At 44.8% G+C, this 142066-nt stretch overlaps 4 protein-coding genes and 1 pseudogene across 8 annotated transcripts; 3 read left to right on the top strand and 2 right to left on the bottom strand.

Moving 5' to 3' along the window:
• Positions 1-22964: 22964 nt before the first annotated feature.
• RHBDL3 (rhomboid like 3) lies at positions 22965-64831 on the top strand. 2 transcript variants are annotated; one of them, XM_069481005.1, is made up of 9 exons: positions 22965-23097; positions 24691-24714; positions 39653-39811; positions 41944-42168; positions 46061-46209; positions 48995-49107; positions 54167-54267; positions 61969-62029; positions 64423-64831. In XM_069481005.1, the coding sequence occupies exons 1-9, from the start codon at positions 22987-22989 to the stop codon at positions 64692-64694; spliced, it is 1215 nt and encodes a 404-aa protein (XP_069337106.1). In that variant the 5' UTR covers positions 22965-22986; the 3' UTR covers positions 64695-64831. The 2 variants fall into 2 exon arrangements, with proteins under 2 accessions (XP_069337106.1, XP_069337107.1); XM_069481006.1 differs by lacking the exon at positions 24691-24714.
• On the top strand, positions 45270-45361 carry LOC138392788 (U6atac minor spliceosomal RNA; annotated as a pseudogene).
• An 8809-nt stretch (positions 64832-73640) lies between the features above and the next one.
• C9H17orf75 (chromosome 9 C17orf75 homolog) lies at positions 73641-77376 on the bottom strand. Its single transcript, XM_069483114.1, has 6 exons — positions 77356-77376; positions 76629-76748; positions 76057-76121; positions 75761-75897; positions 74404-74507; positions 73641-73880 (listed from the first exon to the last, which is right to left on the bottom strand). The coding sequence occupies exons 1-6, from the start codon at positions 77374-77376 to the stop codon at positions 73665-73667; spliced, it is 663 nt and encodes a 220-aa protein (XP_069339215.1). The 3' UTR covers positions 73641-73664.
• A 4376-nt stretch (positions 77377-81752) lies between these two features.
• LOC138391351 (protein Njmu-R1) lies at positions 81753-93232 on the bottom strand. The gene is made up of 10 exons (XM_069481008.1): positions 93083-93232; positions 92320-92403; positions 88800-88925; positions 87746-87889; positions 87440-87497; positions 85192-85311; positions 84620-84684; positions 84324-84460; positions 82606-82709; positions 81753-82082 (listed from the first exon to the last, which is right to left on the bottom strand). The coding sequence occupies exons 1-10, from the start codon at positions 93220-93222 to the stop codon at positions 81867-81869; spliced, it is 1194 nt and encodes a 397-aa protein (XP_069337109.1). The 5' UTR covers positions 93223-93232; the 3' UTR covers positions 81753-81866.
• Positions 93233-102214: 8982 nt separating this feature from the next.
• ZNF207 (zinc finger protein 207) lies at positions 102215-118675 on the top strand. Of its 4 annotated transcripts, XM_069482277.1 has the most exons (13): positions 102215-102339; positions 103629-103756; positions 109351-109489; positions 111192-111359; positions 111488-111563; positions 112062-112109; positions 113106-113176; positions 114125-114282; positions 115455-115547; positions 116609-116851; positions 117527-117686; positions 117838-118021; positions 118240-118675. In XM_069482277.1, exons 1-12 carry the CDS (start codon positions 102300-102302, stop codon positions 117996-117998), a joined length of 1485 nt encoding a protein of 494 aa, XP_069338378.1. In that variant the 5' UTR covers positions 102215-102299; the 3' UTR covers positions 117999-118021; positions 118240-118675. The 4 variants fall into 4 exon arrangements, with proteins under 4 accessions (XP_069338378.1, XP_069338377.1, XP_069338380.1 ...); XM_069482276.1 differs by having other exon boundaries at positions 117838-118675; XM_069482279.1 differs by lacking the exon at positions 115455-115547 and having other exon boundaries at positions 117838-118675.
• The last annotated feature ends 23391 nt before the right edge of the window (positions 118676-142066 follow it).

Below are 142066 nucleotides of genomic sequence, written 5' to 3' on the forward strand. Positions count from 1 at the left end.
GAACTCCTGACCTCGAGGGATCCACCCGCCTTGGCCTCCCAGAGTGCTAGGATTACAGGTGTGAGCCACTGCACCCGGCTACATAACATATTTTATTTACCCATTCTTCAGTTGATTGACATTTGGGTTGTTTCTACTTTTTGACTATTTATGAATGAATAATGCTGCTATGAACATTTGTGTACAAATTTTGGTGTGAATGTGTGTTTTCATTTCCCTTAGGTTTATACCTGGGAGTAAAATTGCTGGGTACATAGGGTAACTCTAATGTTTAGTATTTTGAAGAACTGTCAAACAGTTTTCCAAAGTGGCTGCACCACTGTACATTTTCAACAGTGATATATGAGGGTTCTAGTTTCTCCACTTCCTTGCCAACACTTATTGTTATCTTTTTTGGGTAACCATTCTAATGAGTGTGAAATGGTATCTTATACTCATTAGACTGTGGTTTTGACAATTGCTGATCTTCCCCCAAAACATTTGTGCCTGTGGTATTTGCCACATTTTCTACTTCGACTATTCTTTCCACTTTTATTAGTTGGAATCCTACTATACAGGAGAATAGTGTCCTTTACCCCATTTATTTATTCAATATTTATTTATATCAGTATGGACTCATGGATATTTATTCTATGGGTCATAATCCTTTACTATCATGATTTATTTTGTTGTTCACTGTTGGTCATCAGTTGTTAACCTAGATGTGGTCACGGGGAGCCCCTTTAAGTTGGCCGATGTACCCGGTCAACATGTGCCCCAGGCCGGGCGCGGTGGCTCACGCCTGTAATCCTAGCACTCTGGGAGGCCGAGGTGGGCGGATCGTTTGAGCTCAGGAGTTCAAGACCAGCCTGAGCAAGAGCGAGACCCCATCTCTACTAAAAATAGAAAGAAATTATATGGACAGCTAAAAATATATATAGAAAAAAATAGCCGGGCATGGTGGTGCATGCCTGTAGTCCCAGCTACTTGGGAGGCTGAGGCAGGAGGATCCCTTGAGCTCAGGAGTTTGAGGTTGCTGTGAGCTAGGCTGACGCCACGGCACTCACTCTAGCCTGGGCAACAGAGTGAGACTCTGTCTCAAAAAAAAAAAAAAAAAAAAAAAAAAAAAAAAAACATGTGCCCCATTGTCTTCTGAGCACGTCCTTACTTTCTGGCACCACAGAATGTTCCAATCAACTTGCGTACTTCCCAGCATTGTCCTGTACTTTACCAGCCCTTGTCCTGACATCAGCCATTTCTCTGAGGGACTCTGGTTTCTTTTACCATAGCATGGTACATAGAAACCAAGATCTGACAGTAGGTATAGCTCATGGCTACTAGCAGCCCCTTGACGTTAATCTGACAATGACTCTGAAATTGGTATCGCCAGCCTTGACCTCATTCCAGAAATCCACACCCCTATTTGCAGTTTCTTGCCTGTTGTTGCCTGGATATCTGAGGCGCCTTAAACAGAGACTTGATACCCAGCACTAACTGCCCCTTTCCAAATCTCCCGCATCCTGTTGACTCTACCAAAACGTGTGTCTTGTCTACTTGTCTCTGTCTTCACTACGGCCTCCTGGGCCCAGGCTACCGCACTTCTCTCCTGGACCAAATGCAGGCTAACCTCCTAATTTCATTCTTTTCCTTCTAAAATCCATTCTCTTTACAGCAGCCATCTTGCCACTACTATACTTAAATTCTTTCGTTGTTTTCCTGTCACGCTTAGATAAAACCCAGACTCCTGTCCTGCCTTATAACACTTTCCTGAGCTGCTCCTTGCCTGCTTCTCTGACCTCACTCTTTGCAGACCTATTGTGTGCCTGCTTCGGAGCCTTTGCGCTGACTGTTCTCTGCTTGGAATGCTCTTCTCTCTCATTTTTGCAAAGCTGCCTCACACCTGTCACTGACATATCAGTTTAAATGTCACCTCCCCAGAGTGGAGCCTTTCTAGACCATGTGATCCAAAGAAACCACCCAGAAATTCAATCTGACATCACCCTGGATTTTCAGCATCTCACTGCCTACCTGCCTCTCTTTCTTCCTTCCTCTCCCTCTCCCTTCCTTCCTTCCTTCTTTTATCATGTGTGTTCCTTCATTTGTTGAGTGTCTCCCCCTTGCTTGAATGTAAGGTCTATAAGAGTAGGGCCTTGTCTGTCTTTTTTTTTTTTTTTTTTTTTTAGACAGAGTGTCACTCTGTTGCCCGGGCTAGAGTGCCGTGGCGTCAGCCTAGCTCACAGCAACCTCACACTCCTGGGCTTAAGCGATCCTCCTGCCTCAGCCTCCCAAGTAGCTGGAACTACAGGCATGCGCCACCATGCCCGGCTAATTTTTTTCTATATATATTTTTAGCTGTCCAGCTAATTTCTTTCTATTTTTAGTAGAGACGGGGTCTCGCTCTTGCTCAGGCTGGTCTCGAACTCCTGAACTCAAACGATCCGCCCTCCTCGGCCTCCCAGAGTGCTAGGATTACAGGCGTGAGCCACTGCACCCAGCCTCCTTGTCTGTCTTAATCACCACTTTATATTCAGGGCCTAGAATAATACTTGGTAAATTGTTGGTACTCAATAAATATTGTTGAATCAATGAATAAATGGACAAATAAATGAACTTCAGGCTATTTGCCTTAAAACTCTGTGGAAGTCAGTACAACTTATTGGACAGAATGAAGAAATAAAACTAAAGGAAAACCAAAATATTTCCTGCAGTGATGGCTTCGACAACTGCACTGTGGGGAAGGCCCCCAGTAAAATTGACTACAGAATGGCAGGAACTTGATAATTCAGATCCAGTGGTCACAGGCCTCAGAATTGGGGTCTGAGCCTTTCTTCAAGTCATCTGGTCAACTAGGCTTCTTGGCCTGGGCTCAATGATTTCTCTCCTATTGCTACCCTTAGTTAATCTGCAGGGATTCCATCCTGCTTGGACATGTATTTGGAGCCTCCTTTATATAAGGTGCTGGGTTGTGTGTTGTGAGAAATAAAAATGAAATAGGGGGGAGGTGTCTGATTCAAAGATCTTCTAATACAGTAGGAAGATATGTAAACAAGTATCTACTAGAGGTAGAAAAATGAGAAGATCTAGAAGATATAAAAAACCAAGTGCAATGGGAATTTGAGCAAAGGGGAGATTTTTCTCCGGTTGAGGAGCTCCCAGAAAGCTCCACGGAGGAGATCGTGTTCAACTTGCATCTTGAACGATCCATACATAAAGAGTAGTTAGTTAGTTCCATTTGGGCTGAAAGAGTTCAGGTGCCTGTGTGCCTCATACTTCTGGGATGGAGATCAGTAATCACCTCACTGAAGGAATTGTCTTCAGCTTGGTATGTAAAATCAAGACACATACTTCCATAAAAAATGTCAAAGTAGCAGCTGAATTTGAAAAATACACTGTGTAATAATGTGCTTGGAACAGAATAGATGTTTATCTCAAGCAGCATAAAAGCTGTGCTCACCTGTTCTATGTAAGTGGCACCTGAAACACGTACCAGATTATAACTGTTGTTGCCAGCCAGGTGCAGATATGGCATCTTACATTGCAATCAGGATTCTGCCACATTTTAGGATTTATATTTTGGAAGTGAGAGTTACCACTTGCCAGAAATGACCTTCCAAGCCCAAATGAAGAAGCTCTGCCAGCCCAGTAGTCAGTAAAGAATTAAGAGATGCCTGACACCTCCGTAGCCAGGACTATGAAGATCCCAAAGCCAAGGGACCTGGGAAGTCAGCCAAGAAAGCTTGCCTTGGGTGGCGGTTGGCTGGGTTCTCTGTGCTGGTGGAGCCACCTATCTTTAGAGTTCCCTGCTGCACTCCCTCCGCTGAGCTTATATTTATGTTACATCAGATTTTTAAACTGATTTTCTCCTTGTGGATCATGAATTTTTGAACAGAAAATGTAGATTCTGGAGGGTATGAGAGACAGGACTGTATGTGTTGCTTCACTAGTGCTTTTTTTTTTTTTTTTTTAGAGATTGGGTCTTGCTCTGTTGCTGAGGCTAAAGTGGCACCGTCATAGCTCACTGCAACTTTGAACTCCTGGGCTCATGCCATCCTCCGGCCTCAGCCTCCTGAGTAGCTGGGACTACAGGCGTGCACTACCACACTCAGATAATTTTTAAAATATTTTTGTAGAGACAGGGTCTCATTATGTTGCCCAGGCTGGTCTCGAACTCCTGGACTTGAGCAATCCTCCTGCTCAGCCTCCCGAAGTGCTGGTATGGGATTACAGGTGTGAGCCATGGTGCCAAAGCCGTAAGTGCTTGTTTAGAGAAAGAAGACAGTCTTCTGGTTTTTTACCTAACACAATATGGTTTCTGGTCCTTAAGCTGCATTCCTATAAGGATTAACTTTCAGCTGCTACCTCCAAGGAACAGTTCAAGCGCCACTTACACTGTATTTTAAGTAAAGATCCCAAGAACAAAAAAGAAATCCCTAGATTCTGACACTCCACACAAACTTGGGTCTGGGGATGGGGTTGAGAAACTGACAGATAAGGACTTCGGTGAGCAGGCAGTTCTCAGCTTAGGTCAGTTCACGGTGTGGAGGAGTGCTTGGTGGGGGGGTATCCATTTCTTTCCTTTGTGTGATATTTAAGGGGTGCTTATAACAAGGGGACACCCAATCTGTATATCTTTTTTGTTGTTGTTGTTGTTGTTGTTGTTTTGAGACAGAGTCTCACTCTGTTGCCCAGGCTAGAGTGAGTGCCGTGGCGTCAGCCCAGCTCACAGCAACCTCAGACTCCTGGGCTCAAGCAATCCAACTGCCTCAGCCTCCCGAGTAGCTGGGACTACAGGCATGCGCCACCATGCCCGGCTAATTTTTTTTCTATATATATTATTTTTAGCTGTCCATATAATTTCTTTCTATTTTTAGTAGAGACGGGGTCTCGCTCTTGCTCAGGCTGGTCTCGAACTCCTGACCTCGAGCGATCTGCCCTCCTCAGCCTCCCAGAGTGCTAGGATTATAGGCGTGAGCCACCCCGCCCGGCCAATCTATATATCTTGACCCTCTTACCAATATGAGTTCTTAAATTCCCAGTTAGTGGATTGGATTCCCATTCGATTTGTAGGGGTAATGGCTTTATTAGAGTGCCCCTTCTCAAAAAGTAGAAATGACAAAAAAGGTAACAAATCCTTCTGAGAGAGGGTATAGGGTTATGGCAGACAAGGGTAAAATGCCTGTCACAAGAGAAAAATTATTTTGCTCATCAATGAGTCATCTGTCCTTTGATTTCTCAAGGTCCTAGAGAAACAGGAGCTCCGCTTGGCAATGACCTGTGGGGACCCCAGCAATGCTTCAAGCAGTGGGTGGAGGGGAAGGTCCTTTCTTGGTTAAGAAATTATTCCTGAGCTTTTTCAGAGGACAGTACAGTATAGGGAATTCTGAGGTTGCGAGATGACCATGTGTGCTAGCATGCTTCTAATTTCAGCACACAGTCTGGGGCCCTGGGGAGGGAGAGAACCTCAAGCACTCTGACCTCTTGCCAGGACAAAGATGGAGAAGTATTTAGAAGCATCTGGGTTTGTTTCATCTCCAGTTTTCCTCCCCCACTCTCCACCCCAGACACCAAGCCCCAGAAGGAGAGACCCACTTTTCCCCCTTACCAGCAACTCTATAGAATCGCCCACTACCCACCTCAGGACCACCACTCTCTAGCCTATATGGGAACCTTGACCCTTGGAGAAAAACTGGTGCCCTAGGAACTCCCCCATTCACCTGGAATGCAGCCAGAGCAGGGTTTTTACTGAACTCATCAATCCTTTCTCTGGGACCTGTTTTTCCAGCTTTCATTTTCCTTCCCTTGTTTCCTTTATTTCTAGAATTCTTGAGAGCTGTGCTGTTCATTGTTTCTACCCATCATTATTAAGGGAGCGATATGGAAACATTCCCATGGTAACAGTTTCATCTCAAAATATCTGAATGCTATTAGCTGCCTTCCCACTCCAGGGAAAAGATGAGATTCTTTTTTTTTTTTTAAATCTTTATCTTCAGAGTACAGTTGACAGGTCCTCTCCACACTGCAGGGAGGCACCCAGATCAGGAGCAGAGACAGGAAAGGCCCAGAGAGCCAGATTTGTTTCTGAGCTGATTTCACTTTCCGAGCATTTCAAAAACTTCCTATTACATGGCTCTCATGCTGACCCAGAGAATTGCAGGTGGAAGTACTGATGAAAACACCAGCTTCTCTGGGGGAAAATCATCAGCTGAGAACACATGAGATGGGTCAGCACAAACATGGTTCAAAGACCCGCATGCCACACCGTCTTACTGCAGAGCAACAGGTTTGAACAAAGTCAGAGGTATGTGCTGATCACCATCAGAGATGCGGAGAGAGAAAATGGGACAAGAAAGCATTATGCTTTGTACTCATGACACACCTTATGGCTGGCAAAGGGCTTTTCATATTGAATTGGGATGATGGAGGAGACAGGACACATACATCTTAAACGTGTATTAAGTATCTCTTGCTGCATGACAAATTATCCCAAAACTTGGCAGCTTAAAATAAACATTTGTTATCTCACAGTCTCTGTGGGTCAGGAATTTGGGGGCAGGTTAGCTGGGTGGTTCTGGCTCCAGGTCTCTAATTAGGTTGCAGCCAAACTGTTGGCCAGGGCTGCAGTCACCGGAAGGCTTGACTGGGCGGGAGGATCCGTTTCCAAGATGGCGCACTCATGGCTGTTGGCAAGAGGCCTCAGTTCCTCACCACATGGGCCTCCTCCACAGGGCTGCTTGAATGATGTGGCGGCTGGCCGTTGCCCAGATCAAGTGACCTAAGAGGTAGGGAACAAGGAAGCTGCATTGTCTTTTATGACTCCTCTCAGAGGGCACATACCATTGCTTCTGCCATATTCTGTTCTTTAGAAGTGAGTCACTAAGTCCAGCCCACATTTAAGGGGAAGGGAATCAAGCTTAAAAGGAGAAGTATCAAGGACTATGTGAACATATAACAAACATATAACAAACAGCAAGATGTAGAACAGTGGGTAAGTGTGGATACCATTTGTGGCTTAAAAAAGGTAGGAAGGGCCAGGCACGGTGGCTCAAGTCTGTAATCCCAGCACACTGGGAGGCTGAGGCAGGAGGATCACTTGAGACCAGGAGTTCAAGACCAGCCTGGGCAACACAGTGAAACCGTATCTCTACAAAAAATTTTAAAAATTAGCTAATTAGCAGTGGTGTGCACCTATAGTCCCAGCTACTCAGGAGGATGAGGCAGGAGGATGGCTTGAGCCTAGGAGTTCAAGGTTGCAGTGAGCTATGATGACATCACTGCACTCTACCCAGGGTCACAGAGTGAGACTCTGTTTCCAAAAAATAATTAATTAATTAAAAATAAATAAATAAATAAATAAAAGCTATTGGGGCAAATGATTGGGGAATTTGTTTGCTTTCTCACTTGTTTTCTTTCAAGCAAGTTTGCTTTCTTTGGAGGCATGTTTTGAGACAGGAGACTATAAGCAAGATGTTCAAGGAAAAGAGACCGAGCTCTCTGAAGAAGAGCGCCTAGAAGAGAATTTCCTCAAGGTCTCATACCATATATACCCACCGACCTGCACTCGCACATGTCTATTGTGCTTTCTGACCTGTTGATACACATACGCTGTCCACAGGCAGCTGCTTTACCTGAGCAGTAGATTCTGGCCCCTGTCGTCTACATCCTCCAGTGATTCTCCCTGTCTTTCCTGCATCTTCCTTTTTTTCCCTCTCCCCCCTGTATCTTTCTGTTAAAAAGCAAATATGTTATTATTTCTTCCATCTGAAAAAATCATCTTCTTGGGATGGGGAACCTGTGGCCTTGGGGTTCCCCACCCCTGGCTGGTCTGTTTCCTTTACAGCAACATTGCTTGAAAGAGTTTTTTCTCCAGTGTCCTCTTACTCTGTCTCTTCAAAACCTGAGATATAGCTCATACACCATACAATTCACCCTTTTATTTTTTTTTTATTTTTTTTTTTTTTGTTGAGACAGAGTCTCACTTTGTTGCCCAGGCTAGAGTGAGTGCCGTGGCGTCAGCTTAGCTCACAGCAACCTCAAACTCCTGGGCTTAAGCGATCCTACTGCCTCAGCCTCCCGAGTAGCTGGGACTACAGGCATGCGCCACTATGCCCGGCTAATTTTTTCTATATAGATTTTTAGGTGTCCGTATAATGTCTTTCTATTTTTAGTAGAGACGGGGTCTCGCTCAGGCTGGTCTCGAACTCCTGACCTTGAGCAATCCACCCGCCTCGGCCTCCCAGAGTGCTAGGATTACAGGCGTGAGCCACCGCGCCCGGCCAATTCACCCTTTTAAAGTGTACAGTTCGGTGGCTTTTAGTATATTCACAAACTATGTGGCCATCACCACTACCTGATTCCAACACATTTCATCACCCTAAAAAGAAACTCTATACTCATGAGCAGTCACTCCCCAGTTCTCCCTTCTCCCCACCCCTGACGACCACTAATCTACTTCCTGTCTCTATGGATTGTCCTCTTACGGACATTTCATACACATGCAATCACATGATATGTGGCCTTTTGTGACTGGCTTCTTTCACACAGTATAGTGTTCTCAAGGTTCATCTATGTTATAGCATGTATTAGTACTTCGTTCCTTTTTATGGATGCTTACTATTCCATTGCAAAGAAGAACCACATTTTGTTTATCTGTTCATCAATTTATGGATAGTTGGGTTATTTCCATCTTTTGGTTATTATCAGTAATGCTACTACAAACATGTATACAAGCTCTTATATGGACATATATTTTCAATTTTCTTGAGTATGTATGTACCTAGGAGTGGAATTGCTAGGTCAAGGGGTAACTCAAGTTTAACATCTTGAGCAACTGTCAAACTGTTTTCCAAAGTGACTGCAAGACTGACATTCCCACCATCCTTTCCCACTGTCAACACTTATTATTGTCCAACCTAGTAGATATGAAATATTATGTCATGGCTTTGATTTGCATTTTAATGACTAGTGATGTTCAGCATGTTTTCATGTGCTTATCGGCCATTTGTATGTCCTCTTTAGAGAAGTGTCTGTTCAAATCCTTTGCCCATTTTATTTTTTATTTTATTTGTTTATTGACTGATTTTAGAGACGAAGTCTCTCTCTTTCATCCAGGCTGGAGTGCAGCGGCATCATCATAGCTCACTGCAGCCTTGAACTCCTGTGTTCAAATAATCCTCCCACCTCAGCCTCCTGAGTAGCTGAGACTATAGCTGCACACCACTATACCCAGGAGTTTGAGGCTGCAGTGAGCCATGATGATGCCACTGCACTGTAGCCAGGGCAACAGAATAAAACCCTGTTTCCAAAAAAAAAAAAAATGGTGAAAGCAGACATCCTTGCTTTGTTCCTAATTTTAGGGGGAAAATTCAATCTTTGCAGAATTAATATGATATTAACTGTGTGTTTTTCAGATGTCTTTTATCAGATTAAGTAAATTCGCTTCTATTCCTAGTTTGTTGAGTGTCTTTATCATGAAAGGATGTTGGATTTTGTCAAGTACTTTTTTTGTGTTTACTGAAATAATCATTTAGGTTTTGTTTTTATTCCATTCATAAGGTATATTGCCTTGATTTTTGTATGTTGAGCCAACCTTGCATTTCTGGGAAAATCCCATTTGGTCACGGTATATAATCCCTTTTATATGTTGCTAGATTCAGTTTGCTAATATTTTATTGAGGATGTGTTCATCTATAGCAGAAGGGATATCGTCCTGTAGTTTTCTTGTAATGTCTTCATCTGGTTTTGTTATCAGAGTGATATTAATACTTATAATTGTAATACTAGTGGAATGCGTTGGGAAGTGTTCCCTCCTCTTCTATTTTTTGGAAGAGTTTGTGAAGGATGGATGTTCCTATTCTGTCTTGAACCCTCTCCAGTCAGCTTTTCGCTTCCACTATGGTGCTGACACTGCTCTTGTCAAGGTCTCTAATGTCCTCCTCGTTGCCAAATTCAATGGTCAGTTCTCGACATTATCTTACCTGCAGCAGCAGCACTTGACACAACATTTTCTTCCTTCTTGGAGCACTGTATTCTCTTGGCTCCCACAATCTCCTGGTTTTCTTTCTGCCTCACTGGCCACTGCTTCCCTGTCTCCTTTGCTGGCTTCTCCACTCTGTCAGATCTCTTAATGACAGAGCCCCACTAAGGCTGAGTCCTTGGCACCTTTTTTCCATCTTTTCTCAGACTTTTGGTGATTTCGTTGCTTTCCTGGATTTAAACACCAACTATATGCTGAAGACTCCCGAATATAACAGAGTCATCCTTATGGATTACTTTCTTTCTCTCACTCCCTGTAGCCATTCTATTAGCAAATCCTGTTGAGCTCACCTTCCAAATAATCAGAGAGTAATCACTTCTCACTACCTTCATGATGAAATTGTCACCCTGGTCTTTCTCTGGCTGGAATTTTTTTTTCTTTTTTGAGACAGAGTCTTATTCTGTTGCCCGGGCTAGAGTGCTGTGGCATCAGCCTAGCTCACAGCAACCTCACACTCCTGGGCTTAGGCAATCCTCCTGCCTCAGCCTCCTGAGTAGCTGGGACTACAGGCATGTGCCACCTGGCTAATTTTTTTTTTTTTTCTATTTTTAGTTCCCCAGCTAAATTTTTTTTTTTCCTATTTTTAGTAGAGACGGGGTCTCGCTCCTGCTCAGGCTGGTCTTGAATGCCTGAGCTCAAGCAATCCTCCCTCCTCGGTCTCCCAGAGTGCTAGGATTACAGGCGTGAGCCACCACGCCCAGCCTTCTCTAGCTGGAATTGTGAAAACCTTCTAACTGGTCTCCCTGTTTCCCCCTTTGCCCACCTCCAGGCTGCTCTCAGCACAGCGGCCACCTGGGAGTTTTTATCACAACTAGATGCTGAATTCTGTCATTTGATTTTCTGCATCTATTGAGATTGTCCTGTGGTTTTTCTTTTTCAGTCTGTTAATATAGAAAATAACATTGATTTTCAAATGCTAAACCAACTTTCCATTCCTGGGATTAATCCCACTTGGTCATGATGTATTTATTATCCTTTTCATATATTTTGGAGCTGATTTGCTAAATTTTAAAGACTGTTTTGAACCCATGTCCATGAAGGGTATTGGTCTGTAGTTTTCTTTTCTTATAATGACTCAGATATTTGTTGTGTGAATGCATAAATGGGAGCCTGTTGGTACAAGGGAGTGGGCGGACAAGTGTAATAAGAAGGAAAAAGTGTTAGCATGTTTACAGAGCTGTTTCTGAAACCCTTTTTACATATCATTTAATTCTCATAACCAAGAGGTATGCATGTTACCATCATCCCTGTTATAAATATAACAGAACCAAGGCTAAAGGAGTTTGAGTAACCAGTTACAGACCCAGCTAAGTAGCAGGACTGGGACTTGAACCCATGCCCTCTGTCTGCAGGTGCCATGTTCCAGGTTAGTACCCAGTCAGTGAAGTCCTTTAGGGACAGACAGAAGGGCTCTTTTCAGCTTAGAATTTGCTTGTGACCATTTCCCAAGGGAAGGAGCAGAGCTTCTGCCATGAACTTGGTATAAGCAAATCCACGTTTCTGACTTACAGTATCCTGAGAAAACTCCAGCATGACAGAGTGAGCGCACCACCTGCAGATGCCCAGGAGAGCCTGGGACTTATTTTTAGCCGGGATAGGAAAAATGCCGAATATCTTCCAGGAGAGTTGGCAGCTGGCGCTGCTGATACAGCTGTGTTTATGTAAGCCGGTGGCAGAGGGGAGGACGAGGGCTACAAAGGCAGCAGGGGCTGTTAAATCCGCTATACCGCTGCTCATGCTCTGATGTCCAGCACATTGTGTTGGGAAGTTGAGGTCAGAAGTTATTGCTGAGGAGAGAGGGTCATACAGATAATTTGGGAATTGCAGGGAGCACGGGAGCAACTGGCTCCCTTGAGTCAGAGCGTTTGTCAAAGCTGCCCTTAAAAGATCTGCCCACTGGTTCTTGGCCTCTTCTCACCCTATTGTCCAGGGGCAAAGGAAAGAACAGAAGCTCTTTCAAATGGTGCGGTTGTAAACCATAGCAGCTCACCTGATTCTGACCATGCTGCTCAGTTGTGCCAGGGGAAAGCAATCTATAACACCCCCACCTGTAGAAGATGTCAAATAGTGGGCTTCCATTTTCTCTGGGGCAGCAGAATAAAGCTTTTAAAGGCATCACCTATGGGCTGTCTTCAGGAGAATTAAAATAGACGGTTTTTTAGTAGGAATTTTTTTTCTTTACATTTCGTTATGAAAATTTTCACATAAAAACAAAAGTAAAGCAAACCATATAATGAACTCTCACGCACCTATCACCAGGTTCAACAACATGGCCAGCCTTGTTTCATCTGTTCTCCCACCTATTCTGGAATTATTATTATTATTGTTGTTTTTGAGACAGAGTCTCACCCTGTTCCCCCAGCTAGAATGCAGTGGCGTCATCATAGCTCACTGCAACCTCAAACTCCTGGCCTCAAGCGATCCTCCTGCCTCAGCCTCCCAGAGTACTAGGATTACAGGCGAGAGCCACTGCACCCGGCCTCTGGAATTATTTTGAACAAATCCCAGACAGCACATTATTTATTCATGCACTACCAATTTATTTCCTGTGAATTGGTAGTTAGATCTAGAGACTTGATCAGATTCAGGTTTAATTCTGCAGCAAAAATACTTCACAGGTGGTGCTGTGCACTTCCATCAGAGGCAGCAAGTAATCTGGTTTCTTTTTGTGATGTTCGTAGCCTAGAATCATTGCCTAGACCCATTAATGAATTTTAAGGAACAAATGTGGCTGCAATGGCTCTCTGAGTAATACATGCAGGAAAATGTTTCCTGCAAAGTGTATGGGTTTTCTTTCTTTGTTATTTTCCAGTCTTGAAAACAGCCCTGCAAGTCTGCCCTGGTGGCTGCACCATGGGACTAGTCCTGGTCACTTTAGGGAACCTGTCCAGCCGTGGGCACTGTGTGTCTTGGTCAGCTCTGTGGCGTGCCGTGGCTGTGCTTCCCCACTAGAGGACACTGTGGCTCCAGGACTTCTCATGGCTCCCAGCCAGGGTTGGTATTCCAACACCTCTCAAGAGGCAAAGCCTTTAGTGTGCATCTATTAGGTGCCAACTGTGTGCTTCCTGTGTCAAGGAGATAAAAGAGGTCAAACACAGCGTCCTGTGGCATTGTTTCCCAGAGGTAGTTTCTTTGTGTTTCCCTTTAAAAAACAACAACCAGAGGTACTTCTCCATCTGCTGGAAACCATTTTAGCCCTCCATAGGGTGGTTGCTTCCTGCTATAAACAACAAATTTGGTTTCATCATTGGATTTTTTTTTAACTGCAATACATGGGCTTTGGGGAATGCGAATGTATCCAAGAAAGATGCCAAAGTGTATTCATCTCTGAAGTAATTTATTCATTTATTCAACACCATGTATTGAGTATCCTGAGGGGGAAGGAAGGGAGAACTGAAGCTTACGGAGACTAGTCTGTGCTAGGCACTGTCCCGTCCTTTAATCTACATCCGTGCAAGATGGGTAATTTCAACCTCGTTTAAATCCAAGGAAACTGAGGCTCCTTGAGGACAACCAAGTTGCTGAGGTTCTCCTGCCAGATGCCAACGGAGATCTATATGAATAAACGTGTGCATGTGACAGCAGGTACGAGGCTGTAGAGACAGTGAGGTGGTTGCAGAGGCCTGTCCTCAAGGAGGTCACGATATAATACAGAAGTTACAATAAGTGGACAAATGGTTATAGGACTCCTAATAAGTGGGCACCCTCTCAACTAACACAGCTGTCTCCATACACAGCCTATCTGTGCTGCTGTGATGCTGTCCTTATGCAGAGAGAGGCCACCGACCACTGGCGATACGGCATCACTGGGCTCTGCTTGTAGTGATGCCTTTGTGTGACTGCCTGCTCACGCTCACCCCCCCTCTCCCCGTGACCAGAGCTTCTGGGGGGCACTGGCATGATTCAGGCTACGGCCACCAATCCACCTGGAATATGTAGCAGAGCCAAGACAGGCATCATCCCTACTGCTCAAAATCTGTAGTTTAGTGGGGGAAGACAAAGGCAGACACATACGTTATCAGGACAAAAAGCAATGAGTTCTTGAAAATTCCGCGCTAATGCAGCAAATAATTTTAAATGCCCTTTCAGTTATTCCTCTTTTCAAATCCACTTACCTCCTCCTGGCCTTGTCCCTACTGGCTCATAGTTCAGCCCTGGCAGCATAACCGAACTCGTATCATCGGAGTCCAAGCTGCGTCGTTCACTAAATCTGGCCAGTTACATTAAGCAGAGAGAATGACAGCTGGCAGTCGGGAGAATGGACTGGCTGCTGCGAGTCGGGAAAGAAGATACAGGTGGCAGGTGTCTGAGGAAGCAGAGTTGGGAGTGTTTGGAGCGTCCCAACCCCGAATGCTTCGGCTTCAGGCAGCCACAGTTTCAAGGTTCTGGGAAGGGAGGACAAGCGTGGGTGTGCTCCAACCACCACTCTCCTCCAGACGAGCCCTGGGATAATGAATGAGCCATCAGCCAGCGCCTTTGCTCTCAGAGGAAAGAACCTCCCCTGCAGACGTCCCTCTGCAGATACAATCGTGCCCCGGGAACCATCTGGCAAATGTGCCAGTTCCCTCAGCATTGCTGGTATTTCCCTGACTTGTGGCCCCTTTTCTCCAGGATATAAATTGGTGCAGCTAGCCAAGCCAGCAGAATGCTCACCGGCGCTTCGCAGGCTTTCTCTGAGCCTGGTTGACCCCACAGCTCGTAGCCTGTGAGGCTGCTCACAGCTAACGATGTCGCGCGGATGCATGCGTCTCCCCTCTCTGCTGTTCTTGTGTATTCTGGAGTATGCAGAGCCGGGCGTCTGAACTGCAGACCAGAGCTGCAGCAACCAGATCGAGAAGCTGGGGGGAAGAAGCGCATTTCTGTTGCAGGACGTCCTTCACGGAGAAGGGACAGGTTAACTCCATCTCTCTGCAGAGGACTTGGACAGCTCCCCGAGGAGCCACAACAGGCTGCCACAGCTGTAGGACAGATCACGTGCTCTGACCGCACAGGGGAGGATGCCCAGCAAACCGAGACTGCCTACACCAGCCGCCGGGCCCCATCTTGCACAGTGCCATGTTCCTCCTCGGAACCGGCCTGATGGTGTGCAAGGCTGGAGAATTGTGGGTCACCTGGGGCCATTTGAGCCAGCCTCCTAATTTCAGCCTGCTTCACTGGCTCTAATTCAGAGAACAGATAAAGGCAAGAGATGGAAGGGGAGACCTGTTCTTTAAGTCACTCATCTCCTTGGTGATGTACTTCATGGACAGGGAGGCCACACTGAGCCATCAAGCATAACTTCCCTCACCCCCAACCCAGTGAGTAATGGGCTGTTCTCAAGGAGTGGGAGAGGAAGCGGTCAATGCAAAGACCCCCAGAACGTCGCCATTACCCTAATGATGGGCAGGTGGGCAGTTCCTACGCAGAGTCACACCTTCCTGCCTTAACACATGCAGTCTCCTCTGTCTGCAGCACAGCAAGCCTCATCCACCTGGCAAACCCCTTTGTGCCACCTCATCCTCTGCATCCACCTTCTACTTAGTACCTGTCACATTGTACCTGCAGGGTATTTTTTTTTTTTTTAGCATGTCTTTTCCTCCTGACTTGGAGCTCATTGAAGGCAGAGAATTATGTCTCACTAATGTCTGTGTCTAGAGGCTGGGTCTGTAAAGCTGTTTATTAGCAGTGTTTTGAAAGGGAAAATCAGAGATCATGGAATTCAGAGATGAACTCTCCTACAGAAATCTCCTAGTCCCTCCCACTTTTTTTGAAAATGACAAAACTAAGATTAGAAGAATGTGCCTTCCCCAGGGTCACGAGACAGAGCTTGGACAAGAACCTAGGTCTGCTGACCCCTGTCCCAATCTCAGGTACTGAGGAGTCACATCCTGAGCTGTGTTTCTCGGTCCCCCACCTGGGAAAAAGGGCAATGGGTAATGAACAGGCTTCTGACCCAGCACAGGAGGGAGAATGGTTACAGGGACAGCAATTGAAATTTAGAGCTGGAGGGAATGTCACGGATCATCTAGTCTGAGCCCTGCACTTACAGATGAAAAAATGGAGGCCTGCAGGGGTGAGGTGATTGCCCAAGGTCACCCAGCAAGCTGGTGACAGAAGTAAGCCGAGAATGCAGGCCTCCTAATTCCTAGGGTTGTGCTTTTGCCGACCGAGTTGACCTCCTACCCCAGAAACATGGGCGACCAAACCCTCCCAACCGGCTGCAATCGGAGGGGCAGATCCCTGCCGTCCTTGACTCTTACAGGCTTTTTTTTTTTTTCCCCTCTCTCCTGGTGGCGCAACACTTAAGTAGGGTGCATTCTGCATAAATAATAAAGAATGCTTCCCTTCCAGGGAGGAAGGCCGCGTCTGGGCAGGCAGTGTGACAGATGGTATTTACAATGTGCACTAAGAAGTTCTCACACAGCCTCACTCGGCTGTGCGGCTGAGAGATGGAGGAAAGAGACGTGAGTGCCCACCGTCTCACTCCTCTGCCGGAGCTCCCAGGCAGCTGCCGCCGCCGCTGCTACTGCATTGCTGCTCGGGGCTGTTTCCCCAGCGCCAGTTGCCTCTTGCAGTACTGAACATGGAGCTCCGGGATGTCTTGCTGCTGCTGTTGCTGCTGCTTCCTCGTCATCAGAAAGCCCGCTTCGTGGACCCCAAGTCATTCTTCACGGCAGCCCCTCACTGGAGGACGTGCTGGCTTGAACTGACATTCTTCCCCAAAGGAGGCCAAGGAAGTCCTAGGACGCCAGGCACTGGGCAGACTTCCTGACCTCTGGGAGGCCTTCCGTAGGCCTGGAGAAGTATAAATAGGACAGGTTCCTTCACTGAGCAAATACTTTCTGGGAACCTTCTACGGTGCCAGGAATCATTCTAGGAGTCAAGGATACTGTCGTGAACAAACCAAGTCCTTGCCCTCGTAGACAGTACATTGTAACCCGAAGGTCCACCACGGCTGCCCAGCCTGGCGGCTAGCTGCCCACGGCCCTTCCGGACTCTGCTTCCTTTCCTCTCCAGAGTCTGTGGGACACCCCGGTGCCTGGCTCTGTGCAGTGGGGAATTAAAGTAGACCATTCCCTCTCTTTCTGGGGACACTGATCACACACATAGCATAACAGAAACAAAGCAGATGAAGAGACCAACAGAAGCTTTTGCTACAAAGCCAGAGACAGCCCCAAAGTTTCTGACTCATACCCGCCTGCGGCTGGACAAGCCCTGCTTGTGTGCTCTGATGTAGCCCCGCCCAGTTGCCCTGGGAAAACGGTCTCTGCAGGCGGTGGTCTGGTTGGGGCCAAGGGCATTGCCACCATCAGGGGCTTTTCTATCTCACTCAAAATAAGACACTTGGTAAGAGGAATGGAGAATCACACCTCCTCTCGGCCCAGGGATTTCAGTGTCCCCATTTGTGAAACGGAGGCAATTGTACCTGTTCTGCTTACTTTTTTGAGGATGAAACGAAATGACAAATGTGGAAGTATTTTGAAATGAAGGCAGCAGGCATAAAAGTGTATTATTATTATGCAGAAGATTTTTTTTCTGCATAACATAAAACTTGTCTCCTGTTGCGGGCTGAGAGTAATAACTATGTAATTAGACTTCATGTCATATCAAGAGAGGCATGCTCTGTTTTTCATTAAACAGACATTTGCTCAGTTCCTACAATATGCAACATGGTGTATTGTGATGGATGCAAAATTGAATAAGCCATAATCCTCCCCTTCAAGGCACGTACACTCTGATATCAGGAAGATAAAACTTAGATAATATAATGCAAAGGCAAAAGAAAAAAGTGATTCAGAGGAAGGAGGTGTTTGTTTGGGCTGGACTGCTGGGGAGAGCTCTGTGGGGGAGAGCATTCATCAGAGAAGCGCACAAGATTGAACAAGATGTTTACTAACGAGATAGACGGGGACCTACCCACAGCATAAGCAAAGGTCATACAGACGTGTTGGGGCCCAAAGTGAATTCAGGAAGGGGACCCGGGGGACCAGCCAAGCCCCAGGGAGATGGCAAGCAAGGAAAATGAGACCTGGTAAAGCAGCTGTTTCCCTGAATGTATCATCAGCTAAATCTTAGGACCAGGAAAGTTTCTTCTGGGCTTTTCTGAGCTCAACTTTTGGATGCCCACGCCTCTCTTTGAAAGGGTTTGGTCTGTGAACCTAGACATCTTTCAGTAATGATTTAAGTTACTCAGAAAATTGGGGGCCCTGGAGTGAAAGGAAGAGACGAAAGGGGAAAAAAATCCGTTTAGCAGTCTCGCTCTGTTTGATCTGGCAGACGGCAGGCAATAATGGAAGAACGCTGGAGATGGAGATGGAGGCCGTTGGATTCCACCTCCCTGAGCTACGTCTGCTGTTTGGACTTGCAGACTTCAAACATGACTGGGGGATTCCTGGAAGACAAAAGAATTCAGGGCCCGGGCTTGGATCTCAGTCAAAAATAACTTACGTCTTCATCTCAGGCAGGCAAACGGCGGCAGCCCAGGGCTGGTCTGCTGGTTTCTCAGAAGAGAAGAGCTACAGGTGGAGCGAGGGCACTGCTGGGGTCAGCCTGGGTTCAGTTTGGCTTTAGAGAGAGAAAGGGCACGGAGGGGTGGGCCTGGCTGGGGCCATGTCAGAATGGGAGACTGTTATTGAAGAGGACTGAGCGGAAGGGGATAAAAGTCACCCCTTGTCCACGCCCCCCCCTTCTGGGCACTGCCATTTGCTTTGAGCAGTAATTACAGCCCTTAATGTTTCTTCCCTGGCTTCTCATTAGCTCCAGGTATCCACAAATAAAGTGCTCAGCCCCCCTCACCCCCCACCTCTCCCAGCAGCTGCTCCTGGCTTTTCAGTGGCAGCTCATTGTCCCCGCTCCCAGGTCCAGAACATCAAGTCCTTAAAAAACCTCCTCCCTCTCTTGGAGGGCACATTGGAGAGACTCAGCCCCCAAAGGCTCTGCCCTCTCTCCTCCCCGTTAGCCTCCTGGCTGTAATTAGAGGATTATCCAATTTTCTCCCAGGAAGCCAAGGCCTGGGTCTTATCCCCTTTGTGTTCTCAGCACCTGGGCCAGGGTCCGGCCAATAACGGGCACTCACGACTTGTTAGTTGAATGGCAATAATGAGCTTCATCTTCCCAAAATGCTTCTCTGCTGCCCACTGGGTGAGGTCCAACCTCCTCAGACTGGCACACAAGGACTTTTGCAACGTGGTCATCTTCACCTGCCTTTGCCGTCCTTACTTTGTGCTCAACCACTGAGCGGTTCTCAGTATGGTCAACAGCTTTCCTATCTCTGTGCCTCCGCTACAGCTGTTCTCGCCACCCAGAAACCCTTCCACACTCTCCACCCGAAAGCTGCCCCACCTTGCAACGCTTAGCTCAGTAGCATGCTCCTGCCCCTCTGAACTAGGTTTGACCCCTTGGGGTTTGAGCTGTTCTTCCCCAGGCTTTTGACCTGTTCTGTATTGACTCAGAGTGTCTTTTGGGGAACTTTAAAAGAGGTCACAGGTGTGGAGCACTTACGAAATGAAGAGCAGGGTATAAATGCCGATGAGTTTGCTGTCATCTCTCACTAGACCCCAAGGCTTCTCCCAGAGCGGGCCTGTGCACAGCACACCCCCAGGTGTCTATGAGTGCCTGGCCCACGGCGGCCATTCAGTGAACGTGAGTAGCTGTCATGCCCATTCCCTCCTCTGTCCCTGATACGGTACAGAACGTGCCGGTCCTTAGGCTGTCTTAGGTTAGAGTGGATAGAGCGGAATGAAAGCGATCTGGTAGCCCAGCCATTCCCATCCTGGAGGTTTCTAGGCCACGGGCCCCAGGCCTCCTGTCCCACTGCCTGCTGGGGAGTGGGTCGTACCTAGTTGCAGATTCACCTGGCGGGTAAGAGGCAGAGTGAGCTGTCCAGCTGGCTTGGGCAACACTGAGGACAGCAGGTGAGAGTGGCCTCAGGTTCACAGGGGATGTTGGATGTCACAATTTGCCCTAATAGTCTCCAAGTCCAGATGGCCATTCTCCTTCCAGCAGGCGCCGGAGAGAGGGAAGCCGTTTCCTAAAGGGAAGATTTTGGTGAAAGTTCAGGAATTCTTTCTTAGGAGACTTTTGGGAACACTGTCTGCCAAGGTGGGGTAAATGGTGCCAGTGGCCAGCTGGGACAGGTGCCAGGAGTCAATCCAGAACAGGACCAGAGCCTGGGGAAGAACACTTCAAACCCAAGGGGTCAAACTCAGTTCAGAGGGGCAGGAGCATGCGATTGAGCTAAATCTTGAAAGATGGGGCAACTTTCAGGTAGAGACCATGGAAGAGTTTCTAGGTAGAGGGAACAGCCATAGCAAAGGAAGAACAGCATCCCCTTCTGGACACTTCTCAGATCCTCCTTCTCCCCTTTATTCTAGCTGCTGCTGCCCTCCTGACCTCTTTCTTCCGTGGACAGCACCTCCCATGTCCATATGTTCAGGCCAACTTCCCTCCTGTCTAGGCTTCACACTACAGCCAGAGGGATCTTTTAAAATATTACTCTCCTGCTCACAATCCTTCAATGGCTCCCCATTGCCCTTAGGGTAAGGTCCAAGTTCTTTTCTTATGAAACTCACAGCCCTTCACAAACCTCCCCTCCAGTCTGGGCTCTTTACCTTGGGCACCTTGCTCTAATGTCTAGCCATGCCAAATTGCTTGTGGCTTGCCTCCCATATAATGCTGCTTCCCATACTGGGGCTGTTTCCTCTGCCTGGAACGCCTCTCCTATACCTTTCCCACGGTGTCTGGTTCTGGGCGCATATCTTTTGGGAGGCCTTCTTGGGCCCACAGGGACCTCCTCTTTTGGACTTCATGAGCTTCCCCTGAATCCAGGACTAATCCTTGTGTTGAACATGGCTGTCACCCCCAATTACCAGTTTCTGGAGGGCAGGGTCTGGGTCCTATCCGCCTCTGTATTCCCAAAGCTCTGTCACTGGTACTTAGTAGAAGCTCCGTAAATGTTCAGGGACTAAACTAAGGGACTGAACCGTCCCTTCCACCTAAAGGGACGATGGAGTTGGGTATGCTGATAAGAGCTGTCCCTGGGCTGGAGAAGAGGCAGGATCCAAGGGGTAGCTGGAGTCAGACCAATTCCCAGAGCTGCTGGACATCCAGCAGAGCGGCCAGCCCTTCTTCCAGTTTCCCTGGAACCAGGCTTCCTGGCCAATTCTGCGGTCCCTGAGATCTACCTTTAACAGAGCCAGCACCCATGCAGGTCATGCACATGATTACAGGGGCCAAGGGAGGCAGCGACACTGACCCCAGGACCCCCAGCATCGGCTAAGCCTTCTGGGCTTCATTCCACAAAGGAGTCACCCTCTCTTCTGTCCCCTGAAGGCTGTTTTCAAAATCGCACCCCATGCAGACAGTTTTATTTACAAGGAAATCTTGGCAGGATCTTGACTTGTTAGTAGAGTAGGGATGGGGAGGAGGATGGTGAGAAACAAAAATAGTTGAAATGATCACACTTTCTGAAACCGAGATGAAAATTGGTGTCTGTAGCAAACTCACCTAATTAGAATCGAGTTAATTTCCTTCTCTGTGTTTAAGGGAGCAGTCATTGCTGAGTGAGATGGTCACAGGTCAGATCCTGGGGCTAGGGTGATGTGCTTGCTTTATGAAGATGCGAGGATTAATTGCAACTTTCACTAATGGAAAAGAGCCTCAGTTTCTGCGAGGAAGGGAGAGGGGCAAAGGCAAGTGAGGGGGCGGTGGGAAAAGGAAGGGAAGGGGAGTGGAAGGGCACAGCCTTGGTGTGGGCTAGGCTGGGGACTGACGGGGTAGGGGTGGGGCTGGAGAGATTTCGCGGAGAATGAGCCTACCTGGGGAGAGCTGGACACCTGTCCCAGCTGGCCACTGGCACCGTTTACAGGCAGAGCCTCTGCTGCAGGAGACAGTCCCTCCTGGGGGCTCTTTCCTGCAGGGAAAAAGCATCAGTTTTTTTTTTTTTTTTCCTTTAAAAGACCCCCTACTCCTTTTCATTAACTTCATTCCCGATTGCATTAGTTTCTTTACCTGCCCTGTCACAGGTGGGGCACTTCCCTGGACTTACCTTTGCCAATGTGGTCACATGAAGCCCAGGCATGGTCACATGGCTCAGGGTGTAGGGACGGCAAGACTTAGGGTTTGGGGCCCAGGACCCCCCATCTCCAAGAAGATCTGACTTCTCCCATCCCTAGGCCTCCCGGGACCTCCCGGAATCTGAGACTGCAGTGAAGAGACGTGAGGGTGGTTGGGGGGGATCTCGTCCTCACAGCACCCCCGCCAAGTCACTCCTAGTTAACCCTGACGTTGCCAACTTAGTGAAAACCTCGCTTCTGTCTCCTTCACACAGCTGCCGCCTCCAAGAGATCGTTACCCCGGTGGGAGAGATAAACTAGGGCCCGGAGTGGAGGCTGCCTGTGATGGGGCCAGGGACAGCGCAGTCCCCGTGCCCGCCCCGGGCAGTGCAGCCACTTCCCCGCCAACACCGCCGCAGCCCTCCCTCCTCCCTGGGCCGCGCCGCTCTGACCGATTTGGCCCGGGTGGTGGCGCCCGGGGTGGTGGGGCGGAGGACGGCGGTCCCCGCGAGCAGCCCCGCCCCCGCCCGCGCGCCGCCCCCGAGGAGTCCGCGGGGAGGAGGAGACTCGGGCGCAGAGCGGGGGCCGCGGGAAGCGGGAAGGGAGCGCGGGCAGCGGCGGGGCCCGGGCCGGCCCAAGGGAGCCCTCGCCTCGGAGCCGGGCGCGGGGGCCGGGGCGGAGGCGGAGGCCGGCGGGGCCGCGAGCGCGGAGAAGTTTGGCGGCGGAGAGGCCGGTCGTCCCGGGGTTGCGAGGAGGCGGCGGCGGGCGGCGGCGGCGCGGGGGCCGGGGCCATGGGGGCGGGAGCGGGCGGCAGGGCTGGCGCGGAGGCGGCGCGGCACGCACCGAGCCCCCCGAGCGGCGCGGCCGCCCAGGCGCAAAGTTAGCCCAGCGCCCCGGGACGAGCCCCGCAGCCGCCGGCCGCCCCTGACCCCCGCCTCGGCCATGGGCGAGCACCCCAGCCCGGGCCCCGCAGTGGCCGCCTGCGCCGAGGCGGAGCGCATCGAGGAGCTGGAACCCGAGGCCGAGGAGCGGCTGCCCGCGGCGCCGGAAGACGTGAGTGCTCCCTCCCCAGGCCGGGCAAACTTTCTGGGGGGCACCGGGGGGAGAACTGCCCCCGTCTCGCCCCCCGGGGCAACTTGGAGGTTTCAAGGTGACGCGGGAGCGCCCCGGATTGGCCGGGTCCCCGCGGGAGGGAGGGAGGCGGAGGGACCGGTCTCCCCGAAACGAACGCGCTCCACCCCCTCCCCGCTTGGGTTCCCGCGGCTTCCCTGAGGGACACAGCCTCCGCTGCTGCGCCGGGGACCCGTCGGCCACGGGAGCCCCCTCCCCGCAGCTGGTGCAGTGCCCGGGACACGGCGTTTTCCCGCAGAGGCGGCGGCGTCACAGCAGTGACTCCCCCTCCCCTCCCACTCGCAACCTGCGGGCTCTCTGAGCCCGGGAAGGAGCGGGCGCCGCAGAGTCCCCGGTCCCTGGCAGCGCATACCAGTCTGGCGACCCCCTCCTCCGCTCCCGGATTAGCTCCCGCCCGGCACCTGCCCTGTCGCGACACTGATTGAAATTCACGCTGGTCCTTGTCCCTGAACCCGGCCGGAGCAGGGAGAGGAGGAGCGCTGGGAGCGGTTTTGCTCCCAGAAGGGGCTCAGGAGTCCAAGACCGCGCTGGGGCCAGGGACGGTCCCCTGGGCGAGGATGGGGTGGGGGCTGCCCGAGAGCTTCCCCGCCGTCTGCTGCTCAGGTCTCCATCCCTCGGCCTCGGGAGCCATTGGCGGAGCCGGCACTGGGAAGCCCTGGGAACTGGAGTTTCTTAAGCCTCTCCCTCCCGGGGTAAACCTACAAATAGAGGTGAAAAACTGGGCAGACACCCTGCCCTGCCCCATCCCTCCCTCGGGCTGAAGAGATGGAAGTGAAACCAGGCCCCCCAACCTACAAAACGAACGGTGGCAAGTCTGAATGGGGCCGGGGAGAGTCTAAGATCTCTCTTTGGCTTCCGTGGTTAAACCTATCACTTCCTTCTGGTCCTGAACCCCTTGTAGAATCTCATGTACTCACCACTTAGACTCAGCCTTGGAAGAGAAGGGGTAGGTTTCAGCGCATTCGGAAGCCCTCCCCCCCACCAAAAAAAAAAAAAAAAAAACCCTACAGGAAAATGTTAGTGTTTATACAGGGGTTAGTTCTGCTGAATAGAGGTCTCTGGCCCCCAGCAGGCTGAGCCCCGCTGCAGCAGGGTCTGCTGGAATTGCCTGGGAGTAGCCGTGGACATAGGCTATAGGCAGCTGGAATTATTAAAGATGCTTGGACATAGTTGGACATCTTTATTTGATAATTATTGAGAATCACCCATGTTCTCATCCGTTGCCTGCCTGTACCAGAACCAGGAACACCCACCTTGCAGCCCCCAGGAGCACCCCTCCTCTACTCCCATCCCCTACTGTGAGCCTCTGCCCCTTTGCTCAGTCATTTGGGGAGCTCTTCCCGGGGTTTTCCCCGGGTCACTTGTGGCCAGTCCCTGAGCCTGGTGGTGACTCCTGGGCAGCAGCTGGGAGGCTTTGTCAGAAACATCAGGGGGTTACAGAGACTTTGGTGATAAGTGTGTCTTTCTTTCTTTTCTCCTCTTCCTCCTCTCCTGCATGGCCTCCCTCTGTACCAGCACTGGAAAGTCCTGTTTGATCAGGTATGTGAGCAGTTAAATCCCCCCCTTCCTTCCAGTTCCCCCTGAAATCAGTCTCAGTCTCCCTGCTTGCGTGGGCTTCCCTAGCTCTACGCTCTAGAGACGGTGACGTGGGCTGGGGGCGTGGCTTAGTGCATCTCTGGGGCGCTGCTCTCCAGGTATCAGGAGGAAGCGGTGGGGCGCCCCTGAGAGGATCCCTCCCTCCAACCTCCTTCTAACTCCAGCAGAGCTGGGTTTATACCTTGTAGAAATTGGACAATATGCATTGAATGCCTGGGAAATTCTCTGTCAGGTGATTGCAGTAGGGGGCTGGGGGGCTGGAGAGCAGGGGGAAGGGCTTGGGTTGACAATCCCTCTCCCTTTCTACCACCACCATGGCCACCACTGAAGTCAAATCTCTACCATCCTGGCCCGGTGCAGTGGCTCTCGCCTGTAATCCTAGCACTCTGGGAGGCCGAAGCAGGACGATCGCTTGAGCTCAGGAGTTCAAGGCCAGCCTGAGCAAGAGCGAGACCCCGTCTCTACTAAAAAAAAAAAAAAAAAAAAAATATATATATATATATATATATATATATATAAATTATCTGGATGAGTAAAAATATATAGAAAAAATTAGCCGGGCATGGTGGCGAATGCCTGTAGTCCCAGCTACTCGAGAGGCTGAGGCAGAAGGATCACTTGAGCCCAGGAGTTTGAGGTTGCTGTGAGCCAGGCTGATGCCATGGCAGTCTAGCCCGGGCAACAGAGCAAGATTCTATCTCAACAACAAAAAAAAATCTCTACCATCCTGGGTAGGGGGTGGGGTGGATGACTCACAGTATGGGCTCTTGTGAAGGCTGATTTTGTTTCTTTAATTCTGAGGTACAGGTGGGAGAGTGCTGGGAGGCCACAGAGGGGAACTAGCATGTGATTATTTGCAATGCCTGGAGCATGGGGTGTAAGAAATGGAGTCAGCAGTGCCAAGTGTTGGCTTTTGAATCTGGAGATGGACATTTGACCTTCAGCGAGGAAATGGTTCTCTTCTTTGGTTGGTACTCATGTTGGGTGCTGTTGTGTATTTCCTTCTTCCTCTTTGTCCCTCGGGAGGATAGTGAGTGCTACAGTCCTCGAGTGAGAATGGCTGTGCCATGAAGTTTGTGCCACTTTAAAAGCTTGGTCTGGTTGGGCCAGAGGGAATATATTGGGTTGGAGAAGGAGACGAAGCTGAAAAAGTAGCTTGAACCAGGTTGCAGACAGGGGAAGCCTGTGGAAGTTCTTTAGCAGGGTTGTTAGGAGATCCAAGCCATGTTTCAGAAAGCTCCTGTGTGCCAGTGGGAAGAGGTGAGATGGGTTGCAGGATGAGAGAAACTAGCCAGGAGCCTGCAGCAGTGAATGACAGGGACCTTGACTTGGAAGATGACAATGAGAATGGAAAGAAAGAGGAACATGGTGGCAGGAGAAGTGGAAGATCTTAATAGACCTAAATAGAAGAGAAGACCTACCTGTCTATCTTTGAGATTCTGAACCTAGGAGGGAAAGGGAACATCAGGCTGCGAGGGTAGGGGTTGGCAAAAATGACGACTTTGGTTTCAGACAGGTTCCATTTGAGGAGTCAGCCAAGTGCAGATGCCCGAGAGGGACGGAAGACATGGCATTGCAGTGTGAGGGGCCTGGGGTGAGCGCTTGGGGCTGTCACCCACACTGACCACGAGGCCTGGCTGTGGTTGAGGAACTTCCACCCGCTCCCGTCCTGACAGGACAGAGCGTCTCTCCCTTGGCTCCTGAGTGCCACCCACTCCCCCTCCACTCCCGAGAGCACAGCAGCTGCTGGCCTGCCGCCCCGAGGCAGGAGGGGACCCGCTGCCGCCACTGCTGCCACTACCACCAAGCTGCCAGCCCTTCACACCTCCTGCCAGATTTAGAATGAAAACCTAGAACACAGTGTATCATTCTTTTTTTCTCTGTCTGTGTCTTTCTCATTTGATTAATTTCCTTTGCCAGTCCTTCTGTGGTGTGTGTTTACATTCTGAAATAAACCATTTGGGTGAATGGAGGTGAACCTTAGTAGGAAGAATTTGGGACTCGAGGGAGCAGAGAGAACACATAGCATCTAATATTAGCCAGTGGTCTACGAAATCCAATTTTTCCAACTGGCAGGTGGTCTTGGGTGTCACAAAGAGCATCCCCCTACTTCTGGGAGGCCCAACCATTCTGGACAGACAAAAAATTGATTCTAGGAAAGAAACTACCAAAACTTACTCTGGACAATTTTTTTTTTTTTTACAATAAGTTCTGCCTGGTGTCTACTCCCCATCCCTGAGGCGGCATTAGAATCCTTTTCCATCATCTTCCTTTCTTTGGTGCTGGGTGTTTGAGGAGAGCTGCTCCTGAGCGTGGGTTTGACGTCTGGCAGATGTCTCGTCCCTCTGCTTTCATGCCTCCTACTTTGCTGAGCTGTCCCTCGACCGTTCCCTCTGTAGGGCTGAAGGAAAAGTAGGTATGAAGCTTCCCAAATGGACACACGACCTTGGAAGGATGCTAGGTTATTCCGAAAGCTGAAGTGTTTTACCCTTTTTGCTTTGTCTTCTGGGCCTGCCCAAAGGTAGGATTTGGTGATTGGTGAGCTTGGTACCTCTAGCAAAGAAAAGTTGGTTGAAGGGGAGGCAGCCTCCCCAGCATTTCATAGAGAAGTAGACAGCCCTACCAGGTCAAACTAGTAATGGGACATGACACCTGTCAGAGTCCGTGCAAGCAAATGTGGTGGCTCCGGAGTTCACCTTCTTGAGGGCAGTGGAATGGGAGGCACGTCCTTCCTCCCTTCCTGGGTCAAGCAGACACCAGTGGTCACCCAGTTTCAAACTGGGATCTGCTGGGCTCTGTTTTCCAGGTGTTAGGGATGGAATTGGCCCAATGTCTCTCTGCCGTCTGGTTCTTCATCATGTGGAGTAACCTTGACCCAGCATGAAACTAAGTGGATGGGCCTGAAGCCATGACATTGGTCTTGTTCATCCTATGTGGTCTTGCTTCAGCTAAATGGCCGAGATGCCTTTTGTGGGAATTGGAGGTGAAAAAAGCAGGTGACCCAGTCCCTTGGCAGCTTCCCTGGCCCACCTGGTGTTCTGGCCTTTGGTCTGCTCAAACAGGGGTGTAGGAGGGCCAAGCCTCACCATCCCTCCTCACTCTCCCAGCTCCTCCCCACAGGGCCCAGAAGTTACCGCAGGCTTGAAACCTGCAGGTCATCTGTTCAACCCCCGATGTTCCATGCGTTCCTTTCCTATTTGAACTCCTTGACACAATTATCTTTTCATATATTTGGGATCTTGATGGTTTTCCTAAATACTTACTTAAATTTTTTTTATTCCTTCATATTTAAATGTATTTTGAAGTTAACATAAATATCAATCTGTTGTCATAGTGTAATATTATGGTAAAAATAGCTTATTTTTCTAATCAAATCTGTTGGACTTTTCCTTCTTGAGTCTTCCTATTGCTTCAGGCCTGAGAGAGTGTCCATCCCTCTCCAGATCTCGTAAATATGCCCCTCTATTTCCTACTACTTTTGCTATGATAAAAGAAATCATATAACCCTCTACCCCATCTGGGTTTTATTCCTGTCCATCTCTTACTAGGAAACCCTTTCTTTATACATTGTTTGAGAAATGTTGTCAATTGGTGAATTTTTATTTGTGTTGGTTTTATTTTTTATTTCTGATCTATGCCACTGATATTTTGCACAGGTAATGTACCCTTTAGTTATTGCTTTATATTTGTTCCAGAGGTTTCTGACAAGCTCCTCTTTTTCAGATTATGCTTTGATAGTCTCAATCTCAGTCTCTTCCTGAATCCCAGGGAGCTTTGATCCAAGGTCAAATATTTGATCAAGGACCAGGTGACAGAGCAAGACCCTGTCTCAAAAAATATATATATATATATTTTTTTGATCAAAGGCCAAATAGTGGGTCACTGGCAAATATGGGACTGGGCTTCATAGGTTGGAAAAGCCATTTCCAGGTTCACCCTTAAAATGCCTCCAAGATCTCCGAATGTTTAATGAGCAAAAAGGGTTTGGAGCAGAGTTTTGTTAAATCAACAAAGCACAATTGCTTTTAAGCTCAAAAGAACAAGAGGGAAAAGGAAGACTTGAAAGTAACCTGATTGTATCTTCCTTTTCCCCTTCCCACGGGGAGTGTGCATTTCCTGGACCCTAAAAAGAGGCCCCAGTCTTGCTAATTTCTCAGAAGGAAAGCAGACAGGTGTTGACTATCCCACTGCAATTATAAACGTGTGTTATGAACAGAGCATGGAGCAGGTTAGGTGGGCCGCTGGGGGCAGAACCTTGGATTTGGAGTCAGGTAGACCTGGGTTCAAATTTAACCAACTTTGTGATTGGGAGCAATTACATTAGTTCTCTTAGCCTCAGTTTCTTCCTCTGTAAAATGGGGATGATAATCTTTATTTTTATTTATTTGTTATTTATTTCTTGTTTTGAGACAGAGTCTTGCTTTGTCACCTGGGCTAGAGTGCAGTGGTATCATCATAGCTCACAGCAACCTCCAGCTCCTAGACTCAAGCGATCCTCCTGCCTCAGCCTCCTGAGTAGCTGGGACTACAGGTGTGCGCTACCACAGCCCGCTGATTTTTCTATTTTTTATAGAGATGGAGTCTCACTTTTGCTCGGACTGGTCTTGAACTCCTGAGCTCAAGCGATCCTCCCGCCTCAGCCTCCCAGGGTGCTAGGACTATAGGCATGAGCCACTTCGGCTCGTCCCAGGGTGATAATCTTTAACTCCAGGGTGACTGTGAGAATTAAATGGAAATGGAAATTCCCTGTGTAATATCCAATTCCCAGTGGACATTCAACAAATATCTCTTGACTGGGAATCAGAGTTTGCTGGGAGAAGCACAAAGACCACTTCTGAGGTCCAGACTCCTATGGGGAAGGCAGCTCCTCGGGAAAGAGCCACTTCTGAGCCCAGAGGATTTTTCTGCTTCCTTTCCCCCAGAGACTCCCCTGCCCAGCCCCCTTCTCTCCAGCCTGGACGTCTTTCCTTGGCTGACCCTGACACCCACCTCATTTGTAGTCCCCCTGCAACCTGGCTTACTGGAGTTCTAGGAGATGAAAAGAGGTTTGGATGAGACCGCTGAAGGGATTAGCAAGGAGCCGCACAGAAAACACCTGCCCCAGAGACAGCGGCATTGACCGCGGCCCCCAGAACACACGATTAACCAGCAGAACGGAGTTCCCGGAGAGGGACAAAGCCATGGGCTTAACTGGAGGCCTCGCTCGGGCTCTGGAGCCCCATCCCCTTATCAAGTGGCCTCCAGGACTCTTGAGGCTGTGCACTTCGCTCCACCACAAAGCCAGCTTGCCCACCCTGCTCCTGCCCCGCTGACCCCATCAGTCATGCTGGAGTTAACCCTTTATCCCTGGCCACTCCCCAGAATGCATTTGATAGCGTTGGGCAGTAGGGCCAAGGGATTCAAGATGGGACGCTGCCTGGCTGCCTGCCTGACACGATAGGTATACACATGTGTGAGTGAATGACAGGTCGCGCTACAGCCCTGCATGCATTGTCTTGGGTTAAAATAACCTCTCCAGAAACAGGCTCTGACCGTGGTGCTACCACATTCATGGTGGCCCCTCTGCCACCGTGTGGCTGCTGCCAACTCAAGGAGCATGGGTTACTAGAAGGATGATAGAAGCATCTTGCCCAGTCTGCTCATCTTGCAAATCAGGAAACAGAAGTCAGTGGCTTGCTAAGGTCACTTGGTGCAATAGTGTCAGAGCTGGGACCAGAGCCCAACTTTGCTCTCTGAACTGCGTTTCTGCCCCCAGGCCCTGCAGACTCCCATTAGTTGGTGCCTGGAGTAACTAAGGCAGGTGGAGAGGACACACATCTGGGTTAAGTCCCAGTTCTGCTCCTACTTGCTGCATGACAATGGGTGAGCCAGGTAACCTCTTCAGGCCTCAGTTTTCATATCTGTAAAGTGGCTAGAATGATACCTTCCCCTCAGCGTTGTGAAGATGGAATGGTGTGTGTATAGTCCTTGGCACAGTATATGGTGAGCACCTGATACATATTGTTGAATGTTACTGGAATTTAAAGAAATACAAACTTTTGGCCGGGCGCGGTGGCTCACGCCTGTAATCCTAGCACTCTGGGAGGCCGAGGCGGGAGGATCGCTCGAGGTCAGGAGTTCGAGACCAGCCTTAGCAAGAGCGAGACCCCGTCTCTACTAAAAATAGAAAGAAATTATATGGACAACTAAAAATATATATAGAAAAATTAGCCGGGCATAGTGGCGCATGCCTGTAGTCCCAGCTACTCGGGAGGCTGAGGCAGTAGGATCGCTTAAGCCGAGGAGTCTGAGGTTGCTGTGAGCTAAGCTGACGCCACGGCACTCACTCTAGCCTGGGCAACAAAGTGAGACTCTGTCTCAAAAAAAAAAAAAAAAAATACAAACTTTTCACAAAGGACACTGACATATAATAGACCTAGATCTTCAGTCAAAGTGTCCAGATCACCAATCTGGGTTCCTTCTACCATATCAAGCTGTCTTGCCCCTGAACTTTCCAGAGAGAAAGGAGAGATGTTTTTGGACAAAGACTGCCTGGGGAGCGTGGGCATGGCGGAGGGTGAAGAGTGAAGATGAGGCATCTGGCCACCAGGTGGACTGGGCCAGCCCTGCTCTCTGTCCGGTGTTCTGATTGGACAATTCCTGCTGGACCGTTAGGTGGTGGTCGATCGTGAGATTTGGGTCCAGGGCACCATCTTGTGCTATGGAAATGAGTCCATATGTGTCTCGAGCTGTGAGCAACTAGGGGTAGCCCCATCCCCATTGCCCTGGCTTTTTTGAAGCAAGGTACAGGTTCGAGTCAGTAAATATTCCTTTGAGGGAGCACGGGTTGACTGTCTGGCTGCGTGCATGTCTGTTCGTTGTCAGCAGGGCTGTGAGGGGAGTGGTGCTGCCTCTTGTTTACAAAGGAGGAAACTGAGGCCTGAGGGGGCGGGGCTTGCCCAAAGACACAGAGCAAAGGAGGACCCTCTACAGCAGTTGCGTGTGTTTGCACGTGAGGCTTCTGGGTGGCTTCTGAAGCTAGACGGAAGGGCCACGGAGGTGAAGGAGCCGTTTAGTGCCCCTTTATCCCACCCAGCCTGTGCTATACCCCTCTCCTCTCCTCCCTGGGTCTCTCAGCTCTCTTTCTGGGGGGCCAGAGGGACCCTTTGATGGCTTCCAAGAGAAGCAGCAGGGGCCAGGATTTAGGCTGCAGGGAAGAGGGGGGCAGATGGCAGACCTCCCTCCCTGCTCACATCCACCCCCCTCCCCCTGTCTGCTGCTCCCTTGAGACTCCTGGGCTTTATGGCTGGGGCATGGCTTCTGTCCCCAGGCAGCTGTCAGGCTGGGCCAGATGAGTCAGCATGGGCATTAGGTCTGCTCCTCCTGGGTACCCTGGGGCCCACCTCTGAGTCACAGCCTCCAATGCCCCCTCGGAGTCTGTGGTGTGGCAAAGGCAGGGGCCAGTCCTGGAATGGGGAGGGAAGTTGTCTGTGTGCTGGGGGGCCTGGGGTGCCGAAGGAGGAGAAGCAGGGTCTCCTAGGGGTGGCTGTCAGGGTGGAAAGAGACAGTCCCCCACGCCTCACTGCCCGCCCAACCCCAGCTTCCTGCATTCTAGAGAAGGCGTGAGGTCTTTTCTCCCCCTCACTGCCCAGGCTTCGGGAGAGCTAGGTGGTTCTCTGGAAACATGCCAGTTGTCCAGCGGCTCAGCCTGGACTCAGGCCAGCATGCCCGCTTCTCTGCTCAGGGCAGTGCTGCGGCTCCCTACTGCTCCCTACGCAGCCTGCCGGCCCCACCCTGGTATTCCTGTTTGACTTACGGGGAGGGGTGCTCAGGAGCCTGGCTTGGGGCTTTGGGGTGAGCCCCTTGAGAGGGCTGAGCTGCCCTCCCTCAGCCCCCTGTGGTGGCAGCTGAAAGAGCAGAAACAGTACAACTGGGAATGCTGGCATCGCTGACTGACGCTTCTCCAGCTGTCAGCGGCCTGGCCCAGCCAGATCCCAGGGGAGCAGAGAGCACAGGGGCCCCTCGTGTCTCCATCTGGGGAGGCTGGAGGACAGGAGGGGTCAGAACCTGGTCTTTGGGAGCTGGTCTCTCCCCTTTCCATGGAGGCTTGAGGTCTTTGAAAATCCACTCCAGCCCCAGCTTGCAGCAGGCCAGATGGTGCCCTGTTCTACTCCCTGGGAGAGCCTCTGGGCAGGTGGCACATCTGAGTCCTCAGTGTCCATATCTGTTCAATGGGACTATCTTACTCTAGGTTGGTGTGAGAACAGAAATCATAAAATATTTGCGAAAGTCAGTATCAAAAGGTCAGGGGAAGAGTGTGAGGTAGTTTTCTCCATGGGGCGAATTAGCATCCTCATTTGCAAGAAAGGAGAACTGGAAGAGAAAGCTCCTGCTCCCATAACCTCCCCTCTTGACCCTGGCAGCTGCAGCCTGGACCTAATTTATGGGGCTGTAAATATCCGTGAATGGGCCACAGTTCCCTGGTGGGCTCTGGCTGTTGGGTGGGGACAGCTCTGCTGAGCCATAGAGCCCTGGGCAGCCTCTTTAATTCCGCTGTGCTCAGAAGCCGGGTAATGATGCAGGGAGCCAGCAGATGAGCCATGGTCACCCCCCGGCCCCCGCCACAGTGGGGAGGGACAGCTGCCTCCAGCACACATGCTGTGTGTCATTTCCTAGGGCTCGTTCTGCCTTGGTGGACGGAGAGGAGACATGGGGACCCGGATGGGAACCTGCTCTAGATCCCAGGTCCCCACCTTCCAGACCCAAGAGGTCTTCACTGGGATGGCAGCTGGTTCGTTGGCCCTAGGTGCTGCCTTTGGGTCCTTAAGAGTCCTCACACCCGTCACCAAGGTCCTGGGCCTTCCCAGATCACGGATAGGGAGCGGGTCCCCTAGGGGAGAGAGCTCAAGCACTGGGAACAGGGACCAGACATGTATTTATCCTGGAAATGCACTGTGTGCAAATCACACATACATACGAGATATAAAATAGATGTGTTTCCCTCTTTCTTGCTGCTGGGCAACTGTGGGAGCCTTGGCCGGCTCGTGGGCTGCAGGGGAAGCAGTGCTGCTGTCCTGGGTGCTGAGCCGGCAAATCCCAGCTCCAGCAGGGTGTGTTCCCTGAGAGCTCGGCCCTGGGCCGGTCTCTGAGCCCTCCGCCTCTCCCGGGGCCCGGTGTCCCCAGTCAACCCTCCGGCTGGGCCTGGATCCCGCGAACTTTAACTTTGCCGAGGACTCCAGCAAAGCGTCAGCTGCCTTGAGAGCCGGTGCCACGCATGAGATGGAAGCGAAAGGCTGGCTCTGAACCGCCGACAAAGGGGCGGGTTTCACAAAAGGGAAGCATGACTCGCCTGTGGACGCATGCTTTTTTCCCAAAGAGTGTTCCACAGCGTTACTGTGAAAAATACTATGATCTAAGGCCAAATAAGTTTAAAAAACGCTGGGCTGAACAAAATCAGACAGGTTTCTCCACTGTAAGACCTTGCAGAGCCCTCAATGTGGCTCTGTGCATTGCCCCCCTCAGAGAGGGTCCCCAAACCGTGGGACCACAGAATCCTCATTTCACGTACCATCTTGGGCCTGGTACTCTACGCACTGGGAAACCTTCTCCAGGGGCTACATTTCGTACGACTAAACAGGACAGAACAACAAGGGAGAGTAAGGCTGGGGCCGGCCACCCCAGTGAGGAGCCCTGAACTATTTCCATGTCGACCTCTAACTTGCTCTCTGACCTTGGGCTAGTTTCTTTTGCTCATTTTGCTCTCTGGACCTGTTTCCTCATAAAATGGGTGTGATGTCTGGGCCACAGTTGATCCTTAGTAAATATGTGTTAGATGAACAGATAAGAGGATTGTTCTGGGGTCTCTCAAACCCTTTTTAGCCACAGCATCCTAATGAGGGGAGAGAGTGCAGGCTTTGGGCCCCTCTGCCTGGGTGTGAATCCATCTGCTCCAAGGACCAGCTGTTCAAATGTGGACAACTCAGCTCTTGATGCCTAAGTTTCTGCCCCTGTAAAATGGAGCTAGCAATAGTGTTGTTACTGTAAGGTTTAAACACGGCGGAGCTGGGCGCGGTGGCTCACGCCTGTAATCCTAACACTCTGGAAGGTCGAGGTAGGAGGATCACATGAGCTCAGGAGTTCCAGACCAGCCTGAACAAGAGCAAGACCCTATCTATACTTTAAAAAAAAGAAAAAAAGATTAATAAATAGAGTGGGACCACACAAGTTGTCAGCCAAACTAGAACATTTTGAGAGTGAAGGTGGCATTGCTAATAGTCAGGCTTGGACAACAGGTACAAGCCAGGACTGTCCCAGGCAAACCAGGATGTGTGGTGGCCTGAGGTTTCGGTGAGGTTGTGCCTGATACATAGCAAACATTCCACACATCAGCTCTGATGGTGGCGGTGCCCCGCCGGTGTATGCAGAAGGCCAGTATAGAAAGTAGCTCAGAGTGAAGCTGCTCTGCCCGAGGAGGGCTGGGGGGCTGCTCAGCAATCCCCTCCCACCACCTCTGGGCCGTGTTGGCCCCACAGCCCCTAGAACCCTGTCGCACTCAGTGTGAAACCACTGAGGTTCCTTCCCATCTCCTGGACTGTGATTTGTGATTTTCCGACCTGCTGCCCTCTCCTCAGTGTTGCCAGGTATCACTGACAGCACAGATCCCAGTGGTCCCAGCCCCACCTCACCCCCGCCACGTAGAGCCCCCATCCTGACCCTGACTTTCCCATCAGCCCCTTGACTGTGCAAGAATTCAGAATAGAAGGCCGGCTGCCCCCATGGGCTGTGTGGGCTGTGGATTTGTCTTTCCCTATCCGCCATTTGCGTATGGCACGCTTATATGCATGCGGGTTGGCATGGACCCCCCTTACAACTCCCTGAGAAGGGATTTTTCCTACTTGATTGATGGGGAAACTGAGGCAGGGTGGTTGAATGAACTGTCCAAGATGGCACAGCAGCTGGAGTTGGGGGCTCCTTCCTGAACTCTCCCCCTGCCCCTTGCCCCAGAGCGGGGGAAGGAGCCCCAGATGGCAGTAATATGGAGAGAATTGGATGGGTTGTTTCCCCAGCCTGTGTGGACTAAGTGCCCCAGGAAGGGGTGCAGAGTGGGAGGTGGGGAGGGGGATGTGTGTGAGGCCCCAGGCTGGGAAGAACTGGCCACCTAGGGGATTAGGCTGGGTATTGGGTACTGGTGGGATTAAATAAAAGTCCCTTCGGAGCCTCTGGAGCTCTTTTCAAGGCTGGCTCCACGCCGTGCCCATTTCCTCCCTCGACTCAGCATTCTCTCAGCTGAATGTGCACATGGCCAGCCCTTCCTCCACGCTGGGCCCCATTCAGGAGGCAGCTCCCTGGCGCCTGGCTCCCCGTGGGGTTCCCCCAGAACCTGTTCACAGCCCCAGACCAGCCCCAGACCTCATCCTGAGTGCCCTCTGCTAAAGTGCCCTCTGCTAAAGTGCCCTCTGCTAAAGTGGGCGAATCCAGGGCATGGAGTATCTGGGGGCAGGGGCAGGGGCAGGGGAGCTTCAGGACCTTAACAAGGAGATTGCATTTAATGGGCTTGTTTTCCGGGGCTCCAAACCACGGGGCTGGTATGATCTCTTCCCCCTTAGCGGGCTGTGCAGGAGGCTAAACGTAGAGGTGCGCCCAGAGAGGGTCAGCCATGCTTCCATGACAGAGGGCTGCGCCCAGCTTTGCGGGGACTTTGCCCACTTGAATTGCACAGGCAAGTGGAGCAGGTTGCAGAGCCCCCGGGCCTGGCGAGCTGCCAGGCTGCCTTTGCCCCGGCCCACCACTCAGCCTGTGTGTAGGTGAGATCACACCAACCCTGGTGAGTGGCCGAGGTAAGACTGGCTTAGCCTTGTCTTAGCTCCCCCTGAGTGAGGGGTGCAGCCGCAGTTAGAAGCTCTCAGCTTCCTTCTGGGGCTGTGGGCCCACCTCTCTCCTGCCTTCAGGACACACGCTGTCTCTGAGTCTCCTTCTCCCTTCATCTCCCTCTCTCTGTCCCTCACCCCCATGCCCCATGGCCATAATTAGTGCCTGCTGTTGTCCTCCCCTTCCCAGGTGTTGGGGCAGGGGTGGAAAGGTGTTCTGTGTGCACTCACGGAGCCCAGGCAGCTGCCCTCCCTGCCTCTCTCCCTCCCCCAGGCATCCTCGGGCATCCCTGGGGCCTTGTTATTCGGGTAGCCATGACCCCCCATTGTCTGGCCTGTCTGCCCTGCCATGAAAGGTAGAGTTTTGGCAGAGAACGAGACTCGGCCTGATTCCAGCTTGTTCTCTACAGTCTGGAGCCTGTCCTGTGCTGGGGCAGGGCGGGCAGGCCCTGGTGGGGGTGGGGGCTGGAGGAGTCACCAGGGCTACAGCAGGGAGCCCAGGAGGGGGAGGGAGGGGAGGAGAGCAGGTGGTTCTTTGTCTGGAGCCTGACCCAGCCCCCCCAGCCCTCCCCATTCCAGCCTTCCCAAGCCTGTGAGGCAGCCCCTGGGAGGGGATTGGTCCCTGCAAAGCCACTGGGCTCTCTCCCCCAGCTGAGGCAGGAGAGACCCCTGCCCTCCTGCAGTGCCTGCTGTAGAGCTTCCCAGGACTCAACCCCACCCCCACCCCTACCCCTATTTGCCCACCCAGCACAGGAGGGCCCCGTGGGACCTGAGTCCCTGCTGCGATGGAGTGGGAGTTGGTACAGGTGGCCTGCAGGGATGGGGGCATCCCAGACACCAAGGAAGGAGACCCTGCCTGGCTGCCATTGCTCCTTTCCCTGTCTAGGCTTCAGTTTAAGGAGGTCGGAAGTGGTGCTGTTCGAGGCTCTTTCCTGCTTTAAAAATCTCTGTTTACGATAGGACTCTTAGACTCCTGGAGCCCCTGCCTCTCCGGGGTCTGCACTTAACTGCTTTTGTCCATAAATGTTGCTTCTGAGCAAAAGAGCAGCCTCTGGAAGTTAAAAGTTGGTGGCTGCCAGGCGTGGTTTAGAGGCAACGCTAAGCTGCCTGGATGGGGGGTCCTGACGCTGCCACTTGCTGGGCAAGTCGTCTACCCGCTCTGTGCCCCTGTTTCCTCCTCTGCTATGGGGATGTTAAAAGGATCTGCTACATAAGGTTGTCATCAGGGTCAAAGGAATTATATACATAAAACGCTTAGAACAATATTTGGCCCCATGAAAACTCTCACCAAACATTAGGTGTTTTTATTCTTAAAGATCTTTATGGAGTAGCGAGCAGATAGGTGAGTTTCCTGAAATACTTGATGGTGTGAACCAATTAGGTGTCATCCCTGAAACCTGGTATTTTGGCTTGAGGGTGGGGGGGATATACAGATTTTAAAATAAGCCTCAAGCCGAGTGTGGTGGCACATGCTTGTAGTCCCAGCTGCTTAGGAGGCTGAGGCGGGAGGATCACTTGAGCCCAGGAGTTCGGGGCTGCAGTGAGCGATGATCGTGTCATTGCACTCCAGCCTGGGTGTCAGAGGGAGACCTTGTCTCTAAAAACATTTTTAAAAAATCAATAGATGTCCTCTCTTGTTGGATTCTGGGGAGAATTGGAATATTCCGTGACTGGGATTCCTGACTGTTGCTCTTGGGTTGTCTTAGAAAGGCTGCACACAGAATCCACTTTCCTAAAATATTCTTCATTGACCTTATCTAGAAAAAGGGAAAACATGGGTTTGGTCTTCCAGACCTCCTCGTCCTGCACACACACGTCCTCAATGTCTGTTTGCCCTTTAAAATCTAAGCAGCTCACAGCAACATGTCCGGGCTGCGGCAGAGTCTTGTGTGGGGAAGCACTCTGGGGACAGGAGAGCTCCCGGCGTCCACGAGGGGCGGTCAGTGTTATTTCCTAGCAGGGTGTGTGTGTTGGGGGAATTGGGTGGGCTCCGTGGGGAAAGATGGACCGCAGGTTCAGGGAGAGGTGAATGTGGTCCGGCCTTTCCTGAGCTGATGAAGCTTTTCATGGAAGATCAGTGGCCGTGTGTTCCTCTGAATGTCCACTGTTTATTCATCTGAGTGCCCAGAAGGCCAGGCTCTGTGCTCAGCACCGGGGGTAAAGTTGTGATACCAACCAGGGAGGGCCCGGTGCGGGCTGGAGCCAGAGGTCTGTCCGAAGTGCGGGGGCTGCAGCGAGAACAGGCCACGTCTGGGGGAGCCTCCTGGGAAGGGGATGGCTGAGTGGTCAGGAAGGGTGAGTCGGAGTCTCCCAGGGAGCCTAGGAGGACAGGGAATCCTAGGCTGGGACCTACGTGTGCAAAGCCTCAAAGGACAAGAGAGCATGGTGGTAAAACGCACACACACCACATACACACACACACATGCACACGCACAAAAACAAAACCAAACCAGCCAAGCAGAGTGTCTTTGGGGGGCCCTGCCAGCCCTGCCAGCGGTGTGGGTATGGGAGGGGCCGGCGGCCACACACAAAAGGACTTGAGTACTCGCAAGGCTATGCCCCCGCCCCATCCCTCAAGCAGCCCCTCTGGAGTCCCTCCGGCCCAACTCCCTTCCTCTTTGCCTGTCACCACAAAAGGTCTTCTGCTGAAACTTCCTCTTCCTGCTGTCCTCTCCCCCGTCCCAGATCCCAGAAGTCCCTAATCTCCCTCCTCTCATCGCCTTTTCATTCCTGCTTTCCTCTCCACGGTCAGCTGCTGACGGGCAGTTTAACCTCAGCCTCAGTTTCCTCATCCATGCGACGTGTTGGACCGGGAGACCCTGAAGGTCCTCGGGGCCCTCTAGGATTGTAAGTGGTTGTTCGTGCCCTGTTTAGGTATTTCCCAGGTGGGCCTTGCAAACCTCTCAGATTCCACCTGGGTCTCTGCTGGCAGAGGGCTGGGGACAGAGCCTGTGGTGGAGGAGACAGGACAGCCACCTCCGTGCCAGGAGGGCGGTGGCCCACTCACCCCGCTGCTGCCTGTGCTTCTCCCTCAGTTCGACCCCGGGAACACGGGCTACATCAGCACAGGCACGTTCCGCAGCCTCCTGGAGAGCCATAGTGCCAAGCTGGACCCGCACAAAAAGGAGGTGCTCCTGGCCCTCGCCGACAGCCACGCAGACGGGCAGATCTGCTACCAGGACTTTGTCAACCTGGTGAGCGCTCTGGGGCCCTTGACGCTGGGCCGGCCTGTTCGGGGTTGTGGCTTAGAGGCATTAAAGGGATTGAGACAATTAAAGGGGTCTGCTGGACTGCAGCATTGAAACAATCCGGCCTCCACGGATGAGCGGATGCTACCCAGGACCCATCTTCTCTTTGTCTCTCAGGCTCTGCCTTCTGCAGTGTCAGCCAGTCCTCCAGGCAGCCCCTGGCAATCCCAGACCCTCCCATTGTGGCAGCCAAGTGGCTGCAGCTGTTCCAGCCCTCATGCCCTTGGGCCTCACCATGGAGAAACAGAAAGAGAGAGAGAGAGAGAGAGAGACACCTTTTTTTGGTGGTAGTTCCAGTACAAGGCCTGAGATTTTTCTCCCTCCCATTGGCCTAGGTTGGGTCGGGGGATGGGTGGATTGACTCAGACCAGTCAGTGCCCCAGCCCTGGAGCTGAGAGTGGGGTCAGTTCCACCCGGATGGAGGGCTGGGAGGAGGGGGTACTGCTGGCAGGAGAGGGGCTGGGGAGTGGGTGCTGGGAGGCTCAGGCCAGCGCTCACAGACTGCTGGACGACGCCCTGGGTTGTCAAAGGGCCTGGAGAAGGGAGGCCCATGAGTCCTGCCCAGTGGCCTGGTATCTCAGGGTGGGACTTCCCTGTCACTGAGAGTTAATGCTGTGCCATCTGGGGGCTACTGTGGCGAGGGATTCAGTGGGTGAGCAGGCGGCACTTCACCCACAGCGGGGTGGATGTGACTTCAGTGGAAGCTGCGTGAACACCAGGACTAATACAAGACCAAACGTTTCCCTCTTGGTGAAATGGAGCTGGTCGCCTCTCTTCACGTCACGCATGGAGGGAGCAAGAGTGAGATGACTTGTGTGAAGTGCCCCAGGCTCCTAGAATTCAAAGGCACTAGCGATGGGGCAGCCGGCACCACTCGAGCCTGTCACTGGGCCACGCGAGCTCTCTGATGTGGATGCCCCGGGTGTGGAGTTGTTTTACAGCCTCTTGGCTGAGGGCCGGCCTTGGCACGGGGTTGGCACGATTGCACGGAGCTGCCGTGGGGCTTTCGGGGTGGAGGAATCTACTGCTGTTCAGAGTAGACCCGGGGAGCAGGCCTCTTGGAGGGCAGGGGACAGAGCTGGGCTGATTTGGGGAGGTAGGGACAGTCAGGATTCATGGGATGGGCTGAGGAGGTGAGCCCTGTGACATGGAGCCCAGCAGTGCCACCAAAGGCCAGGCCATGGGTTTGAGACTGCACAGGCAGCCCCAGCGCCAGTGTGTTTGCTGCAAGAAGATGCCCTGCTCAGTCTCAGGACAGAGTGGGCCACTCTGGGCCCGGGAGCGGCTTCTCTCCAGCCAGGGGTCAGTGGAGCCTCTGTGCGAGTGCAGGACAGCAAGTTACTCGTTACTGTTGGGATTTCTCTGTTCAAGATCTGAGCTGGAGCAGCTAACCATTGTCTATTCAGATGAGCAGGGCTGTGCTAGAGACCAGATGGAGAAGGGGCCCACCAGTGAGGAAGCTCTGAGGAGGGCAGAGAGCTCAGGGGCTGGGGTCAGGCAGACTCTGGTTCTCACTCAGACACCACTTCCTCCAGGAAGCCCTCCCTGACCACCTTGGGACCAGATTGGACTCCCTCATGTGTACTCCCGCAACAGCCATTACTCTGAGCTACAATTGCTGATTACCTGTCTGTCTTAAGCACCTCTGTGTCCCCTGTGTCTGGTAATGCGCCTAACACTTAGTAGTTGCTCTCTAAACTGTGATGGATGGATGATGAGTGAGTGGACGGAAGGAAGATACAGTGAATACAAATACAGGCTCTGGAGCCATACTGAGTTTGAACTTGGTGGGTTCCTAAAACTCTCTGTGCCTCAGTTTCCTAATCCAGTAGAAGGGGATATTTATGGTCCTTACCTAACAGGTAGAATCATGAGTATCGAATGAGCCAAAACATGTGACGTGCTTAGAAGAATCCCTGACACACAGAGCTCAGTGAATGTTGCTTCTTATTAACTCCCACAGAAGGAAGGGAGATACGGGCTTAGGCCTGGTCTAAGGAACATGCTAGCTGGGAACAGGGTGGGGGGCTCCCCCAGGCCCCACCTCTAACCCTCTCCCCACCCCGTTTCTTGCCCAGATGAGCAACAAGCGTTCCAACAGCTTCCGCCAGGCCATCCTGCAGGGCAACCGCAGGCTGAGCAGCAAGGCCCTGCTGGAGGAGAAGGGGCTGAGCCTCTCGCAGCGCCTGATCCGCCACGTGGCCTATGAGACCCTTCCCCGGGAGATTGACCGCAAGTGGTACTACGACAGCTACACCTGCTGCCCTCCGCCCTGGTTCATGCTCACGGTCACACTGCTGGAGGCAAGGACTGAGGGGGTTAAAGGGCTGCTCAGCCTGGAGGAGGTGGGCGGGTGGGGGTGTCAGAGATCGTGAGGGAGGGAACATCCTTCTCCACCACAGGATGATAGTGGAGGATCAGATAGCAGTTGTCTGTGCAAGTCAGACCCCGTGACAGTGAATACAAGTGTGGGTACAACCCTGGCCTGCAAAGAGATATTGCAGGCCTGGCGCGGTGGCTCACGCCTGTAATCCTAGCACTCTGGGAGGCCGAGGTGGGAGGATTGTTTGAGCTCAGGGGTTCAAGACCAGCCTGAGCAAGAGCGAGACCCTGTCTCTACTAAAAATAAAAAGAAATTATATGGACAGCTAAATATATATATAGAAAAAAATTAGCTGGGCATGGTGGCACATGCCTCTAGTCCCAGCTACTGGGGAGGCTGAGGCAGAAGGATCGCTTAAGCACAGGAGTTTGAGGTTGCTGTGAGCTAGGCTGATGCCATGGCCCTCTAGCCCGGGCAACAGAGTAAGACTCTGTCTTAAAAAAAAAAAAAAGAGATATTCCAAAGATTATTACTTCAAGCAACACACGCTACAGTGGTATCCCCACGTGACCACACCCACCGGAACAATAGCAACAGAAACAATGTCATAGGGCCACTGATTTGGGGCCAACTCATGAAAGTCAATTTATTTTATTTCCTCCCTGAGTGGGTAATGGGGACCAGTCATTTGCTCCCCTGGGACTCTGTTTTCACACCTGAAAATCAGGAGTCACCAGACCTGCCCTCCCTCTCCCAGGACACTCTATTTAAAATGAGAGAGAGAATGGCTATTGGTGCTCTCTGAACACAAAAGTCAGGCAGATCCATCTGGGAGGGAGTCTATGACCAGGGAAGTATGGGCTTAACATTCCTAAAGCACATTCTCTCCTGGGGGAATCATCCAGACCTATTGTTATGCTAAGATTCTCCTGCTTATGCAACAGAATGCAAAGGTACCACTTGCTGTGTCAGTGCCCATTTGTGATGAAACTTGGAATTCTTCTGGCTGTTCAATCCGAGGACCTGCGCATTCCACCCGACTCCAGCTTCTAGATAGACGCTTGGCTTCCCTTTGGTGTTTTATGATCTCGGCTGTTTCTCTTCCAAAGCCATGGGCCTAATTACTGCCTCTGCATATGTTCTCGTAAAGTTCCTGCCTAATCAAACGGCAGGATTGCGAGGCTTTGTGGCATCCTTCTTTTCCTTCTATTTTTCTAAATCAGAATATCTGGTCTGCGGGCCAGAGCTCCTCTGTTTGTTGTTACGGCTTCATCCAAGTTCATGTTGTACTTGCGATTTTTTTCTGAGATATTCTTGGACTCGTTCTTCAAGCGCTTACTGTGTTGGTCTATTTATTAACTTCCATTTGAGGACCAATGATAATGAGATGCCTTGGAAGCTGGATTTGCTGCCAGGCCACCCGCATGGCGAGAGGTGGACAGAGCAGCTCCTCGGAGCCCAGGAGAGGACAGCTGCCAGGAGCCTAAGACATTCCCAGGCTTAGCCCAGAATTAGCCCCACGCTAATTATAGCTTTGTTCTCCGAGTGTGTGCTGGACACGGGGCTGGCTCTTTGTGGACTTTCTCACTTTTAAACCTTATGACCACCCTGGAAGTATAGGCATTTGTACCCATTTCCAGGAAACCGAGAACCAGAGAATTCAAATTTTGCCTAAGATGGTCCAGAGGAACCAGATTTTATGTCCAGGTTATTTCAGATTTCTACAAATCTCATCTGTGTAAACTCAAACCACCCATCTAGAAGAAACTGGAAAATGCTCAAATAGCTGAAATACCTATCTCAAAGCCCTTGTGCTAAAGCCCAAGGCTTTTGTCTTACAAGCAGTTCTAGTAACCTGGCTTTTCGATTCTGTAACAGATAGAAAATAGAAGGCGGCCGGGCGTGGTGGCTCACACCTGTAATCCTAGCGCTCTGGAGGATTGTTTGTGCCCAGGAGTTTGAGGCTGCAGTGAGCTATGATGACCCCACCATGGCACTCTACCCAGGGTGACACAGTGAGACTGTGTCTCAAAAAAATATATATACATAGGGACATAGTAGGAAGCCACTAGAAGGGGCTCAATACTGGCAATAAGAAGTAGCAGCTGACAACCCAGTAGTGAAGGAAAAGGGAAAAGACAAAAGAAAATTTAAAACCAAAAAATAAAAAACAAAAAAAAAAACAGGAAAAAATTTTTTAAGTAGACCCAAATCTTAAAAAAAGACTACAAGAATTTGGGGCCTTAAGTGTACGAGCAAAAACCTCATCGTCCTGGAGTTGCTGGAGAAGACATCTTTCTTATCACCCAGACCGTTACCTGAGACATCCTTAAACAGCTAAGCACGTGCCTTTATTAAGAACACAGGGATGTAAATGGTACATTTCAGAAAGAGTTAAAATAAATACTCTTTTAGGACTTAAACAAGTATGCCAAATCATGTGCAAAATCAACTTATGCAGAGCGTCGGTGAGGATGTGGAGAAATCGGAGCCCTTGTGCACTGTAGGTGGGAACGTAAAGTGGTGCAGCTGCTATGGAAAACAGTCTGGCGTTTCCTCAAAAAATTAAACATAGAATTACCATATGATCCAGCAATCCCACTTCTGAGTATATACGAAAAGAATTGACAGCAGGGACCAGAAGAGATATCTGCATATCCGTGTTCTTAGCAGCATTTTTCACAATAACCAAAAGGTAGAAGCAGCTGGGCGTGGTGGCTCACGCCTGTAATTCTAGCACTTTGGAAGCCAAGGTGGGGGGATCGCTTCAGCCCTGGAGTTGGAGACCAGCCTGGGCAAGAACAAGACCCCATCTCCAGAAAAAAATAGAAAAATTAGCTGAATGGCGTGGTGCGTGGCTATAGTCCCAGCTACTCGGGAGGCTGAGGCAGGAGGATCACTTGAGCCCAGGAGTTTGAGGTTGCTGTGAGCTAGGCTGATGCCAAAGTACTCTAGCCTGGGCAACAGAGTGAGACCCCATCTCCAAAAAAAAAAAAAAAAAAACCCAAACAAGTGGGTAGAAGCAACCTAAGTGCCCATCAATGGATAAATGGATAAATAAAATGTGGTGTATAAATTCTCGTGTTGTATGAAAGGAAGGAAGGTTAGCACTCCCCTTGACAAGGATGAAAGAGGATCTTGGGCCTGCACCCTGCACACCAAAATAAAATTAAAAAAAAAAAAGAAGGGAACTCTGACACATGATACAACATGGATGAACCTTGAAAACATGCCAAGTGAAATAAGCCAGTCACAAAAAGACAAATACTGTGTGATTCCACTTATGTGAGGTACCTAGAGTAGTCAAATGCATGGAGACAGAAAGTAGGATGGTGGCTTCCAGGGCTGGAGGGAGCAGGGAATAGGGGGCTGTGTAATGGGTACGGAATTTCAGTTTTGTAAAATGAAAAGTTCTGTGGATGAATGGCAGTGATGGCAGTACCACAGCGTGTCACTTAATGCCACTGAATCATACGCTTAAAAACTGATTAAGATGTTAAATTTTATGTGTATTTCACTAGCTTTTTTTTTTTAAATCAACCTATACGGAATGCATCATCCCCCAAGAGGGTGGGTGAGTTATTACTGGAATTAAAACGTAAAATCATCCAAACCCTTTCTGCTTAGCACCGAGGAAGTGTGGGCGGAGAGACCATGTGGCATGTTGTGACCATTTATCACAGAGTAATCAAACAGAAGTGGGAAAGGGATGGTTGAAGCTAAGCTGGGCGCTGGCTGTGGGGGCGTCCCCCCTCTCTGAGAAGGAAAGATGAAAACTTCCTGCGGGGACTCCCAGCGTTAGCACGGGAGGGAGGTTCCTGGGCAGTTCTGCACCTGGTAACAGGCCCTCGCCATCCTGTCCTTTCATCCAGGTTGCCTTTTTCCTCTACAATGGGGTGTCACTGGGTCAATTTGTACTGCAGGTAACTCACCCACGTTACCTGAAGAACTCGCTGGTTTACCACCCACAGCTCCGAGCGCAGGCTTGGCGCTACCTGACGTACATCTTCATGCATGCAGGGTGAGTACCTGTCTTCTTTCGCTCTCTCCAGAGTCCCTATAGACAAATAAGTGGTCCAGATAGCCTGGATTGAAATATATTTTTTAGTTTATTTTTATCTACTTGGGCACCAGATTTAAGATGGCTACTTGAAACTCATTTAATACCAAAATGTATATGTAAATTATGGAGAGTATGTGGGAAAGGAAAAATATAGGGAGGAAAATGCTAACAGCCAACAATGAGAACAGTATGCACATACACAGCATCTGATTCTGTGTACTTGCTAGAGATAGCTTGAGAATTTGCTCTGAGCTTCGTAGTGGCCAAAGCAAAAAGGGACATGTGATTAGCCACCAGATTTATTGTTCATAACTATGAGTGTGAGTGCCCTTATAAGTGAAATAAAAGCCTAATTTATTGAAACCACCTTCTCTCAGGGTGGTCTCCATATGTGGTGAGGGTCTTCTTGAGGAACTCTGGCAATGATTATAGTTTCTGTTTACAGAGCCCTGTAGCATCTTTTGGGGCTGGAGCACAATCAGTTCTCACTGGTGCCTCCCACCTCATGATAAGGACTTATCAAATGGCCAAGCGACCACCCAGGTCCAAGTCCCTTGAAGAGCAGCAATCTTGGCTGGAGACTGTTTTGATATAGCAGAAGCACTGAGTTGAAAGTCCTTGTCCAGTCTCCCCACAGAAGTGAAGGGGGGCTCACTGTTAGTCTGGAAAAACCCTGGGGGTGCCTGACCCTTGGGCAGGAAATGGGATGGGGATCACTCTGGCCCCCATGGCTCCATCGTATCTGTTCCTCAGCAGAAAGACTCCCCAATAAGGAGTTGAACTGTGCCCTCCCTTCATGCTGAGCCTCTATAGTGGGCACAGGAGCCAATCTCTAATTGGCCGCACCTGCTGGGGAGGGGGCTTTGGGGTGAGGAGACATCTCGGTGGTGGCCAATGAATGTCTCCGCTCTGGGCCAAAGGGGGCCATACAGGCTGTTGACCTTGTCTGCTTGTCCAGGCTTTGATCTCACAGGGCTGAGGAGCAGAGGGAAGGAGGGGTAACATGTTCTGTCCTCTCACGAGCCGAGGTCTGGAGACAGCAGACACTGGGGCTTCCCTGTGCAGGCTGCCCGTGGGTCGGGACTACCCACCTTCTATCCAGGACTGCTCTCTGGCCTCCCCTGGTCCCTCGGGGTGAGGAAGGAGGACAGCCAAAGCCTCCAGGGCCTCTTTGCTCCATTCCCTGCCTCCTAGAGCTGAAGCAGTGCGCCCGCAGTGGCCAGGACAGATGCCCTCAGCTGTGGCCTTGGGCCCTTCTCCGGCAGTTGCTTGTGGTGGAGCAGTGCCCACCAGGAAGAGCCCTGGGAGGATTCTCCAACTCTACGGATTTTGAGGGAGGGGGCTCTTGGCTAGTGCAACAAAGCTAGGCACAGCAGTGGACAGGAGATAGGGACAGCTGGCTAGCATCAAGGGAGGTCCCAGCAAGGTGACCCATACTCAGAGACACACTGTGGGCCGGGGGACCCAGAAGTCAGTGCGGTAGAGAAGAGCTCAGATGAGGAGTCAGGAGCCCTGGGTTCTAGTCTCAGGTTCCAAGGCTGTTAACCAGGGCGTGGGACCAGGAAACCTCTACGGCCTTTCTGACCGTGAGTCTGACGCCATCACCCAGCTCCTTTATGGTGAAGTTTTCTGCCATTTCTAATCCCCACAGAATCCATTAGCTGGCACGGTCAGTGGAGGGTAGATGATTCCAGCACGGCGGCCATGCAGGACACAGACCAACCTGTCTGAGCTGCCTCTCAGGTGCCCTCCCGAGTAAGCGGGTGCCCACGTGTTGCCCACGTGTTCTCTGCATAGCATGGCTGGGCCTCCAGGCAGGAGCCCGCAGACCAGGAGAAAGGCTGTGACCCAGGCAGCCAGGGCCCAGACCCCTTGTTACGGACTCCGTTATTCCCTAACTTTAACCATCCCCTGGGAGCCGTCCAGGTGCTGTAGGGTCAGGTTAAGTGAGAAAATGGGCGTTAAAGTGCTTTGTAAACCTGAAAGCACCACATTGATTTAGTAATCATAATGGTACGGTTTCTTCTGATAACACACGCACTCGGCCAGACACCCCACGCATTCAGCAGCAAGATCTGCTCGCGGGTGTTTAGTCGTGCACGGAGGAGGTCTTCACGGGGTGCGAAAACCTGGGCTCCCATCTCCCAATCCTGAGAGCTCTGGAGCAGGACAGATCCCTTCTTACACCAGAAAGGAGCCTCTCCTATGAGACTTTAAGGGAAAACTTTGAATTATTAAGTTACAAGAGATGCCTTTAATGTTTGCCCTTGTTTTGAGAACATCTTTCTCTTTAAATATCAATAGTCTTACAAACGGAGAGCCAGAGCCACTGCATGGCCTGGCGAATGGAGCAGGTTGGGCAGATTGGAGACCTGGGCTGTGGTCCCAGCCTGGCCACTCACCAGCTGTGTGACTTTAAGCCAGTCACTGCCCATCTCTGAGCCTTGGTTTCTTATGTGTTAACCAATGGAGTTGCTGGATCTTGACTGTGGTTAGTCCGTCTCTCACTGTGGCAAGTGCAAACACTGCCAGTCACCACCCAGGTCCTGCACATGTGTTCCTTTCCCAGCTGGAAGGAACGCTTTTTCCCAGATGGTCTCCCTGCATTGTCGTTCCTCCCCCGGACCACGAGCTCCTCAAAGGCAGAGATGGTTTTGTTCACTGCTGGATGCCTGGCATCTCCGGGATCCAGGTGTTTGCTGTATGAATGAATGGACGAGTGAGGGTGGTCTCTCTGTTGCAGGATAGAACACCTGGGGCTCAACGTGGTGCTGCAGCTGCTGGTGGGGGTGCCCCTGGAAATGGTGCACGGAGCCACCCGAATCGGGCTCGTCTATGTGGCTGGCGTTGTGGCAGGTAGGCAGGTAGGCCCCGTATCCACAGGGGTACCCCTCTCCAGGGTGGGCTGGGAGACCCCATGGGGTGGGGCAAGCCCCAGGCTTCCAGGGCACACAAAGAAGCCTCATCTTCAAGGCTGACTACTAGGGCTGTCCTCCAGGGGACTGCGTTGTGACCAGAGGTGGGCTGTGTGATGGGGCAGGAGAGAGGAGTGCTAGATTTAGAACAGGCCGACTGACCAAGGCTCAGTCGTCACCCCGCCTTGTTGCAGCTGTGTGAGCTTGGGAAGGACCTCAACCTCTCTTGGCCCCATTAAGCCTTGGGAGGGAACTGATGAGATCTGCCTGTGGGGTTTCTAGGGGGGTGAGGGAGGCAGCAGTGGGAACAACAGTGCCAGGTAAACTGTGCAAAGGCACAGCGAGATCCCTGCAGGGGAACCTGGCCAGGGCAGCACCTGCACCCAAAGGGAGAGACCAGCCATGGTCCCCTTGCATGACCCACTGCTGACAGGAGAGCCTTGCCTAAGAGGTAGCGAGCTCTCTCTGCATCTGAAGGAGTCCGGGGCCTCCAGCTGACTCTGCACACCTGTGGCTGCAGGTGACCATTGCCACATGGCAAGTGGCCAGGGTGACTTCCGCAGAGCCTTCCACCTCTGCCCCTCCCCAGTCGGGAGGTGAAGTGACAGAGCAGGCTGGGGAGAGCGGGCTGGGTTTCTGCAGGAAAAGTCTCCCCAGCCAGGCTACCAAGCATAGGATCTCCCTTGTGATGCTTCCAACTTTGTTGCTGGCTTTTTCTTTTTTTTTTTTTTTTTTTTTAACAAGGTTTGCCGCCTCAGCTCTTCAGCTTGACAGCTGAGCCCAAGGGAGCTTTGTGTGTGTGTTTAAGTAAGATCTTAATCCTTTCTGAGTGGCATTAAAGTTGTCATCGGGAGAGCGGGGCAGCAGCAGCCTTGTAAACAATGGGCAGGCAGGGATCCTGGGAGGAGCTGAAGTGTGGTTTCAGAAACCAAAGAGGGAAGGGTGCCCCCCGCCCAATGCACACACGAGGCTGATCTGTCAGTTGGTGAAGCCCTGGCCTGGGAGATTCACCCAGCACCCTCTCCTTCGCCCCACTCTGTGCCACCTTGGACAGCACCCCTGCAAGCCACTCCCAGAAGCCAGCACCCACTGCGTCCTTGAACAAAGGTCTAATGAGCATTTCTATGTGCCAGACTTGCTCAGCCGCCCACACACCCCCTAGTCCTGCCATCTGGGGATTTGTAGCCCCATTTTCCATACCTAAATACCCAGAGACCCAGATGTTAAATGGTGAGGAACAGGGAAGACACTCGTAACACTTGCTGTTAGTATTCAATTAGACGGGAGTGCCAATAACCTAGGAGACCGAAATAAGGTTCGAAATGATTGAGACCTCACCCAAAGCAGGTGACACGCAGTGGGGAGACAGCACAGGCATCACCTCCCGTGATGCCCCTGCAGAATGGGAAGATTCCAGACAGAAGCTCATCAACCCAGTGTGAGCGTGCGGGGCTGTGTCATAAAGCAAATGACGTGCGCTGTTCTGTCTGAGTCATCGATTCAGGCCAGAGGGCACTCTGGTCACCACAGATCATGTCATTGATCTCTGAGATTGAGTTGATTGATCTGCCTCTGCTGCACACCCTTTCCTCCCTCTCCACATCCCTCCTCCAGAGGGGACCCCGTTACAGACAGCCAGCCCTCTACTGGACAGCCAGCAGTTCTCAGCGCCCACCGTGGGCAGGCCATGTTTAATCCTCGGGCACGGTGACTCTCCCCCTGGCACAGATATAGAAATCAAGGCTTGGAGGGTCAAGAGACTCGCCCAAGAAGACACAGCTTGCAAGTGGTAGAGCTGGGCCCACACCCAGGTGTTTGACCCCCCAGGCTGTGCTGTAATCCACTACCATCTGGCCAGGCACAGTGGCTCATGCCTGTAATCCCAGCACTTTGGGAGGCTGAGGCAGGAGGATCACTTGAGCCCGGGAGTTCAAGACCAGCCTAGGCAACATAGCAAGAGCCCCCTCTCTCTACAAAAAATATTAATAAAAAAGTTACCTGGGCATGGTGGCATGCACCTGTAGTCCCAGCTACTCTAGAAGCTGAGGCAGGAAGATCACTCGAGCCCAGGCGTTCAAGGTTGCAGTGAGCTATAATCATGCCACTGCACTCCAGCCTGGGCAATAGAGCAAGACCTTGTCTCTAAAAACAACAACAACAAAAACCCAGTATCTTAAATATCTAACCAAGCTTTTATAATAGATAATATAGATTATAAACTGTGTGTGCATTGCAGAGCCTAGCATGGGGTTTGGCATATGTGAGGCAATAAATATTTGTAGAATAAATGAAAGAATACATAAACAAATAAAGTTGCATTACTGAAAGATAGATAATTTTGCCAATTTTTATTGGGATTTTTTTAAAGGCCAAAGGAGATGCTGGAGAACACCTGCTTTTAAATTTTCCAGGCTAAAAGTATTGCGTCTGTGCATGATGGCAAAGTCACCAGTTTATCCGTGTGCTGGCATGGGCTTAGAAGTTTTTTTGGAAAATTCATAGCCCTGACTAGAACGAGTCCCTGGGTCTGCCACTGTGCAGTGGTGCGGTGTGTCACTCCAGTTAGCCATTCTCTCCTGGGCCTCTGCCCCCAGGACCTCCGTGGAATTCATGCTGGCCAAATCTAACTGTCATCTGTCAGGTTAAGTTCATAATAGCTCATGGGGGAGTCCTGCCTGGCCTGCACTTGCTGCCCTGGGAGAGTATTTACATGTCACATCCCCATGTTTGTATCTGGTCTCTCCCAGTCGCTCTAGTCCCGGGCTCCTCTGCAGGAACTTGAGGAAAGTCTTTATACAATAAATGGAGGGCAAGACACCTTCTGCATTCTAGAACCAGGATCTGAGTCTCTGCCCCTGGATCTCAGGCCAAGACTCAGATCGTTGAATTTCTGATCTGGAAGGAACCCTGGAGGTCCCCTCCAGTAGGTGGCAAACTGCTCCCCAGACCCCATTCCCGCTCAGCCAGAGCTGCTGTCTGTGCTCTGCTGGGTGGGTTAGGGCATTCCGGGAAGGTTTCCTTGGAATAGAGGGTTTTGCTGCTCAAAAGTTGGGAAGCCTTAGACCTCGTTTCACAGATGTGAAAACCGAAGCCCAAAGAATTCAGGGGCTGTGCCCAAGGTCACACGGCGAGCCAGCCACACCCCCTTCCATACTCCTGCCACAATCCCTAACTGAGCCCTGACTCTGGGGTCAGGGCCCTGAGTGGTGGATAGGGTGAGGGAAAGGTCAGTGTGCGCAGGCTTGACCCTGGTGGGGACCGTTCCCTGCCAAGGGCTGCCCTGGTGCCTCCCTGGCCCTGGTGGACCACGCTGGGGCGGGGACGAGGCAGCAGACACTGGCCCGGTGTTTGTACGGACCTGCTCTCAGCAGAGGGGCTGGCCCAGGGAGGCCGGGGCTTCCTCTGTCCAAAGGGTAATTAACGAGGAGCAGCTCGGCAGCCAGCCCTGCACGCAGCCCTGCAGTGCAGCCTTCGGAGACAGCCCCGCCAGGAGAGCGTGGGAATCCTTTGTCATGCAGATCCCGCTGCCTGTTTGCCACCCTGGGATTTTTTTTCTTGTTATATATGGCTGACCCTGTGGCTAGGCAGTAAAAAAAAAAAAAGAAAGAAAGAAAGTTATCTGACAATAGATCAATACCTAATTAAATCCAGAGGGAAGGCATGAAAGATTTATAGTTGCCTTGGGAGGGGAGGAGGAGTTGGGAGTCCTCAGTTCATGACAGTTTGTTTTTTTTCTCAGAGATTACATCCCCCCATGAGACCAAGAATTGGTTGTGGGGATCTCTTTTTTGAAGGATCCCAGTGAATGGAGGAGCCCTGATAGAGGTGGGGATGGGGAGGTGGGTGGTGTTACAGGGCTCTCCCCACCCAGGTTGTCAGGTGCTCTGGGTCCTGGGCCGGGCCCAGCCTCCCCCTCAGTTGTGGATCCCCCACCCCCATAGAACCTGCAAAATTCGACTTTCTGCCTGTCCCTCCTCTCTCCAGCCGCTAATTGGCTCATGAGCCTGCGGGCATTTTCCAGTGGTGATTTCTGCACACTCACCCAGGCCAGCCACCTCTCATGCTCGGAGCCCTGGGCTCTACCTCCCAGTTATTTTTAGTCTCCTGTGTCCTTCCCTGGAAGCCAAAGCATTGATCACACTTAAATGAGACCAGAACAATAAATTTCCCATCTTCTCTCTGTCCAGCTTCCCTCCCAGGACACAAGTTTGTCATCCCCCAGACCAAGCATCCTACACCCTTCCTTTTCCCCAGAGGATATGACATCATATCTCTCTCTCTCTCTTCCCAGTGACTTTTCAAGGACATTTTTGCTCCAAAGAAGCCCTACTCCAGGAGATCCTGCTGGCCTTTTGTGATTTAGCTCAGCTGGAGGCGGGGTGGGAGGTAGGGAGCGGCTGCCAGAGAGGCCAAGGGCACAGGCTGTGGTCAAGAGCACAGGGTTTGTGTCAGGTAGAGCTGGACTGAAATCCTGGCTCCAGCACTTCCTACCAGGGGACTCTGGGCTCAGTTTCCTCATCTCTGCAATGAGGCTACAAGCATCTGCCTGGAAGGGCTGTCTCGAGGGTTGGAGGGAAGAATGAATGTAAAATGCTTGCTCAGCCTGACACATGGTGCCCCCTAAGTGGCAGCTGTTTATGCGGTAACCACCACTCCTGTTTGTGTTATTGCTCTAGAATCCTGAGAGCACAGTGTAAGACAGAGGCAGGCGCCCTGGGTCGTAGTCCAAGTTCTACTTTGGGCAAATCCCTTCCCTTCTTTGAGTCTTTCTTTCCCATCTGTAAAATAAGAAGGTTGAATGAAATGGTTCTCTCAGCCATACATCAATCCTCTCAGAAATTGCATGGGAAGCTCCAAGGCAACACGGACTCAAAGGAGGAAGAGAAGGAGCTCCTTGCTCTGGGGTCTTAGCACGGAGGCTGCGGAACCCAAGGCCCGGGGCTGGCTTGGGAGAGCTGAGTCCAGCATTTCTGAGAAATCTCGCTGTCTTTCTGTACCAGGGTCCTTGGCGGTGTCTGTGGCTGACATGACCGCGCCGGTCGTGGGCTCTTCTGGAGGGGTGTATGCTCTCGTCTCTGCCCATCTGGCCAACATCGTCATGGTGAGCACCTCCTCTTCCCAGCGTGTCTGTCTCGCCCTCTCCTCTGCTGTGACTGGGCCTGGGTATTAATCCACGGGAGCCGGCCCAGCCCAGGCCAGTCAAGCGCCAGGCAGACCCGGCTGGGAGCAGAGCTCACACACCCTCCTCACCCTCTGCAGGCCCGTTCCAAAGAGGCCCCTTCCACGTGCCATTCGTGTTTTCTCCCGTCAAGGCTTGGCTTATGAACGTGCCTATCTCCCTCCTCGACCTCTTTCCCATTCGGTGACTTTAAAGAGTGATAAAATGTGACCACTGGCGTCGTGGTCATTGGAATTCCTTGTTTGTCATAGATTGTTAAAAGTAAAAGGACCTTATCATGCTTTAAAAGGGCTGGAGTGAAGAAAAAAAAAAAGTAAAAGGGCCTTAGAGGTGATCTCACCAAAATTCTCAAACAGGAAAGGAAGCTCTGAGAGGTTCAGTGATTTGTCCAAAGTCACACTCAAGTTTGTGGCAAAATCAGTACTTGAACCCATGTCTCCTGGCAGTCATTGAAGTGTTGCTCCCCTGCACCAGCCCCTCGCAGTGGGAGGACTCCATTGCTCACTCTTCTTGGCCAGGAGCCAGGCAGCCTAGTCTGAATCCCACCTTCCCGCTTCCTAAACATTGACCCTGGGCAAATTACTTAATTGCCTGTGCCTCAGTTTCTACATCTGTGAAATGGAATGATAGACAATAAAAGACGAAGTGAAAATAACCACTTAATGTAAATATTAACTTAATTCCCTATTCCGCACAGAAGAGGCCAGGGTGGGCTCAGACCCGACAAAGCCTTGAAGGCAAGAAATTGGGATGGATCTGATAGTCTTAGAGGATATCAAAGTCCTGGTTTTGGAGCAAGTCTGAAGTTGGGAGGCTGAAGGAGGAGTCACTGGCTAACCCTGCCTGATGCCCCTGCTGGCCTGGAGCCGTCTCCCAGGTACTCGTCTGTTTCCCCAGTATCTGGCGTAGGGCCGGGCACAGGGCACATGGTGCCCACTGAATTTTGGTGAAGGAAGGAAGGCGGGCAGGAAGGAAGGAATGCACAATGTCCAGAGCAGGCATTGCTTCTCGCTGGGGTTCTCCTGTTCTCCCCCCTCCTCCGTCACTCTGTCTGCCCACCAGATGCGGGGACGGACGCTCAGTGATCGCAGCGTTTGCAGCTCTTAAACTCTCCCGTGTTTTTCTTCTTCATCGGCCCCACTCTCACCTGCCCTACTCCCAACCCTGTCCCTTTTCCTCTCACCAAATCCCCATGTGTACCCTGAGAGAGAGAAGAGGGAGCAAGCGCAGAGGCAGAGAGGGAAAGAGAGGGAGAGAGGCAGCCGCTGAATGCCTGTCCGCACTTGCTCCTGGCCTGAATTTTGGCAACTTCAGGTGAGTGCTCAGAGAGAGGCTGCGGCATCGGGAAGCACGTGGCAGCGTGCGTGTGCAGATGTGTGTGTTTACTCACACACACCGCTCGGTCTGCTGGAGACCCAAGCGCGTGGGCTGCCTCCCGTGGCCCTTTTAAATGGGTCATTCTGTATCAGTGCCACATCTTTCCCCAGACACAGCTTTTCCTCCGAATTCTGCCCGCTCCACTCCCCCCTCCCCCTGCCCCAATTCCTTTCCGTAGGGGAAGGAAACGCTAACCTCCTCCCTCCCGTGGATCTGTCCAAGATATGTGTGTGTGTGTGTGTGTGTGTGTGTGTGTGTAGGGGTGATGAACAAGCGCAACTGAAAGGGAACGTGGGGAAGAGGAAACAATGGGAGTTCATACGATGCCCTGTTCCCACCGCCCTCCCCACTTCTCGGGAGACAGCCCTGATGCCAGCAGCTCCCTGTGAGGGCCGCCCCACCCTGGGACCGCAGGCTAGGCCATGTGAGGGCAGTTTTGGCTTCTTCTGGCCAGTAGCCTGTGGCCTGTGTCGGCAGCAGTGAGCAGCCCCATCTGATGGCCTGGTGCCTTCCCAGATGCAGATGGCTTTCCCTGCCCAACTGGGAACTTTGCAGTCCCCGGAGCATCACATGTAGGTAGTCCTTCTCTAGAAAATTGTGTGGTGCTTATTGACAGTAAGAAAACTCATTTTCTCACTAGAAAAGTCAGTTTCCCCTTGTCGTGAGGCCACTTTTACCCAAATTAGCTCAGTGCCAAGTAATTCAGAGATGCATTGGGTCAACCCATATGAAACCACCATTTCTGTGGGCCATGAACGTTTAAATATTGGCAATTTCATATGGTTCAACCTATATTGTTTTCAATTACAAAATGAAGATTTGGTCTGTGTGTGTGTGTGTGCGTGTGTGTGTGTGTTTGTACAATAAAGCACCTCACCAGAACAAAAGGCAGAAAAGGCATGGACTTGACAGTCAGAAAATCTGCATTTGAGTACCAGTGTCACCATCTTAATAGCTGTGGCTCTGTTACCCTTAACTGCTTAGGGCCTCAGTTGTCTCGTCTGTAATCCCATTTCACAAGGTAGCTGTTAGGGAGACATGAAAAAATGGACATGATTTCCATTTCCATATGGCAAATCACCATACAGCTGTGAGATTCTATGTGTACATATGTATGTGGGTGGGTTTATAAACATTTGTATATGTAATTTTTTCTCTTTATAAATTCTGCCTGGTATCTATGCAGAGAACAATCAGAAAATATGCTCCTTTTGCATGTACATCATAGAAAAATGTTTAACACTCTGCTCTCAGGACTGTTTAAATGAGAGATTCTGCCTTCAATGCAAATATGTCTTATTTTTTATAGAAACACATTGAATTTCAAAAAGCTTGCAGTTTATTTACATCAAGGAATTAAATTCAGAAAATATTTCAACAAAAGATCTGGAATGCAAAAAAAAAAAAAAAAAAGACCTACCATCAAGACTTCTTATTTTAGGCCGGGCGCGGTGGCTCACGCCTGTAATCCTAGCACTCTGGGAGGCCGAGGTGGGCGGATCGTTTGAGCTCAGGAGTTCGAGACCAGCCTGAGCAAGAGCGAGACCCCATCTCTACTAAAAAAATAGAAAGAAATTATATGGACAGCTAAAAATATATATAGAAAAAATTAGCCGGGCATGGTGGTGCATGCCTGTAGTCCCAGCTACCCGGGAGGCTGAGGCAGTAGGATCGCTTGAGCTCAGGAGCTTGAGGTTGCTGTGAGCTAGGCTGACGCCACGGCACTCACTCTAGCCTGGGCAACAGAGTGAGACTCTGTCTCAAAAAAAAAAAAAAAGACTTCTTATTTTAAACACTAGCACTATAAAGGATATACCTAATTGAATAATCTATTAATTGCCTCCTGAGGGCCTCATAGGCCAGAGTTCCATTTTTAAATATACGAGATATTTACTTACATTTTGCTTTGTATGATAGATGTTTCCCCAAGGTTTGAGATCTGAATTTTCACCAATTGAACCATATCATCAAAGCACTCGGAAAGATTGTTGTCTAAAAGATGCAAAAGATTTCTGTTATAAGGCTGACTTTTATTAAGTAAAAGTCCTTTTGGAGGACAAATAATCACTCCCTAATTTATCTGTGTCAGGCTTTCACGCTTCCTGTGTTGGGTTTTCTTGAAGCCATTTGACAGGAAACTGTTTGTACCAGGGATATATAAAGCCGTATTGGAATGGAAGCTGCCTGCCTGGGTTTCAGCCTCGGAGCTCTTACCTAGGGGGGTGAGGAAGATGTGGAGGGAACTGGTTACCGACTTGTTTGTTGTGGGTGAGTTACTATCTCACCCTGCAAGGCTCTGGGACAGAATGAAATCAAAGGGCCCGCAAAAAGGTTTTCATACCCCAGGGGCCCAAGGGCTTTTCAACATTTATAGCCACAGCCGTGCTGGCTATGTGTGCGATTTTTCTTCTCTCCTGTTTCAGTGCACCCATGCTATTGCAGGGAATAATGGGTCTGGAAAATAAGGCAGCCGGTGGGAAGGGGTGACTTTCTAGATTAACCCCTCAGCTGTTGGGAGGCGGGTTATTTACTGATGTTTGCTGATCTTTGTGGGCCTCCGGGGCAGACGGCACAGGCAGACGGAATGTGACCAGCCTCTGGGGTGTGCGTGGACAGAGCCCTGGAATAGGAACCCCGTCCGTTTGCCATTCACTCACAGTGACCTTGAACTAGCCCTCCTGGATCCTCAGTGTCCTCTTCCCTCAAGTGTGGCAGCGCAGAGGGTTAGACTGGATCAGCTTGGCAAAGTCCAGCGCTTTCGGGGCCCAGGCAGGTGCCATAAACTCATGAAGCTGGCCTGGGAAGTGCAGTGGCAACATTGGAGCGTCCGGGGCTCTGGCCGAGGTCATTCAGATTCAGAGTTTTTAAAGCCACTCTGCAGGGCACACTCACCACCTTTGCTTCAGGTCTAGATACTAATATCAGACACTTATATGATGCTTGCTGTGTGCGGGGAGGTGTTCTTAGTGCTTTACACATACTGATTCATTTCATCCTCACAACCACCTGATGCGATGGATGATTGAGACAGGTACTGTTGTCTCAAATTCACAAACGAGGACACTAGAGAAAAAGGAATTCTGTGCCACCCACCGATGGCCGGCCCAGACCAAACATAGGGGTGATGCTTTCTAAGATGGGGCCCAGAGGGGCCGCAGGGAGCTCAGCTAAAGGAGAGAGTGGTCCATACATTCAAACCCACTCTGCCTGATGTTATCATTAGCACACAGTGAAAGAGACACATCCTCAGATAAGATAGCCAGAGGATTTTTATGAGGAAAAAGGATATTAGAAGTGTTCTCTATCACTTTTGTCTATATTGTGCTAAATGCACATAACATAAAATTTGCCGCCTTAACCATTTTAAGCGTATCGTTCGGTGATATCAAGAACATTCTGGCCGGGTGCGATGGCTTACGCCTGTAATCCTAGCACTCTGGGAGGCCGAGGCGGGAGGATCGCTCGAGGTCAGGAGTTCGAAACCACCCTGAGCAAGAGCGAAACCCTGTCTCTACTAAAAATAGAAAGAAATTATATGGACAGCTAAAAATATATATAGAAAAATTAGCCGGGCATAGTGGCGCATACCTGTAGTCCCAGCTACTGGGGAGGCTGAGGCAGGAGGATTGCTTGAGCCCAGGGGTTTGAGGTTGCTGTGAGCTAGGCTGACGCCACGGCATTCTAGCCCGGGCAACAGAGTAAGACTCTATCTCAAAAAAAAAAACAAAAAAAAAACCTGTCGTGCAGCCATTAACCACTGTCCACCTCCAGAACTCTTTTCCATCTTGTAAAACCGGAACTCTGAGCCCATTAAACAATTACTCCCCATTCCCTCCTCCCGCAGCCCCTGGCAACCACCCTTCTACTTTCTGTCTCCTTGCATTTATTAATAACTACTTTAGGTACCTCATATAAGTGGAATCACACAGTATTTATCTTTCTGTGACTGACATTTCACTTAGCATTGTTGTCCTCAAGATTCATCCATGTCATAGCGTGTGTCTGAATTTCCTTCCTTTTTAAGGCAGAATAGCATTCCAGTGTTTGTACATATCACGTGTTGTTTATTGTTATTCATCCATTGATGGACACTTGGGCTGCATCTACCTTTCGGCTATTCTGAGTACTGCGGCTGTGAACATGAGTGTCCCTTTTAAGGGAGAATGACGACCGATGGGTGGACGTTACAGGGGGCACCTAGAAGGAAGAACTTTTCAGTGGTGAGACTCCTTCCCAGGGCTGCCCCAGTGGGTAGTGAGCACCCCATCGCAGGGGCTGCAGGGACACCTTGTTGGCTACTTGGCAGTGAGTGTGCCCCTTTGGGAAGAAATACCCTATCAGGTGATTCTCAGGGTTCCTCCCATGCGAGGGTTTCGGCCTGGAAAGGAGCTGGGGGGGCCGCCCGCCACCAGCTAACTGAGCTGGCTCCGACTGGGCTGCTAGACCCAGTGGAGGGCACCAACTCCTGTTTGTTCCTCGTCCCCTGGCAAGGCTCCTCTGTGGACGGACACCAGCAGATGACAGCGTTATCCTGCCATCTGCTTCTTAGCACGGAACGTGTCAGCAAGCTCTCCGCCTAAAGAGGGGCCGCGGGTTGCCCACCGCACCGTCTGTGAAGAAGGGGTTGCCGGTCAGTGAGGAATAATGGAGAAGGAGGGTGGGGGGAGCCAGACACTGAATGCCACAAGGGTTTCTCCTTCTTTTTGGCAGCTTCCCTGTGTCCTGCTTCCGTAGACGTTATTGTATGTGCCAGTGTTCAGGGCCTCTGCAGAGTTTCACGTATGTTCCCACAACCTCAAAGACGTGCGAGACGGTGCCCAGGAGCTGGGCCTGGGCCAGGCAGCAAAGGCAGATTGGGTGGTTGGGAGGGTACAGAAGTCCCCTGGCTGTGCCCTGCACACTCCTTCCCTGGGGCTGATGTGTTGCAGGAAGATTCCAGCCTCATTTCTCTCTCTTTCTCTCTCTCTCTCTGTATAAATGGAATACAGCTTTGAATGCACTGCAGGAGTGCCTCTCAAAAGAACCCTGTAGCGAAGTCTTTTGTAAAGTGAAAAATCCTTTTGTAAAGTGAATAATTGTACTGTTTATCTGCTTTGGAGGTTCCGAGCTTCTCAGGGGAGAGAGGGGGTCGTTTCAAGGCCATCTGGCTCACCCCCTGCCCGATGCCCGATTCTCCTCTGGAGCATCCTCTCCGAGTGGTGCGAAGTCCCCGTGTGAAACCCGCAGTGGTGGGAAACTCATGGCCCCCCAGGACGGATCAGTCCATCTTTGGACAGCTCTGCTTATTAGAAATGGAAACTTACCCTGAGCTACAAACAACAAAAAAGTTTCTTTCTGAAGTTTTTATCCATTGAGTCTCTGTTTGCAGGTTCACTGAATTGAATGCCTTTTTCTTGCGTTGACTCACTTGATACTTGACAACAATGAGTTTGATCCCCGAGTCTTCTCTTCTTTAGGCTAAAAGATGCTGGTTTTCTCATTTGTTCCTCATCGGCAGGATTTGGAGTTCTATCATCCTGATGGTTCTGCTTTGACTTTGCTTGGTTTGCTATCCTGTATCCCTTTGCAACCATGGGACCCAGCAATGAATGCCACTCTCAGGTGTTTTCTGTCCGTGCCAAGGACAGACGTCTCCCTAGATCTGGATTCTCTTCCTCTGTTAGTGCAGCTCAAGAGCTCTCATGACAGGAATAAACTAACCATTGCCTAAAATCTCAAAGTTATGTTGGTGTGTTCTGCCACTAAGCCACAATCCCCTCCCCATTCAAGACCTCATGGAGATTATTTTTTTAAATGTCAGGTTTTGTTTTTTTTTTTTTTGAGACAGAGTCTCACTCTGTTGCCCAGGCTAGAGTGAGTGCCGTGGCGTCAGTCTAGCTCACAGCAACCTCAAACTCCTGGGCTTAAGCGATCCTACTGCCTCAGCCTCCCTAGTAGCTGGGACTACAGGCATGCGCCACCATGCCCGGCTAATTTTTTTTATATGTATATATATATATATATATATATATTTTAGTTGTCCATATAATTTCTTTCTATTTTTAGTAGAGACGGGGGTCTCACTCTTGCTCAGGCTGGTCTTGAACTCCTGACCTCGAGCGATCCACCCGCCTCGGCCTCCCAGAGTGCTGGAATTACAGGCGTGAGCCACCGCACCCGGCCTAAATGTCAGGTTTTCTTAAGCAAGATACACCTGCAGAGGAGTGATCTCATCTGGAACTAACAGAACTCTCTCCTTTCCCCTAGAACTGGTCGGGCATGAAGTGCCAGTTCAAGCTGCTGCGGATGGCGGTGGCCTTGATCTGCAGTAAGTATGGAAGGGGCAGGCTGGGGGAACGAAGGCCTGGCAGCAGGCCCTGGGGTACAAAGATGGCACAGTCCCTGCCCTTCAGGGGCTATGGCCAAGGAAAAAAAAAGGGGGACATGTTGATAACGTGCAAGAAGGTGTGGCTGCTGTGCGAGGAGTCCGTCCCACCGGGCTGCTTCCTCAAGGTGCCTGATGACCAGCACCGAGATCAAGAAAAATAACTTCCTAACCTATTAGGTCAGGGAGTTGATCCTTTGAGATCCCCTGTTGAAAGTCAGAGACCTCGTCCCCAGAAAAATACATGTATGCACGCATGCATGCACACATATCTACACTTGCAATTTTAGCAGATTCATAAACAGTAACTAATCCAGGAAGCCCTATGAACAGGATATGGTCAGAGCCCTAGCTGTGGGAGGTCAGCTCTACCTGCAGAGGTCATGGTGAGTGCTAGAGACAAGCAGATGTTCACCAGGTAGACAAGGTGCAAGAGGGCAGTTGGGGCAAAAGTGCGGCATAAACAAAGACATAGATGGGTGAAGGGTCATGGCCAGCAAGTTGGTTCATAAAACTTAGGAATGAGGTGTGGGATTGTGTTGGGTTTGTGATTTGTGAACAGAGATAAAGGAGTCAGATCATTAAGGGCTTTAAATGCTAAGAAAAAATATGGACTTCACCCTGAATGCCCTGAGAGGCCCCTGGAGGGCTTTCGACAAGAGAGTTATTGACAGGTGACCAGAGTTTTAGAAAACCAGCCAGGCTACAGTGTGGAGAATGGACGGGGATCGGGGGCAAGGGACCAGAGGCCAGAGGGCTTGTTCTGAGATGGAAAGAGATGAGTGTGAACAGAAGCAATGGAGGTGGGAAGAGAGAAGAGGGAGCTCGCAGTCTCGTGTTCAGTCCTCCAAACATACTACAAAAGGTATCATTAGGCTTAATTTGCAGGTAGAAACTCAAGGCTCAGAGAGTTAAATTCCGGTGCCCAAGGTCAGCCAGGTAGAGGAGGTAGACCCAGGACTCAGAGCCAACCTGTCCCATTTCTAATGCCCCACACCTCGGCCAGCTGGGCCACGAGCACCTTGGCTTTCTCTGCCTGGACCTGCCACCTGCTATGTGGGTGTGCCAGAGACAGAGCAGGGCACACATGGGACGGACACGTGGGATGGACAGGGATGGAGGGGCAGGCCTGTGAGGGTCCCGCTCTCACTCCCTCCCATGTCCCTGGCCTCTCACCCTGTGGTTCTCAGGAAATCGGGTTTGCCCCTGACCCGCTGTGGGGCTCTCTGGATCACAGTTTGCTGTATGGGGATGGAGGCTCTCTAATCCCAGAAACGACCTTCCTGCCTTAAACCCGAGGACCCCTTGAGTCAGGGCAGTAGGGCACCGTGGGGTGGGGGTGGGGTGAGCATAGCTTCTGTGTCTGCTCGGACTCTGAGTTTGTCTGCCTTTGAAGAAGGACAGAGAAGCATCAGTCCTGCTGTTTTAAACACTCCAACTCTAAGCATCCTAAAAAACGAAAAGTGCTGTTTTGGAGTTGGAGACCATTGTCTTTCAAGCCTCCCTCATCCGACCCAGGGCCGGCTGAGCACAGGCAGGGTGGGGAGGGCGGCGTCCGTCCCTGGCTGCTGCTTTTCTGCCATCTATCGGCCACGCTTGGAGTTGCAGGGTCCGGTCCCGGAGGCTGGGCAATCCCTAGCGGAATGAAGGTCCCTGGGGGCTCCGGCACCCCCGCAGCGGTCAGGGTGGAGAGGGGTGCACTGGCCAATTCTGTAGTAGCTGAACAGATACACAATTCTTCTCAATGGGCTTTCCTTCAGCCTGTCAAATTTGCCTTGGTTTCCTCATCTGTAAAAGGGGCGTACATTGCCATGGATGTTTTGCCGGTGCAGCCTGGTACGTAGAGGCCGAGACTTTATACAGATGGGCAGATGGGGAAACCGAGCCTCCAGGGCTCACAGCGTGACCACAGATGGGTGTGCGAGGGCCTCTGGGCTTCTGCGCGAGCTGTCCCTTCTGCCTGGAACGCTCTTCTTGGGGTCCTTCTTTCAGTGACATCTCTTTCAATATTCAGACTCAGCTCAGATGTCACCTGTTTAGGGAGGTCTTGCCTGACTCCCCCGACTAAAGAATCCCTCTCCTTGTGCTGGCATTGATGCCACATCACCTATTTCTGCCCCGCAGATGTGTCGCTTCCTGAATTTTTTCCCCGTGTGTACTTGTTTACTGGTTTATTGCCAGACCCCGTAAGCTCTGGGAGAGCAGAGCTTTGTCGCCTTCCGCGGCTGTGTCCCCAGTGGAGAGTGGGGGTGCCAGAGGCGGGGTGGAGTGTAGGCCTCTCCCTCGGCCCCGCCCAGGGCCCTCCTGTGACTTCCGTCCGCTTCCTCCCCGCGCAGTGAGCATGGAGTTCGGGCGCGCCGTGTGGCTCCGCTTCCACCCGTCGGCGTATCCCCCGTGCCCTCACCCGAGCTTCGTGGCGCACCTGGGTGGCGTGGCGGTGGGCATCACCCTGGGCGTGGTGGTCCTGAGGAACTACGAGCAGAGGCTGCAGGACCAGTCGCTGTGGTGGATCTTCGTGGCCATGTACACTGTCTTCGTGCTGTTCGCCATCTTCTGGAACATCTTTGCCTACACCCTGCTGGACCTGAAGCTGCCACCACCCCCGTGAGGACTGGCGGCCCGAGGTGGGGGAGGGGAGGGAGAAGCAGCATCCACCGGGCGTACCTGCGTGCTTTTTATCATCACCAGCTCTGCGAGGACAGGCAGGCGAGGGCAGAACAGCTGGGCTGCTGTAATATTTGTGGTTTGGACAGACAGTGAACTCTTTCCTGAAAGGCATCTGGTGGAGGAATTGGATGTGGCTGCCATCATTTTTCTAGGCTGTTCCGATGACATCAGGCCAGAGTGAAGGCCTGGGATAGAGTGAGATGGCCCTCCCCCTGGGCCTGGCTTGTTCCATGTGGCCAGGGGCCCCTCCTGCTGCCACAGATTGAGCAGTGGCCTTCTCCTCCCTCACTCTCGACCCTGAGAGACCCTAAGCAACGTAGGAAGGCCCGAGAGTTGTCGTAGCCAGGCGGGCCTTTCTCCAGGCCAGAGATGATTGCAGGCCAGGCAGTGTCCCCTCTACATCGCTGGGTCTGGGCCTTGGGTGAGAAGGGGGCCTGTGGTGGATGTGTTGGCTTTGAGCTGGCTGAGACCCAGCGCTGCCCTCCTGGGCCTGGCGGTGGGCACTGGGGCCTGGCCTCTAGTGCCTGGGCTGGGAAGAGTAGGGAGCTGCTGTAGGCGCCACACCCCACTCTTGCCCTGGGGGGGCCCAGTGAGAGGGACCCAAACGGGGAATAAGTTCACCCGAAGTCCCACCCTGGGGAAGACACAGGACCAACCTTAGACTTCCCCCTCCCTTTCTTCCAGAATGTTGACATCTCAAACCAGTGCCCAGCCTCCGTGCTCCGCCTTGCTTTTAGGGTCTTCTTTCCTTCCACTGCCCTGGCCCTACTTTGTGCCTCTCCTTTGGTTATGGAGACACTGTGTGTGTGTGTGTGTGTATGTGTGTGTGTGTGATGGGAGAGACATTGTGAGGCCAATGGGAGCCTGCAGAGGGGGCACGGGGGGGCTGTCCATGAGAGGAGAGAAGGTGCTGAGCGATGGTAGGGTGTGGTGTTCTGTGGTGCTGAGTGTCCTTGCCTTTTGCAAAGCTTGCCCCCTTTCCTGTCTTCCCCAGGCACCTCCCTGAGCATCACTGACTAGCAGGAGACTTGTCCATGCTGGAGGGAGATCTTGTGCCCTTCCAGGGACCCTTGGGATGCTGATGTTTTTCTCGCCTTTGCCAGGTTCTGCTCTTGCTTCCCTCTGGATGGCCTCCATGTCTGAATATCCTGTCTTCCTTAGGAGAGGAGGAGCCTTGGGGATGCAAGAGAGGCTGGGGCAGGAATATTGAGGCCTTGTGTCCATTTGAGTTGGAGGCGCAGGAGGCTGAAGTAAGAGGAACTCTAATTTAGATGGGAAACTCTGCTTCTGGAGACAAATTGCTGGGTGCGTGGATGATTGTCAGAGGTGACAGCGGCCAGTAGACTTGGAGGCTTACATGCGGGAAGAAACTCGGAGATTATCAAGTCCACCCCTACCCATATCATATGTGGGAAAATGAGGTTGCAGGAATGACCCCCTAGCAGGAGGTGGTGCGGGCTCCGCATGGAGGGTGGGAGAATGACCTTTGACAAAATGTGTTGCCCCTTTATACTGCTTTTGGGACTCCCAGCCACCGGCAGTCCAGAAGGACAAAGCACCCCAGGCCTGGGAGGCGGAGGGCTGTGCAGGAATGAGAGCAGGAATGTGGGGAACTGTCCCCCACCAGCTTTATGCTTTTCCAGGCCCCTGAGTATGCCGAGGTCCAGGGTCAGCCAGGCCAGGCATTTGGGGGTCTTGGGCCACTATGGCATCCTGTCCCACTGATTATGTGTAAATGGGCAGGGTCTTCCTACCCAGGGACACACCCACTCACCTGCAGCCTGTGCCGAGCCCTTCCCCATTTTTGCCTAATGCTAAAAAGATTGTCCTGGTCTCCATATATGGTTCCTAGGGTCATGCTACCTTTGTGCCAAAGCTATGCTGAGGACTGCCAGCCCGAGGCAGCCTGGGCCCAGATCTTTGGCGGAGATGGGTCAGCCTGGGACATCTTGTCTGCCCTGCCTGCCATTCTCTGCTGAAATGAGAGAAAGGTGTAGATGAAAGAGTCAGCTTCTTAGGAGAGAAGCTCTGAGGCTATGGAGCTGGGGGCTGAGAAGACTTGGGTAGGGATGGGGAAGGGGCCAGGACTTTGCTGCCTCTGCTGTGGGCTGCAGCCCTGGCTAAGCCTGAGCGGAGCCGTCCCTTCCCGGAGGGGCAGGGAGTCCCCTCCAGACTCCTGTCCCGGCACCCAGGGTCTCTGGGATGTGGGGGAAGCGAGCAGAATGCCACTCTTGTCTTTGTCTGGTGTGGCCTAGAGAGCAGTCTTCCTCTCTCAGGGGTGAGAAGGCAATGAACTAGAAGATTCCAGAAAGCCCTCAGAGAAGCACGCAGTTCCCTCAGGGCTTCTGGTGGAAGGTTGTTACTGAGAAGGGTGACCTGATGCGGAATCGCATGCCCCACCCTGTTAAGTCTGTCCTTCCCCATCTGGGACAGGAGGAGGAGCCTCAGCTACTCGTCAGGCCACCAGCCCCAGCTTCACACCCACCTCCACTGCCCTCTCCCAACCCTCCCCTCCAACCAGGGACATGGAGTGGGGACAACAGAGTCATGTCCCATGACCCAGGCCTCTAGCCAGGGCCAGGAGGCAGCCCTCTTGTCCACAGGGTTTACTTTGTGGCATCTGGCTTGCTCTTCAGCGGGTCCTACCACCCCCAAGGCTGGCCTTGTCCTCCCTCTCTCCCTTCCTCCTTGTCCCAGGCGCTGCCAGCAAGGAGGCTGGTGCAACCCTCCAGGCTGGTGGGACAGGTTGGCCTTTCATCCACAGGACTGGAAAATCAGAGCTGGGGATCCCCAAACAGCAGCCATGGACAGACTCCCTCGCTGTGGACGGGAGAGGAATCACAGAAACCAGGGAAGGGAAAACAAACCTTCAAAGGAGAAATTTTGCTTTAATGATGCCATTCATCATTCGTTTTTTAATTAGGAAAAGCTCCCTAATGAGGCTCTTTTGCCAGCTAATAGGACTCTCAATTTCCATGAGAACCATTCTTGCCCAGAGGATTAGGGGAACCATCGCTCACCAAGCCAGGATCCTCCCCCAGTGTCCGATTTAATTTGCAAATGCACAATGCAGATTCCTGGGTGCAGCGGAAGCTCTTTCCTGGCATCATTCACGTTGCTCCCAGTGCTGGCTGGAAAGCACCAGTTCTCTGCCTTAAAAACAGTGCCCAACAGTGAACTGCCCCTCCGAGGACTTGAGTAAGTGGGAAAAAAAAAACAAAACACAAACTGCAATGTTTGTTTCTAAATATTTTTGTATTGTGTACATTCTGTATATTTTTGTTGTAACATATTATTTGAGCACAGATTCCATTAAAGATTTCTTTTTCAAGCCATTGGTTATTCAGGAAGTGACCTGAAGGGCTGGTAGCGGGAGCTGTGTCATCTGGGTCTGGGTCAGGGTGGTTGGGAGAGGGTGAGCAGCAGTGGTGGTGGAGCTTTGACTTATAAAATACGGATCGGGGCATCGGTGCTTGGCACCAGTCTTTCTGGCTCCGTGGTTCTTAACCTTTCTTGAATCACTGAAGTCTTTTTTTTTTTTTTTTTTTTTTGAGACAGAGTCTCATTCTGTTGCCCGGGCTAAAGTGCCGTGGCGTCAGCCTAGTTCACAGCAACCTCAAACTCCTGGGCTCAAGCAATCCTCCTGCCTCAGCCTCCCGGGTAGCTGGGACTACAGGCATGTGCCAGCATGCCCGGCTAATTTTTTCTATATACATTTTTTAAGCTGTCCATATAATTTCTTTCTATTTTTAGTCGAGATGGGTCTCGCTCTTGCTCAGGTTGGTCTCGAACGCCTGAGCTCAAGTGATCCTCCCTCCTCGGCCTCCCAGAGTGCTAGGATTACAGGCGTGAGCCACCGCGCCTCGCCCACTGAAGTCTTTTGAGTGGTTGATGAAAGCTATGATTTCTCTTCACATAAAAATACATATATTGGCCAGGCACGGTGGCTCACGCCTGTAATCCTAGCACTATGGGAGGCTGAGGCGGGAGGATCCCTTGAGCTCAGGCGTTCGAGACCAACCTGAGCAAGAGCGAGACCCATCTCGACTAAAAATAGAAAAACTAGCAGGATGTCTTGGCGCATGCCTGTAGTCCCAGCTACTCGGGAGGCTGAGGCAGGAGGATCGCTTAAGCCCAGGAGTTTGAGGCTGCTGTGAGCTAGGCTGATGCCACGGCACTCTAGCCCGGGCAACAGAGTAAGACTCTGTCTCAAAAAAAAAAAGAACCTCTGTGCCAGGGTCCTGGTGGGTGCCCATCTTCCCCTTCACTCTTGTGAGAGATTAACATTACGATTATTATTGGAGAAATGCTCTTTGAAATATCCTAGGGACTTCCTTCTTCAACCTAATAGCCTACTCTTTAGGTCTTCTAGGGACTGTCACACATCCTGACATTGAGGCATAGGAAAGTTCTCAGGGTTAAAAGGGCTTAAAAGTGTTAAAATCAGGAGTACAAATATTATAGGTGAGGCCTGGTGCTTGGGAGGTTAAACAATCAAGTTGGCTTTGAATGAATGAAGCCTGAGAAAGTGAGTGTTTCCACCAGTTTTTCTAAACCATTGTCAGTTTATGTAGCTTTGCCATTCGTAACTGTGAAATTTCTGTCTGACGATTAAACTACCCGGATAAAGTCAGCATGGGGGTTGTTTGCCAGAATGTTCTTGTACTTCAATTTCCTGTGTATCATTTAAAAAATATTTCTAAATGCTGCAGAAGCCATTCCAGAACAAATTTGAGTATAGTTCAGACTAAAGGTCAGAAAACCCACTTCTAGTTGGAGTGTGGAGAACTGACTCCCTCAGGAGAAACTGGGACCCTCTCTGAGCACTGGTGTTCCTGTGGGCCAGTTCCAAGCTCAAATACCTGAGGCATTTAAAGGCAAGCTCCTTGGAGAGCTGAAGGCTGTTAGTTAGCTTTGCCTTTGGCCTCTTGTCCTTACCTTTTGACTTTTCTGGTTCCTCCTGTCTACCAGATTCTCATTCTTCAATAACTTAATAAGGCACTTACCAATACCAAGGTAATTAAGAAATGAAGATGATTTACTGAGCACCTAATATGTGCCAGGCAGTGAGGTAGGCATTTTCACAGCTACTTTTTGTAAAGTGGGTATAAATATCCCCGTATTTACACACAGGGGGAAAGCCTTCAGAAGTTGAGCTACTTGCTGGCAACGTATGGCACAGCTGGATCCATACCCAAGACTGCTGGTTTCAAAGTTCATGCTCTCAGCCCTCAACTGTGTGTATGGGACTTCAAACGCACTAACATGTAGATGGGGCAGGGTGTTTGTTAAAAGATTCAGTCTCATTGCATTAGGCCTTGGACCATCCAGTAACAGCAATGGAACATTCAGAGTTCATATGACAGGACCTCCACTTTCTCAGCCCCCCTAGAAGTTTACAAGAAAAACCACAGCTGTCAATTTACTGCTCCCTCTCAACCCTGATTTCCAGAATCCAGGCATTTATGCCACCTCAGTGATCCACCCATGTGATTTAAAGTCAGCAAGGCACATTTAGGAACTTTGGCAATTAGAGAGAGAACTGAGCTGCCCTCTCCTCCAAGTGGAAAGACTTCACTGAAGCTGGCAGGATTGCCAGTAACTGAGAGGACACAGAGTTAGGAAAATGTGGTCCTAGTAACTGAATCTTATTTCCGAGAAGCCTGCAGGCCTTCCTGGCATCTGGTTTAAGTGATCCTCTAGTAAAGGACAGGCATTCTGTCATGGTTAATAATGAATGAGAGTGAAAGGAAGTGACTTGGGTTATTGAGTTCTCCGGTGTAACTTTACTGGACAATGAATAAAACATTGTGATGGAAATTGCTCTTAGGTCCTGCCTGATGCTTCCTGCAAGAGGCAGAGAAGGCAGAAAGTTATATCTTATATCCCAGCCAGTGACTTGATTTTCTTCAACAAATTCCTTAGCATAACAAGCAAAATTTCCCACACAAACTTAGGAATTAATACAGGTGTCAGGCTTGAGAATTGAGCTCATTAAATAAAAATGACTGCCTTGCTGAGAAGATAAGTTTTATTATTAGAAATTATTATGATTACAGATAACTAAGACCATTTTGATATATGACAAATATACATTGCCTCCATATGTGTAGCACACAAATGATAAATAAATTTATTCCATGTCTGAACAAAACCTTTTTAAAACTTTAAAAGTTAATATTATACATTAGCTTATTAAAATTGGAATACAGTACATGTTTCTGGTCATGAGCTCTGTGAGTTTCTTCTCATGACCAAGATATTCAATTCCATGACACCATTTTCCTTGTCTGTAGTAACGATATAGTTTGTCACAGACTTATTTTTTAAAATAAGACTATTGTATAGAACTGTGTAATATAGTGAGCCTACATTACAGAAAATATATACAAACACAGAGGATTATGTCTTGCCTATATCCATAAATGATTTGAAGCAGGTAATATGTTTGCTTTTAAATGCCATTTACAACATGGATTCTTGAATGATGTATGAATTTTTTTTTTTTTTTTTTTTTTTTTTTTTTTTTTTTGAGACAGAGTGTCGCTTTGTTGCCCAGGCTAGAGTGAGTGCCGTGGCGTCAGCCTAGCTCACAGCAACCTCAAACGCCTGGGCTTAAGCAATCCTACTGCCTCAGCCTCCCGAGTAGCTGGGACTACAGGCATGCGCCACCATGCCCGGCTAATTTTTTTTTTTCTATATATATTTTAGTTGGCCAGATAATTTCTTTCTATTTTTAGTAGAGACGAGGTCTCGCTCATTGCTCAGGCTGGTCTTGAACTCCTGACCTCGAGCGATCCACCCGCCTCGGCCTCCCAGAGTGCTAGGATTACAGGCGTGAGCCACCGCGCCCGGCCTGATGTATGAATTTGAAAATGAAAACTATATTTTCCAGACTCAAGGATAGTGTCATAAAATTGCTGATTTTCCAGTCATTCTGAATTTATTTTTATTTATTTATTTTTTTTTTTGAGACAGAGTCTCACTCTGTTGAGTGGGCTAGAGTGCCGTGGTGTCAGCCTAGCTCACAACAACCTCAAACTCCTGGGCTCAAGCAATCCTTCTGCCTCAGCCTCCCAAGTAGCTGGGACTACAGGCACACGCTACCATGCCCGGCTAATTTTTTCTATATATATTTTTAGATGTCCAGCTAATTGCTATTTTTTTTTTTTGTTAGAGACCGGGGGGGGGGGGGGGGGGGGCGGGGGGGGGGGTCTTGCTGTTGCTCAGGCTGGTCTCGAACTCCTGAGCTTAAACAATCCACCCACCTCGGCCTCTCAGAGTACTAGGATTACAGGTGTGAGCCACTCTGCCCGGCCAAGGCTGGATTTAATACTATAAAACAATGCAGCTGGGCATGGTGGCTCATGCCTATAATCCTAGCACTTTGTGAGGCTGAGGCAGGAGGACTGCTTGAGGCCAGGAATTTGAAACAAGCTAGACCCTTGTCTCAACAAAAAATAAAAAAATTCGCCAGGCACGGTGGCATGCACCTGTAGTCTCAGCTGCTTAGGAGCATGATGCAGGAGGATCACTTGAGCCCAGGAGTTTTGAGGTTGCAGTGAGCTATGATGATGCCACTGCACTCTAGCCCAGGCAACAGAGCAAGAACCTGTCTCAAAAAATACACAAAGCTTCTCAGATTTTTTTCTACACTGCCTATAGTCCAAGTTATTAAAGTAAACCATATGAAAGCATTTATGAAGATCCTGAATTGTATTTCTCATTAAAGGAAAAGAAATGGCTTGGTGACTCATATCCCTAAATTTGTAGAGGAGAAAGCAGAAGACCATTGTCAGTCATTTTGAAAGTTAAAACTCAGCACTTAATGTGAATTCAGATCCATTTAAGAGAGGATTCCTTAATTTTATGGGCTTGTGTTCCTCTAAGTATCTTGAGGGCAGTGAGAACACAAGACTTCTGATATTCTAAACAAAAATCATTACCAAATGAATTTATTAAAGAGCTATGCAGAACAAATTGCAATCATATGTGTGTAGCTACAATTGACTTCCATGGGAATTATAAATGGCTGAGGGCGCTTTCAATTGATTCAGAGTAAAACAATCTGAGGCTTGTAACAAATGTAGAAAAAAACTAAAATCAATGAGTAACTGATATGAAGAATCTGTTTGCATTCCTTATATTACAGTTTGCTTGTAAAATTTGCGTACTTTACTTGTTTTTTCTCAACACTGTTTACAAACTCCAGCACTGTCATCTAAAAGAAAAAAGAAAATACAGGTTCTTGGCAAATACCTGTGAACAAATGAACTAAAAGTGGTGATGGGGCCACATCTGCAGTAGCTTTCCATCAGAGATAATATTTTATGCTGAAGCTAGTGCATCCTATTTTTAAAGCTCATTTAATTTCTTGCTCATGATTTATTTGCATATTGACTTTAAAGCTTGCTTTATCATCCATACTATTATCAATCAGACAAAAAAATGTATCAAGCACCCACAGGATGCATAGATCTTTGAAATGGTGTAGTGGAGCTAATCTGTCCTAAGATAGGATTACATTTTTTAAAGGAAGCTACAATCTATTGAGAAAGAAGTTTTATGATTTTGCTCAGAGTAAAAGTTGCTAAATACTGCAGAAAACTCCTGAGAGAAGCCATAAACAAAATCACCTCTGAAGTGTTTTAAGCAACAACTTCCTGAAGTCTAGAATTTATAGGAGTGATACACTAAACTTTCACAACGCTAACACATACATCTATCTAGGACTCAGTGAAGACATCCCTCAGACTTTTAAATTTTAAAAGTACCAAAAGGAAGAAAAGAATCTGGAATGAGTTTCAAATAATCTCAAATACCAATCCTATGAACAATTATAACAACTGCAATTTCGAACACTAAGGCTTGACTATACAACCTCATGATACACTTATCTCAAAACATATGATCAAAAACTTTGGGTAAGAGCTTCTTTCATGAATTCTTCAAGGACAGCTACCACATTTTTGGCTTCAGGCATTTCTTCGTGTTCCACTTTAACAATCTTCAAAAGTATATCTCCACTACCACAGTTCTTAAGGAACATGTAACATTTAAACAAAGCATAATGGTTCATTTCTGCCTGCCGGATAAATCTCTTCAAATTGTTTGTGTCTTGTATGGCCTAGAAAAAGATTAACCAGTTAAATATGTGTTTAGTCAGAAAATAATGAAGCTTAAAAATTATCTCCTATCTAGCTAAGAACTTAACATATGCTACTGAGATATTTGCTTAAATATATCCATCATTTTTATTGCCAATATGCTTTGCTCTTGGTAGAAAAAATTTCTTATATATAGTAAAAATACTTTTAAAATCTCCTAAATAAGGTGACAATACTCACACCATCAGAATTTTGAACTCTTTAGGCACTGAACCACTTTTTTGTGCTTTGCAACTAAGATATGTCACAAATTGTAAGACTGCTTACATTCAAGCAAGCATTCAACCCAATTTATTAGAAATGATATGTATGCAGAAGCTACTGAAAAAATTAAAATAAGTGTCTTCTGATGATTTCAGTTTTGAGAATGTCCCAATTAATAAACATCATAGCTGTAAAGCAGATTTATTACTCTGTTACTGGTACTAATTAAAATTCAGACAAAAATTGTATGTGGCACTTGGCACACAGCCAACCAATTACCTTTAGTTTAAAGTTCTCCAGTACTTGTCGGAAAAGAAAAGGGTTACCTCCTTCAGCACCATTCAAAAAAGCCTGCATCCAATCCTCACAAAACCGATTGCTTCCTACAAAATATTTTAGAGAAATTAAATCAATAAAAATGAAATCCTACAAAGCATAAGACATTTCTTTTTAAAACTTTTTTTATTTTTAGAGACAGAGCCTCACTGTGTGGCCCAGGCTGAAGTGCAGGGGCTATTCTCAGGCATGATCATAGCTCACTGCAACCTCAAACTCCTGGGCTCAACCAATCCTCCTGCTTCAGCTTCCCTAGTAGCTGGTACTACAGGTATGCACCAAGACATTTATTTCTTTATAAAAACATGTATAATGAATTATTTAAGACTTCTATAATGGTCTAAAAACAAATTGTGTGCTCACCAAATGGCTAAGAAATCTCAAAATGGTCAAAGCCCCTTGTGTGCCCCTCACCAAGCACACCCCTGTCCTTTCCCCTCAGAAAGGATTATCATTCCCAATTCTTTAAACTTTTGCCACATACCTTTGTATCTCTAAGCTTATATATACTATTTGATATATGTTAACACTTTTATGTATTTTTCTTTAATGGCTATTTCATTAAATAGTATGTTTGGGAGCTATACTGACACATGTGGCTCTAGTTCATTCATTTTCACTGCTTTGTAATATTCCATTGCATGAATATAGCAGCTTATTAATTTTCCTGTTGATAAACATTTAAGTTGGGCCAGGCACGGTGGCTCACGCCTATAATCCTAGCACTCTGGGAGGCCGAGGCGGGTGGATTGTTTGAGCTCAGGAGTTCGAGACCAGCCTGACCAAGAGCAAGACCCCCAGCTCTACTAAAAATAGAAAGAAATTGTATGGACATCTAAAAATATATACATAGAAAAAATTAGCCGGGCATGGTGGCACATGCCTGTAGTCCCAGCTACTTGGGAGGCTGAGGCAGTGGGATTGCTTGAGCCCAGGAGTTTGAGGTTGCTGTGAGCTAGGCTGATGCCATGGCACTCTAGCCCGGGCAACAGAGTGAGACTCTGTCTCAAAAAAAAAAAAAAACATTTAAGTTGCTTCTAATTCCTTGTTTTTTCAAATAATGCTTTTATGAACTTTTTTAAAAAATTTGTTTCCTTGTGTACACATTTCTTTGGTAGAGTAGAATTGCTAAGCATGATGTGATTTCCACATTTCTAGAATTACTATTGTTTTTGGCAAGTTTGGGATAATCATGTAAAACTGCACAAGATAGGAAGAATAAGTTTGTATCATTTTTCTCAGTGCAAAGATGGCGGTTCACCAAAGACCCAAGAAGGCTGCATCGGAGGTTGTGGCTCACCTGCATTGTAGAACTGAGGCTGGGAGCTACTGCAATCAATGACTACAGATTTATGCTGCTCCTCCGTCATGGCCATGCACAAAGATGTCATGGTGCCTTCATGAATAAGTCCTTGAAGACTGGCCACACTCAGAAACCTGCCACACATACACAAGTCCTTTTCCACAAACAATATTGCAGGATAGGAGGGAGAAAACAAACACATTTTGCACTCGGGGGATGGGGGGTGGTTAAAAATGTAAAAGCGAGGCTCGCTGTGGAAAAGGTTCTCTCTTTGCAAAAACTATGTTCTTTACCTGTTAATGTCTCTCTTTGTTTTTTCATCTGATTCTTTAACTTCAACAGGAGTATAACTCAAGGCCTATGAGAGAAAAATAAAGACTGATAGATAAGATACATGTATTGCAGTTTTCCTTATTGAGCAGCTACTCACGACTAAATGTTGCCTTCCCCAATAACCACAACAGACGACAATTGATGGGCACTGCCCATCAGCTCTCCACAACCTTGTTCAGCTGCTGCTCACTAAAATTTTGATATTGTTAAAATTGCTTTGGATTTTTGTTTTCCTTTTCAAATTGTCTTGGAAATTATACCTCTCTCAGATCACTTTGAAAAGTAATTATTTAAAAATATTTTATCCTATTAGGAAGACTCAGCCATCATTTGCAACTCAATTCAACCTTGGTAATAAAACTTACTAGATCTGAGAAAATAAAGTGTGGTCTATCTCGATAGCAAGCATAGTTTGAATGAATATTTGGCAGGCGGAAGTAATGTTCAGATAAAATGAGTATGTCTCTAAATAATCTAACTCTGCCAAAAGGATTCTCGATGAAGGAAATGCTCTTGTGTGGGTAACACTTACGGCATGTAGCAGAAAGGTAAGTTTCTCCTGAAAGAGAAGAACGACCCTTTGGATTGGGCATACAACATCCTCAAACCAGCTGCTCAGATAGGACTTTATGTGGTTCTCCAGGCCCCTTTCCTAGATCAAGAGATAATGTCATTTGCTTTAATTAATATAAACATAATTTATATTAATATAACTAATACTAATATAAGCCTTCACCTTAGTGGACTTAATATTTTCTTCACCGTATTCTTTTTTTTTTTTTTTGAGACAGAGTCTCACTCTGTTGCCCGGGCTAGAGTGAGTGCCGTGGCGTCAGTCTAGCTCACAGCAACCTCAAACTCCTGGGCTCAAGCAATCCTCCTGCCTCAGCCTCCCGGGTAGCTGGGACTACAGGCATGTGCCACCATGCCCGGCTAATTTTTTCTATATACATTTTTTAAGCTGTCCATATAATTTCTTTCTATTTTTAGTAGAGACGAGGTCTCGCTTCTGCTCAGGCTGGTCTCGAACGCCTGAGCTCAAGTGATCCTCCCTCCTCGGCCTCCCAGAGTGCTAGGATTACAGGCGTGAGCCACCGCGCCTCGCCCACTGAAGTCTTTTGAGTGGTTGATGAAAGCTATGATTTCTCTTCACATAAAAATACATATATTGGCCAGGCACGGTGGCTCACGCATGTAATCCTAGCACTATGGGAGGCTGAGGCGGGAGGATCCCTTGAGCTCAGGCGTTCGAGACCAACCTGAGCAAGAGCGAGACCCATCTCGACTAAAAATAGAAAAACTAGCAGGATGTCTTGGCGCATGCCTGTAGTCCCAGCTACTCGGGAGGCTGAGGCAGGAGGATCGCTTAAGCCCAGGAGTTTGAGGCTGCTGTGAGCTAGGCTGATGCCACGGCACTCTAGCCCGGGCAACAGAGTGAGACTCTGTCTCAAAAAAAAAAAAAGAACCTCTGTGCCAGGGTCCTGGTGGGTGCCCATCTTCCCCTTCACTCTTGTGAGAGATTAACATTACGATTATTATTGGAGAAATGCTCTTTGAAATATCCTAGGGACTTCCTTCTTCAACCTAATAGCCTACTCTTTAGGTCTTCTAGGGACTGTCACACATCCTGACATTGAGGCATAGGAAAGTTCTCAGGGTTAAAAGGGCTTAAAAGTGTTAAAATCAGGAGTACAAATATTATAGGTGAGGCCTGGTGCTTGGGAGGTTAAACAATCAAGTTGGCTTTGAATGAATGAAGCCTGAGAAAGTGAGTGTTTCCACCAGTTTTTCTAAACCATTGTCAGTTTATGTAGCTTTGCCATTCGTAACTGTGAAATTTCTGTCTGAGGATTAAACTACCCGGATAAAGTCAGCACGGGGGTTGTTTGCCAGAATGTTCTTGTACTTCAATTTCCTGTGTATCATTTAAAAAATATTTCTAAATGCTGCAGAAGCCATTCCAGAACAAATTTGAGTATAGTTCAGACTAAAGGTCAGAAAACCCACTTCTAGTTGGAGTGTGGAGAACTGACTCCCTCAGGAGAAACTGGGACCCTCTCTGAGCACTGGTGTTCCTGTGGGCCAGTTCCAAGCTCAAATACCTGAGGCATTTAAAGGCAAGCTCCTTGGAGAGCTGAAGGCTGTCAGTTAGCTTTGCCTTTGGCCTCTTGTCCTTACCTTTTGACTTTTCTGGTTCCTCCTGTCTACCAGATTCTCATTCTTCAATAACTTAATAAGGCACTTACCAATACCAAGGTAATTAAGAAATGAAGATGATTTACTGAGCACCTAATATGTGCCAGGCAGTGAGGTAGGCATTTTCACAGCTACTTTTTGTAAAGTGGGTATAAATATCCCCGTATTTACACACAGGGGGAAAGCCTTCAGAAGTTGAGCTACTTGCTGGCAACGTATGGCACAGCTGGATCCATACCCAAGACTGCTGGTTTCAAAGTTCATGCTCTCAGCCCTCAACTGTGTGTATGGGACTTCAAACGCACTAACATGTAGATGGGGCAGGGTGTTTGTTAAAAGATTCAGTCTCATTGCATTAGGCCTTGGACCATCCAGTAACAGCAATGGAACATTCAGAGTTCATATGACAGGACCTCCACTTTCTCAGCCCCCCTAGAAGTTTACAAGAAAAACCACAGCTGTCAATTTACTGCTCCCTCTCAACCCTGATTTCCAGAATCCAGGCATTTATGCCACCTCAGTGATCCACCCATGTGATTTAAAGTCAGCAAGGCACATTTAGGAACTTTGGCAATTAGAGAGAGAACTGAGCTGCCCTCTCCTCCAAGTGGAAAGACTTCACTGAAGCTGGCAGGATTGCCAGTAACTGAGAGGACACAGAGTTAGGAAAATGTGGTCCTAGTAACTGAATCTTATTTCCGAGAAGCCTGCAGGCCTTCCTGGCATCTGGTTTAAGTGATCCTCTAGTAAAGGACAGGCATTCTGTCATGGTTAATAATGAATGAGAGTGAAAGGAAGTGACTTGGGTTATTGAGTTCTCCGGTGTAACTTTACTGGACAATGAATAAAACATTGTGATGGAAATTGCTCTTAGGTCCTGCCTGATGCTTCCTGCAAGAGGCAGAGAAGGCAGAAAGTTATATCTTATATCCCAGCCAGTGACTTGATTTTCTTCAACAAATTCCTTAGCATAACAAGCAAAATTTCCCACACAAACTTAGGAATTAATACAGGTGTCAGGCTTGAGAATTGAGCTCATTAAATAAAAATGACTGCCTTGATGAGAAGATAAGTTTTATTATTAGAAATTATTATGATTACAGATAACTAAGACCATTTTGATATATGACAAATATACATTGCCTCCATATGTGTAGCACACAAATGATAAATAAATTTATTCCATGTCTGAACAAAACCTTTTTAAAACTTTAAAAGTTAATATTATACATTAGCTTATTAAAATTGGAATACAGTACATGTTTCTGGTCATGAGCTCTGTGAGTTTCTTCTCATGACCAAGATATTCAATTCCATGACACCATTTTCCTTGTCTGTAGTAATGATATAGTTTGTCACAGACTTATTTTTTAAAATAAGACTATTGTATAGAACTGTGTAATATAGTGAGCCTACATTACAGAAAATATATACAAACACAGAGGATTATGTCTTGCCTATATCCATAAATGATTTGAAGCAGGTAATATGTTTGCTTTTAAATGCCATTTACAACATGGATTCTTGAATGATGTATGAATTTGAAAATGAAAACTATATTTTCCAGACTCAAGGATAGTGTCATAAAATTGCTGATTTTCCAGTCATTCTGAATTTATTTTTATTTATTTATTTATTTTTTTGAGACAGAGTCTCACTCTGTTGAGTGGGCTAGAGTGCCGTGGTGTCAGCCTAGCTCACAACAACCTCAAATTCCTGGGCTCAAGCAATCCGTCTGCCTCAGCCTCCCAAGTAGCTGGGACTACAGGCACACGCTACCATGCCCGGCTAATTTTTTCTATATATATTTTTAGATGTCCAGCTAATTGCTATTTTTTTTTTTTGTTGTTAGTTAGAGACTGGGGGGAGGGGGGGGTCTTGCTGTTGCTCAGGCTGGTCTCGAACTCCTGAGCTTAAACAATCCACCCACCTCGGCCTCTCAGAGTACTAGAATTACAGGTGTGAGCCACTCTGCCCGGCCAAGGCTGGATTTAATACTATAAAACAATGCAGCTGGGCATGGTGGCTCATGCCTATAATCCTAGCACTTTGTGAGGCTGAGGCAGGAGGACTGCTTGAGGCCAGGAGTTTGAAACAAGCTAGACCCTTGTCTCAACAAAAAATAAAAAAATTCGCCAGGCACGGTGGCATGCACCTGTAGTCTCAGCTGCTTAGGAGCATGATGCAGGAGGATCACTTGAGCCCAGGAGTTTTGAGGTTGCAGTGAGCTATGATGATGCCACTGCACTCTAGCCCAGGCAACAGAGCAAGAACCTGTCTCAAAAAATACACAAAGCTTCTCAGATTTTTTTCTACACTGCCTATAGTCCAAGTTATTAAAGTAAACCATATGAAAGCATTTATGAAGATCCTGAATTGTATTTCTCATTAAAGGAAAAGAAATGACTTGGTGACTCATATCCCTAAATTTGTAGAGGAGAAAGCAGAAGACCATTGTCAGTCATTTTGAAAGTTAAAACTCAGCACTTAATGTGAATTCAGATCCATTTAAGAGAGGATTCCTTAATTTTATGGGCTTGTGTTCCTCTAAGTATCTTGAGGGCAGTGAGAACACAAGACTTCTGATATTCTAAACAAAAATCATTACCAAATGAATTTATTAAAGAGCTATGCAGAACAAATTGCAATCATATGTGTGTAGCTACAATTGACTTCCATGGGAATTATAAATGGCTGAGGGCGCTTTCAATTGATTCAGAGTAAAACAATCTGAGGCTTGTAACAAATGTAGAAAAAAACTAAAATCAATGAGTAACGGATATGAAGAATCTGTTTGCATTCCTTATATTACAGTTTGCTTGTAAAATTTGCGTACTTTACTTTGTTTTTTCTCAACACTGTTTACAAACTCCAGCACTGTCATCTAAAAGAAAAAAGAAAATACAGGTTCTTGGCAAATACCTGTGAACAAATGAACTAAAAGTGGTGATGGGGCCACTTCTGCAATAGCTTTCCATCAGAGATAATATTTTATGCTGAAGCTAGTGCATCCTATTTTTAAAGCTCATTTAATTTCTTGCTCATGATTTATTTGCATATTGACTTTAAAGCTTGCTTTATCATCCATACTATTATCAATCAGACAAAAAAATGTATCAAGCACCCACAGGATGCATAGATCTTTGAAATGGTGTAGTGGAGCTAATCTGTCCTAAGATAGGATTACATTTTTTAAAGGAAGCTACAATCTATTGAGAAAGAAGTTTTATGATTTTGCTCAGAGTAAAAGTTGCTAAATACTGCAGAAAACTCCTGAGAGAAGCCATAAACAAAATCACCTCTGAAGTGTTTTAAGCAACAACTTCCCGAAGTCTAGAATTTATAGGAGTGATACACTAAACTTCCACAACTCTAACACATACATCTATCTAGGACTCAGTGAAGACATCCCTCAGACTTTTAAATTTTAAAAGTACCAAAAGGAAGAAAAGAATCTGGAATGAGTTTCAAATAATCTCAAATAGCAATCCTATGAACAATTATAACAACTGCAATTTCGAACACTAAGGCTTGACTATACAACCTCATGATACACTTATCTCAAAACATATGATCAAAAACTTTGGGTAAGAGCTTCTTTCATGAATTCTTCAAGGACAGCTACCACATTTTTGGCTTCAGGCATTTCTTCGTGTTCCACTTTAACAATCTTCAAAAGTATATCTCCACTACCACAGTTCTTAAGGAACATGTAACATTTAAACAAAGCATAATGGTTCATTTCTGCCTGCCGGATAAATCTCTTCAAATTGTTTGTGTCTTGTATGGCCTAGAAAAAGATTAACCAGTTAAATATGTGTTTAGTCAGAAAATAATGAAGCTTAAAAATTATCTCCTATCTAGCTAAGAACTTAACATATGCTACTGAGATATTTGCTTAAATATATCCATCATTTTTATTGCCAATATGCTTTGCTCTTGGTAGAAAAAATTTCTTATATATAGTAAAAATACTTTTAAAATCTCCTAAATAAGGTGACAATACTCACACCATCAGAATTTTGAACTCTTTAGGCACTGAACCACTTTTTTGTGCTTTGCAACTAAGATATGTCACAAATTGTAAGACTGCTTACATTTAAGCAAGCATTCAACCCAATTTATTGGAAATGATATGTATGCAGAAGCTACTGAAAAAATTAAAATAAGGGTCTTCTGATGATTTCAGTTTTGAGAATGTCCCAATTAATAAACATCATAGCTGTAAAGCAGATTTATTACTCTGTTACTGGTACTAATTAAAATTCAGACAAAAATTGTATGTGGCACTTGGCACACAGCCAACTAATTACCTTTAGTTTAAAGTTCTCCAGTACTTGTCGGAAAAGAAAAGGGTTACCCCCTTCAGCACCATTCAAAAAAGCCTGCATCCAATCCTCACAAAACCGATTGCTTCCTACAAAATATTTTAGAGAAATTAAATCAATAAAAATGATATCCTACAAAGCATAAGACATTTCTTTTTAAAACTTTTTTATTTTTAGAGACAGAGCCTCACTGTGTGGCCCAGGCTGAAGTGCAGGGGCTATTCTCAGGCATGATCATAGCTCACTGCAACCTCAAATTCCTGGGCTCAACCAATCCTCCTGCTTCAGCTTCCCTAGTAGCTGGTACTACAGGTATGCACCAAGACATTTATTTCTTTATAAAAACATGTATAGGCCGGGCGCGGTGGCTCACGCCTGTAATCCTAGCACTCTGGGAGGCAGAGGCGGGTGGATCGCTCGAGGTCAGGAGTTCGAGACCAGCCTGAGCAAGAGCGAGACCCCGTCTCTACTAAAAATAGAAAGACATTATATGGACAACTAAAAATCTATATAGAAAAAATTAGCCGGGCATAGTGGCGCATGCCTGTAGTCCCAGCTACTCGGGAGGTTGAGGCAGTAGGATCGCTTAAGCCGAGGAGTCTGAGGTTGCTGTGAGCTAAGCTGACGCCACGGCACTCACTCTAGCCTGGGCAACAAAGTGAGACTCTGTCTCAACAAAAAAAAAAAAAAAAAAAAAAACATGTATAATGAATTATTTAAGACTTCTATAATGGTCTAAAAAAAATTGTGTGCTCACCAAATGGCTAAGAAATGTCAAAATGGTCAAAGCCCCTTGTGTGCCCCTCACCAAGCACACCCCTGTCCTTTCCCCTGAGAAAGGATTATCATTCCCAATTCTTTAAACTTTTGCCACATACCTTTGTATCTCTAAGCTTATATATACTATTTGATATATGTTAACACTTTTATGTATTTTTCTTTAATGGCTATTTCATTAAATAGTATGTTTGGGAGCTATACTGACACATGTGGCTCTAGTTCATTCATTTTCACTGCTTTGTAATATTCCATTGCATGAATATAGCAGCTTATTAATTTTCCTGTTGATAAACATTTAAGTTGGGCCAGGCACGGTGGCTCACGCCTACAATCCTAGCACTCTGGGAGGCTGAGGCGGGTGGATTGTTTGAGCTCAGGAGTTCGAGACCAGCTTGACCAAGAGCGAGACCCCATCTCTACTAAAAATAGAAAGAAATTATATGGACATCTAAAAATATATACATAGAAAAAATTAGCCGGGCATGGTGGCACATGCCTGTAGTCCCAGCTACTCGGGAGGCTGAGGCAGTGGGATTGCTTGAGCCCAGGAGTTTGAGGTTGCTGTGAGCTAGGCTGATGCCATGGCACTCTAGCCAGGGCAACAGAGTGAGACTCTGTCTCAAAAAAAAAAAAAAAAAAAAAAAAACATTTAAGTTGCTTCTAATTCCTTGTTTTTTCAAATAATGCTTTTATGAATTTTTTAAAAAATTTGTTTCCTTGTGTACACATTTCTTTAGTAGAGTAGAATTGCTAAGCATGATGTGATTTCCATATTTCTAGAATTACTATTGTTTTTGGCAAGTTTGGGATAATCATGTAAAACTGCACAAGATAGGAAGAATAAGTTTGTATCATTTGTTCTCAGTGCAAAGATGGTGGTTCACCAGAGACCCAAGAAGGCTGCATCGGAGGTTGTGGCTCACCTGCATTGTAGAACTGAGGCTGGGAGCTACTGCAATCAATGACTACAGATTTATGCTGCTCCTCCGTCATGGCCATGCACAAAGATGTCATGGTGCCTTCATGAATAAGTCCTTGAAGACTGGCCACACTCAGAAACCTGCCACACATACACAAGTCCTTTTCCACAAACAATATTGCAGGATAGGAGGGAGAAAACAAACACATTTTGCACTCGGGGGATGGGGGGTGGTTAAAAATGTAAAAGCGAGGCTCGCTGTGGAAAAGGTTCTCTCTTTGCAAAAACTATGTTCTTTACCTGTTAATGTCTCTCTTTGTTTTTTCATCTGATTCTTTAACTTCAACAGGAGTATAACTCAAGGCCTATGAGAGAAAAATAAAGACTGATAGATAAGATACATGTATTGCAGTTTTCCTTATTGAGCAGCTACTCACGACTAAATGTTGCCTTCCCCAATAACCACAACAGACGACAATTGATGGGCACTGCCCATCAGCTCTCCACAACCTTGTTCAGCTGCTGCTCACTAAAATTTTGATATTGTTAAAATTGCTTTGGATTTTTGTTTTCCTTTTCAAATTGTCTTGGAAATTATACCTCTCTCAGATCACTTTGAAAAGTAATTATTTAAAAATATTTTATCCTATTAGGAAGACTCAGCCATCATTTGCAACTCAATTCAACCTTGGTAATAAAACTTACTAGATCTGAGAAAATAAAGTGTGGTCTATCTCGATAGCAAGCATAGTTTGAATGAATATTTGGCAGGCGGAAGTAATGTTCAGATAAAATGAGTATGTCTCTAAATAATCTAACTCTGCCAAAAGGATTCTCGATGAAGGAAATGCTCTTGTGTGGGTAACACTTACGGCATGTAGCAGAAAGGTAAGTTTCTCCTGAAAGAGAAGAACGACCCTTTGGATTGGGCATACAACATCCTCAAACCAGCTGCTCAGATAGGACTTTATGTGGTTCTCCAGGCCCCTTTCCTAGATCAAGAGATAATGTCATTTGCTTTAATTAATATAAACATAATTTATATTAATATAACTAATACTAATATAAGCCTTCACCTTAGTGGACTTAATATTTTCTTCACCGTATTCTTTTTTTTTTTTTTTTGAGACAGAGTCTCACTCTGTTGCCCGGGCTAGAGTGAGTGCCGTGGCGTCAGTCTAGCTCACAGCAACCTCAAACTCCTGGGCTTAAGCGATCCTACTGCCTCAGCCTCCCGAGTAGCTGGGACTACAGGCATGTGCCACCATGCCCGGCTAATTTTTTGTATATATATATTTTATTTTTTTTTTTATTTTTTTTTTTTGAGACAGAGTCTCACTCTGTTGCCCGGGTTAGAGTGAGTGCCGTGGCGTCAGCCTAGCTCACAGCAACCTCAAACTCCTGGGCTTAAGTGATCCTACTGCCTCAGCCTCCCGTATATATTTTAGTTGTCCATATAATTTCTTTCTATTTTTAGTAGAGACGGGGTCTCACTCTTGCTCAGGCTGGTCTCGAACTCCTGACCTCGAGCGATCCACCTGCCTCGGCCTCCCAGAGTGCTAGGATTACAGGCGTGAGCCACCGCGCCCGGCCTCTTCACCGTATTCTTGACAGTGAGAACTGGGATAGACACCTCCTTTTTTAAAGCTAACACTATCAACTTAAAAAAAGGAATTGTGATTAGCTTTCCTGGGCTTGTTGGACAAAGTGGGGATTAATTCTGTACTGAATTTCTTAAAAAACACACTAAGAAAGGCATTCTATAAGATGAAGAGACTGGCCAGGTGTGGTGGCTTACGCCTGTAATCCTAGCACTCTGGGAGGCTGAGGTGGGAGGATTGTTTAAGCTCAGGAGTTCGAGACCAGCCTGAGCAAGAGCAAGACCCCATCTCTGCTAAAATTAGAAAGAAATTATATGGACAGCTAAAAATATATATAGAAAAATTAGCCGGGCATGGTGGCGCATGCTTGTAGTCCCAGCTACTGGGGAGGCTGAGGCAGGAGGATTGCTTGAGCCCAGGAGTTTGAGGTTGCTGTGGGCTATGCTGATGCCACGGCACTCTAGCCCAGACAACAGAGTGAGACTCTGTCTCAAAAAAAAAAAAAAAAAAAAAAAAGATGAAGAGACTGAATTGATAGGATTCCATGCTGTTTCTTTACTGGGAGGAGTATTTACATGTCCATCTCCTCCCAGTATATTGTGCACTCATTGGAGATACTCTTTAATAATCATTTTCCCAGTACCTGGTAGAGAGTCTGAAACATGCATAATACAAGTTTATTACATGCCCACTGAATGACTGAAGGATTGTAGACAGAGAACTCATTCAAACTCAACATGTGAACGGGAAGGATACAAGGAGCTGATCAAAGCACTCCAGCCCACTCTAGCTGTCAGATGTGCTGCCATGAACACATCTGGCTTTTTAGGCTGTGCTGCTTTGTGGAGACTAGTGTCACATAGGCAGAGCTCTAGTCTCGGAGCACAGATCCCCCAGACTTGCATTTCTGGCTCACTCCTATGCTATGTCCTCTCTCCTGTGGTATCTTGTAGGTATGTGACAAATAAAAGGAACTATTACTATACGTAATGGACAATAAATTTATGAGAGTCATGACATTAACAAATGCTACAAGCAGAAAGCATAGTTTTTAAAGGGTGTGGATAAATTAGTCCATATGGATATATCTAATTAGTAAAAGATCAATTAATAAAAATGGAAAGTTTCTAAGAATTGTTAATGTTGAAATCAAGGACAGCTATACCATTGCACGGTATATCTTTGGTATCAGAGGCTGCATGCACCCTTAGTTCCAACCAGAACATAAATCCTGTGTGCCTAGAAATCAGGAAAAGGGCATCCTCTTGCCAGACATGTTACTACATGCCAATTAATTAAATATATTGAATTTTTCATAGATATGAAACATCAGAAACAGTCTTATGAAACTTTCAGCACTTATAGGACTGTGTTGTCAGCTTCCCTTAAAAATCATCTACTATCCCACAGGATAACAAGTTTCTATAATTTAGGTGTCCTTTTGTTTACCTATATGATTTGAAAAGTATATTATGTTAATCACTTTAGTCTTAAAAAACTATTAAATCAATCATCTTACCTCACAGTTCATGTTATTTTTCAGCCCTTGAATATACTTGTCCAATTCAAGCCTGAAAGTATATTCTTAAGGAAGCAACAAAGGATGAATAATCAAGAGTGTTTTATCTTTCAACAGGAAAAATAAGATCTCTCAATGCAAACTGTAAATTAAAACAAGCCAATGCAAAATGGCCATATCAAGATACCAAATTGAAGTAAATGCATAAAGGGGTAGAAAAGCTTTTTGGAGGTTGGTAGTGATACGCCTCCACTTGCCTTCCCATGCTTTCCTTCCTGATACCCTCAAAGACCAAAGAAAGGATATAGTTCAAGTCCTTTTTCAGACCCTCCTAAAAAACAGACCACATACTCTGAAGGGTTATGTTCTGAGTCCACTGTTGCCGTTTCAGGAAGCAATTTTTCCTGTTGGAAAAGGCAGTAATAACAACCAACTCGGTAACCTGGAATTCTAGAAAAGAAAGGGGAAAAAAAAGGTAAAATTATTATTTTGGTAACTCATACATCTAATTCTGTGGACTGCTCGGAACCCTGGTCATCTTGATCTGACAATACTGTTAAACTGCCCAGAGCTTCCCAGACTTCTTGTTTTACTCACAGCAGCAGAGGAAAATGAATGTATACCCCAACGGGCTTTAGGTAAAGCAGCCACTAATGTACATGAAATTTCTTTAAGTTTTCCTGTCTTATGTGAAAAATTCATGCAAATTTCACTCTTGTTCATGGTAGAGCCATGTTCACATTAATAAAAGCATGTTCTTCCCTCTCCCAAACCTTCACAATCATTGATGCTTCAGGCAGATGTGCCAGGTTTATCCCGCGGCCTTGTCCTTGGGTTGTAGCCTCACACTCCTGAGGTGACCTGTATGCAGACTTCATGGTCTGAGTTGAACTACTATTAAGAGGTTTAACGAAAAGACGGCTCGAATTGGACTGAAGACACCCACGTTTAAGTCTGAACTCCATCAGTTCAACTGGCCTTATTAGCTTGGGCATCCCACCTAACTTCTCTGAGTTTATTTCCTCATCTGAAAATGGAAAGAAGAGTATCTGTTCTATCTTCCCTTTGCAAGGAAAACTGCATCAATGTTTGTGAAAACACTTTATAAACTGTAAAGTTTACAATTTTAGTTTTAGTAATGAATTCTTTTCTTCTAAGTACAAAACTAAAGTACACTTAGGCACCAGAGTCTCTAACATTCAATTAATTCCATTACACAAATGTTTGTATGTGTGGCCCAGTGCTCAGGCTGCCAGAGAATAAAGATGAACTCTGCAGGCCCAGCAGAGGCTGATCTTTTGGAGTTTCTCATATTTAGCGTAGACATAAAAACTCAGGACACAGCATATTTTACACTTACCTTAGCTCCACAGATGCAACATTACCCAGCCCTTCAAAGACTGCTCCCTTTGAAAGACGCTTAGCAATGAAACTGCGCAGCTCTGGCTCCAGTTCGGATGGTAGATTAGTATCAGCCAAGGAGAGGCTTGACAAACAAAAGACATACATTCCTTACTAGTGGACTAGTACATTCACACTTCTAAGTCAGAAAGAATGGTATCAAGGCCAGGGTTTCTTAAGGACTTGAGAAAGCTTTCCACATGACCCGATTGGTGAGGCTTCTAGGAACGTACGTCAGCAAGTATGATATACCCCATCAAACGGTTTAAAATATTCCCATCTTTCCAGTTCATTCTCTCCAGTGCTGTGACTCTATTGGGATCACCAATCCACTGACCCTACCTCTTTCTCACAGTCCCTCAAGTTTCTCATTTCACTTCCCTCCTCCCCTTAAATTCCATGGCCAGTCCTTATAATCACACTCCTGCACACATTCTCTTTTTTCTTTCTTTCAACTTTATTGAGATATAACCCACAATTCAAAAGCTTCAGCCCTGGTTCAGTCCAGCTCTCCACCCACTCTATACCTGCATCTGCACAGCTGAATGTGGTTGGATACAAACTCATATCCAGTGTCTAGTCTCATTTTTTTTTTTTTTAACTTTTTGTTGTCCAGCTAATTTCTTTCTATTTTTTAGTAGAGATGGGGTCCCGCTCTTGCTCAGGCTGGTTTCGAACTCCTGAGCTCAAACGATCCGCCCACCTCGGCCTCCCAGAGTGCTAGGATTACAGGCGTGAGCTGCCGCGCCCGGCCGTAGTCTCATTTTAAATGAAGGATCACTAGCTGCAAGTGAGTCCTAACTGCTGCCCAGCCTTTCCTGCTTCACTCACTCTTCTACTCTCCTACATTACTATTTTGGGCCTCTTCCTCTTTCCTCAATCTTCCAACCACCTACTATTCATGAATAAACACACCAGTTCAGTATTCCTTTATGAGCTAAAAATAAAAATTTCAGTTTCTTAGAATATAAACCGAGACTATAACTTGAATGTGCAGAAAGAAAAGGTCTTCTATAACCAAACTTCACAACAGAGACTATAAACCCAATACTTCTTAAGGTCTCCTGTTTTAATTTATATTATGGAAAATTTCTAAAATATAAAAAGTAGAGGCTGGGCATGGTGGCTCATGCCTGTAATCCTAGCGCTCTGGGAGGCCGAAGTGGGAGGACTGCTCGAGCTCAGGAGTTCAGGACCAGCCTGAGCAAGAGTGAGACCCTGTCTCTACTAAAAATAGAAAAATTAACTGGCCAACTTAAAATAGAAACAAAAAATTAGCTGGGCATGGTGGTGCAGGGCTGTATTCCCAATTACTTGGGAGGCTGAGGCAGGAGGATTGCTTGAGCCCAGGAGTCTGCGGTTGCTTTGAGCTAGGCTGATGCCACGGCATTTGAGCCTGAGCAACAGAGCGAGACTCTATCTCAAAAAAAATAAATAAATAAAAAGTAAAATAAAATAAAATAAATTAAAAGTAGAGAGAGCAGTATAATGAGCCCACCACCCAGTTTCAACAGTTACCAGCTCATGGCCAGTCTTGTTTCATCTGTACACCCATACTGCTCCCCCCACCTACCTCCCAGATTTTTTTCTTTTTTTTAATAACAGAGACAAGGTCTCACTATGTTGCCCAGGCTGGTTTCAAACTCCTGGCCTTGAGCAGTCCTCCTGCCTCAGCCTCCCAAAGCACTGGGATTACAGGTGTGAACTCTTGTGTCTGGCCAGATTATTTTGAAGCAAGTTCCAGGCATCATATCAGTTCATCCATAAGTTTCTCACTATTTATCTCTAAAAGATGAAGACTTTTAAAATATATACACATATATGACTATAATACTATTATGACACCTAAAAAAATGCTTAAATCATCCATTATCCACTCAATGAACACAGTATTATTCTTATTCTTTTTTTTTAATTTAAAAAAACTAAGGGGTGGGGGGTTGTGAGGAGGGGTGTTCAGTTGTGTTGTTTGTTTTTGTTGAGACAGAGTCTCACTCTGTCACCCTGGGTAGAGTGCAGTGGCATCATCATAGCTCACTGCAACCTCCAACTCCTGGGCTCACGTGATCCTTCTGCCTCAGCCTCCTGGGTAGCTGGGACTACAGCACCGCAATGCCTGGCTCGGTTTTTTTTCTCTCCTTTCTTTTTGGTAGAGACAGGGTCTTACTTTTGGTCAGGCTAGTCTTTTATTTTGAGACGGAGTCTTGCTCTGTTGCCCAGGCTAGAGTGCTGTGGCATCAGCCTAGCTCATAGCAACCTCAAACTCCTGGGCTCAAGCAATTCTTCTGCGTCAGCCTCTCGAGTAGCTAGGACTACAGGCATGTGCCACCATGCCTGGCTAATTTTTTCTATATATTTTTAGTTGTCCAGATCATTTCTTTCTATTTTTTTAGTAGAGATGGGGTCTCACTCTTGCTGAGGCTGGTCTCAAACTCCTGAGCTCAAATGATCTGCCCGCCTCGGCCTCCCAGAGTGCTAGGATTACAGGCGTGAGCCACCGCGCATGGCCAAGTGAACACAGTATTCTTGTATTACAACTCATTTTGCATCAAGTGCCAAGGTGCATTTATTCATTCATTTAACAAATACGTATTAAATGTCTACCCCGTGACAAACACTACTTAAAGAACAAGGCAGGGAGACGTCAATTAACAAAAGAGACAATTCTTTCTGTCCTAGAGTTTACATTCTAGTGTGTGGTAGAGGACCTACCAAACAATATTCAAAGGAGGAAAAAGAGGATATTAAATTTATTTCTTTTCAGCCAGGCATGGTGGCTCACACCTGTAATCTCAGCACTCCGGGAGGCCAAGGTGGGAGGATCGAATGAAGCCAGGAGTTTGAGGCTGCAGTGAGCTATGGTTGTGCCACTGCACTCTAGCCTGGGTGACAGAGCAAGACCGTGTCTCTAAAAAATTAATAAGTAAATAAATTTCTTTTTTTCCCAAATTTATTTATTTTTAAATTGGTAAGATAAAATTGTATGTATTTATCATGTACAACACCATGTACAAGATGATGTTTTAAAGCCTACATACACTGTAGAATGGTTAAACCTAGCTAATTAACATGCATTATCTCACAGTTTTCATTTTTGTGGTGAGAACACTTACTATCCACTCTCTTAGCATTTTTCAAGAATACAATATATTGTCATTAACTATAGTCACCAAGCTGTACATTAAATTTCTTGTAATATGATATCAAATATCTTATTGGAGTTCCAATCAAGAAACTCAGAATAATTCTCTCTGGCTAATCACCAGGGACAATATCAGTATTTGTATCTGCCCCAGTCTTGAATGAATGAGCCAATGAGGAAAACAGGATGAGGTTCCTAGGGCATAGAAGGAATTGATGGTTTGACTCAGGGAAAGCTCTTCAACTCAGTGGCAATAGGGCACCCACTGACATCTACAGGCCAGAGATGCAGGAAAGATAAAAAGCACATGCATGGGTTATGGTTAAGCTGTTTTTACCTGAAATCATCACCAGAGGGAGTTTCTGCATTTGTGCCACTTGGGCTTCCATCATCAGTGTCCCCTCCTCGTTGCTGTGCCAATCTGCAAGCACAAATGCAAAAGTGTTATCAATTATGGGCTCTAAATCAAGCAGAGTACTGGGGCCCTCGCAAGCAGGGTAAGGACGAGGAGTCAACTAAAAATGCTGCAAAGTCGAAGTGCAAGGGTTCTCCATTGCCTGTCCTTACGGCAGGGAAAAACCCATGAAACAGTGGTGACAAGAACCCCTTCTCCGCTAAATATCCAGCAGGTTCAAGGAAACGCCTCTAAAAAACCCCAGACTTTACAGGGCCAAGAAAGCCCCAGGAAAGTCAGAGAGGAGGAGGGAAATGAGGCAGCAAGGGCAGAGGAAAACCAGGGGGTGGGGGTGGGGTGTGTGGCAGAAATGAGGGAACGGGAGAAACGACAGAAAGGACAAGGGATAGGAAATGACATTATTGAGCATGCAGGGCACTGCGCTAAACAAAGGACAGCGGCCAGAGCAAGGGGCGGAGATGACACAGGGACAGATGGAGAGCAGAGCCTTGAGAGGGCCAGGCACAAAAACTCATGATGGGGGCCGGGAAGAACGGCTTGGAGGGCTCTTCGGGCCAGAGACCTTGACTGGGAGAGGAGAAGATGGCGTTTGGGGGCGGCCCAGGGCAGGGGGTGGGGTGCAAAGCCAGGCAGCGGACCCGGGGCGGGGACGCAGGAGCGGGCAGGCTGGGCCGGGTGCCGGCACCTGCTTCCGCAGTAGCTGTAGAGACAGTAGTGGCTGCTGGGTGGCGGCTCGAGTCTCCGCTCCTCGGCGGTGCCACCCTCCTCGCTGCTTTCTAGTTCCTTTTCATCCCCATCCAGCGATTCTTGCAAGGAGGGGAGCATCGCGGTAGCCTCTGAGCGGCCCTGTGTTCCCGCCAAAGCGCTCCCCCTCTGCCGTACAGTCCTAGGCGGCCGCGCTCGTCCGACTCCCGGCCCTAGGACACCTGCGTTCCGCTGGTTTCCCGCGTTCTCGGGAGCTGGCTTGGAAAGGAAAGCTTTTCTTTCCGCAGGGGGTAGCGGCCGAAATAAGTTGGCCTTGGCTGAAAAGCTTTCACCATTTCTTTTAACTCATTTTTCTCGTCTATCCTTTGAGACGTCTAAGAGGCTTAGTATGTGATAAAGGTGGTACAACTAGCTAGCCACGTGGAAAAGAATAAAGCTGCTCTCCTGCCTCCTTGCCCACATGCAAACATGCACCCACCCACACACATAAACATAGACCGGTTTGACCAAAGAGTTAAGACTTTATAATGGAAAGGAAAAAAAGGTGAAAGTATGAGAGAATTTTTAACATTTTTGGAGTTAAGAAGGTCTTTTTAAACATAACAAACCACTTAGAAGCCGTACAGAAAAAAATTAACAAGTCTTGAGTACTTGAAAACTAAACAAAAGTTTAGAACACGAATGAAAACCAAAGTCAGAAGGCAAATGACAAACTGGAAAAAGGAAAAAAAAAAAAAAACATACTTAGGTTGTTAAGTATGAAATGTCTGAGTCCCTTAAGTACTAAGTTTGACAGTTGATATCTCTGACATTTCACCTGACACTTCTTGTTTTATTTTTATTGTGAAGGTACATCCTCACTCTTTCAAATGCACAGTTTGGCTTGTGATTATCTTTCAAAGTTTTGTTTTGTTTTTTTTCTTGAGACACAGTCTCACTGTCTTGCCTGGCCTAGAGTGCCGTGGCATCAGCCTAGCTCACAGCAACCTCAAACTCCTGGGCTCAAGCAATCCTTCTGCCTCAGCCTCCCAAGTAGCTGGGAAGGGCTCTTATTCATCAATAAACAAACAAACAAAAAAAAAAAATAGAAAATAGAAAATAGAAAATAAACAGTTCACGGAAGGAATAAAAATGAAGAATACATACATAAACTGCTCAGCTTCAAATAAAAGATGATAGCATATTGTACTACTTTTCACCTAGCAGATAAGCAAAGATTTAAAAGTTTGTTAAGCCAAGAGTGGCAGTTGCTGCCTGTAGTCCCAGCTACTCAGGAGGCTGAGTAGCTCAAGGATTGCTTGAGCCCAGGAGTTTGAGGTTGCTGTGAGCTAGGCTGATGCCACGGCACTCTAGCCCGGGCAACAGAGTGAGACTCTGTCTCAAAAAAAAAAAAAAAAATGAAATAAAATAAAACACATGCTCTTTAACTATCAATGCAACACCTAGAACATCATCAAATAGATGTACTCACATAAATGTGAAAATACATGAGTCAAAAGATATTCCTTGCAGCATGGTTTGTAATGTGAAAAACTGAACACAATCTGAACATCAGTCAATAGGGGATTGATGCACTAAATTATGGCAGATGTGGTAGCAGAGCCCCCAAAGATATCCATATCCTAACCTGCAAAACCTGAGAACATGTTACTTCCTATAGCAGTAGGAATTTTGCAGATGTGATTAAATTAAGGATTTTGAAGTAAGAAGACTAGCCTGGGTTATCCAGGTGGGCCCAATATAATCACAAGTGTCCTTACAAGAGGGATGCAGGAGATCAGAGACCAGAAGGAGATGTGATGACAGAGGCAGAGATTAGTGACTTGGAGTGATGCAAGACCAGGAGCCAAGGAAGGAGGGCATTCTCTAGAAGTTAGAAAAGGCATTCAATGGATTCTTCCTTAGAGTCTTCGGAATGAATGGAGCCTTGCCAGCCCATTTTAGACTTTTGAACTTTGGAACCATAGGATAATAAACCTATTGTTTTAAGCCACTATACAGCTATTCTTATGAAAAGAGTAAGTTAGAATATGTATACATGAAAAAAGATAATTCATTATTTAAATTTTTGTCCTGAAGAAGCTGACAGCATAACAGAAGAGACAAGGCATGCACATGGGGAAGACAGAATGTGATTACAGCTGAGGAAGTAATCTGGACAGTTAGGGTGATCTTAGGAATCCCAGTACAGGCCTCTTGACCATCTATGAACATAATCTAAGGGCATTAGTCTTTGCAGGTCAGCCTATCAGCTGCCAACAGCAATAGTAATATCAATATAGCATTTATAGTTTAATAGCTGCCATTCATTTAACAGTATCCAGGGGCCAGGATCTTTACCTATTTAAAATTAGGTAAAGATCACCTAACCAGATCACCGTTAACATTCTATTCACAAAAATACAGGCGTTTCTAGTCTGTTCCTCCACGATCTTCTAGCCTCTGCCCATTACCCAGTTCCAAAGCTGTTTCCACATTTTCAGGTATTTGTTATAGCAACACCCCACTCTCTGGTACCAGTTTTCTGTCTTACTGTCTGTTTTGTGCTGCTATAACAGAACACCACAAGCTATATAATTTATAATCACTTCTTAAAGGTCTCACCTTTTTTTTTTTTTTTTTTAATACAGAGTCTTACTCTGTTGCCTGGGCTACAGTGTAGTGACATCATCATAGCTCCCTCTGCAACCTCAAACTCCTGGGCTCAAGCGATACTCTCACCTAGGTCTCACCTCTTAATACTGTTACAATGACACTTAAATTTCAACAAGAGTTTGGGAGGGGACAAACATTCAAACCATAGCACCACCTCAAGATAGAGGCACATTGGAGTGATGTGTCTACTGTCAATGGAAAAGAAGCCAAAGTCTGTAAAACAATTTAAAGAGGTTTATTTTCAGCCAAATTTGAGGACCTTGGCCTGGAGCCAGGCCCAAGAAGGCTTATTTTTTTTTTATTTATTTTTTAAGGCTGGTCACGTGAAGCAGTGGGAGTGGAGAAGGAACAAAGGAATCTGTAACTGGTTGTGATCAATTAGTTGTAAACACCACTGCATTTGGACCAACCTTTTTTTTTTTTTTTTTTTTTTTGAGATAGAGTCTTGTTCTGTTGCCTGGGCTAGACTGCCCTGTGTTAGGCTTAAAGAATTCACCCTCCCCAAACTTCCATCCAAACCTCCTATAAAACCCACCCCTCTCCCCTTCCTAGCAGTGTATTAGGTAAGTAGCCTTTGCCAGACCCCTAGGGAGATAAAGAATGAAATGCAAAAGGGGAACTTACTTTCCTTATCCCTCCTGGTTGTTCCCTAGGGAGATAAAGGAATGGAATGGGAGAGGGAAACTTACTTTCCTTATCCCTCCTGGTTGTTTGAAAAGAATTCATTTACACATCCCAGAAAAACCCTCTACAAAACCCAAGCCTCTCCCCTTTTCTCTCTTGGACGCCTTTTTCAGCCTCCACCCATCTGCACCTAGATGCTCAAAATAAACAACATTTTGCTACTCTTGAGGTTTCCTGTGTCACTCAGCTCCGCACCTAACACCATGGCGTCAGCCTAGCTCACTGCAACATTGAACTCCTGGGCTCAAGCTATCCTCCTGCCTCAGACTCGTAAGTGGCTGGGACTACAGGCACATGCCACCACACCCGGATAATTTTTTCTATTTTTAATAGAGACGGGGTCTCCCTTCTCCAACTATGATCCCTAAAGATTGGCATTTGCTGATAGTGGACTTGAAAGACTGCTTTTTTACCATTCCATTACAGATTCAAGATAGAGGCCGGGGCATGGTGGCTCACGCCTGTAATCCTAGCACTCTGGGAGGCCGAGGTGGGAGGATCACTCGAGGTCAGGAGTTCGAGACCAGCCTGAGCAAGAGCGGGACCCCGTCTCTACTAAAAATAGAAAGAAATTAGCTGGACAACTAAAAATATATATAGAAAAAATTAGCCAGGCATGGCGGCGCATGCCTGTAGTCCCAGCTACTTGGGAGGCTGAGGCAGAAGGATTGCTTGAGCCCAGGAGTTTGAGGTTGCTGTGAGCTAGGCTGATGCCATGGCACTCTAGCCCCGGCAAGACAGTGAGACTCGGTCTCAAAAAAAAAAAAAAAAGAGATAGAGAGAAGTTTGCTTTTACTGTTCCTACTCTAAATAATCACAAGCCCACTCAAAGATATCAACGGAAGGTGCTACCTCAGGGCATACTTAACGGCCCCACCTCGTATCAGCATTTTGTTAATCGACCTTTGGAACAATTGAGAAATTGTTTTCCTCATAGTTATATTATTCATTATATGGATGATATTCTATTTGCCAGCCCCACACGACAATATTTAGATCAATTGTATTCTGAAGCTAGACATTTATTGCCTCAATATGGTCTAATTATTGCAGAAGATAAAGTTCGACAAGAATACCCATTTTCTTACCTAGGGTCTCTTATAGACCAAAATAAAACAGTCCCTCCTAAAGTACAAATTAGAATAGACAAATTACAAACTTTAAATGATTTTCAGAAGCTGTTGGGAGATATTAACTGGCTTAGACCTATGTTAGGCATTCCCACTTATGCTCTAAGCAATTTATCTGATACATCAGGTAACCCTGATCTTAATAGTCCTCGCCAGATGACAAGGGCAGCAAAGGAGGAATTAAATTGGATTCAATCTCACATACATAATGCTCAGTTATCTAGAGTGGATCCCATAAAGGGCATAGATTTAATTATTTACCCTTCAGAACACTCTCCCTCTGCAACACTGACTCAAGAAGAAGGTATAGTTGAGTGGGTGTTCTTACTATACAGACAGCAGAAGCAACTTGTTACTTATTTAGGCAAAATTGGACAACTTATATTTAAGGGCTGACAATGGCTTAGATAATTAAATGGCCAGGACCCTGCCAAAATAGTTGTTCCCTTAACCACTTCTCAAATTCAAATGGCATATCAGCAAAATATAGACTGGCAATTAGGCTTATCTGATTTTGTAGGAACAATTGATAATCATTATCCAAAAAACAAGTTGTTTCAGTTCTTAAAATCAACTCAATGGATTTTACCTAAAATAGTAAAATCCATGCCAATTCCTCAAGCTCCTACTTTCTTTACTGAAGCAGGATATTCTGGACAAATAACAAAAGTATCTTCAACTCCCTTTACCTCAGCACAAAAGGTAGAGTTATAGGTGGTGATTCAACTTTTGCAGGATATCACCTCTCCACTGAATATTTTCTCAGATTCACAATATGTTGTTCAAGTAGTTCATACTGTAGAGGCAATTACTATCACATCTAATGATGAAATTTCTACCTTGTTTCACCATCTGCAGTCAATAATTCGAGACCACCAGTCTCGTTTATTCATTACTCATATTAGATCTTATACTCACCTCCCAGGACCATGAGCTGCTGGTAATGAGAAGGTGGATCAATTACTTATTGGCTCAGTTCAGGATGCCACTCAGTTTCATCAATTAACACTAAAGGTTTAATTCAAAAATTTCAAGTCACAACTAATCAAGCCAAACATATTGTATCTCACTGTCCTACATGTCAAATTATTAATCAACCCAGACTTCCCTCTGGAGTTAATCCCAGAGGCCTTTCACCTAATGATGGATGTTATTCACATCCCTGAATTTGGTAAACTTGGTGTAGTACATGTTACAGTAGTTACTTACTCTGGCTTCATAATGGCCACTCCGTCCACAGGAGAAACTGTTCATCATGTACTTTCTCATTTATACTCTTGTTTCTCTACTATGGGTATTCCTGCTGCCTTAAAAACAGACAATGGTCCCAATTACTCTTGCTCATGCTTTTGCAGTTTTCTGTTCACACTGGAACATTAAACATGTTACTGGCATTCCCTATAATCCTCAAGGTCAGGCTATCATAGAATGCACTCATCATCAAACTTTAAAACATATGCTTGCTAAACAAAAAGGGGGAGGAATGTGTACACCAAAAGACAGAATAAATCAAGCCTTATTTAGTCTAAATTTTTTGAATATTCGAAAAGAAGAGACCCTAACAGCAGTGGAAAAACATTGGGAGAAGAATAAACAGCCTGTCTCCCTTCCTTACCAGCCTATCTGGTGGAAAGATGAAACTATAGATAAATGGAAAAAAGACTGGGTAAAAACTTGGTGTCAAGAGTTTGCTTGTATTGTGACAGATGATTGCCAGACTATAAGGATTCCTAGGAGGAAGATCAAGCCCCACCATGAATCGGAAAAGAACGTGGTTCGACATTGACCCCTGATAGAAGAAAGGGCGAAGTTGAGCCTGAAAAGGACGGTGACAGTTGCAAGAAGGATCAGGGAGGCAACCCCACCGACATGGGGCCAATTGAAGAAAATGACTCAAGAAGCTGAATCGATCCTTACTGGAACCAACACTCCAAAAACATCTGTAACCCTTTTTCTTGCTATGATCACCATAAACACGCCGGTAGGTGCCTCTTTCAATCAGACCAATCAATATTGGGCATATATCCCTAACCCCCCATTAAACCGAATAGTCCATTGGGCTGACGCTCCTTTTCCTATATTTGTTAATGATTCTAACTGGCTGCTGGGGCCTTATGATAATTGGGGACCTTTGGTTCCTAGTGAAGAGGGTACTAAAATCAAGAATTATACAGTTGATACTGAAGGCCCCCAATTTGTATAGGTGCGGGGAGCCATTGCTTGCAGCCTCTACCACAAGCCTGGTTGGCTACTATAAAAAATGGGAGTACTAGTCCTTTACAGCTGTTTTTGTTATCTGCTTGGACTTTCAATCATAGTTCTACAGTTAATGTTACACCCCCTAATCTACTCAACTGTCAGTAAAGAAAAATTGCTAATATGGATGGTCCAATGGGTGTCATGGGAGAACTGTAGAGTTGGTAAGGGATGAGTGTTAATTAATACTTCCCATGGGAGCATCATTGATTGGAGCCCTCATAATTCCACTCATTCCAAACATTCCTTATCAAACCTCTGATGGGACCAGGATAATGAAACTATTTACACTGTTAACACTGGGATTCCATTGTATGGCATGGCGGAGGTTTTTCTCCTCCTTCCCCACATTTGATGCAAGGACCTGTTCATGATTAACTCTGGAAATTGTCTGCATCTTCATATCCCTTACATGCATGGAAAGGCACTTACAAACAGTTCTAATACTTCAACCTTGTTCTTTACTGTAAATTCTACTCATTTTGTGCAAGCCTGCGTGCAGCTGCCTTATTTACTAATGATTGGACCAGCAATATCCCTAGGTCACCCTAACATTTCTAAGCTACCCCAACATGCTACAAACCAAGGAATGCCTAGGATTGCTGGCCATCACTAGAAGCTAAGAGAGGACATGGAACAGATTCTCCCCTGGAGGCTTCAAGAGAGTATGTCCCCACTGTCACCTTGATCTCAACTTCCAGCCTCTCCAGACTGTGAGAATAAATTTCTATTGTTTTCAGCGACCTAGTATTTGATATTTGTTATAGCAGCCCTAAGAAACTAACACAAAATCCCCCCCCCCCCCCGACAGTTCATTTTCCTGTTCCAATCTGGATTTCATTTTCACATTCTTCCCTGTTGGATCCCATTTTTTTTTCTGAATTATGTTACATTCTGCATCCAATATCATCCAAGAAAGGGAAATGTTTTTTGAGCCCTTGGATGTCTGAAGATATATCATGTCTTTTTTTCTCAGATAGAGTCTTGCTCTGTTGCCTGCAGGCTGGAGTGCAGTGGTGCAATCACAGCTCACTGTAACCTTGAACTCCTGGGCTCAAGGTACCTTCCTGGCTCAGCCTCCAGAGTAGCTAGGACTACAAGTGTGTACCACCATACCTGGCTAATTTTTATTATTTTTTGTAGAGGTGGGGTCTTGCAATATTGCCCAGGCTGGTCTAGAACTCCTGGATTCTCCTCACCCTCCCCAAGTGTTGGGATTATGGGTGTGAGCCACCACAAGCAGCCAACAACGCTCATTTTTAAAAGATAGACTTCAAGTTTTAGAACAGTTCTAGATTTATAGAAAAATTGAGTAGTAAAGAGAGTGCCCATATATCCTCTTACCCAGTTCCCCTATTACTGGCATCTTACATTGGTATGATAAATTTGCTACAATTAATGAATCACTATTGATACATTATTATTAATCAGAGGCCATTGTTTATTCATATTTCTTTAGTTTTACCTAGTATGTTTTCTGTCTCAGGATCCCATCAAGGATACCATGTTACATCTACCTGTCACGTTTCCTTAAGTTCTTGTTGGCTGTGACCGTTTTTTTCAGACTATCTTTCTTTTTGATGACCTTGCCAGTTTTGAGGAGTACCGGTCAAGTCTTTTATAGGGTGCTCCTTTATTGGTATTTGTCTTTGTTTTTGTCATGAGTATATTGAGGTTATGCGTTCTGGGGAGGAAGACCACAGATGTTTCCATGTTTCATCATCACATCATATCAAAGGTACATATTCCTTTTACTGTTGTTGAGACAGAGACTCACTCTATTGCCAGGATTTGAGTGCAGTAGCGTCATTATAGCTACCTGCAACCCTAAACTCCTGGGCTCAAGCGATTCTCCTGCCTCAGCCTCCTGAGTAGCTGGGACTACAGGCGTGCACCACCACCACGCCCAGCTAATTTTTTCTATTTTTAGTTGTCTGGCTAATTCCTTTTTATTTGTAGTAGAGACGGGGTGGGCGGGGGGGGGGGTCCTCGCTATTGCTCAGGCTGGTCTCGAACCCCTGAGCTCAAGCGATCCTCCCGCCCCGGCCTCCCAGAGTGCTAGGATTACAGGCGTGAGCCACCACGCTCAGCCTTGTTTGTTTTTCAGTTCGCATCAGCCTCTGCGTATCTAGATCGCCAACTAGTTTACAAAAGAAACCCGGAGGGATCAGCAAACCCAGCCAGGGAGAGCACACACAGCTTAAACGGACAAGATGGCGGCTACTTCTCCGCAGCCGGGAGTCTCCACCCACTCAGGGCGGAGGTCTGCGTCATTTGACCCCCCCCTTCTTGGCTCCGCCTTCCGACGCAGTGGCTGACGGGAGACGGAGCAGCAAACGAGGCTGTCGGCCATTTTGTGTCTGTTTCCTGTGAGACGCGGTGGTAGCCGTTGGTTCGGCAAAGCGAGCGATTTTTCTCTTCGTTTTTGCTGCTTCTTTTCTCCTCCTTTTTCTTGGTCGGTAGAGTGCAGTTATGGGTCGCAAGAAGAAGAAGCAGCTGAAGCCGTGGTGCTGATATCCTTTGTCGGCTTGAAGTCGAGGCCGAGCTGCGGTGCCGGTAGATGGGCTCGGGACTCAGAGGCCTGGATTTGGCCTGTGGCGTGGAGCGTCTGATATAGGCCTCGGGGTGGGGGGCTTGGTGGCTGGGATCGGATTTGGGAAGGCTTCTCGGAAAATGGGGTCCCTAGGGCGAGAGGCTATGGCATTTGTGGGTTGTGTGACTGACTCTGTGACTTAGGAGGAGGATGTTTGGTACGAATTTTGACCCACGGGGAGGCGGCCTGGACCCCTCCACCGGGGACAGTGTCCCGTGAGGACTATTTAGCCACACTCCGTTGTTTTGGTGACGATTCAACAAAGGGACTTTCTTCGACTGTAACAGGCTGATTGACTGACTCCGTGGAGGTTTGAGGAAGAGCTTCCAGAATCTGTCACACTTTCTCTGTCTTTTTAGTCAACCCTGGATTCGGACCCCCCCCCTTTTTTTTTCCTTTTGCGGAGTGGGGGAGAACTAGCTTCCGCGTCTCTCACCCAGAGGCGCCTTAATCTTCAGGAAGCGTTTTCGTGGGGTGGAGTTTCTTGTATCTATTACCCAACTTTGTAGGACTAAAAATGGCCTATCTTACTAAAAAGGAAAACTCTTGTTAAAATGTGGAATCCTTTAATGCTTTTTCCGAAAGTGTTAATATTCTTTGTTAAAATTGATTTTATTTACGGTCTTGTACGTAAAACGATTTTTTGCAGAAATACATTTATTTATAACGGTTAAAAAATAACTTAAAAGCAATTATGGATTTGGTAATGTGCTTTTAGTACAATCTGAGTATTGATGTAAGAATTCTCAGCTTTATTGATTTAACTCCTGTGAATTCAAATACATTCCTTGGCAACATAAATTCATAGGGAGCTGGAAACAACTTTATGAACTGTTAATTAGAAATCATGTGTCATTGTTCGCTATGTAGTTAACCCTAGATTCTAAATGTTGGCAAATTCCTAATATTTAGATTGTTTTTATTTCCTACATATCCAGTGAAGTAATTGTCTTGACAAGAACTTGGAGATTTCTTCACATTGAACCCTTTCCTGTTCTCTGTGCAATTGTACGTGTTGACATTTAACAAGAAAAAAGTTAATTTCACATAACATCTCTTTTAAACATAGGAATTCGACAAAAGTTTATTGCCTATCACGGAGATACAAAGTACCATTTTGATTTTAGGTGTTTGCATATTTTAATGTTATCTCTGTTTTAGGATAGTGTCATTATTGTGCCATATTTATGCCTTAACAATATTGATCAGGTATTGTAATAGAGATTTTGATGATGAGAAGATCCTTATACAGCACCAAAAAGCAAAGCATTTTAAATGCCATATATGTCATAAGAAATTGTATACAGGACCTGGCTTAGCTATTCATTGCATGCAGGTAAGGATTTTTCTTCGGTATTTAGGTTTTGTCTGTTTGTAATTTGGAAACAACATGAAAACATAATCTTCACTTTCTCTTTGACAGCTGTATTTTGTTTGCTGCAGGAGATAAAATAGCCAGCATTTTGAAAACCATATCTGTTCTATTGCCATCAAGAAGATAAACAAATTGAGTTTTTATTTTTAAAGAGAGTTTATATTTGTATTTATCTTTAAATTATTGATAATATCTTTTTAGGTTAGATTGGTGAGTATTAGGTTGAAAGCACAAAATATCTCCTCAGTACTTGGGGCAGAGAAAAAAGGATCAGTGAATATAAATTTTGCGGGTGGTCTGCACATAAGAATTATTACTTAATTAGCTGCCCTTACTGCTACTGAAGGGTTTATTTGTCTTAATCTGTAGCTTTGGGATAGGCTTATTTCCACAGTTCATTCCATGGGCTTCTTTTGGAGTGGCAGTAATTTATTTTTATTTTTATTTTTATTTATTTATTTATTTTTGAGACAGAGTCTCGCTATTTTGCCTGGGCTAGAGTGAGTGCCATGGCGTTAGCCTAGCTCACAGCAACCTCAAACTCCTGGGCTCAAGCAATCCTCCTGCCTCAGCCTCCCGAGTAGCTGGGACTACGGTCATGTGCCACCATGCCCGGCTAATTTTTTCTATATATATTTTTAGTTGTCCAGCTAATTTTTTTCTATTTTTAGTAGAGACGGGGTCTCGCTCTTGCTCAGGCTGGTCTTGAACTCCTGACCTTGAGCAATCCTCCCGCCTCTGCCTCCCAGAGTGCTAGGATTACAGGCGTGAGCCACCTCGCCTGGCCTTTTTTTTTTTTTTTTTTTTTTTTGAGACACAGTCTCACTCTGTTGCCCAGGCATCAGCCTAGTTCAGAGCAACTTCAAACTCCCGAGCTCAAGCGATCCTCCTGCCTCAGCCTCCTGAGTAGCTGGCACTACAGGCATGCACCACCATGTCTGGCTGATTTTTTCTATTTTTAATAGGGACAAGGTCTTGCCTATTACTCAGGCTGGTCTTGAACTTCTGAATTCAAGCAATCCTCCTGCCTCGGGCTCCCAGAGTCCTAGCATAACAGGTGTGAGCCACTGTGCATGGCCCAGGAATGGAAGTGTTGTATTTCATTTAATAATTTCTAGGTTTCTTGAGTCCTTTCACTAGTAGGTAATGAGAACTTTGTAGCTTATGTTTTTATGTCTCACTCAACATTATTCTGTTTTTGCCAGTCCTAGAGTTGCCTGAATTTTTGCCACATCAGACCTTAGAGAAATGTGAGATGAGCAAATCCCTATTCATTGAAACTACTGTTGGTCGGAGACAGGGAAAGATAGCTTCTTCAAATTTATGTTCACTCCAGTTACTTTACAGTAACAACAGTTTAATGTCCATTAAAAAATACCTGAGAGCCTGCTATGTGTTTTTTTTTTTTTTTTTTTTTTTTTTTTGAGACAGAGTCTCGCTCTGTTGCCCGGGCTAGAGTGAGTGCCGTGGCGTCAGTCTAGCTCACAGCAACCTCAGACTCCTGGGCTTAAGCGATCCTACTGCCTCAGCCTCCCGAGTAGCTGGGACTACAGGCATGCGCCACCATGCCCGGCTAATTTTTTCTATATATATATATTTTTTTTAGTTGGCCAGATAATTTTTTCTATTTTTAGTAGAGACGGGGTCTCACTCTTGCTCAGGCTGGTCTCGAACTCCTGACCTCGAGCGATCCACCCGCCTCGGCCTCCCAGAGTGCTAGGATTACAGGCGTGAGCCACCGCGCCCGGCCAAGCCTGCTATGTGTTAGACCCACAGCTGTGCACTGTGGTAGCCACTGCTTGCATGTGGCTATTTAAAATTAATTAAAATTAAGCTAGTGAGGTGGTTCACGCCTGGAATACCAGCTACTCCGGAGGCTTGAGGCCAGGAGTTGGAAGCTACAGTGAGCTATGATTGTGCCACTGCACCTTAGCCTGGGTGACAGTGAGATCTGATCTCTAAAAATAATAATAAAATAAAATTATGTAGAAATTTAAAAATTTAATTTCTCAGTTACAATATAGCTACATTTCCAGCACTCAGTCTGGCTACTCGATGGATAGTGGGAGACTATTATATTGGATAATGCAATTACAGCACATTTTCGTTTATTACACAATTTCTATGGACAACTCTGTGTTAGAAATTTTTAGGCACTGTTTTAGGTACTATACAGCATTGAATAAAACAATCTCTTCCATTGTGCTGTTTAGAATTATGTTGTAGGGGAAAATAACCTTTAAATATATTTAGTTTTTCATATGGCAGTAAGTGATAGAGAAAACTAAAACTATATAGGAGGAATAGGGAGGGCCACAGGATAGTTAGGAAAGGTCTGAATGAGAAGCTGACATCAGAGCAGAGATCTGAAAGGAAGTGAGGGAGAATGTCCAGGGAACAGCAAATGAAAGGCCCTCACAAAAGGAGGATTCTCTAATACTGAAGGAAAGGAAAGGGGCAGCACTGTGCTCTTTTATATAGAAGGGCTTGCAGGCTATTACAGGCCTTATTTTTTATTTTTTATTTTTTTGAGACAGTCTTGCTTTGTTGCCCGGGCTAGAGTTAGTGCCTTGGCAGCCTAGCTCACAGCAACCTCAAACTCCTGGCCTCAAGCAATCCTCCTGCCTCAGCCTCTCAAGTAGCTGGGACTACAGGCATGTGCCACCATGCCCAGTTAATTTTTTCTGTATATATTTTTAGTTGTCCATGTAATTTGTTTCTATTTTTTTAGTAGAGATGGGGTCTCACTCTTGCTCCGGCTGATCTCGAACTCCTGAGCTCAAAGGATCCACCCGCCTCGGCCTCCTGGAGTGCTAGGATTACAGGCATGAGCCACTGTGCCCAGCCTGTAGGCCATTTTCTTTAAACGAAATGAGGGGCTTGAATAGAGATCTTGTATGCTCTGATACACTTTCAAAGGATCATTCTGGCTGCAGGGATGGAAAGACTGCAGAGTGCAGTGAGACCAGTTAGGAAACTTGGAATATTCCAGGCAAGAGGTGGTGGTGACAGAGACCAGGATTTGCTAATATACTAGATGTGGGGTATGAGAAAAAGGCATTAAAGATGATCTCAAGATGTTTGGTCTGAGCAATGTGAAAAAAGACTTACTGTATACCGAGATGCAGAAAGCTGCAGGAAGAATAGACTTAGGGATGAGGACAAGGTAGTTTTGTAGTATAGGTTTGTTAATTTTGAGGTTTATTTAATATCCAGATGGAGATGTTACATAAGCAGGTTGATGTTCATGTCTGGAGTTCATAAAAGTTGGAGCTAGAAATAGAAAGTTGGGAGGGCCGAGCTGCTTATAATCCCAGCACTTTGGGAGGCCAAGGCAGGAGGATTGCTTGAGGCCAGGAGATCAAAACCAGCCTGGGTAACAGTGAGACCCCGTACCTACAAGAAAATTTAAAAAAGAAATCTGAGAGGATATAGTATAAAGGTAGCTCGTTTAAACCGTGATACTAGATGTCTTTTCCTGGGGAGTATAGTGTGAATAGAGAAGAGGTGCAAGGGCTCTCCTGCTCTGAGCCACTCCCCATATTTAGAGGTCAGGAGATTAATAGGAACCATCAAAGGAGATTGAATGGAAAACCAAGAGAGTAGTGTCCTGGAAGCCAATGAAGTGTTTTAAGGAGTGAGTTATTTAACTAAGTCAGTTGTTGGTGGTCGGCTAAGTAAGAGGTGTGAGATTGGATTAATTGAAGTGGAGGTCATTGGTCACTAGACAAGATTGGGTTCCAAGGGTAATGAGGGGGAAGCTTGATTAGAGTGCTTTGAAGAGAAAATGGGAGAGGAAGTAGAGGCACTCTTTTGAGGAGTTGTACTATAGAGAAGAGCAGAGAAATTGAGCAGATACTGAAAGAGTTTAGTTGAGATACTGTTAGTAACATTTTTAAATTGATTAAGTGCTTATTCTCATAGCAACCTGTAAGATAGGCTTGGCAGTTAAATTATACTAGTTTTATAGATAATAAACCCTAGGACATTAGTAAATTAGATTGTTCACAGCAGTTTCTCACCAATGCTTGCTCCTGTCTTTTCAACCAAGACCATGTAACCTTGAAGAACATATGAGTTGTTTTATCTGCATTTATGAAGGATAGCAATATGTTTTCCAAAAAAATGCTTAGGAAACAGGATGCTGAAGTCACTTGTTGAGTATTTTATCTACGGTTTTTTTTTTTTTTAAGAGGCAGGGTCTTGCTCTGTATCCTAAGCTGGGGTACAGTACAGCCTTAAAGCCCTGGGCTCAAGTGATCCTCCTGCCTCAGCCTCCCGAGTAGCTGGGACTACAGACATGTGCCACCTATGCCTGGCTAATTTTTTCTGTATATATTTTTAGTTGTCCATATAATTTCTTTCTATTTTTTTAGTAGAGACAGGGTCTCACTCTTGTTCAGGCTGGTTTCGAACTCCTGAGTTCAAAGGATCCACCGGCCTCGGCCTCCCAGAGTGCTAGGATTATGGGCATGAGCCACCGCGCCTGGCCAGCATTTCTAATAAGCTTACAGATGATGGTGATAGTCTAGGCAAAATACTTGACATCCACTGGCCTCAGTTTAGTGGCTTTTGCTGAAGAAACCACGACTGACAAAGACATTACTATATTGGCCAAAGGTATCCAGGTTTGAGAATTAGAAAGGTTTGATCTAGCAAAACCATACTGAAAGAAAAGTCCTAAATTCCCAGTGTATTACAGTAAACATCTTAAAGTGCCTCAAATATCTCATTAGTTATGGGTGATGCTAATTGTGAATGTAACTTTTTTAGTTTGTAACAGCAGGTAAGTGTCAAGGTCTGTTCTCAGAAAATTCACTATATTCTGATGCTTAATGTGAGACTGTTTCATAATTTATTTCTTTTTTTTTTTTTTTGGAGACATAGTCTCACTCTGTTGCCCGGGCTAGAGTGCCGTGGCATCAGCTTAGCTCACAGGAACCTCAAACTCCTGGGCTCAAGCAGTCCTTCTGCCTCAGCCTCCCAAGTAGCTGGGACTACAGGCATGCGCCACCATGCCCGGCTAATTTTTTTCTGTATATATTTTTTTAGCTGTCCATGTAATTTCTTTATGTTTTTAGTAGAGACAGGGTCTTGCTCTTGTTTAGGCTGCTGTTTCAGAATCTTAATTCAGACTTGAAACATCTCTGGTTTGGATAGAACTACTAGTTATTGCTAATAATTCAAGCCCTGGAGATTATATGGTAAACTTGAAAGAATACTTATTGAGCCCTTACTGTGTGTTGGACATCCTGCCGTGTGCTTTTGTAGTCACCATTTTATTTAATTCTAAAAACTGTAGATGTTCTTTAGTATGTAGGTGAAGTGAAGAGAGAGTGAAGTGTAGAGAGGTCCAGTGACTTGCTCAGTGTCACAAATCTAGCAAATGGCAAAACTGGGAAGTGAATCCAGACAGTCCCCCTATAGAACCATTTATTCTTTACCATTACACTAAATCATTTTTGAGTAATCTCAAATTATTTTTACAAAGACTTTTATGAGGCATTTTTGTCTTATCTAATGGAAGTTGGGGTTTCTTTTCGGGGGTGGGTTAGGTGCATAAAGAGACAATAGATGCTGTACCAAATGCAATACCTGGAAGAACAGACATAGAGTTGGAAATATATGGTATGGAAGGTATTCCAGAAAAAGACATGGATGAAAGACGACGACTTCTTGAACAGAAAACACAAGGTAAATATTAAGATGTGTTCTTTTTTCAGACTCACTTCAATGAGCGTTACTATTTTCATCTATAAATTCAAAAGTCTCAATTTTTTATTTTTATTTTTTAAGAGACAGGGTCTCACTCAAGTTGGAGTGCAGTGGCCAGATCATAGGTTACTGTAACCTCGAATTCCTGGGCTTGAGTGAACCTCATCCTCAGGATCCTGAGTAGCTAAGAGTATGGGCATGTACCACCACACTTGCCTAATTTTTGTCATGAAAAAATTTTTTTTGTAGAGATGGTGTCTCACTGTGTTGCCCATGCTCATCTTGAACACCTTGCCTCAGAGTGATCCTCCTGCCTCAGCATTGAAAAGTACTGGCTTTGCTGGTGTGAGCCACTGTGCCTGGCCCAGAATTCTCAATTTTGAGTTCTGTTTTTTTTCTTTGTTTTATATTTGAAGTTATATACTTGGTTTGCATATATGCAATACCATTTGGATCTTTCCAAACATTTTCTATTTTTATTCATAATTGAATTCAAGTGGAATTAGCAAGTGTTGAGGCCTACGAAAGTGAAACTATATATTGCTGCTTTTGATTTGTGTAATCACTAATTATAGTTTTTTTGTTTGTTTTGTTTTGTTTTTTAGTGCTGTTGTTTGACTTGGAATTTATTTTTTTATTTATTTATTTATTTTTGAGACAGAGTCTCACTCTGTTGCCCAGGCTAGAGTGAGTGCCGTGGCGTCAGCCTAGCTCACAGCAACCTCAAACTCCTGAGCTCAAGCGATCCTCCTGTCTCAGCCTCCCGAGTAGCTGGGACTACAGGCATGCGCCACCATGCCCGGCTAATTTTTTTTTCCTATATATATTTTTAGCTGTCCATATAATTTCTTTCTATTTTTAGTAGAGATGGGGTCTCGCTCTTGCTCAGGCTGGTCTCGAACTCCTGAGCTCAAACGATCCGCCCACCTCGGCCTCCCAGAGTGCTAGGATTACAGGTGTGAGCCACCGCGCCCGGCCTGACTTGGAATTTAATGCTATATAATATCCAGATGGTAGAAGCTGTCGTTAATTACCTAGAAAATTTTTTTTGTGTCGAAAAGCTTTATGGAGGTCAGACTTCTTTGTCATAGTTTACCTTTTGGGGTGTAATAGAGAGCTGCTTTTAAAATTTAAAAAAAAAAAAAACTGACTTAGGATAATCATTTTACCTTTTAAGGGATAGGGAAAGGGTATTAACTCTTGCTTAATAGAGTAAAAACATTTGAAGAGTAGGGAACATTGATTTTTTTGGAAGAAAAATCAGTGAACTAACTGCCCTGAAATATGTGTGGTTTTTTGTTTTGTTTTTGAGACAGGCTTGCTTTGTCTTCTAGGCTAGAGTGTAGTGGCATCATCATAGCTCACTGTAACCTCAAACTCCTGGGTTTGAGCAATTCTCCTGCCTCAGCCTCTCCCAAGTAGCTGGGACTACAAGCATGTATCATCATGCCTGGCTGATCTTTTTACTTCTTGTAGAGATGGGGGTCTCACTATCGCTGTTGCTCAGGGTGGTCTGGAGTGATCCTCTCATCTTGGCTTCCCAAAGTATTAGGATTACAGATGTGAGCCACCACTCCTGGCCCTGAAATATATATATATATTTTAATGTTCATGTCCTGAAATTTTTTACTTTTTCTTTTTTTACTTTATGGAAAAAATTAATTAAGACTTTGTTTAGCAGAAAGTCAAAAAAAGAAGCAACAAGATGATTCTGATGAATATGATGATGATGACTCTGCAGCCTCAACTTCATTTCAACCACAGCCTGTGCAACCTCAACAAGGTTATATCCCTCCAATGGCTCAGCCAGGACTGCCACCAGTTCCAGGAGCACCAGGAATGCCTCCAGGTAGCACATAAGGTTTCTTAAAATTCTTGGGACTTTATTGATACTATATTGAAATAGTACTTTTTTCCTCTCTTTAATATTGTGGTGTTTTTTTTTTTTTTTTTTTATGTTGAAATTCTTACTTGTAGGCATACCTCCATTAATGCCAGGTGTTCCTCCTCTGATGCCAGGAATGCCACCAGTTATGCCAGGCATGCCACCTGGGTAAGAAAACTCCTAATTGCCTTGTGGGCTTGTGCCTAGTAATGATTCTTTTCACTTTGGGTGTTATGTGAGTTAAATGTTACTTTGTATTTTTTGCTTCTAGAAGGTACGGGCTCTATAAATCGTAAACTTGTCTAATAAAGGGGTCACTCAATAAATTTAAGGAATATAAATTTGCCTCTGAAGAGAGTAGATTTTTGGGTGTTAGGGCATATGTAGATAGCCATCTGCTTCAATTGCATTTGCTGTGATTAAAGTAGTTGGTTGTAGATTTGAGTTTCTGAGATTCCGAACTATCCGTGACACTTTGTAGTTGTGACAAGAAGCAAACTCTGTAAATGATTTATTTGTCAAAGCATCAAAACTAAAATGAATATGAGGTGCTCGTGCCCATCACTTTTACTTAAATATTGTTGGATGTGAGAGGTATACAATACACTTTCCCACTGTATTTTGAAAATCACAGTTAGATTTTGATTTTGTCATACATTTTCACAGATTGCATCATCAGAGAAAATACACCCAGTCATTTTGCGGTGAAAACATGTAAGCATCTCATTCATAATGTAATTCAGGAGGTATAATCATAATGTCATTTTTTTGTGTGTGTTTAATGGTATCTAGTCAGTTGACTTCAGAAATTTTCTAACCTTCCTCACTAAAACGTCTAAAATTTGCAAGCTGAATGACACAGATCTCTTAAAGGAGGGAAATAAAACATCTGTGAGGAAATAGTAATAGACCCATATAAATAAGGTTATATTCTAAGTGTGCAGCTATTTTCCCCAGACTATTAAAAGTAATGGGATCTGGTAATAAATGTTGGTATTTAAGAAAGAGTGTATATTCTGCCAGAATACATGCTATGTAGGGAAATTAATCAGATAAAAGGTCTAAGTCAAGAGTTGACAAACTTATTTTTAAGTGATTTGGACACTGATATTTGAAGGTGAGCTCTTAGGGGAAGGAAAATAATTAGGGGTTAGGGTTTTAAGTCATGGTTTAGTATTAGGTAGCTATTGTAAATAGAAATTATTCAATTTTGAGTTTACTTGACTGTCTTTAATTTTGGTAGTAGTTTTTCCTTGTTCTTCAAAAAAATCTTATTCCACAGAGTACGTTCAATATTTTCCTTTTGAAAAATCTGACAACTGTAAATCGAGATTTCTTTTTTATATTCTGTGTGGATATTTTCCAAGTTGAAAAAAGGGTGACTTTGCTTTCTCGTACATGTTAAGGAGAGTATATTTTTTCTCAATGACTTTAAATGTTTTGTGAGCAAAGACAATTTTTAAAACATTTTTTACTTTTTAATTTTTTCTTTGCCTTTACTGGTGAACCCCAAGAGTTTGCTGGGGTTTAGAGGATTTATTTTGATAGGATTATTATAGTGTGTTATGTGTTCTTTCAGCTTGATTGGTTTCAATATTAGAGGTCAAATTCAAGTCTTTTATCTAGTGTTGCTTCAGGCTTAGCCAAAATATTTTCTAATGGTTTATACTGTTAATTAACTTCAGTTTCTTGAACTTTGCTTTCTAATAGAATGATGCCAATGGGTGGAATGATGCCACCTGGACCAGGAATACCACCTCTGATGCCTGGTATGCCACCAGGTATGACATAATTAAGAGTTTCCTTTTTAATATGACTGGCAGGCTTTATTCCTAAGATTTTTAGACAATAGATTTGTGAACATTGGTGCAATATAATTTTTAAATTTCTATAGGTTGTAAGTTTCTAAAATTAATGTGAGAAGTGTTATGGTGGACCTTTTTTTGAGGTTTGAAATAGTAAAAATAATAGGCTTTAAAGCAGCCAAAATGAGTAACAGAGTCTATACACTGAAGCCCATACACTTAATAGTGCTTGTATTTGTTAAGAATATTTTAAACAAGTAATATAGAATATTTTAGCAAATAGAGAAACCTAATAAGCTATGCATTTTATTATCTCAGTGGAAACAAAAGCAGTAGATTCAGTGGCTCAATGATACCAAGAACCCTGCTATTTTGAGTTTTTACTTTGCTAACCTTAGCTTTTCTAAGCTAAGATTATATAGAAGAAAAATTGATGATCATTTGATAATGTAGAGTAAAATTTTATGTTGAGGAAGTTTAAAGAAAGCACTGGTGATGCATTTCAGGAAAATTTGTTTAAAGTGTTTATGGGAATAACTTCAAAATTTTTATGGATCATTTGATTCATCAAAGTTTTTGCTATACTTTGCGTTAGTGTACAGGGAACAATTAAACTTTGATAGATGATTGAAACAATTCTCTTATTTCAAGAATTTGGTAAATCAGTAATATCAGTAAGCTTAATTACTGTTTCGCTCTATTCAAGGTCTAGTGGTGTCTTCTACTTAGTAAAATTCTGAAGCAGTACAAAGGAAGGGAAATTTTTTGAGACAAGATTGTTACAGGGGAAAATGACTAAGTTCCTTGGACTTCATTGAGTTGTTTGGCAGTCAGTTGTTAATAATTTTGTAGTATAGAAGCATTTTTTTTTTTATGAACTAAATGTTTCAGTGACTGAGTCCCCCAAACATTTTTTCCTTGGAGGTATGCCTCCCCCCGTTCCACGTCCTGGAATCCCTCCAATGACCCAAGCACAGGCTGTTTCAGCACCAGGTATTCTTAATAGACCACCTGCACCAACAGCAACAGTACCTGCGCCGCAGCCTCCAGTTACTAAGCCTCTTTTCCCCAGTGCTGGACAGGTAAGGTGAAATTCCTGAAAAGGAATAATATATGTAAAGGTAAAGTGTAGTTGTTTACAGAAGTCTTTGCAATTGTCATAGGTCAATTATTTTGTTCATGAAATTTTACATGGTGGCTTATTCTCTTCCATGTTTACACACTGATTTTCTCTACTAATAAAAGGTTTAATGGAGCCAGAGATAGAATATTACTTTCTCATAGCTGTGGACTCTACTTTTTCATAGATTTAGCTAGAAATGGAAGTCTAGTTTTTGAAGCATTTAGAGGTCCTCCTTTACCTATTAAACTATGAGTGGAATGAGACCAAGGCTAAAGTTGAAAGTCCTTAGGACCCTAGCAAATCATTTTGTTGGGCTCTTCCTCTAGTTTGGAACAGTGAGCTACAGTGCTGCACTGTTGCTAGAAGGGAATGATTTGATAGCTTTTGACCACATCCACGCTTTTATTTCCTACTGGTCTTACCTTTTTTCAAAACTTTTTCTAAAACCTGAGTGAACGATGCTTCTGTTATAGATAGTATGCACATAATGATTAAAACCTTTGCTTTTTTTTTTTTTTCAGTTTCATTCAGAATTAAGCAGATTCAGATTTAATTCATTCAGTATTAGGAAGATCAGGATGTATGTTCATTATTTTTCTTTTTTCGATTATCCCTTAGATGTTTTCTTTTTTTTAAGTTTTTTTATTTGTGGGTGCCAAATTAAAAGCATACCTTTATATACTCTTTAAGCACATTAAGTCATGCTTTTATAGTAGATGGGGATTTTGTTTATTGAGAGATGTAAAACTTTGGTCAAAAATATTTTATAGAGAATCATTGATAAAGAATTGGATTGGGGTTGGAGTGTCAGTGTTTACGCATCCTTTATTCTCAGTTTAAAGTATCATTCTTGTAATATCATGATGCAAAACATTAGTTTTAGAAAAGAAAGTGTGGTTAACTATTAACTAGGCTTATGGTGTAGAATTGAAAAAAATTTTTTTGAGGCTCATTCTTTCATTTTGTTTATTGTAAATGCAGTAACTGCCTGCCTCTTTAAATAAATGACATTCGATTGCATTAAATTTTGCATTTGCAAAAATGCAATCTATACTAAAAAGTCTACCACATGGCTTATATTCACCCATTTGTTTGGAGACTTTTCATTGTTTCCTTTCTTTTATGCTACAGATGGGGACACCTGTAACAAGCTCAAGTACAGCTTCATCCAATTCAGAAAGTCTGTCTGCATCTTCTAAAGCTCTGTTTCCTAGCACAGCACAAGTACGCAGGAAGTTGCAGTTTAAAATTGTTAAAATGGCTTTATAACTTAACCCTTTGGACCCTACTTAAAAGCTAAATTTTTGTCCAAAAATATACTATGCTATGTTTAATTTTTTTAAAGTAAAATTAATGGTATATAAGTCAAATGGTATTTGAAAATTTGAATTCACACTAACAACAAAAAGTACCCTTAACTCTTGTGGTTCTAAAGGGTTAAAAGCATGTAAGCAGTAAATGCATTATAGTGGCCAGTGGTTAGCCTGATGCATGATTAAGCTATTTTGATTTATGCTGTTTAATGCATCACATTTAATGTAAGAAAATTTAGTGTTCTGCATTTGGTTCTAAAGTTGGCCTAGTCTACTTGTTTTAGATGTGTTTGATGTTATGAAAAGTAACACATTTGTTAGTGGTAACTTGTTACTTAAAAGATCCTCCTAAATCAACGCTTTCCTCCATGATAATTATCCAGCCATTATTTATTCAAAGAGGATATTATTATAATATTCAAAGAGGATAATATTAATATAGAAATACTTTTAAAGGACATGTCTATAATGTGTCATCATTTTTATATCATAATTGTTCATGCTATATTTAGTAACTGGGGCTTATCTAAACTCATACCCTGTAGGGTTTTTTGTTGTTTAGGATACTTGATAGATTAATTACTTTAAACAACTAATTTAGAACAATAAAAATAGAACACATGCTATACTGTTATTACACTGTATTTTAGCAATTTGGAATAAATACAAAGCATTGTAAATTTAACTTTTGGTGTGGAGGTAGAAGACATCTGAGAAGTTACATATACAGTCTTATTTCTTATTTCCACTATGGTGTTTTGCACTGGACATGACTTTAACCTAGCATCTTTTGATATTCTTAATGGGTTATCTTGAATTTTATGGCGTGTTTTATATTAACTTTGTTTTAATTTCATTCAAAGTTTGATCCATTATTTAATGTTGGTGTCTTGTTTTTAAGTTAAACTGTTCATAGATACATGCATAATTTGGGGTTTTGAAGTTTCATTGATGAAGGATTATATTTTTCAGGCTCAGGCAGCTGTCCAAGGACCTGTTGGTACAGATTTCAAGCCTTTAAATAGTACTCCTGCAACAACTACAGAACCCCCAAAGCCTACATTCCCTGCTTACACACAGTCTACAGCTTCAACCACTAGTACAACAAATAGTACTGCAGCTAAACCAGCAGCTTCAATAACAAGTAAGCCTGCTACACTTACGACAACCAGTGCAACCAGTAAGTTGATCCACCCAGATGAGGATATATCACTGGTAAGTTGTTTTCAGTTTTTTACTAGCAGCATTTGAGTTGAGACTATTGAAGCAGATTTGTCCCTTTGAAAGTGTTAATTTGTACTCAGATGGTCTGTGATATGATTTAATGCTAAATGGTTTTTACCATTTTGATTTAATTTTAAGAAACCACAAAATACTTAAAAGTGGATGGATATTGCATGTTTTGGTCTTAGATGCTTTCCTTCTCCTTCCTCCAGACTGTTTCTAAAAGAAGACAGTAAGTTGGGTTCCTACTCTCTTAAAAATCATTTTAGTTAGACATAAATTTGCATATTTTAATTGAAGAAACTTTGTGAGGCAGAATCCTGTAGTTCCCCTGAAGCCCATATAAAGGAATTAATTTTGATATAAAGTTAATATTTAGGATTTTGGTAATAATACTTTACTAGTTTCTTGCCTAAGCAACATAATTCCTGGAAAGTTGGTTAGCCATGCTTAGAGTATAAAAATAGGTGAAAATTTTTTTTTAAGGCATTGAGATTTTAAATAGTGGTACTGGTTTGTAGGATAAAAGTAATTACTTGGGGAGTAAGGGTAAATATTTAAAAATTGCTTGTGACTCTAAAAATAAAGATTTTAGATGCATGCCTTTATGCTTCATGAACCTTATTGCATTTAGTCATTTAACATTGTGTTTATTTTTATTCCTAGGAAGAGAGAAGGGCACAGTTACCTAAATATCAACGTAATCTTCCTCGACCAGGACAGGCCCCCATTGGTAATCCACCAGTTGGACCAATTGGAGGTATGATGCCACCACAGCCAGGCATCCCACAGCAACAAGGAATGAGACCCCCAATGCCACCTCATGGTATTTTTCTTTTTATGTTTATTATATTTAGTGGATTTTCTGAGTATACACATAGAATGTTAAATTTATCTGCAAAATGCATTTTTGCATTTAAAAGTACAATGCATAGACCAACTCAATCTCTTTTTGTGTCTTAAATGTGTTTTTTTAGGTCAGTATGGTGGTCATCATCAAGGCATGCCAGGTTATCTTCCTGGTGCTATGCCGCCATATGGGCAGGGACCGCCAATGGTGCCCCCTTACCAAGGTGGGCCTCCTCGACCTCCGATGGGAATGAGACCTCCTGTAATGTCGCAAGGTGGCCGCTACTGATCTTACTTCATCCAGTCTAATAGGTTTGGAGATTAAACCTTTTCTCAACTTGTGCTGTTTATATAGCCAAGCTTCCGTCAATAAGGCTTCATTGTGACTTTAACAAACATTATCTTCCCACATACCAGGAACTATTGGACATTTATTTTACATGGGAAAAATTATTTGGAATAATAAAAGCAGGAACTTTTCCTGAAGTTGCAATTTATACTGTATGGCTTCTTTTTCATGTTTCATCTAGGTTTTTAGAAGTGAAGTATAGTAAATTTGGTTCGTTAAATTGTGAAGGCGCTGGAATTACATGAACATACCACCTTAATAAAGGCAAGTTCTGTAAGCTTACATTGTTATTTGTAAAGTTATGCCTTCACAGCATTTCAGATGCTGTTGGACTTCATGTCCCCAACGTAGCTTGGTGAGGGCTGTAACTGTTTCCAAGTACCTGTACGTTGGAAGTCTGAATGTGTAACAATATTTAATGTATTTAGAGTTCCTCATGTTGCAGGGTTTAAGAAATCTGACCCACCAAGGTCATGTGACTTTTCTGTACTGTTAAACTTCATTGTAATAAAATGAGAGAAAAATTTATGCCTTTTTATTCATAACCCAGCTGTGGACCACTGCCCAAAAGGTTTGTACAGATGCATGCCATAGTAGATGTCCACATAATAAAATTCGTAGTTACCAATGCAGTTTTGATATATCATTGGATTCTGTCTTTGAGTTGTAGGTTATTCCTTCTTTACCTGTATATTTTAAACTGAACAGGATATATAGAATTGTATGTTAATGCTTCAGTTAACAAAAAGCTTAGCTACGTATGAGTCTTACATAATATAGGTATGGAATCTTTTCATTATTTCACCTTTCACACCTCTTTGGTGTTGGTACATGTCAAATGTGATAGATATTTAATATGTAAACCTTAATACCTTTTCTTTCCTGCTTAGATGTTTAGAGCCTAGTGCCAGACCCATTCATTTCCTTTTGATTATTTTTGTGACTTCAGTACTGCATGGACCTCAGAAGCTTTTCGGGTGCAAACTTCTAGAAGCTTAGGTGCATGCAGTAATAGCTTCTTGTGCTGTTAATGGGTTGGTGTTATTATTCTAAGTGTAATGCTGAGAATCTAAATGTGCCTCTGTTAGGATGGTTAACAGAAGGATTGCAAATTTAACTTTATGTTCCTGGAAGCTTACATTTTTCATTTGATTATATATTAAGTACCTTCTGTTATTAAGCCTCTGGCTTTACTGTTCAGCTTTTCATCCTTGGAAATTTTGAATGTTACAGAGAACTTACCTGTAGAGATGACTGCTATTGAGTATATTGTGTTACAAGTCTCTTATAATAGTAGCTCTTGACCTTTTGGCGAGTTTTTCTGATCTTTACTTTTGCAAGTTAGTTTTATGATTAAATACCAAATAACCTATACAAAAATAATTGTTGATATAATGCACTCCATTTGAAGTTTCTCAATATAAAGTTAAGTCTTCTAACAACGTGGTAACATTTTATAACTTATGTGAAGGCATAGATAAAAGATGTGAACTCTGAAGTTGTAAGGAAAAAAGGGCTTTAAATTTGAAGGAAGATGTATTGAAAAATGTTTTAACCCTCACAGAAGAGTCTGTATTGAAGTGACAAGTAAAAGTCATTCCTTGAAACAAAACATTGCAAGTATTATAAAGCTGAATGCTATTTTAAATCTGATATTTTGCTCCAATGATTTTTTAGTTCCTGTGCTGTGGTACCATAGAGGTGCAAAAAATTCCATAGTTTGGAAAGAAAACATCCATATATCATCAAGAATGCATTTCTTCTGTCAGCAGCTGAGTCCCACACCACTTCCCCAACTGAATGCCTGCCTACCTAAATGGTTTTGTAATTAATATATGCCTAGATTTGGCAGCACATTCATTATCCTGCCAGAGAAAAACCTGTGTTGAAAATCTTTAAGATAAAAATGGCATGATTAAATTTGGAATGATTAAATAGGAGATGCTTTCACAAACCAAATGTCTCTTAAGAATTTCATGCCCAGGCTTACCAACAAACTGCCAGGGGATCAGTAGACCTGTTTCAAAAGTTATGCAAAACTCCGTTTGCGTTTTATGCAAAGAGGACTGATATTTTTATAGCAAGGTTTTTTGCTCTCAGATATGAAGGGAGAAAATATAACTTAGAAGTAAGTGGTAGAGCTCTGATTTAAAATTAATTGCAAGGGTTATTTATGCATTGGCACTTATTAAAATAAGTGCATGAGTTCCTTTATAGCTATATGGCTCAGAGGTGGTGCCATTTAATATACTTAATGTGTAATTTTTGCATGTATCCAAGAATAATTAAGCTTCTAGAAAATACCTTTTACCTAAATGCTTCTGGGGTCCATAGTGTGGTTGGATCATGGTGGAAGAAAATAAGTTGAAATAATTAACTCTTACTTTGACTTAAACTTCTTTAAGTAATAGATGGAGTTGAGTCAAAGTGAACTCAATTGCCCTCACAGAAGACATTTGGGACTTGATATATTCAGGCAGGCATTATGATTGCTATATAATTAAGGAAGTGGTAAGATAAATAGGGGTGGCAGCTTTGGGTCTAGCTTGTATCTACCTTTTTTAGAAAAACAAAAACATTTTGTCTGGCACTAGTTTCTATTGTGTAAGTTTTACTCCTGTATGACAGTAACAAGAGCAGCAGATGAGGACCAACATTTGAGTGGTTGGTGGAATTATTTTATCTGAATACTTAATCTCTCACACATTTGCCATTAGGTATGGAGAAAATACTCTTATTCCACTGATCAAGTTGTATGTTCCACGTAAACTCAGCTTAATTAAACTTAGTTATTCTGAGGGGGCACCCCCAACCAAAATAAGTGTGGGCTCGGAATGGAATTGTAGTGGACAGTAGTTAAACAAAAAAGAGCTACTCTTTTTCTGTTGCTTGCTTGATCATTGGGATTTTTTTAAAAAAAAATTTAATGCATGTCTTTTAAATTAATTGGGTAATGTTTTTCTAAAATTAAAATTTTCTTCTTCCTATAGCCCTGCCATAGGACAGGCTGAGGCTGAGTCTCAGTGTTGCCCTGTTCAGTCTGAGGCAAGTGGGATTTATTTTATTCCTTACAGGGGCTTTCACAGCTTTATAGCTGTTGGATATTTATGTCCCCAAACTTGCAGCAAGTTTGGTGAAGGCCCCTAAATTTAATTAAACTTAGGATTTTTATACTCTTTTGGCAGAGAAGGCTCTATATTAATATTCACGTTTGACTGTGGTGTTAACAAACATAAAAGTATCTCATGTAGTTTTATATAATTTGTTTTGTGTTATATAATAATTATCAGCTAAAGCTTGTTTTACTATCTTGAACTAAAGTAAATTTATAAAATTTGCCCTTCTTGATTTGGAGGCATGAATTGTTTTATTCAAGTTTTCCGCTTTCACTTCTAGGAAAATCTTACTGGTTATTTTCTCCTCAAACTATTCAATTTAACCTTAAGGATACATATAATCATTGGAAATGCCACTGGATACCTAAAATCTGCATTCTTATTCCCAAACTTAAGCATTGAATGTTAAGGTTGAAAGGTTATCTGAAAATGCTTGTGAATTTTAATGTGAAAAAACCTCACCACATTAGAGCAAATGTTAATGTAGAGCCCTGTGAAGAATGGGAAGGTGGTGTGTATGTGTGTGCTTGTGTGTATGTGTGGATATATATATATGTGTATATATACACCACACAGTTGGTATAAGAGTTTGAGTATTACAGACCTGTCTGGCATGGATAGATGACTAATTTTTAGGTAGCCGTACTGAAATTGGATCATGTGGTAAAGTTATTAGTATGTTAAACTATGGTTTTAGAATAATTATTTTGAGGTTCATTTTCAGCCTTCGCGGTGTTTTATACACACGTGAAAAGTATCCACATTTGTTTCCAACTAAAATTTACCGTTATTTGGTGAGAACAGTCGTGTGTATGTGTGTTTGTTGTAGAGGATAAAAGAGGGAATTGGAAAAGAGGCCAAAAACATAAACCTCAGTTACCATTGTTCTGTGTATTTGAGCCACCCTTCTATCCAGAGAGCATTTTCCTCTTGAACAGTAACAATTAACATACAATATAGCATTTAGCAAACTTAGAATTGTTTCTGTGTGATTTTCCTTCCTGGAAGCATAAAGAAAACCTATGCATTAAATGAATTCCAGATTTTGATTTGCTTAATTAGAACATAATGCTTTTTTTTACTATGATTGAAATACAGAAAAGGGTTTTGATATTTAAAATATTGTATTTTGTATTGGTATTTTATTTTTTAGAGGCAGGGTCTCCCAGAATGGATGGCCTTGAACTCCTGGGCACAAGCAATCCTACTGTCTCAGCCTCTGAGTAGTAGAGATTATGGGCCAGTGCCACTGCACCCTGCAAATATTTTTAAAATTTTTGTTATTTCCGTGACAGAGTATTCCATTGGAATATTTTATAACCTCAGCACACATTGTAAGACTCCTTAATTGGAGATCAGTTTTCTTTTGTACCCATCATTCCCCTATATAGTGAAATCTCTTGAACGTGCTTGTTCTAATTCTAATGGTGATAATTGAAAAGTGTAAACGAAATAGGCTCCTACCAGCTTGAGTACTGGGATTGGGAAGGATTTACTAATGGTGGCATAATTCACTGAGGAGGATACAGATAACTAAGATGTAGTTCCTTTGATATCTTTGTAGTTCTGTGACTCTTTCAAATAAGATTTTGAAAATTATGTAATTTTTAGGTGTCCATTACGTCCACTGGTAAACCATGGTAAATGAAAGAAAATATTGAAGTCATTTCTTTACTGAGAAAATTTTGTGTAAGCTGATGAAAGTAGACATGTATAACACTTGGTTAGGGGAGAAAGAAATATTGAACATGCACCCTAAAATTTTTATGAGCGAGGTATGTCTTTTTAAAAAAAGGTGGTACTTACCCACCTAATACTGAATAACCTTTGCATGTTATTCCAAAATGAAACTCGATTTCTCTTATCGTAACTTCTATGGAAATGTCCTCTTAAGAGGAGGGATTCAGTTATAAGACTGTGACCATAGGGCAGATTTTTATAAGTAAACATTCACCTGATTCCATTTCTGCTATCTGTCGCATGACAGTGAAGCTTACTCCTTTTTTTCATCCTTCTTTCTCAGTATTTTGTTTTTCTTTCATCTGAATCATTTAAATAATCTTTTGTTTTTATAGCAAAGAAATCATCTGACTTTTCTGTGTGATGTTTCTTGGCAAAATGAGAAGCACTTTTCTTTAATGATGTTGTGTATAGTGTCATGAATATTTATAATTTTGTAATTAATGTTGAATTTTCGAAACTATACTTTATTAAGTTCTTAGGCATGCTCTCGGGCATCCCTATTATGGATCTAATTCAAGCCAGTAACATAGAGGATATGGGGAAACCGAGACTTCAATTTGAGCTTCCTCGTAACATTAAATATGTCCAGCTTTCCCAAGTGGCATTTAAAAAATATACAGTAAGGCTCAAAAGAGAATTGCTGTTAATAAACATTATCCTAGCTCTGGTCTCTGTACATTCTTAATATAGTCTTAAAGGAAAAGCTTTTCATTTTCTTCCCAACTCTGGAAAAATAATGTTTGAAACTAAATTACTTTGAAAAATTTGGACCATCTCATTAAATCTGTTAATCAATGCCATGTATTCTCAGGGGAAAATGTTTTATTAAGCAGAATGCAGAAGTCATATTAAGGCAGAAATTTGCAGCCCAAAGGAGGTCTTTAGTGATGCTAATTTGAACTATTTCTATTTGAAGTAAATTGAACACTGTATTATAAATCACGAGTGGCTCCTTAGTGGAAACTTTGATGGACAGGTTCTTTAGGAGGCATGTAATAAATAATTTATTAGAATATGTTTGTATATTCTACTTTTGATCAAATTAACTACAGAGGAGATACATGTGCATAAACTGTCTTAATAGTCAATTACTTGGACCTCACCCTTTAATTCTAAGGGCTATAATGGTGTGTAAGGATTCGATATGATACAGCTTCAGTAGTATGTTATGTATTTAGTCAGGGATTTGTGGAATGCTGTGTTTGTAAAAAGGTGGAGTCCTATATTGGTATTTTTTGAGCCTTCTGACATTGTTAAAATATCTGGGTTGGTTTATTTATATTTTACTATTATTATGGTTAAAGAATCTGTATGCCTTCACCTTTGGTTAAATTTGAGGAACTAGCAGTGAAGTTCATTGATGCCCAAATTGGATAAAAATGAAGAATGATGTTTCCCCAGTTACATAGACCAATAGTGATTATTTGAGAGAGAGACCATTGTATAGTGGTGTTTGACTTAAGAATCTAAAGTAACAACATTGCTGCTTGTTGTTTGCATTTGTTATTGAGGTTTCACCATAGGATTTATTTTAATGTAGCCTGTTACTAAATTTTATTCATAAATAGTTCAGTCAATCAGATCAAAATAAACAAGATTTGCAGCATTGTTTCCCAGTCTCCATTAATAAAACAAGGCTGCATAACTACTCAAGTAGACGAAGGGAAGAGTTACAGTTACTATAAGTTTGAGTTAGAAAAATAAGAGGCATCTAGTTATTGAGCAAAGCCCGTTTTACCAGTTAGTTTATTTATGTACTTCAAGGAGAAGCAACAGGATTTGCTTTTGAGTCCATGTTTTTAAAATTGAGAATCTCAATATAAGTATGTACTTCAAGGAGAAGCAACAGGATTTGCTTTTGAGTCCATGTTTTTAAAATTGAGAATCTCAATATAAGAAAATGAAATCAAGTTTTGTGAAAATTAAATAAAAAATTATTAAAAATTGCTTGCCTCTGTGGGGTGTCTAAATATTAGTTTAAATTTAGAAGTTATCACATTTAAGATGTATGTCCACCCCATTTTTTGTGGGGTAACCAAATTTACCTCACAATTCACATATTGGAATATATAATATATTAACTTTTGAGACGTGTCCAAGAGATTTTCATTGTTATTAGTACATTCTAATTAGAGTGAACATATGTTCACTTTAAATTTAATAGCCAATACAAGGTAACTTTTGGAAAACTCAGGGAAAAATTTAAATGTATTATTAGTATCAGGCTCTGAGGAAATTTAATGCACATTGACTTTTTAGACTATGGATTGAACTCCTCAGTTTAATACAATTTGTGTTTTTGTTAACTAGCAGCAGAATTTCAGCATTTGCTACTTACTGGTAGAGAAGAAAAATCCCACAGCCCTGCCAGTACAGGTTAGTTTAATCTGTAAGTACCTGATGTTCCTATTTTTTTCAAACATATCCATATAACTCACACAAGGAAGAAAGCTGTACAGTTACTTGAATGTGAGTATAACTAATAATGAATCCAGTGGACACTTTAAACACTCAGTACTTGGGCCTCGCAAGTAGATCTAGGTTTGCTAACCTGAGTTGTAATAAAGGTATAATAACTGCTCCTTTATCATCTGGTTGTGGATGAACCTAAGTAGATATATTATATATTAAAGGCAAAGACAGTGAAAGTTTCCATTGGTTATACCTTTGTTGGTATATGATGGAGTCCAGGGCTTTGGGTCCAGAGTCTTTTACTTAAGCCACTCCATGGTGGTTCTCATATTCACCTTCTAACCTGACAGTATGAGTCAACCTAAGAAAAAAAAAGGCAAGTTTCCTCACTTCTAGGAATGATAAATGGTATATGATCATAAGCTAGAAAGTTTTTTATACTACTTTTTTGTTCTTAAATGTTTTTAGTAACACTTGTAAATAGTACTCATTTTTTTGGTTCATCTTTTTTCGTAAACTATAACCTATAACCTATCGGTGCACTAGTGTGGGTTCATTTTACTTTGAACTAAGAATAAAATTTTTAATATTCAAATGAAAGCTGACTACCCATCAAGCAATCTAGCCAGATTCTTCATGTAATCCTTTTGTGGGGCAGTAGGGACGTAATGGGTTGTGGAAGATGGGTTTTTATTATGTTATTATTTTTCATTCTATCAGAGTTCATTGTTGTTTGAGCCATCCTTGAGAGATTTCTTTTAAATACTATGCTTTTATGTTAATGTAAACTTAAAGCACTGAGGAGGGATGAATAAAGTACACAACTGAATTTCTGTGAGCCCGAACCATCCTTCTAATCTGTAGCACTGACATTAGGATATATGGTTTCCTCCTTTTCCCATTAAGTGTAATGATGTCTAATTTGAGATTGGCCATAAAACTAGCTCATCTTGTATTCCTATTGAGCTGGATGGTGATTAGCCATCGTGAAAACAGATCTTTATATGGAAATTGTGTGTTCCATTAAATATTAAAAACCTAGATTTATCAACTGATGATAAAATATATTATGAGATATCCACTTGTTTTTTTAATATAAAATTGCCCAGGGGCTTGGTTTCATTGCCTTTCACAGTTTAATCTGTATATGAAATGGCGTAGATACAGTGGAAATGGTTTTCCTTAAAACCATCTTTTTAAAGCAGCCTTTCTGGTGAGTACTATTTTATACTTTTATACGTCACAATTTTACTTTTTGAAATTAACTAAAATGGGACACTGTGATCAAAGAGGTGAGCAATCTCAATTTCTACATCTCATGAGATATTACTTGAATCAGGAATATTAGGAGATGGTTATTTATTTATTTATTTTTTTGAGACAGTCTCCCTCTGTTGCCCGGGCTAGAATGCCATGGCATCAGCCTAGCTCACAGCAACCTCAAACTCTTGGGCTCAAGCGATCTTCCTGCCTCAGCCTCCCAAGTAGCTGGGACTACAGGCATGTGCCACTATTCCCGGCTAATTTTTTTCTATATATATTTTTAGTTGTCCAGATAATTTCTTCCTATTTTTTTTTTAGTAGAGACGGGGTCTCGCTCTTGCTCAGACTGGTCTCGAACTCCTGAGCTCAAACAATCTGCCTGCCTTGGCCTCCCAGAGTGCTAGGATTATAGGCATGAGACACTGCGCCCAGCCGGAGATGATTATTTTGCTGTCTGACATTTCCCTGTTAATTCTAGTTCATTTTTTCTGACCTTCCCTTACTGGACGATAAATGTAAAAACTTTTAACATGTAAATTATTTGAACTAAGATATGGAGTAAATGTTTTTACTTTAAAACTTTTCTAACTTTTAAGACATTTTTTTAAACACTTAAGATTTTCTTTTTTTTTTATTTTTTTGAGATAGAGTCTCTTTCTGTCCCCAGACTAGAGTGCTGTGGCATCAGTCTAGCTCACAGCAACCTCAAACTCCCGAGCTCAAGCGATCCTCCTGCCTCAGCCTCCCGAGTAGCTGGCACTACAAGCATGTGCCACCATGCCTGGCTGATTTTTTTCTATTTTTAGTAGAGAGGGGATCTTGCTCTTGCTCGAGGCTGGTCTTGAGTTGAGCTCAAGAGATTCTCCTGCCTCCTTCCGGAGTGCTAGGATTATAGGCATGAGCCACCACGCCAGGCCTAGATTTTCTTTTTAATTGACAGGCAAAATATTTTTCTCATGCTTTTGAGACATTGCATAGATGTGAAATTAAAATACGAGAACTACTTTTGTTCTTGTTTAAAGTTGTTGCAGTAATTCAAGAGTGATTAAAGTGGAGTTGGGGTGGAAGGGCTTACTGAAATTGGTCATGCAGCCCAGTTGCTTACAGGGTTTTCTTTGAGAACCTTGAAATTTTCAAATGTGTTAAGTAACTCTAATCCTGCTTGAAAAACATAGGTCAGATAGTGATTTCTGAGACACTGCATACCAGTTAAAATTAGCCTGAGTGTATTTCTAATTACTTTGTGCTCTGTTTTGTGCTTTGCCTCAGTGTTAACACATGGATTTTTTTCCCTCTAGGTTTTAGGTATATCCTAGATGTCAATATATACTAAGGGTGTTTTCACATTGTATTTCCTGCCATGGTTTTTGTGAACCAACAAGTGGTCAACTCTGATGCTTTTTAGTATGAGCTATGATAGTTTTTTAAAATCTGAAAATGGGCATCTGAGTATGTGATGTAGTAATATATTCTTCTAGATAAGCACTAAACAAAGTATGGACCCTGTTTGTGTCTTTAAGATTTAAAGTGAAGTAAATTTCTAAGGAACTGTGTCCTTTCTTAGCAGGGATAAACAGTCAAAATTTGGTAAGTATGTAACTTTAAATGCATGTAATGGTGATGAGAGTATGTAGCCAAATTTCCATAGTTTAAAATACTGTTTATAACTGATTAAGAATGCTTAAATCTCCTTTGCAACAATGTATATGTGTCTACCATCTTTACAGATTTCTTCACATGATTGAATTGAAATGTACATTTTTTCCTTTTAATTTTGTATGGTGCTTTAAATACTAATTTTATTTTAAGCTTTTTTCAGGGTAGACATAAGTGGCTGTTAAAGATCTTCAAGAAGAATTATCTTAAGTGTCTCTTTTTAAAATTCAATGATGACTTTTCAGTAAATTAAGTTTTCTGTTTTTCAGCTCCAGTTAGAACTGAGAATAGGTAGCTGATCAAAAATGGAAAAAGTTTTGTGCTCTTTCTTGGAATATTATAGGAATCAGTGTATAATAGTAAAATGGTATTAAGCCAATACTTAATTTGCATAGAAGCAGTCTTTTTAAAATAAGAGAGCAAAAAATCCTTTAATTTAGAGTCTCCCCACTCCCTGGGATATTGTATTAATAAGATGGCAATAAATGAAGATTACAGTGTAAAGTGTTTAATTGGTGTGCCATAAAAGATGATTTATTTCTGAGAAGTAGGTCCATTCCTTTCCAAACTATAGGCTAGCATTATTTTGTAAAGTGGTATAAGATCCTAAAGGGTCGGAAAGAGGAAGCCTGTCTCAAGTCAATCGTTAGGCTTCATTTGTGCTGGCAAGGAGTTAAGTGAAGAACAGTTCTTGTAAGGGATAGGGTTTTAAGAAGGTCCAAGAAAGTCCTGAACAGAGCACACAAGGGAGGCTAAATGTCTAGCCCATATATACATAAAATGGTCTAGCTAAAAAAAAAAAGTCTGTTAGCTGAATTTTTATATAAGTAAATGAACTCACTAATGTAAAGGTTGTAATTGAATACTGACTTTTAATGTTGTTTTATTTACCATAATTAAAACTATAATTATTTTTTATTTTTGTGGGAGTTTATTTTAAACAAAGTTTTTATAAGGGTCGTGTTAGTGCATCTTGTCACTATGATTTCTTACCTGGTTAAAACGTAGCTGGAAGCTTGTACAAAACAAGTGAAATGGAGGACCACAATTACATGTATACATGTTTAATTTTTGTCTACTAGTAGAGTTTGGAGATGGAGATGTTTCTTAATGTGTGTAACTATATAATATCTAGGACTCACAAAGGGCATTGAAGTGTTTTGTTTCTTTTTCAGGTGGTCTGAGGGTGTTTACTATGCTTTAAATAAGCTCAAACTACCATTTGAAAAATGGTGCTTTATTTTCATATCTGAAGCAATTTTTAATTTGCTTTCATCTAAAAGTTCAAAGACTTTTGCATCTGCATTATGAAAAGCCAGCCTTGGCCGGGTGGAGTGGCTCACGCCTGTAATCCTAGCACTTTGGGAGGCCGAGGTGGGAGGCTCACTTGAGACCAGCCTGAGCAACATGGGAGACCCTGTTTCTACAAAAAAATAGAAAAATTAGCCAGGTGTGTTGGCATGTGCCTGTATTCCCAGCTACTCAGTAGGCTGAGGCAGGAGGATCTCTTGAGCCCAGGAGTTTGAGTTTGCAGTGAGCTATGATGACACCATTGCACTCTAGCCTGGGCAACAGACCCTGCCTTCAGAGAAAAAGTCAGCCTCTTATTGTTAGGAGTAGGTGGTTGAGTGTCTGCTTCATTCATTAACAAACCTTTGAGTGCCTGTTACCTACAAAGAGAAATAAAATCTTTATTTGTTATTTATGTAACTTGTCTGAGCCCGTTTATTGATTTATATCCAGAACAGTTTATATTCAGAATGAATTATGACATGTATCAGCTGTCCCGAGCAGTTTTCGGTGTGCCCTGGTAACGATGAGAAAGTTGTTTTTATTAAATAGAGAATGTCTGTAGGGAGAAAGTAAGGGGTAAAAGAGCATGGTTTAGCCAATGTGAGTATGGGGTATGTGGTATTTGATACAGTGTTATTTGAGGTTGGATAGGTATATGAGTTAGAAGTAGCACATAGTGGTTTAAAGTAAGCATAAAATTAGAGCAAATTTTTGCTTTCCCATCATTCACCGGTTATATGACCTTGAGCAAGTTACTTCTCAACTGATAGTCATTAAGTTTCCTAGGTTTGTGAGAAACAAGTTGTTACATATAAAAATAACTTAGAATATGGGCTATCACTTTACAAGTGCTCACTATTTTTTTGTATGTGTACGTGAAGGAGCTAACATTGTCACACCAGTGACTTGGTGGGGCAGGCAGAGAAAACCTAAAAAATTTTGTTGTGTAAATACATATGAAGAATGTCTAGTATGTGTTTGGCTATTACCCTTTGTACAGGTAGACAGGAAATACTTCTGAAGAGGAACTTAGAAACTGAAGATTTAAGAAGCCTCTCTTGGCTGGGGCACAGGTCAACACCTATAATCCACTCTGGGAGCCCGGGGCAGAATGATCCCTTGAGCTCAGGAGTTCGAGACCAGCCTGAGCAAGAGTGAGACCCTGTCTTTACAAAAAATACAAAAATTAGGCAGATGCGGTGGCATGTGCTTGTAGTCTCAGCTGCTTGGGGGGCTGAGGCAGGAGAATCACTTGAGCCCAGGAGTTTGAGTTTGCTGTGAGCTATGATGATGCCATTGTACTCTAGCAACGGCGAGACTGTCTCAAAACAACCAAAAAAAGCCAGCCTTTGCAAAGTCTTGTTGGATAACAGTATTTCAGGCAGAAGATAGAGTAGTTGCAGAGACCATGGAAAGAGACAGCATAGGGTCTTGGAGGAATGAAAAATGAGGTGTGAATGGGGGATGGGAGGGGTGTGTTTATGTAATGAGAGTGGGTTGGAGAGGTAGATGGATGAAATCACACACTGGACCACATGGTTTGAATTTTACTCTGATGAAGCTTTTGGAGGATTTGCAGCTGGTGAGTAATATATAGTTTATGATTAAAAGTTGGTTATTGGTGGGGCAAGGTGGGTTGGTGGGTAGTGTAAGGACCAGTGGAGCAATAAGAACCTGCTCCAAAACAATTCAAGAATAACTTGTGTGATGAATTATTCTGGGTAATAATTGGAGAAATTAGATGATGCCAACCCTCCTTAATGTGAGAAGCACAAAAAAGAAAAAGGAAAGATTGGAAATTAAGTTTTTCAAACACCTGATTTAGTGTACACCTGATTTGTAAGACTTTACATTTAGCAGAGGTTTATTGAAGATGTAGTAAGACATTGAGAGGCAAAAGTAAATAACCAGTCTTTCTTCTTAAAGAAGGATTAAGTGCATTAGTAGTAATAAGAAAGTGAAAATCTCCCTCAAGGAATTAAAATTTGAAGAAAAGCAATTCCGCTTGCATGGTGTCAGGAGGGAAAGTAACTTTTGAAGTAGGTCTTGAAGGACTGTTAGGATTTGGACAAATTGATGCAAGTGTTAGGAGACAGACTGGAAAAGCCAACAGTATGGAGGGCATGTAAAGGAAAGTTGTAAAGCATGTGGTAAGGTCATTTGAGGTTAAAACATCCTTTATACCACATTAAGGGTACACATTTTGTCTAAGGCTTAGAGTGCATTTGATTTTTTTTTTTTTTTTGAGACAGTCTCACTCTGTTGCCCAGGCTAGAGTGAGTGCCGTGGCGTCAGCCTAGCTCACAGCAACTTCAAACTCCTGAGCTCAAGCGATCCTCCTGTCTCAGCCTCCCGAGTAGCTGGGACTACAGGCATGCACCACCATGCCCGGCTAATTTTTTCTATATATATATTTTTAGCTGTCCATATAATTTCTTTCTATTTTTAGTAGAGATGGGGTCTCGCTCTTGCTCAGGCTGGTCTCGAACTCCTGAGCTCAAACGATCCGCCCACCTCGGCCTCCCAGAGTGCTAGGATTACAGACGTGAGCCACCGCGCCCGGCCTTGATTTTTTTTATTATAAAAATAACATTGACTAGAGTGGTGATTTTGAGCTCTTAGTCTTCAGAAGCATCCAAAGTCTGTATCACCTGAGGGTGCCACTATTCCTTTATCACCATTGTCCTAGTGATGTGGAATAATAAGATACAGCAGACATAATTGGGCCTGACTTACATTTACTTGGTGAATTGAAACTAGCATCTCTTGTGTTCACCAAGGCTAGCTTTATACTTAAGACCGTTATTTTCTTTGATCACTTTCCAAACTAAGTGCCTCAGTTTTTCTGCCATTTCCCCTCAATTGCAGGATGTTGCTCACCTCTCCCCAAAACCTGTTATGCCCACATAATTTCTATTCCCTGTGAATTCTTTGTAGAACCTTCCTAAAGCCCAATTCTTTATAAAGAGTATATTATAACAGTTGTTTTAAGTGAATACTATTCATTCTTCGAGATTATTTGTACTTGGAGTTTGAGAGCATCCGTGAGCCCATTACGTAAGGTAATTCAGACCATTATTTGTAAATAAACAAACCTCCATTTGGCTTCGTGAAGTATTTCACTACTATTCAGTGCTTTGATCTACTGATTCTTGGAAGTTCCCCTTCAATGAAGTTTTGTACATTATGTTTGTACTAGGTGTTCAGTGAATACTTCAAGTGAATGATCAATGCTCTTTCTCTGAAGAAGAGTGGTTATAGCTATGCTACTGAAGACAGTCAAACTTGCAAATTGGTGACTCGATGTATATCATACATTGTAGATGTATAATGTATAACCATGTATAATGGAAATGTGCAAAGTATAACCATTTCAACCTTTGCTAGGCCCGTGATACTGTGGTAAAGATAGTCACCTTTTTCACTTCACTGGCTGTTGCACATCTCTGCTCTTCAGATTCTTTTTTTTTTTTTTTTTTGAGACAGAGTCTCACTTTGTTGCCCAGGCTAGAGTGAGTGCCATGGCGTCAGCCTAGCTCACAGCAACCTCAAACTCCTGGGCTCAAGCGATCCTCCTGTCTCAGCCTCCCGAGTAGCTGAGACTACAGGCACGCGCCACCATGCCCGGCTAATTTTTTCTATATATATTTTAGTTGGCCAGATAATTTCTTTCTATTTTTAGTAGAGACGGGGTCTCACTCTTGCTCAGGCTAGTCTCGAACTCCTGACCTTGAGCGATCCACCCGCCTCGGCCTCCCAGAGTGCTAGGATTACAGGCGTGAGCCACCGCGCCCGGCCATGCTCTTCAGATTCTTGTCCTCTTCTGTCACCACCCCTTGCCCCCATACACACACTTTTGATGGCTTTACTTTCTAATTCATAAGGAGTAGAAGCCAAGCCTTTTTAGATGTCTACCGTATCTATAATAATCTGTATTTGCACCCTTTTATCACGTTGGAGATCTTTTCTTTTTTTTTTTTTCTTTTCAACACTGTCTGACTCGCCCAGGCTGGAGTGCGGTGCCATCATCATAGCTCACTGCAGCCTCAAACCCCTGGGCTTAAGTGATCTTCCTTTCCTGCCTCAGCCTCCCAAGTAGCTGGGACTATAGGCACACACCACCACACCCAGCTAATTTTTCTGTTTTTTTCTTTGGTAGAAATGGGGTCTTGCCTTGTTGCTTAGGCAGGTTTGAAACTCCTGGCCTGAAGGGATCCTCCTGCCTTGGCCTCCTAAAGTGCTAGGATTACAGGCATGAGCCACTGTGCCTGGCACTAGGTAATCATTCTATATGGTAATGCTTTTTGCTGTGTTCTGGAATCCCATCAACTCCTGCTGCGTTAGTGGTCTCATAATTGTTTCCTTTTGTGTTTCTTCAGTTTCCTATCCTATATATTTCTCATTCATCTAATGACTCCTTTTTCCTAGGATAAAATTTGGATGGTTGGAAGTGACATGTAAGAGGTAGGAGTCAAGAGTGAGACTGAAGTTTTACCTTGAAACTTTGTGTACTTCTTTTGGCTTAAAGACCCTTCATAATCTGACCCCTGCTTATCATTCCAACTTTATTTCTTGCCATTCCCCCTTGGTACTCAGCTTAAGCTCTTAATTCTCTGCCTGAAGACCTTATCTCTTCCCCTTACTACTTTGACTTGGGTAACTTCTATTTCCCCACATCTTCCAAATACTAGTTTAGAGACAATTCCCTCTGATAAATCCCTGGGCCTCTATGATGACCTTCATATATGCTTTTTTTTTTTTTTTTAAGTATTATGGGGTACAAATGTTTTTGGTTACATGGATTGCTTTTGTAATGCTCGAGTCAGAGTTAAAAGTGTCATGTGCTTTCATTGCACTGTGTACTTAACCTTAAACGTTGCCTGTTTGTACTGGAGTGCCTTGTTCTTTGCATTCCTAAAACCTAGCATGCTGCATGACACTTAAAAATAGGCCTTAGTAATTGCTAGGTTCAACTAAATTGCCAGTGATGGGTTAATCGAGTTCATCAAAAACAGACTAGAGCTTCTGAGAGAGGTGCCTTTCTCTATTTGAACATGCAATTTAAACCTGACTCAGTCATGCCGTTCTTTTGAGCATGATCTTTAGAACGTGTACTTAGTGATTGGGCTAAAGAGTAACTCTTTGCAATAGCAGAGGTCTCTTGGACAGAGCTGTTCTCAAAACAAAACAATGAAATCTGTGTTTGTTCAGGAAGAATGGAAGGAGTTTTGAAAACTAACTTGTCCTGTGGAATGTCTGCAAGAATAAAAAGTTTTCGTTTCCTTAACTGAAAGATCAGCTGTAGTTCGGAATAGATGGAGGCTAGACCAGTGGTCCCAACCTCTTTAGCACCAGGGATTGGTTTCATGGAAGACAGTTTTTCCACAGACTGGGGGGAGGAAGGGGTAGTTCCAGGATGATTCAAGCATATTACATTTATTGTGCACTTTATTTTTATTGTTACATTGTAATATATAATAATTGTACCGCTCATCTAATGCTGTTGATCTAACTGGTGGAGCTCAGGTGGTGATGTGAGTGATGGGGAGTACCTGTAAATACAGATGATTCTTAGCTCCCTCTGCTGCTTACCTCCTGCTGTGCAGCTGTGTTCTTAACAGGCCACACACTGGTGGGTTTTGGGGATCGACCACGGGGCTAGACCAAAGATTGCAAATTAAAATGTCTACGGGAACTAGACAGGTAATGAAGATTAGTGAAACAAACCAAATGGGGAATGGTGAGCTCATGACCCTAATAGGTGAGGCTAATCTATGTGCATTGTTTGGCCAGGGTTGCCAGATTTCATTTTTCTAGAGAAGTTTGATCTTTTTGTATTTTTAAAAAACTAATACTAAGCAGTATGGGTGAAACACATCTGCAGGCCACTTATACTTACTTGTGGGTCACCATTGTGGGATTTCTTAGATGAAAGCTGATGTTTGTGGAAATTTATATCAACAGGAGGAAAACCAGATAGTCCCAGAGAGGAAGGTTTGTTAATGGACAAGAGGCAGATGATCTGTTACCATGATAGAGTATGATGTTGGAGAACAAGACACTGAATAGAGTGGTGCAGTTGAATCAGTAATTGGCCACTGTGATCCAACTGTAGGTTGCAGGTATGCATAAATACAGAAATTAGTGTTCAGCCTCAGAATTTCATTTCTAGAGGACTTCTGGGCAATGCAGGGCAATGCAGTACGCTAGGAGGATTGAGATCACAAAAGTAAAATTTCAAAACAATCAGTGAACAATTTTGGATGGGTCAGCATGTCTTGGAAATAAGCATAATACATAACTAAGTTTATTACTGTGGAATCTGAAAGAGGTTATTCTGCTTCTGATTCACAGTAGTTGGCACCTACTAGGCAATGAATGTTCATCTCTGTCATCTTTAAATCAAAGAAAGCTGTGATAACTGTCAGGGTGTTGGCAAAGCACATATCAGTCCTCAATTTCTCAATTGCTAAATGGTGGTGAGACAAAAAGGCAAAGTATTTAACTCCAGTAGTTACCAAGAATATGCAGTCTTTAACCTGTTTCCTTGAAATTTGTACAAATTTCATACTGTTCCTTTTCTAAAAAGTAATTTTTTTAATATTTAAAGTATTGCCTATCATTTAAAAAATTTAATGTTGATCAAACAAAAAAGCAATAGTTCTCTGCCCCACCCCTAGCCACAGCCCCCAGGAAGAACAGTTGTCCCTTGTTGTCTGTAGAGGATTGTTTCCAGGACCTCCCTCAGATACCAAAATTCACCAATGCTCAAGCCCATGCTAGAAAATGCCATAGTATTTGCATATAAGCTACACACATCCTCCCGTATACTTTAAATCATCTCCAGATTACCTGTAATACCAAATACAATGTAAATGTTATGAGAATAGTTGTTATACTGTATTAAGGAATAGTGACAAGAAAAACAGTTACATGTTCATTGTAGGTGCATTTTTTTCTCCAGTTATTTTTGATTCATGATTGGATGAATCCACAGATGCAGAATCCAGCATACAGAGAGCTGACTGTACTTTTAACTTTTATTTGTTTTGGCTTCACCTCAGTATATTTAAATAACATCCTTCTATCACTGAGTTATAAATATTAGCATCTGTTGATTTCCACTATCTTAAGTAAGGATTTAGCTCACTTATTCTGTCTCTACCACACCATCCCTCTTTATATAATTATATCCTTGTATTTGTTGTGCTGTTTATATCTGTAAGTTATGTCTTACTCAATTCCTTGTTCCATCATTTAAAGGTGGCATCTCAGCTTAATAAGTTAAAGATACTATCATCTTTTACTGTTTTGTTCTTTTTCACCTTTCACTTCCTACTTGAACATTTATACATTTTCCAGTATGAAGGCTGAGACATTTACATTTTTTTCTGTAAACATAATTATGTATTTTATTTTAAATTGATTTTTAAATTAGAAATCAAGAAAAGCTTCTTAGTTTTGATTGTAAATATTACTCAAAAGGGCAAGAAAAGTAATGTGATAAAATTTCCTTTCTAGTAAAGCTGCTTTTTCCTGGAGTCAGACTCTCTCACTTTGTCTACTGTTATTACATCCTTTAGTTCTGGCTTTTTTTTTTTTTTTTTTTTTTGAGACAAGAGTCTTACTTTGTTGCCCAGGCTAGAGTGAGTGCCGTGGTGTCAGCCTAGCTCACAGCAACCTCACACTCCTGGGCTCAAGCAATCCTTCTGCCTCAGTCTCCCAAGTAGCTGGGACTATAGGCATGCGCCACCATGCCCAGCTAATTTATATATATATATATATTTTTAGTTGTCCAGCTAATTTTCTTTCTATTTTTAGTAGAGATGGGGGTCTCACTCTTGCTCAGGCTGGTCTTGAACTCCTGAGTTCGAGCAATCCTCCTGCCTCAGCCTCCCAGAGTGCTAGGATTATAGTCGTGAGCCACCATGCCTGACCCCTTTAGTTCTGTTTTTCAAGGACAGTGTTAAAACCTCTGGAATCCCTCATTTTCCTTTTGATTTATTTTGTGCTTTTTATAAGAAAAATTCATCAGGTAGTATTGGAGTTTATTTGGAAATCCTGAATGCTTGCTGAAAGATGTCTCCACATTCAGAACTGAAAATTATGCTTACCACCTCCTCTCAAAAGACAGGTCCTACGAAATTATATGACCCTCCTTGTTCGCAAGTTAAGAAAACTGAGATTAGCCCCCAACAGTGAAGTTAAGGCAGGAAGAAATTTTCATAATATATAATGGTTTTAATTGACAAGAAATATATCACCCAACAGAAAAATGGGCAAGGAGTGTCAACCGGTTTATCTCAGTTCACAAAAGAGAAGCCTAGAGTGGCCAATAATGGTAAAAAGGTGACTGAACTTCACTAGTCAGGAGAATGCAAATTAAAACAACAATGTAATACCGTTTCAAAAAATCTCAGTTTGACAAAAACTAAACTGTGATGGTGAAAATGTTGGCAAAGATATGCAGCAACTCTTTGCATCATCAATGGGATAGGCTTTGGTTAGTGTATGCATTCTGGCTGTTACAACAGATTCAACTATAATATGGTTTAAAAAAGTGGAAGTTTATTTTTCTCTTGTGTACAGTACTAGAATAGGCAGCATAAGGTTAATATGGTGATTGGGACACAGGTTCCTTTTAATTTGTTGATTTGCCAACTTTATTCATTTATTTATTTTTTGAGACAGAGTCTCACTCTGTTGCCTAGACTAGAGTACCTAGCTCACAGCAACCTCAAACTCCTGGGCTCAAGCAATCCTCCTGCCTCAGCCTCCCGAGTAGCTGGGACTACAGGCATGCGCTACCATGCCCGGCTAATTTTTTCTATATATATTTTTAGTTGTCCATATAATTTCTTTCTATTTTTAGTAGAGACAGGGTCTTGCACTTGCTCAGGCTGGTTTGGAACTCCTGAGCTCAAAGGATCCACCCACCTTGGCCTCCCAGAGTGCTAGGGTTACAGGTGTGAGCCACTGCGCCTGGCCTGATTTGGCAACTTTAATAGGAATTTTCATTCTTTGATTTCCTTGTAGCTACTCTAGCAACCACCATCGTGTCGATATACCAGCCAGCAAGGAGAAGGTCCATCTCTTCTTCTTAAGGTTATGATCGAGAAGTGGCCCGGTTAACCTCTACAAACATGCCATTGACCAGACCTTGGGCACATGGCCACAGATAGTTGCAAAGGATGATGGAAAATGGTAATATTTATTCCAGTATAGCCGGCTAGGTGCCCACCTCAAATTTGGAGGCACTATTATCGATGGAAGAAGGATAGAATTAATATTTTGGAACTTTTAGCAGAAGTTACCACAAAGACTAAACTGTTAATAGTTCAACCATTTTAGAGAGCAATTGGCAAAAGTTAGTAAAGTTGAAGGTGTACTTATCCTTAAATTCACCAATTCCATTTCTAGATATATATCTTAGAAAAATGAGAAATATACACAAGGAAATAAACAAAAATCCTTATTGCAATATTATTTGTAACTGAAAAATTGGAAACAACCTAAATGTCAGTAGAGAAATGGATAATTTAAATATAAACAAATGAAAAATAGTTAAAATGAACTAAGATATATATCAACATGGATAAATATTAACATTCCGGTTTTTTTGAGACAGAGTCTCGCTCTGTTGCCTGGGCTAGAGTGCCGTGGTATCAGCCTAGCTCATAGCAACCTCAAACTCCTAGGCTCAAGCAATCTTCCTGCCTCAGCCTCCCGAGTAGCTGGGACTACAGGCATGTGCCACCATGCCTGGCTAATTTTTCCTATATATATTTTTAGTTGTCCATAGAATTTCTTTCTGGTTTTTTTTTTCTTTAGTAGAGATGGGGTCTCGCTCTTGCTCAGGCTGGTCTCGAACTCCTGAGCTCAAACTATCCACCCACCTCAGCCTCCCAGAGTGCTAGGATTACACGCGTGAGCCACCGCGCCCAGCCCAGACAACTTTAAAAAATGCTAATAATACGGGTGACATTCCCTCATAGATATCACAATTAGTTATAAAGTCATAGTTGTTCTCAAGCCCGATATAGTGTCTGACATAGTACTCAGTGAATGTTTTCTGGGGGGATTGATGGGTGGACAAATGGACTAATGCCTGGGGACACAAAAAGTGCAGGGAAATACTGGGTCCTAACTGACCTTATATTCCTTTTTGTCTGGGGTCAGAATAAACTTTGGACCTGGTGGGGTAGGGGAAAGGGCTGAACCTGAAGATGAAGGTGACTCAGAACTGCAAGGACCAGGGAAGGTGGGCAGCACAGAGACCTCACTAATTTGTTTCAGTTGTCTACAGATACTTTAATACCCTTAAGCAAATTTTGTCTTGTACAATTTAGGTATGGAGTTTTGTATTTGCTTAAAATTTAGCAAGGCTTTAATAAGAATTTACTCTGTATTAAGTGTAACATTGGGTTGAAGTGTAGGAAAAAAGTCCATGATTTTTCTCGGCATGTTATACAATTATGATGCTTTAGGTTTAATTATTTTGACCTCATGATTGAAATAGTATTTTAAATTGGGAGCATCTCATTGTTTGGAACAGTGGTTGTTTAGAAATATCAGGTGAGGAGTAACATTATCAGTCAAATTTGGCCACATGTAATATGGGCCTTAATGATACTATGATTTATGTATGCCAGTAATGGGTCTTAACAGAAGTGTCAGTCAAGAGTGCTGTTCTCTGGTAGCATTCTGGTACTAACCAACTCTTGTATGGTACTTTATAGTTTCCAGAGTACTTTTGCATACCTGATTTCATTTGCACTTCAAAGGTATGTAAAGGAGGTTTATTTCAGTTCATTGATGATTTATTGAGCACGTTCTTTTTTTTGAGACAGTGTCTCGCTCTGTTGCCTAAGCTAGAGTGCCGTGACATCAGCCTAGCTTACAGCAACCTCAAACTCCTGGGCTTCAGCGATCCTTCTGCCTCAGCCTCCCAAGTAGCTGGGACTAGAAGCACAGGCCACCATGCCCGGCTAATTTTTTTTTCTATTTCCAGTAGAGACAGACTCTCCCTCTTGCTCAGGCTGGTCTCTAACTCGTGACCTGAAGCAATCCTCCTGCCTCGGCCTCCTAGAGTGCTAGGATTACAGGCATTAGTCACCGAGTGCAGGCTTGAGCAGGTTCTGTGCCAAATTTTGTCCTAGACCTTGGGAAACCAAAGATAAGACAAGGACCTTGACCCCAAGTAACATAGATAACATTGGGGATATACATATAACCAGGATATGAAAACAGTAATTACAGAGGGAGACACATATGATTAGGATGTGGTAATGATAGGTAGTGATGGCATTCATAATATGTCTTAGTTATTTTTTTGATTTCAAGGAAGAATTGGTGTGTTTTATACCATTTTTGAATTATATTGCATAATTTACTGATGTGATACATGTTTGAAAATTATACTACATTTGCTGCTATTGTAATTTATTTCTTCTAGAAAAATCTGAATGATATGTTAGAATATTCAACCTAGGCCACCCTTCTTGATACTGTGTTTGTGGAAGGAATGATTAATTGATGTGTATAATTTGGCCCTGTGCATACGAAAATGTGATTTTATTAGCAATATTTTAGATAATTAAAGCTTTGTAGGTTTTTGCTGTTATTTTTAGATCTGAAAAAGATGAAGAGAAAGAAAACATGACAAGTCTAGAAGTATGTGAAACAAATCAAACATAAACAAAAATGGAAGCCCTTAAGATGAAGAACAGAAAATCTGTGATTATTGTGTTATTAGCTTCATAGGGGTGTTGAAGTAATCGGGGTGTCAAGGACATAATTAAGTGGAATTCTATTTTTGAAATTTGAGAAATAGAGAAATCAGTGCTTTAGGATATGTCTCTTATCTACTCAGAAAGGTTTGGTTTTTGTCAGTTAATCATCGGTGATGAATAAACAGTCCATTTGTAGTAATTACACTGATACAATTCTGTATGCCTAATAAAAGTATCCAGATTTACTGTGGATTCTTCTGTGAATTGTTTGGAATTTCTTACTTCATATGAACATGACCCTGTAAACACTATAACAAAAGCTTTGTTAGGGGTTGATTTTCTTTTGGAACGGGATTCCTTTATATGAGAATTGATTCTAACGGAAGACCTCTACCCAGTGTAATAATGGAATGATTTTGAACAATGCTGCCATCTACTCAGGGAAAGCTAGCCTCCAAGGTGCTGTTGGGCTCTGCTGGCTCCTTACCAAGGCCTAGTCAAGATTTGTTCACCATGACCGGCCTTTGGATGAGAGATTTGCTATATAACAATACCTAGAAGGAGGCATGTGTTAAAATGGCCTAGTGATTTTCTCTGGTTGCTTTTGTGGAATTCTCATGCTGATTTTATCAGTGACTAACTGTGATCCTACATGTGGGAACATTGTAAGATAATTGTTAAATTTTGGAAAACCTCACATTGGTTTGATAATTTGACCTTCTTTTCTATGCAGGATTTGGGAATGAAAGCAGCATTCTTTTTTTTTTTTTTTGCAAGATGGGGTCTTGCTATG

Source organism: Eulemur rufifrons, chromosome 9 (genome assembly GCF_041146395.1).
Source record: "Eulemur rufifrons isolate Redbay chromosome 9, OSU_ERuf_1, whole genome shotgun sequence".
NCBI classification, from domain to species: domain Eukaryota; kingdom Metazoa; phylum Chordata; class Mammalia; order Primates; family Lemuridae; genus Eulemur; species Eulemur rufifrons.

What these genes read in the sequence shown, in the direction of transcription:
- LOC138391351 (XM_069481008.1), bottom strand. Translation starts at nt 93,222, where the DNA reads ATGCTCCCCTCCTTGCAAGAATCGCTGGATGGGGATGAAAAGGAACTA. An exon ending in TACAGCTACTGCGGAAGCAG is followed by an intron (nt 92,404 to 93,082) that starts GTGCCGGCACCC and finishes TTGTGCTTGCAG; the next exon opens with ATTGGCACAGCAACGAGGAG. An exon ending in CCCTCTGGTGATGATTTCAG is followed by an intron (nt 88,926 to 92,319) that starts GTAAAAACAGCT and finishes TTGTTTGTCAAG; the next exon opens with CCTCTCCTTGGCTGATACTA.
- ZNF207 (XM_069482276.1), top strand. Translation starts at nt 102,300, where the DNA reads ATGGGTCGCAAGAAGAAGAAGCAGCTGAAGCCGTGGTGCT. An exon ending in AGCACCAGGAATGCCTCCAG is followed by an intron (nt 111,360 to 111,487) that starts GTAGCACATAAG and finishes TCTTACTTGTAG; the next exon opens with GCATACCTCCATTAATGCCA. An exon ending in ACCCCCAATGCCACCTCATG is followed by an intron (nt 117,687 to 117,837) that starts GTATTTTTCTTT and finishes GTGTTTTTTTAG; the next exon opens with GTCAGTATGGTGGTCATCAT.
- C9H17orf75 (XM_069483114.1), bottom strand. Translation starts at nt 77,376, where the DNA reads ATGGGTCTCGCTCTTGCTCAG. An exon ending in TTACCTTTCTGCTACATGCC is followed by an intron (nt 76,122 to 76,628) that starts GTAAGTGTTACC and finishes TTTCTCTCATAG; the next exon opens with GCCTTGAGTTATACTCCTGT. An exon ending in TGGAGAACTTTAAACTAAAG is followed by an intron (nt 73,881 to 74,403) that starts GTAATTGGTTGG and finishes ATCTTTTTCTAG; the next exon opens with GCCATACAAGACACAAACAA.
- RHBDL3 (XM_069481005.1), top strand. Translation starts at nt 22,987, where the DNA reads ATGGGCGAGCACCCCAGCCCGGGCCCCGCAGTGGCCGCCTGCGCCGAG. An exon ending in GGAAAGTCCTGTTTGATCAG is followed by an intron (nt 24,715 to 39,652) that starts GTATGTGAGCAG and finishes CTTCTCCCTCAG; the next exon opens with TTCGACCCCGGGAACACGGG. An exon ending in TGTGGCTGGCGTTGTGGCAG is followed by an intron (nt 49,108 to 54,166) that starts GTAGGCAGGTAG and finishes TTTCTGTACCAG; the next exon opens with GGTCCTTGGCGGTGTCTGTG.